This window comes from Oryx dammah, unplaced genomic scaffold (assembly GCF_014754425.2).
Source record: "Oryx dammah isolate SB20612 unplaced genomic scaffold, SCBI_Odam_1.1 HiC_scaffold_27, whole genome shotgun sequence".
In the NCBI taxonomy this organism is placed as follows: Eukaryota; Metazoa; Chordata; class Mammalia; order Artiodactyla; family Bovidae; genus Oryx; species Oryx dammah.
The window spans coordinates 111,141,907-111,271,822 of record NW_024070211.1 but is presented as its reverse complement, the minus strand read 5'-3'; the positions used below and the strand labels follow the sequence as shown (position 1 = coordinate 111,271,822).

Below are 129,916 nucleotides of genomic sequence, written 5' to 3'. Positions count from 1 at the left end.
TATGCTCTCTAGGTTGGTCATAACTTTTCTTCCAAGGAGTAAGCGTCTTTTAATTTCATGGCTGCAATCGCCATCTGCAGTGATTTTGGAGCCCCCCAAAATAAAGTCTGACACTGTTTCCACTGTTTCCCCATCTATTTCCCATGAAGTGATGGGACCGGATGCCATGATCTTCGTTTTCTGAATGTTGAGCTTTAAGCCAACTTTTTCACTCTCCTCTTTTACTTTCATCAAGAGGCTTTTTAGTTCCTCTTTACTTTCTGCCGTAAGGGTGGTGTCATCTGCATATCTGAGGTTATTGATATTTCTCCCAGCAATCTTGATTCCAGCTTGTGCTTCTTCCAGCCCAGCGTTTCTCATGATGTACTCTGCATATAAGTTAAATAAGCAGGGTGACAGTATACAGCCTTGACGTACTCCTTTTCCTATTTGGAACCAGTCTGTTGTTCCATGTCCAGTTCTAACTGTTGCTTCCTGACCTGCATACAGATTTCTCAAGAGACAGGTCAGCTGGTCTGGTATTCACATCTCTTTCAGAATTCTCCACAGTTAAAAGTAAGTTATATAACATTATACTGCTATTTTAGTTGTATAGTGCATAATGTTAGTTGCTCAGTCATGTCCGACTCTTTGCGACCCCAGAAAGTATAGGCCAGGCTCCTCTGTCTATGGAATTCTCCAGGCAGGAATACTGGAGTGGGTTGTCATTTCCTTCTCCAGGGGCACTTCCCAACCCAGAGATCAAACCCAGGTCTCCTGCATTGTAAGCAGATTCTTTACCATCTGAGCCACCAGGGAAGCCCAATTTTACTTGTATAAAGAAGTGTATTTTGATATAAACCAAGAAAACATCTGGAAGCATAAACAACTAGTTTAACTGTGGCTACTTGTAAGGGACGGAATTTGGAGATGAGGATTAATCAGGGATTTTAAAAAAAAGTTTTCTTCTTTTAATGAGGATATGTTGGTTTCTTTTATAATTAAAAACATCAATCTTTTGGAAGTTTTTAGACATGGTGGCTAACTCTACACTCTTCTTTATGTCTGGTAAATTATGATACACAGAATAAAGAGAAGCAGCTTAATTGGCACAAAGAACGTTAGTTGAAAATTAATATTTGTGGTTTTCCATTCTGTCATTATTTATAAGCAAAGAATAGTCAGAAAGAGAAAAGAGGACTATAATTGCTTATTCTTGTTTACAAAGTGACCAGTCAGGGATGCCCCGTTTACTTTTTGAAACTGTAGTTTGTAAAAAATGCTTTAATTATATACATCTACTTAGGGTGAGTAATATCATAATGCTTATGATAGTTCACATTTCATAATTATTACTTCAAATATTAATTTTTTTTCAGGTTTAGCCAATGGAAAAATGACCATTACTTCTCTGCTTTAAACTTTTTTGCTGTTGTTTGTGTTGTACCTTAAGGTGGAAGAGTTTCAGTATAGGAGGAGGGTGAAGAAAACTACCAAAGCCACTTTGTTATTAAACGTGCTGTGCTTACTTGCTCAGTCGTGTCTGACTCTTTGCATCCCCATGGACTGTAGCCCGCCAGGCTCCTCTATCCATGGGGATTCTCCAGGCAAGAATACTGGAGTGGTTGCCATGCCCTCTCCAGGGGATCTTCCCAACCCAGGGATCGAACCCAGGTCTCCCACATTGCAGGTGGTCTTTACCATGTGAGCCACCAGGGAATATTACATAATTAAGAATAAAAAGTGGTGAAAATTATGACTAGTAAATTCATTCTAAACTGATATATTGTTTCAATCATTCTGTCTTTTTTTATTGTGGTAAAAAATACACAACATAAAATTGACAGTCTTAATCATTGGTAAGCGTACAGTTCAGTAGCACTAAGTATATTCATATTGTTGTGAACATGTCATTCTAGTGGACTGCTTTTCAGCCACCTCTTTTGTAACCTGTTTACTCATATCACTATGCAAAACAAGACTGTTAACTTCCTATGATCTGGATACACAAAGCGAAGAGTTTTTATACCAGCTATGTAATACTGTTAAGTGTTTAGTTCCTAAAACTGTTCCTTAAAAGGATGATAAAATAAGACAGCTTTATAGTAATGTTTCTTCAAATCAGAATTTTGAGGGAATATATCAACACATAGTTGTTAACAAGCTAGAGCTACCAATCACTGTGCAAATTAGTAACATTAATTCTTTCTGAAAATGTTGCTAGAGGGAATCCGGAATTTAATGAGCAAAGAGGAAGAAACTGTCACGCTAACTGGCACCATATAATACAAAGACAACCTGTTTCATCAGATAAAAAGGGTGTGTTGGTTGGGTTGCTGCTGCTGCTAAGTCGCTTCAGTCGTGTCTGATTCTGTGCGACCCCATAGACGGCAGCCCACCAGGCTCCCCCGTCCCTGGGATTCTCCAGGCAAGAACACTGGAGTGGGTTGCCATTTCCTTCTCCAATGTTGGTAGGATTAGCATACATTTAAACAATAAATGGCTTTCTCTCACATATCTTTATAAAGTTTTGTTGTATATGAGGCAGTTTATGTTATTATAGATATAGTATTATTTTTAAATATAGTTTAAGAGCAATTAAGGTGCTTTAAATAATATAGAATCAGGAATTTTAGAACAAAATGATTTTAGAAATCAGGTAATCTAGTCATTGTCATTTTTTTAAAATTTGGTATGCATGTGCATACAAACTTTTGCTCATATCTCCTTTTAATTCCTGTGTTAAATATTGCTATTATTTTTAATTTTTTAGACAAAAGAGAATATGAATGCTCATTTTGAAGATCCTTGACTTAAAACACCCTTTGCTTGAGGTTCTTTAGCAAATAACTAGCAAAGCTGATACTGTGACCTAAGTCTCTCAGTTTGGTTCTATGTTTTCCCATTTTTTTCTTTCCTTTCTTTCTATACAAAGGGCTATTTCCTTCATGAAATACTTTAATTTGCAAAGAAAGTTACTGGGTCTAGCATGTGATTGATATCTAATAAATATTTGTTAAGTGACTTTGCAGTAACACCATCAAGAACACAATTAATCCCCAAAACATCTAAACTTCCACTTTTGTTCAAGCATTCCATGGTTCCTGGTATTGGAAACTGCTCTTTCCTTGTTTTAAAACATCCATGAGCATGTGATTAGAATCAAAGAGACTAAAAATTAACTTATCCATGTTTGGGTTTTTCTTTTAATATGTATTTTTATTTATTTATTTGACTGTGCTGGGTCTTAGCTGCAGCGTGTTGGATTTTCGATCTTCGATTCAGCATGCATAATCTTTTGGTGGGTCACGAGAACTCTTTAGCTGCGGTGCTTGGGATCTAATTCTCTGACCAGAGATGGAACCCAGAACCTTTACAGTGGGAGTGCAGAGTCTTAGCCACTAGACCACCGGGGAAGTCCCTACTTTATCCATGTTAACCCATTACTACCAACATGTATATAACACAGGTATTTTTCTTCTATTAAATTGTTCTCTGGATGTCATCAGGGAGTGGGGAGTGATCCATACAATCCTCAGGAGATGATCTTTTGCCAGAGTAAATTAATCCCCAGTACAATGGCTGAAAAGACAAGATTCCATGGGACACAGGTATTCTTATAGACAAACCCAAATCATCAGTATCCTTGGCTTTCCCCAGAAAATTTTAATTCAGATTAAGTTCTGGCTTTCTTACACAGCTCTAAGCCTATCTAGCCAGCTTCCTAATTGGGATCTTACCCTCCTTCTCTATACCTCTTTCTTTCTCTCAGTCAGTTCAGCACCCAAATGTTTAGGCACTAAATGTAAACTGCCATCTCCCCAAACCCAGGCCCTATTTGGAATCTACTTACACAGTCCAGGAGAAGTGTATGTTGAATAAGTGGTATAGTGGATATAACAGTCTGTTCTTTCTTTTCCCCCTGGATTTCCCACAACAAACAGGGATGTGGTCATGCTGTAACCGGCAGCAGCCCCGCACTTCACCCCACCTGAGGCTTTTCTTCTCTTCCCTCACTTCTCTTGTCTTCGCTGAGGCCTGTCGTATCTGGGGTCTGCTGTGTTCATTCAGCAAAGTGAGCCTGCTTATCACAGAAGGATTGCCTCACTTTCTGATCTGTCCTCCCAGGGAATAATTGTGAATGATCACCTACTCCACTCTTAAACCTATTTACTTCTTATTGATAACTCCTCCAGACCTGAAACTGTTTTGCCTTCATCTTCAATTCTTCCTGAAGAGAACAATTTCTTTAAGTAACATTTACTAAAGATTTTTATTCAAATTAACTGTTGTATTGAATACATTAACATTTAAATTTGCCTATATCCTTTATTCTTAGGCCCGCTCTCATGTCTGTCTCCTTCCCCTTCTCTGTCTGGTCCTTAAGGTCTATTCTTATATAAGCGAAATTATCTATTTACTGCAATACTATCTTACATTCTCCATTTATGAAATCTTATCTAAAAGTCTGAATATTAACTTTAAAAAATATGTAATATTCTCAATTAAGAATGAATACTTGGAGAAGTGAAAACTTCCCTTTTAAAAAAGTCATAGGAATAAGGTCAAGGGATTCCTAAAATATTTAAAAATATTAACAAATAATTATAACATCTTATGTTATACAAGATTTGTTAGACCAAGATCACAGGAAAAAGCAGGACAAAAATTTTCTTTTTCAAAAAACCCTTGGATGTAGAAGCCCTGTTAAGCTAAATTGTCTGTTTCTTTCATTTGGTAATTCTTGCTTTTCTTCCCTTGTCAAGCAGACTTTCAAGTTATTTTATTCTCAGACCTTGAACTACATGTTGTTCTTTTGAGTAAAATGTACAGAAGGACTGCATCAGGGAGATGACAAATGTCCAATTCATTTAAATAATATTAGTATGATTTAATTATCTTAGGTTTTACTTTGCTTTCTGTTAAGTAAAATAAATTAGATAATATGTTTAAATGCTAAATGACAATTTTATTTATTATTAGGAGACTTAATTGTATATGAGCCCTTATCTAAGCACAAATGAAAGCTGCACAGTTAGGAACGTCTCTGGTAGTTCAGGGCCTAAGACTCCATGCTCCTAATGCAGAGGCCCTGGGTTTAATCCTGCTCAGGGAACTAGAACCTGCATGCCACAACTAAGACCTGGAATAGCCAAATAAATAAAAATAAATATTAAAAACTCAAAACATGGATAACATGTTATCCATTTATTAAAGGTAGATAAATACTTACCTAAATTGTCACTGTAACAGAATAATAGCTGTAATTTGAAAGGTCATTCTTCAGTGAGCCTTATTTTATTTTTATGCTATCTAGTTCATATAGATTTCTCATTGGGGTCATAAGGGTTGAAATTTAAAAAAAGATAGCCATAAACTTTTTATCTCTTACTAGGCTTTCGTGGAGAAGGCAATGGCAACCTACTCCAGAACTCTTGCCTGGAAAATCCCATGGACATAGGAGCCTGGTGGGCTACAGTCCCTGGGGTCGCAAATAGTGAGGCACGACTGAGAGATTTCACTTTCACTTTTCACTTTCATGCATTGGAAAAAGAAATGGCAACCTACTCCAGTGTCTTGCTGGAGAATCCCAGGGATGAGGGAGCCTGGTGGGCTGCCATCTATGGGGTCACACAGAGTCGGCCACGACTGAAGTGACTTAGCAGCAATAGCAGGCTTGGGTTAAGAAGGGGTTAAAAGGCTTTACTATGCATGGTATCCACTGTTTCCCCATCTATTTCCCATGAAGTGATGGGACCAGATGCCATGATCTTCGTTTTCTGAATGTTGAGCTTTAAGCCAACTTTTTCACTCTCCACTTTCACTTTCATCAAGAGGCTTTTTAGCTCCTCTTTACTTTCTGCCATACGGTGGTGTCATCTGCATATCTGAGGTTATTGATATTTCTCCCGGCAATCTTGACTCCAGCTTGTGCTTCTTCCAGCCCAGCGTTTCTCATGATGTACTCTGCATAGAAGTTAAATAAGCAGGGTGACAATATACAGCCTGACGTACTCCTTTTCCTATTTGGAACCAGTCTGTTGTTCCATGTCCAGTTCTAACTGTTGCTTCCTGACCTGCATACAGATTTCTCAAGAAGCAGGTTAGGTGGTCTGGTATTCCCATCTCTTTCAGAATTTTCCACAGTTTATTGTGATCCACACAAAGGCTTTGGCATAGTCAATAAAGCAGAAATAGATGTGTTTCTGGAACTCTTGCTTTTTCCATGATCCAGCGGATGTTGGCAATTTGATCTCTGGTTCCTCTGCCTTTTCTAAAACCAGCTTGAACATCTGGAAGTTCACAGTTCACATATTGCTGAAGCCTGGCTTGGAGAATTTTGAGCATTACTTTACTAGCATGTGAGATGAGTGCAATTGTGTGGTAGTTTGAGCATTCTTTGGCATTGCCTTTCTTTGGGATTGGAATGAAAACTGACCTTTTCCAGTCCTGTGGCCACTGCTGAGTTTTCCAAATGTGCTGGCATATTGAGTGGAGCACTTTCACAGCATCATCTTTCAGGATTTGAAACAGCTCCACTGGAATTCCATCACCTCCACTAGCTTTGTTTGTAGTGATGCTTCCTAAGGCCCACTTGACTTCACATTCCAGGATGTCTGGCTTTAGGTGAGTGATCACACCATCGTGATTATCTTGGTCGTGAAGATCTTTTTTGTACGGTTCTTCTGTGTATTACAGCACCTCTTCTTAATATCTTCTGCTTCTGTTAGGTCCATACCATTTCTGTCCTTTGTCAAACCCATCTTTGCATGAAATGTTCCCTTGGTATCTCTAATTTTCTTGAAGAGATCTCTAGTCTTTCCCATTCTGTTGTTTTCCTCTATTTCTTTGCATTGATTGCTGAGGAAGGCTTTCTTATCTCTTCTTGGTATTCTTTGGAACTCTGCATTCAGATGCTTATATCTTTCCTTTTCTCCTTTGCTTTTCACCTCTCTTCTTTTCACAGCTATTTGTAAGGCCTCCTCAGATAGCCATTTTGCTTTTTTGCATTTCTTTCCCCTGGGGTTGGTCTTGATCCCTGTCTCCTGTACAATGTCAGGAACCTCTGTCCATAGTTCATCAGGCACTCTATCTATCAGATCTAGGCCCTTAAATCTATTTTTCACTTCTACTGTATAATCATAAGGGATTTGATTTAGTTCATACCTGAATGGCCTAGTGGTTTTCCCTACTTTCTTCAATTTAAGTCTGAATTTGGCAATCAGGAGTGTCAAATGGCAACAGTGGAAACAGTGTCAGACTTTATTTTGGGGGGCTCCAAAATCACTGCAGATGGTGACTGCAGCCATGAAATTAAAAGACGCTTACTCCTTGGAAGAAAAGTTATGACCAACCTAGATAGTATATTCAAAAGCAGAGTCATTACTTTGCCAACAAAGGTCAGTCTAGTCAAGGCTATGGTTTTTCCAGTGGTCATGTACGCATGTGAGAGTTGGACTGTGAAGAAAGCTGAGCGCCGAAGAATTGATGCTTTTGAACTGTGGTATTGGAGAAGACTCTTGAGAGTCCCTTGGACTGCAAGGAGATCCAACCAGTCCATTCTGAAGGAGATCAGCCCTAGGATTTCTTTGGAGGGAATGATGCTGAAGCTGAAACTCCAGTACTTTGGCCACCTCATGCAAAGAGTTGACTCATTGGAAAAGACTCTGATGCTGGGAGGGATTGGGGGCAGGAGGAGAAGGGGATGACAGAGGATGAGATGGCTGGATGGCATCACTGACTTGATGGACATGAGTCTGAGTGAACTCCGGGAGTTGGTGATGGACAGGGAGGCCTGGTGTGATGCGATTTATGGGGTCGCAAAGAGTTGGACACGACTGAGCGACTAAACTGAACTGAACTGAACTGATGTGTGGTATCAATATGCCACAGGAAATTCTTACCCTGCCCCAGTGTCCTAAAATATTCCAATATGGGAGAAAGACTTCATATATTAGAGTACATGTATAAATATACCAATAATGCCATAGAAGTTGGAATGGAAGATAGAATAAGATATGGTAGATGATTTCACATCAGGTGGGCCTAAAGGAATCTTCACTAGAGGGCTCAAAGACATTTTTGTGCAATATCTGTACAATATTAACAATTATATGTATGGACTCCCTGCAAACTAGAATGATTGCAGATAATGGAAAAAGTGAAACATAATACTCAATTTTTAACGGAAAAGGGAAGAACTGGAAGATCACACTCTGTTTAGTCTTCTTTGAAAAGCCATGGTGTTAATCTTTGAAAAACAAAACCAAAAGCAAAACAAAGAAACAAAAAATCCTTAATTTTAAGTCCACAGAAGGTGGCCAAGTATCCATTGTCTAATATGAGTTTGTGAAAAGCAATCTTACTAAATAAACTTATTTTACTTCTCAAATAAATGGCAAACAGAAGTGTGCATGATAGTATGGCACAGTGATAAAGAATCCACCTACAATGCAGGAGACCCGAGTTTGATCCCTGGGTCGGGAAGATCCCTTGGAGTAGGAAAGAGCAACCCACTCCACTATTCTTGTCTGGGAAATCCCATGGACAGAGAAGCCTGGTGAGCTACAGCCCATGGGATTGCAAAGAGTTGGACATGACTGAGAGACTGAACTTACGTGCATGCATGTTCAATTAGATATATGATCATTGCTGATCCTATGAAAAATTGTGATTTAGAGAAAATTCAGTTATCTGCTCCTGGCCTTGTTTAATATATTCAGATTACTCATACAATTGTACATGCTATCTATGCACAGTTTCAAGTTCTGATTAATTCATCTAACATTATATCATAAACTGCATTCTACTCTTATGTGACCAAGTTACTAAGAAATCTGATCTTAGTGGGGATATAAACATAAAATATGGTATTTTTCCTCTAGTCACTGCTCCCACTGTACTATGTTGAATAAACACCCTTTCTCCACGGCAGATTCCATAGTTTTCTGCCCTTTTAAGTTACTCAAAGTCCAGCCTGGCCTAGTTTCTAAAATTTTGGTGTCCTAAAACCCCCTCCAGACTTGCAGCCAACAGGATGTGAAATGAGGAAGGGGAGTATAACCAACGTTTCACTCCTTCTCCCTCATCGGGCTCCTAAAGACTGGGCTGGGTGTCTGGTTCTAGGATTTTTTTCCTCTTTCTTTTGCAAGGCTAATTCCTCTGGTATTGAGGGCTAGAGGTAGGAATAGAGGAGAAGTGAATCTTGCTCTTTGTCTTGGTCATCTATGCTTCTGCAGCTGACACTGACTGCCCTCAGTGTTCCAAACTGCCTCTCCCATAGCACACATCAATTCCTTCAGTGAGCAGAAGGGACTTCAGTATTGTATCAACACCCTCACAGGAAACTCTGGCACCTTTCTGTGTTATTTATTGGATTTATTTACTTGTGTTTTCCATGACATCGTATGGAAAAACCTGAACGAACTTTTTGGCCATGCCAACTCACCACTTTGTTAAGGAGTCTTCCCTTTTGGTGGAACACTGCAAAAACAATTCCTAATATCTTCCTGGTGTCTCTTGACCTACAGGAAATCCACACATTATTTTTTGTATGCAATCAATGTCCCCAATGCATTGGACACACACAGTCCTATCAAGTATCATATCATCACATAATTAAATTTAAAATGTTAGCCAATGCCAATGCTCTTCATATAAGGTGGGGGTAGGGTGGGGAGTGACAATAATGTAACATATAGCTGCTACTGAACCCTGCCTTCTGTAGGTGGCCATGAGGCCTAAGTTGATACTCATAACTTCATTTTTCAGCCCTCCATTTCACATCCCTTTCTCCCTCTAAGCATCTTGACCTTGCATTCTTTATCTAGTTCAGTGCCTAAATCTTAATTCCCAAATGATTTTGGTTCACTATGGAATTATTTTTGGACTTCCATTGGCTATCTTCACTGAGTTGCCTCAGTTGGATTTCAAACATCATCTATGTCTCATGTATAGCAGCAACTGAATTTTCCTTTGATGACTGGGATTAATCACCACATGGCTATGGTGACCCTTTTCTGCCTTTAATTCTATAGCTCCAGAAGCCAAAGATAGCCAGGGGAACTTTCAGCTTCCAACTCATCTGAATCCTGATGGAAGCGTTACTCCCTTAGATATAAGATCTCAAAAAGCATGAGCCCAACATTGTTGGGAAGAAAAGCAAAAATTTCTTCAGTGGATTATTTGTTGTGATAGTGAGAGGTCCATTTTTACTTCCTCTTTTATTTAGTACGTGGGTTAGTACTACAGGAGATCCTTTTTTAATCTCCAATGTTCGGTATTTTCTAATCTGCCTTGGTATTGAAACTTTTTCTCTCATTGTTCTGGGTACACAGAGGACACTTTGAAACTCAAAACTCATCTTTTGAATTTGGGAAATTCTCATTTTTTGTCTTTGCTAATTTCTTCCCCATAATTTAAAATCTTTATTTTCTCTGGATATCCTAGTAGCCAATAATTAGTTCCCCTGATTTAACTCTCTGTATTAAAAATTTTTTTTCCTTTGATTCTTTGTGTATTGTCCTACTTTCTGAGGTTTTTACAACAGTTTAATTACAATGCTTTGACTAACCTTTTTACCACTCAGTAGCTGTATAACATTGGGAAAGCTGTTTAATATATGTCTGCTTCCTCATCTTTGAAATGGAGATATTAGCAGGAGATAACCATATTTCAGTGTTTTTTTGAGGATAGCGTCATAAAAAGTGCTTAGAATATTTCGACACACACTAAGTACTCAATAATAAATATTAGTTAATATTAGCTATTCCTCAGTATCTTGTGAACTTGGTTAGTGTAAGTGATCTTTGGGCCGTTTAGAAGATAATTTCTAACCAGATCCTGGCCTCTTTTGAGAAAACCAAACAGTTGGCATTTGGCAGTCATGCCTCTCTATCTCATTATGTTCTTCAAGTGCAGCAATTTTCAAAGTCCTTCTCCAGTTTTGCCTAAATCTGTACCTGTGGTTTATTGTTGTTTAGTCACTAAGTTATGTCCAACTCTTTTGCGGCCCCGTGGACTGTAACCTCCCACGCTCCTCTGTCCATGGGGTTTCCCAGGAGTGGGTTGCCATTTCTTTCTCTAGGGGATCTTCCCAACCCAGGGACTGAACCCAGGTCTTCTGCATTGCAGGTGAATTCTTTACTGCTGAGCCACCAGGGAAGCCTGTGTCTGTGGTTACATGTGTATATTTTGTATGTAAAATTACATGTGTCGTAGCAAACTCTTATTCTTAAAAAGGGAAATGATGGAGGGAAAATGATGATTCATGAGAATGGTCTGCTCCAGGAGAGTGCATTTATCCTTTTATCAAGCATCTTTATTTAACACGGCTATGTGTTTAACCTCTGCTAATTGCTGAAGTGAAGTGAAGTTGCTCAGTCATGTCTGACTTTTTGTGACCCCATGGACTCCAGGCTCCTCCGTCCATGGGATTTTCCAGGCAAGAGTACTGGAGTGGGTTGCCATTTCCTTCTCCAGGGGATCTTCCCAACCCAGGGATTGAACTCAGGTCTCCTGCATTGTAGGCAGACTCTTTACCGTCTGAGCCACCAGGGAAGCCCTCTGCTAATTGCTAAGGACAGAGATTTTGTTTATATCATCTTCTTAATTACTTTGAGCATCTACTATGCTTGAGAATCTATGTAAGTTCACAATCTATGACAGTATTTTTAAAGTATGGGTCATGAAATCAATTCAGTATGTTGAAACTTGAGTTAAAAAAAGAAATAGAATAGTATAGAATAGTAAATATCAGAGTACATTGCATGTAATAAAGTTCAATATTGCCTCATGGAATTTTTATTTCAGTGTGTCCTGGGGTTGTGATTTAAAAAACATAATGCTGAAGAAACTGAAGTTGAATGGTTTTATGAAGACCTACAAGACCTTTTAGAACTAACACCCAAAAAAGATGTCCTTTTCATTATAGGGGACTGGAATGCAAAAGTAGGAAGTCAGGAAACACCTGGAGTAACAGGCAAATTTGACCTTGGTATGCGGAATGAAGCAGGGCAAAGACTAATAGAGTTTTGCCAAGAAAATGCACTGGTCATAGCAAACACCCTCTTCCAACAACACAAGAGAAGACTCTACACATGGACATCACCAGATGGTCAACACCAAAATCAGATTGATTATATTCTATGCAGCCAAACATGGAGAAGCTCTATACAGTCAACAAAAACAAGACCAGGACCTGACTGTGGTTCAGATCATGAACTCCTTATTACCAAACTCAGACTCAAATTGAAGAAAGTAGGGAAAACTGCTAGACCATTCAGGTATGACCTAAATCAAATCCCTTGTGATTATACAGTGGAAGTGAGAAATAGATTTAAGGACCTAGATCTGATAGATAGAGTGCCTGATGAACTATGGAATGAGGTTCGTGACACTGTACAGGAGACAGGGGTCAAGACCATCTCCATGGAAAAGAAATGCAAAAAAGCAAAATGGCTGTCTGGGGAGGCCTTACAAATAGCTGTGAAAAGAAGAGAGGCAAAAAGCAAAGGAGAAAAGGAAAGATATAAGCATCTGAATGCAGGGTTCCAAAGAATACCAAGATAAGAAAGCCTTCTTCAGCGATCACTGCAAAGAAATAGAGGAAAACAATAGAATGGGAAAGACTTGAGATCTCTTCAAGAAAATTAGAGATACCAAGGGAACATTTCATGCAAAGATGGGCTTGATAAAGGACAGAAATGGTATGGACCTAACAGAAGCAGAAGATATTAAGAAGAGCTGGCAAGAATACACGGAAGAACTGTACAAAAAAGATCTTCACGACCCAGATAATTGTGATGATGTGATCACTAATCTAGAGCCAGACATCTTGGAAAGTGAAGTCAAGTGGGCCTTAGAAAGCATCACTACGAACAAAGCTAGTGGAGGTGATGGAATTCCAGTGGAGCTGTTTCAAATCCTGAAAGATGATGCTGTGAAAGTGCTGCACTCAATATGCCAGCACATTTGGAAAACTCAGCAGTGGCCACAGGACTGGAAAAGGTCATTTTTCATTCCACTCCCAAAGAAAGGCAATGCCAAAGAATGCTCAAACTACCACACAATTGCACTCATCTCACATGCTAGTAAAGTAATGCTCAAAATTCTCCAAGCCAGGCTTCAGCAATATGTGAACCGTGAACTTCCAGATGTTCAAGCTGGTTTTAGAAAAGGCAGAGGAACCAGAGATCAAATTGCCAACATCTGCTGGATCATGGAAAAAGCAAGAGAGTTCCAGAAACACATCTATTTCTGCTTTATTGACTGTGCCAAAGCCTTTGACTGTGTGGATCACAATAAACTGTGGAAAATTCTGAAAGAGATGGGAATACCAGACCACCTAACCTGCTTCTTGAGAAATCTGTATGCAGGTCAGGAAGCACCAGTTAGAACTGGACATGGAACAACAGACTGGTTCCAAATAGGAAAAGGAGTATATTGTCACCCTGCTTATTTAACTTATATGCAGAGTACATCATGAGAAACGCTGGACTGGAATAAACACAAGCGGAAATCAAGATAGCCAGGAGAAATATCAATAACGTCAGATATGCAGATGACACCACCCTTATGGCAGAAAGTGAAGAGGAGCTAAAAAGCCTCTTGATGAAAGTCAACGAAGAGAGTGAAAAAGTTGGCTTAAAGCTCAACATTCAGAAAACGAAGATCATGGCATCCGGTCCCATCACTTCATGGGAAATAGATGGGGAAACAGTAGAAACAGTGTCAGACTTTATTGTTTGGGGCTCCAAAATCACTGCAGATGCTGACTGCAGCCATGAAATTAAAAGACGCTTACTCCTTGGAAGAAAAGTTATGACCAATCTAGATAGCATATTCAAAAGCAGAGACATTACTTTGCCAACAAAGGTCAGTCTAGTCAAGGCTATGGTTTTTCCAGTCGTCATGTATGGATGTGAGATAGACTGTGAAGAAGGCTGAGCGCCGAAGAATTGATGCTTTTGAACTGTGGTGTTGGAGAAGACTCTTGAGAGTCCCTGGGACTGCAAGGAGATCCAATCAGTCCATTGTGAAGGAGATTAACCTTGGGATTTTGTTGGAAGGAATGATGCTAAAACTGAAACTCCAGTACTTTGGCCACCTCATGCGAAGAGTTGACTCATTGGAAAAGACTCTGATGCTGGGAGGGATTGGGGGCAGGAGGAGAAGGGGATGACTGAGGATGAGATGGCTGGATGGCATCATGGACTTGATGGACATGAGTCTGAGTGAACTCCGGGAGATGGTGATGGACAGGGAGGCCTGGTGTGATGCGATTCATGGGGTCGCAAAGAGTCAGACACAACTGAGCAACTGAACTGAACTGAACTGAAGTCTGGATCAATAAAGTTGGAAAGCCACCAATGGAAAAGCCAATAAACAAAGAGGTATTTGCAACACAATGTGATAAATGTTACAGTGAAAAGGGGAGTTAATCTGTATTTTAAAGGCTAGACAAATTATAATAAATGTAGAGTAATATATTTCCAGTAAATAAAATAGCATAAAAGCTCAAAAATCCTTGTAACTAAAGGAACAAGTATAACAGTAACATATAAGTAAGAGGAAGGGGCCAGATCAGGGAGCTTCTACTCTTCATCATCTGAGGAGCTTGGATTTTATATTGACATCTCTAGAGAGCTACTAGAGGATGGGGAAATTGCAAAATTTAGTATCTGCTTTGTATTGAACATTTGCTAGCACTGTGAAGAATGGCGGCTGCGAGGACCGGCCGGCGCACTAAGCGCGGCCGAGAGGAGCTACCGTGTGTCCGAGGTTAGGGGCAGCGGCCTAGAGTGCCAGGCTGCGACGGTGCAGGAACGGCCGAGAGGAGCTGCACTGTGTCCAAGGTCAGTGGGGGCCCGGAGGATCTACCCCGAGTCCAAGGACACGGGCGGCGGCCGGGAGGAGACACCCCGCGTCTAAGGTCAGGGCGGCGCCCGGGAGGAGCTACCCTGCATCCGAGGCCAGGGGCGGCCAGGAGGAGACACCCCGCGTCCGAGGTCAGGGGCGGCCAGGAGAAGCCAACTCTCCCCCGAGGCCAGGGGCGGTGACCCTGAAGAGCCACCCCGAGCCGGAGGCCAGGGCAGGTGGCCGGCAGGAGCAACCCGGGGAGCAGTGGCTGCGCAGGCGCAGGAGGGCCTAGAAGAGCAATCCCACGTTGAAGGTCAGGAACAGCGGCGGTAAGGAGATACCCCTTGTCCAAGGTAAGGAGCAGCGGCTATGCTTTGCTGGAGCAGCCATGAAGAGATACCCCACGCCCAAGGTAAGAGAAACCCAAGTAAGATGGTAGGTGTTGCAAGAGGGCATCAGAGGGCAGACACACTGAAATCATACTCACAGAAAACTAGTCAATCTAATCACACTAGGACCACAGCCTTGTCTAACTCAATGAAACCAAACCATGCCTGCGGGGCAACCCAGAACGGCGGGTCATGGTGGAGAGGTCTGACAGAACTGGTTCACTGGAGAAGGGAATAGCAAGCCACTTCAGTATTCTTGCCTTGAGAACCCCATGAACAGTATGAAAAGGCAAAATGATAGGATACCAAAAGAGGAACTCCCCAGGCCAGTAGGTGCCCAATATGCTACTGGAGATCAGTGGAGAAATAACTCCAGAAAGAATGAAGGGATGGAGCCAAAGCAGAAACAATACCCAGCTGTGCCTGTGACAGGTGGTAGAAGCAAGATCCGATGCTGTAAAGAGCAGTATTGCATAGGAACCTGGAATGTGAGGTCCATGAATCAAGGCAAATTGGAAGTGGTCAAACAAGAGATGGCAAGGGTGAACGTCGACATTCTAGGAATCAGCAAACTAAAATGGACTGGAATGGGTGAATTTAACTCAGATGACATTATATCTACTACTGCGGGCAGGAATCCCTCAGAAGAAATGGAGTAGCCATCATGGTCAACAAAAGAGTCTGAAATGCAGTACTTGGATGCAATCTCAAAAATGACAGAATGATCTCTGTTCATCTCCAAGGCAAACCATTCAATATCACAGTTATCCAAGTCTATGCCCCAACCAATAACGCTGAAGAAGCTGAAGTTGAACGCTTCTATGAAGACCTACAAGACCTTTTAGAACTAACACCCAGAAAAGATGTCCTTTTCATTATAGGGGACTGGAATGCAAAAGTAGGAAGTCAAGAAACACCTGCAGTAACAGGCAAATTTGGCCTTGGAATGTGGAATGAAGCAGGGCAAAGACTAATAGAGTTTTGCCAAGAAAATGCACCGGTCATAGCAAACACCCTCTTCCAACAACACAAGAGAAGACTCTACACATGGACATCACCAGATGGTCAACACCGAAATCAGATTGATTATATTCTATGCAGCCAAACATGGAGAAGCTCTATACAGTCAACAAAAACAAGACCAGGACCTGACTGTGGCTCAGATCATGAACTCCTTATTGCCAAATTCAGACTTAAATTCAAGAAAGTAGGGAAAACCGCTAGACCATTCAGGTATGACCTAAATCAAATCCCTTATGATTATACAGTGGAAGTGAGGAATAGATTTAAGGACCTAGATCTGATAGATAGAGTGCCTGATGAACTATGGAATGAGGTTCGTGACATTGTACAGGAGACGGGTCAAGACCATCCCCATGGAAAAGAAATGCAAAAAAGCAAAATGGCTGTCTGGGGAGGCCTTACAAATAGCTGTGAAAAGAAGAGAGGCAAAAAGCAAAGGAGAAAAGGAAAGATATAAGCATCTGAATGCAGGGTTCCAAAGAATACCAAGATAAGAAAGCCTTCTTCAGCGATCAATGCAGAGAAATAGAGGAAAACAACAGAATGGGAAAGACTAGAGATCTCTTCAAGAAAATTAGAGATACCAAGGGAACATTTCATGCAAAGATGGGCTTGATAAAGGACAGAAATGGTATGGACCTAACAGAAGCAGAAGATATTAAGAAGAGGTGGCAAGAATACACGGAAGAACTATACAAAAAAGATCTTCACGACCCAGATAATCGTGATGATGTGATCACTAATCTAGAGCCAGACATCTTGGAAAGTGAAGTCAAGTGGGCCTTAGAAAGCATCACTACGAACAAAGCTAGTGGAGGTGATGGAATTCCAGTGGAGCTGTTTCAAATCCTGAAAGATGATGCTGTGAAAGTGCTGCACTCAATATGCCAGCACATTTGGAAAACTCAGCAGTGGCCACAGGACTGGAAAAGGTCCGTTTTCATTCCAATCCCAAAGAAAGGCAATGCCAAAGAATACTCAAACTACCACACAATTGCACTCATCTCACTGAGTGACTTCACTTTCACTTTTCACTTTCACAAATTGGAGAAGGAAATGGCAACCCACTTCAGTGTTCTTGTCTGGAGAATCCCTGGGATGGGGGAGCCTGGTGGGCTGCCGTCTATGGGGTCCACAGAGTCGGACACAACTGAAGCGACTTAGCAGCAGCAGCACACGCTAGTAAAGTAATGCTCAAAATTCTCCAAGCCAGGCTTCAGCAATACGTGAACTGTGAACTTCCCGATGTTCTGTGAATATAGAATAGTTTGTTTATCCATTCTCCTATTGATGAATCACTGGGCTGTTTCCAGTTTTGGCTTTTATGAATAAAGTAGTTGTGGCCCGATCTACTTCATAAAGTAGTTATTCGAGAATGTTGACCATATTTTCATTTCTCTTGGTTAAATCCTAATAAGTAGAATTGCTGAGTCATCTTGTACTGTCTGTTTAGTTTTATAAGAACCTGCTTGATCTTTTTCCAAAGTAATTATACCATTTACACTTCCACTACAGTGCATGAGAGCTCTGGTTGCTCCACATCCTTGCCAGAATCTGGTGTGTGCAGTCTGTTTAATTTAAGCCATCCTAGTGGGTGTGTAGTGCTATCTTTTTACTGTGACTTAATTTGCATTCCCTGATGACTAATGATGTACAGTTTTTCATATGCATATTGGCTATTAGTATATCATCTTTTGTGAAATGTTCACCTCTTTTGCCCATTTTCAAACTAGGCTGTTTATTTATCACTGAGTTCTAGGAGTTCTTTATATCCTGGCTATCAGTCCTTCACTGTATATATATTTGCTTATTTTTCTCCCAGATATGACTTGCCTATTTCTTTCCATTTTTGGTTTATTTATTCCTATTAATTTCCTTTTTTTCCCTTACCTTACTTTATTTTATTTAGAAAAAAAATTTTTTTGACATGTATACACAGCTATATGTATTTGTTTGTTTTTGGCTGTGCTGGGTCTTCGTTGCTGCACTTGGACTTTCTCTGGTTGTGGAAAATGGGGGCCACTGTCTAGTTGTGGTGCACAGGCTTCTCATTCTGGTGGCTTCTCTTGTTGCAGAGTATAGGCCCTAGGCTTCAGTAGCTGCAGCTTGCTGGCTCTTGGGTGAGTGGACTTCAGTAGTTGCAGCATAGGGGCTCATTAGTTGTGGCTCATGGGCTCTAGAGCTCAGACTCAAAAGTTGTAGAACATGGTCTTAGTTGCTTCACGACATGTGGAAACTTCCCAGACCAGGGATTGAACCCATGTCCCTGCATTGGCAGGCACATTCTTATCCACTGTGCCACCAGAGAAGTAATCCTATTAATTATTTTAATGCTGTCTTTTGACAAGTAGACATTTTTGAGTTTAGTGAAATCTAATTTAGCAGTTTATTAATTTATGGTTATTGATTTTTCTGTTCTGACTCCCTCTGAGTCATGAAGATATTCCTTTCTGTTTTCTGCTAAAAGCTTTATGGATTTAGCTTTATGATTCATCTCAAATTTATTTTAGTATATGTTTAGAGGTAGAGGTTGAAGTTTCTTTATATTCCCACATAGATATGTATCTAGTCAAGTGTCATTTGTTGAAAAGTTTCCTTGCCCCCACTGGATTGCATTAGTATAATACTTTTGTTAGAAATCAAATGACTTTATAATTTTGTAACTATTTCTGGGCTCTCTATTCAGTTCCATTGATCTATTTATCAATCCTTTTGCCAGCCAGTACCATACTGAATTGATTTCTTTAGCTTTGTACTAGATACTGAAGCCAGGAAGTGTAAGTCCTTTAACTTTGTTCTTTTTCAAGTTTGCTTTGGCTATTCTGAGGCCTTTGCTTTTCTCTCAGCAGTTTTTTTTTTTTTAATTTTTAATTTTTACTTTATTTTGCTTTACAATACTGTATTGGTTTTGCCATACATTGACATGAATCAGCCACGGGTGTACATGAGTTCCCACTCCTGAACCCCCCTCCCACCTCCCACCCCATATCATCTCTCTCTTAGCAGTTTTTAAAGTGCAATTTTTTTTCTTTACTTTGGATCAGATCCAAAGCTTCCTTCCTTACTGACCTCTAAGTAGGAGGGAGGCAAAAACCAGATTCAAGTAAATCTCCGGGGGTGGGGTTAGGGGTGGGTGGTTGAGGGACCAGGCAGGATGTTTGTTCTCCCAGTTATATACGTTTGATTGGAATGGGAATATGTGACAAACCACAGAGTTTTTACCACATTATTACCTAAAGCTGCCTTGACCTTTGGCATACGCAAAAGTTTTGGTTTCATTCTTTCAGCTATATTCATTGAAAAAATTAATGATAGTAGTTGCTGCAAACATTCTCCACACTTTCAGAATCATATTATCTATTCTTTTCATATTTCCTGTAGCTGCAAGAGCTAGTTTAGTACCAACACAAGGCACTTAATAAATTTTGTTAACTAAAATTTGTGTTATTACAAGTCATAATATCAGAGTGTTAAAAGAAGCATTAAAGCTAACCTAGTTCAATCCTCCATCTGATCATAAGGTTTCCCACTAAATACCAGCTTGTACTGACTTATATAGTAATAGGGTACTCACAGCCTTAAGCATCTACAACAGTTCATTCCATGAATTCCTTTCAAAATCCATTGGGAAAAACAAAACAAAATGAAAACCTGACTGTTAGTGCTTCTATAAGGGAATAAAGAAGACTGTGGTCCCAAACTAAGATCACTGTTATTCCCACTGCATAATTTATAGAACTTAGAGTCAGACTGTGAGGAAGAGCAGCTTAGGCATATGCAATTGTAAGAGTACAGCTATTTCATCTGATTCTGATATGCCACTCTTCCCTCTCTACCAAAATGAGAATTTATTTCAATTAGAGCAAATGTTTCTACAGGGAATATAATACTTGTATAGTATAGAGAAGTCCTAAAATGTGTCATTTATCTAGTATCTAACTATGAGTGGCATATAGACTCTTAGCAAGAGTCTAGTTGCTGTGAATGGGGGATAGTCTGTTGTGATGCATGGGGTTCTCATTGCGGTGGGCTTCTCCCTTGTGGAGCACAAGCTACAGTTGAACAGGCTTCAGTAGCTGAAGCTCATGGGCTCAGTAGTTGTGGTTCACGGGCTCTAGGGCATGTGCTCAGCAGTTGTGACATTCATGCTCAGTTGCTCTGCAGCGTGTGGGAATGTCTCAGACCAGGGATCCAACTATGTCCTTTGTGGGATTCTTAATCACTGGACCAGCAGGAAAGCCCCTATTCTAAATATTCTAAGTGAGCATCTTGATGTGGGGGAGGGGTACAATCCAGCTTCTTCCTCATCATAGTGTCATAGTGATGACATAAGTACCGTTAGTCTAGGAGGAGCCCCACTCCTGCTTTAATTAGTCACTGACATCCTAATGCTCTACTAGTGTTTGTAGATTTAGCTCTTGAAAGATGACATCCATCATACCTGTGTGGGATATGGAAACAGGAACAGAGTGCATTCCTGTCAGTAGGGCTTCCCAGCTGGCGCTAGTGGTAAAGAATCTGCCTGCCAATGCAGGAACCGTGGGTTGGATCCCTGGGTCTGGAAGATCCCCTGAAGTAGGAAGTGGCAACCCACTCCAGTATTCTTGCCTGAAGAATCCTATGGACAGAAGAGCCTGGCAGGCTACAGTCCATGGGGTCACAAAGAGTCAGACACAGCTGAGCACATACACACTGATGGCCTATGCAGGATCTCTCACCTCTCAAAATAATGAGAGGAAGTTAGAAAATAAACCGAAAGAATATGTTATTAAAGATAAAAGGAGGGCCAAGAGTTGTGGCAGAACAGGCTCATTGGAAATTGCCTCTTGTTTTAATAATTACATTTTGGTTTATTAGAGCACTAGGTATTAGCGTAATTCTAACTTTCACCTACAAAGTTAATACAGTGTAAGCTGCCTGGGAGTTGGAGACATATTTCTGCGGGTTGGTCTAGTAAGCTCATACTTTGCTTTTGCATCTAGGGGTAATATTTTTTGGGCAAGGACTTCACAGGCAGATTTAAATTCCCAGCTCAGTCAAGCTACATATTAAATATTTTATGAAACCAACACTAAAAAGTGACTATTGATGAGAATACTTTTGCAGCTAGTCTCTTAGCCTTTAACTTCCAATTTTGCTTTCTGCAATGTTATTCTTTTCGACTCAATCTTCAAGTTTTCAACTTATAGTTGTTGTGCCACAGTTTTAAAATTACTTATTGTTTATAAATATCACTTTGCAATCTAAAGAAAGAGTTATAAATTACTATATCAGGATTTCTATTTTTTAAAATTGTTAAAAGTTTTGAATTATTTCTACCTCCTTTTCCCAAATATACTGTGAATCTTATTTGACAGGTTTATCTTTTGCTATCCCATTAACTCATAAGTTTTCCCTCAACCCTGATCATCTACAATTGAGAAAAATAAGTTTTAATATCTAATAATACTGTTAGCCAATCATCATAATAGAATGACAGATTGAAAAATTTTTGAGGGCAGAAGCTCCAATTCACTTGCTTTTGTATTCCTTTTAATACTTAGTTCATCTCATGGTACCTACTTTTAATACCTTTATTCACTTTATTGTTTGTTATATTTGGGTAGATGAAAAATCCAGCAAAATTCACCTTTATTTAGGGTAGCTGAGTTTTTCTAACTTCGCATTATTTAGGGTTCCTGGCAGCCTTAGTTTTAAGTTGTTAATATTATCTCCATTGCAACTAGATTGGCACCAGTGAAACTCTTAAACTTGCTTAAAAATCATCTATTTTTTATCCAGGGAAATTGTTACTATGGCCCAGTGTTTATTCCTATAAATTATTGTGGTGAGTTCTGTCTTAAATGTAGTGTTGTCTTCCTCTCTCCAAGTGGTCAGTCTGACCCTAAATTTCACTCCAACAGTATGGATTTGGCAAACAACAATATGTTCCATTAGCAAATAATCCCTTCATTTAAATAAATGCCTTCCTTTCCCTTAAAAGTACTTTTATTCGAACTGAGGGACTTTGGGCTACAAACAGACATCCTTCCCTTGAAAAGTAACATACAATAAACATCTTGAGATTCCTACTTAGAGAAACTTCATAAAATAAGAGAGCAGAGTGTCAGGGACATAAGGTGCTAGTAAAACAAATTATGAATTTGTAAATCTTGGTCCATAGGGTCACAAAGAGTAGGATATGATTGAAATGACTTAGTACGTATATCCAATTACATTGTTAAAAGAGGTTTGAACAGACTGAAGAAAGAGATGTGATGGTGGCAGACAGTTAAATCTACTGCAGAAGGAAAGCTCACTTTAGGAGTACTTATCATATATTGTTTCTTATCTGCAATTTCCATCTGCCGCTGCACTTTCCTCATTTCTCTGGATCTGTGTTCGGGGTGCTCAGTCATGTCTGACTCTTTGCAGCCTGATGGACTGTACCCTTCCAGGCTTCTCTATGGAGATTTCCAGGCAAGGAAACTTTCCTGGAGAGGGTTGCCATTTCCTCCTTCAGAGGGATCTTCCTGACCCAACCTACTGTGTCTCCAGCTTTGGCAGGCAGATTCTTCACCACTAGTGCCCCCTGGAAAGCCCATTAACTTGGATACTTAACAGAAATAAAACCATTAGTGAGACTTTAGAAAAGGGAAACCTCTTGTGAGATTCAACACTGGAAACATGAAAGAGGGTGGAGGAGGGATTATTGCACTAAATGAGATAAGATAAAGCTTGGAGTGTTAGATTTTTTTTTTTTTTAATAGGGAGTATGCCTTCTTTAGACTTCTCTGGTGGCTCAGATGGTAAAGAATCTGCCTGCAGTGCAGTAGACCTGGGATCCATCCCTGGGTTGGGAGATTCCCTAAATGGAAATGACTACCTACTCCCATATTCTTGTCTGGAGAACTCTATGAACAGAAGAGCCTGGTGGGCCACAGTCCACGGTGTTGCAAAGAGTTGGACAAGACTGAGCGACTAACACTTCACTTTCATGCTTCCTTTAAAGACACAAACAAACAAAATACACAGAGCTGGGATTGCAGGATGCACTGCCCACCTGTAAACTAGAAGTAGGGACTGTATGTTATTAATCTTTGTATTCTTTATAAGCAGGACTGTATCTGGCATATAATAGATGCCCAGCAAACAATTGTTGAGTGACTCAATATTCAGCTCAATATAGTGGTAACGGCAAGATTCAGTTTGAGACATTATTTTGGTTCAAAGTAGAGCTACTTATTTTTGGATGGGGCTGGAAATGTTTTTTTGTAGAGGGAAGTTGGGCCAGGATTCAGTGCCGGCCGTGGCAGATGGATTTTTTTCCCCTAAACATTTGTGTCCCACCTCAATCAGAAAGGGATCTGGGTGATTAGGAAGGTGGAGTCTACTAATAAAGCTTTATAACAGTTCAGGAGGCACTCTATTAAGTGTATTCATCCCATGCCAATTTAAGGGCATATTTCTCAAGTTAAGTTTACCTAGGTTTGCCCCAGAATGAATGAGTCCTAATCTGTTTTATTGTCAGTATTTCCCTCTCGTCAACAATTCAATTATTATTGTTGTTATTACTGCGACACGTTCTTTGATCCTTCGAAATCCTGCTCAATCTAGGCCTCAAGTGTTCCTAAGTCTCAAGGGAAAACGACTTTGGCTGAAGTCGGCGCCCAAAGCCACACCCTCCAAGAGGCCTTAAGAGACCTGGGGCTTTCCTGGCAGCTACTCAGCTGCTGGCAACCACGCGGCGCGTCGGAATCCCATGGCTTGGCACCGAGGTCGTCCCCGTGGGGGCTGGTCCCCTTCCTCCGCGCCGCGGACCAGCCGCTTCTGGCCGGGACGCGGCCCTTCAAGCCGCCCCGCCCGCCCCGGGCTCATTTGCATAGGGACGCGCGCGGCGCCGGCGAGCGGGAGGGCGGGCGCGGCCGGGGAGGCGGCGCGCGCGCGCGCCCTGACAGCTCGGCCCTGCTCGCTCACTCGCTCGTCCCCGGCTTCCGAGCACAGCATGGCGGTCAAGGTGACTCTAACTCTCTGCTGCTGCCTTTATTTCATAAGAGACATTCCAGGGACCCTGCCTGCAGCCCCTCACCTCTTCCCATTGACTTTTTGGCCTGATTGTTAGATGGCGTGTCCTGGGGCTCCAGGGGAAACTGTGCGGGGCTTGGACCGGAGGGAAAGGATGCCCGGCGGGGGGAGGGGAAGGAGGAGGGATTGTGAGTTGGAGGGGCTTGTAAGGACCACTGGTCGGTGAAGGAGGAGGAGTATCCTGCCCTAGGTACATGGGATTGTGAGCCAGCAGTTGGAGGGCATCAGAAAGGGAATGGGAGGAAGTGGCATGGAAAGCCGGGGATACCCAAGGCATCCGTGTATTGTGGTGGGGGAGGGGATGAGTAATTGAGTATTTGGGGGCCTCTGGAGCCAGGGGCAGCGGTTGGCATTTGAGCTGCAGGTGACAGGATGTCTAAAGTATTTAGAAACGTTGTAGCTGCTTTCACTATTTTAGGTTGGGTGGAGAAACACAGAGGCGTGGAGATAATTATATTCTGCATTGCTTTCCACGGGAAGAAAGGCCGGTAGGCCATGCGATTAATTTGGGTGTTCCAACTTTGCTGTTGTTTCTACTCTTTCTGGACTCTTGGTTTGAAGGTGGGTGGATGCTCACTGTGTCGCTAGTGGATATGGAGTAAAGTAAGGGCTTGATCCTTATGGCCTTTCCTTTCCAGCCCAGGGGAAATCTATCTGATAGATTTGCTGTTTCTTAGGCTCTTCACACTTGTCTTTCCACCGTGTGATCGCACAACTCCAATTTGACAGTTGTTATCAGTATTAGTGCTTTTAATTTGTTTTCAACTAAATGCACTTGTAAAAGATAAGAGCATTGATTGTTAGCATCTGTGAACTCTAATCTGCAGAGATTATGTGATCTCTAGTGAAGCATTAACTGGCTTTTTTTTTTTTTTCCTTACAGACAACCAAGCGAGGTGATCCTCAGGAGTTAAGAAACATATTCCTACAGGTAATGGCGTCTGTGCTGCGCTTCTTCTTGGTAGGGCTGGGGTGGGGGGAAGGTGTAAGTCTAGTACTTTTTAGGCCTTAGCTTTCAGGAATGTTTTATCAGTATTTTCATGTTTCCTTCGGAACATGAGAATAAATAATATAGATTATAAGTCTTATTTTATTAAGATTTGATAAAAAGATTTCCCTCAAATTATTGTTTTTTTTTAAATGACTTAAGACATTAAAAAAAAAATCACTAAGGAGAAAAATTGTACCTTCCCTTAAGCATTGTGACCAAAATAAAATTTCAAAACATAGTGACACACTTGTGCAATTGATAGGTATGATTAAAATTCTTTGTTCTTTGAAAATTATGTTTATAAAGTTTTCCTGCTTCTAAGCTACTCTCTTTGCAATTTGTTAGAGATAAGAATAATATAGTTATTCTTAATTTGTGTGTGTCTTTTCTGCCTCCATTTATTTTTACTATATCCATGGGCTTTGGGGGTTGTGTTACAAAATGTTACTATCTGTGATTCTTGCAAGAATCCACCTTCAGTTCTGCTAAATTTTTATGATCAGTGACTTGGCTGTAGACTTTTAAAAAATTGGCTTAGTTTTTTGTTGTGCTTTATTTCTTAATTTCAGAAGTTCTGCATTCAGGAAATTGTGTTTAAGTATATATAAAGGGAGACAAGCTTAGGTGACCTACCAAATACTGTATTTTTCTGAATTCTTTTGAGAATTTTTGAGAACGGGTCTATTCTGGACCCGTTCTTGTATAGAAACTTTGACCTTGGGCAGGTCCCTGCTGGGTGTTGTAAAATGAGAGGTGATCTTCCAAGGTTCCTTCCAACTCCAAAAGTCTATGATTCTATATTAGGAACAGATTCTAACATGCACATCAGCCTGGTGCAGATGACATTTTTATCTGAGAAATGTGGATTGCTTAAGCTATTGTTGGGGAGGAGGCTGCATAGATGACCAGTTAGTGAAAATGAGAATCTTAAATTTTATAAACTCTGGTAAAGGGAAGCATCATTTCCAGAACAAAAGTAATTGTAATAGAAATGTTCTGTTTGTGGTTTGAAACCTTGATTTCTCACAAGTGTTCTTGAAAATAACCAAGAATATGTCAGTGTTAACCACGCCATGTGCTCAATTGTTTCATGAGGAATTCATGTGGTATAGTTAATTTTGTTTTCTAAATGAAGTAGGCATAGGAAAAATGAGTGGAAATGCTTCATGAACTAATGAACAGAGTACTGACCAGGTGTTGGCAACACTGGGTTCAAATGCCAGTCCTGCCCCTATCCTGTGGTTTTACCTGTGAGCTAATTATCTGACCTTCATCTTCTCATGTAGTACTCAATGGGCTATAAGGAAATGGGAATTGAAGTCCTTTCAGCTTTAAAAATCTTGTGGAAAAAAAAAAATCTGTGATTCTGTATGGATTTGATTTTGGAGAGGAGAGGGCTGGGACTATGCCTAGCTTTTTGAAAACTTGCAAATTTTATCTTTTTAGACGTTATTTTGATGATACGCTTACTTTTTAAACTGAAAATTTGTGGAATTCATTAACTACATGTTTAGCAGTAATGGTAAAGCATTGACCCAAGAGTTATTGATAAGGGTCAGAACATAGATACTACCTTCTGGTAACTGAAACAGCTTGATATAGAATATAGTTAGTTGAATCAGTTTGAGGGCTATTAGCAAGTAACATAGATTTTAAATTTATATCTCAAATACTTCAAACTATAGTTACTTGAAGCTATAGGGCATTATTTAGAAACAGTTTTGTTTTAGATACATATGGTTTTTTAATATTTTATAAACAATAGCAGGCAAAAATACATACTAACTATGCATTTCTTTAGCAACTTAACATATTTATCGAAATAGTCACTGGGAATTATTTACTGTGTGTCACGTATGTACTTGTATTTAGTTTAGTAGTAGACAGTAACATGTTGAATAATTAAAGGGGAGAATTGAGCCAAGACTTGAATGGACAGGTAAACGTGACTAGTCCCTCTTTGAGACCTGTCCCATATCCCACACCTTGTGGTTGAGGGAGTCAAGAACAATGAAGGGAAATATGTAACCTCTGGTACGATAGTCAAATTGATTTGTCTAGATTCTTGTGGTCAGGTAATAATAATGACAATGGCTATCATTTACTGATCATTCTGAAGTATGCTGAACATTGGCCTAGTCTTTTTGGGTATTATATTAATTTTTTTTCTTTTTAAACTGATGTATAGTTAACTTACAATATTTCAGGTAAGGATATCTTATTAACTTTCATAACAACCTTTCTGCATGCTTAGTCACTCAGTCATGTCTGACTCTTTGTAACCCCATGGACTGTAGCCCACCAGGCTCCTTTGTCCATTGGATTCTCCAGGCAAGAATACTGCAGTGGGTTGCCATTTCCTTCTCCAAAGGATTTTCCTAATCCAAGGGTTGAACCTGGGTCTCCAGCATTGCAGGCGGATTCTTTAACAACCTTAGGAGATAGCATTATTGTCCCTGTTAAATCAGGCTCAGTCGCTAAGTTGTGTCTGACTCTATGACTCCATTGACTGTAGCCCACCAGGCTCCTCTGTCCATGAGATTTTTCTAGGCAGGAATACTGGAGTGGGTTGCCATTTCCTTCTGCAGGGGATTTTCCCAACTCAGGGATCATACCTGTATCTCTTGATTCTCCTGCATTGCCAGACAGATTCTTTACCACTGAGCCACCTGGGAAACCCCTCCTGTTAAATAGATGAAGTTGAATGAGTTGGTTAATGTCACTTAGCTCATAAATGGTGGAGCCTGGATTCTAGTCAAACTCTAGAATCCATATTCTTAACCCTTACATGAAACTACTTGTGGGTTCTTGAACTGGAATGACTTTTGAAAGCTGCTGCTCCTGCTGCTAAAAGCTAGAGGTATGTAAAAGTCTAACTGCAACTGTGTTTGTTAAGAAATTAAAGAAAAAAAAACTGGTTTCTTAGGTGATGAAATATAATACCTTTCCACTGTGACTGTCTAGAACATTTGGTCAAGGCCTTCGGATTTGAAACAGTAGGAAGGCACTCTGGGTTTCTCAGTGGGCAAATTGAAGTGGGTAAATTCTGGCAGCTCTTTGTGTATGTTGGATAAAGTGTGGAGAGGTTGAAAGTAGGTAGAGAGATCTGTTAAGAGGCCATTGAAATAATTCATGTGGGAGATAATGACCTGGAGTGGCTGATGGCTGGGGAATGGAAGGACGACACCAGGGACTTTGGAAGGGATGAAATCAATTGAATGTGGTATTAAATAGGAAAGTAAAGGAAAGAGTAGTGAGTCTAGCATTTTTTATGATAGATGTTAATTTATAAGGCATCTATTTTAGGAGTTGGGTGAGGGCATTGTTAAAGTTTGGTTGCTAAATAAATGTGTCCCAATAAGCTGAAGTCAGATACAAGTTTTGTATAGGTGGTAGATGAAACCTTGGATTAGGAGGATTAATTATAAAATAAACAAGACAGGGAATAAAGGACTGATTTATAAATGATATTATCAATTGAAATGGAAGGAGGAGGAATGGAAGTGAAGGAGAATGGCCTCGTGGGAGTTTAGAGTGTCACAGAAAAGGGTCTAGTCAGAGAGTGAAATCTAGATTTTCCTGTTATTAATATAATTTTGTTTTGGTAGGATTTGAGGGGTCTTGAATTCAGGGTCTTTTGAGCTAATTAAAGACTACAGAGAAGATATAATTTTGAATTTTAGAATGCAATTGAAAAATTCTGGAAAATTTAGATCCATGGCATTGACTGTCTAAATTCACAGCTAGCTGATGTGGCTCACAGTCATTTGTAAACAGCAAAATACTCCTGTTTGAAAGCGATATTAAACCTATGTTTAATGACACTCCATTTTATGTGCAAGTCTGTTTAGATGCAAGTTGATGAGTAAGTAAGCATTTTGATTCTGAGTATAGAGAAATAGGTTATTTTTATGTTCATCATTTCTCAAATTTTGATAAGCCGTGTTTTCTATTAATTAAAAGAAAAGAACAATAGTATTCACTAGGATTCTTTTTCCTGCCCCCTCCCCCAAGTACATAAAATTGGAGCACAGCAAATGAATTCTTATGTATTAGACTGCTGTAATTTTACAACCAGCTGTCAAGCTAATATTTTACTGTTAGTACCCTTGAAATTGTCAATTCTGGATTTATGTCTTCTTTTACCTCTCTCAGCCACGCACTATCATTGACCCAAATATGCTACATCAGAGCTATATAGTAGCAAAAGCAGACAATGGAGGCAGTGAAGAGGAAGGTGAGGTAAGGACAACAGGGATGTCATAGGCTGTTTGTTATAAACCTGGCAAATTTAAAAATGAAGAGTTAATCTGGTTTGGTCTGTGTTTTGTGGCAAAGTAAGTTCATCAAGAAGCAGTTTTAAGGGACTTCCCTGGTGGTCCAGTGATTATTAGGACTTGCCTCTTTCACTGCTGTGGCCCTGTGTTCATTCCCTGGTTGAGGGAATTAAGATGCTGCAGGCTGTACAGTGCTACCCAAAAACAAAAAACTGTTTTAAGATTTTTGAAGATCTCTTTTTTTTCTTTTTAAGTTGATAGATTTTTCTGTTGCTCATTTACCAATGTATTCTAAGATAAAGGCAATACATGTGGAGACTGTAGCATAATATATGCTAGACCCAAAATGTGTGGCAATGTAGAAATCAAATACTATTTTTATCCTTTTTTCTCATCACCAGTGTAACTAGAAGATCGTATCCCATATCAAATTATGAAAATCCATTTTTTATGTCATGTTTATTTTACATTAAAAAATAAGTAGAAGATGTTTCTGCTAATGTAAAGCAAACAGTGATTCTTCTTTAGGGTTTTTATGATAACATAAATTTTTAATCGAAAGAAATGTCCTTTATTCAATAAATATTTTTTTACATATTATGTATTTACTCACTTTTGGCAATAACCTGCAGCTGAAAAGGGAATTAGCTTTTTGCAGGAGACTCTTCTATTTTGTTGAAATATGAGTTAGGGCTATGTTTTCCAAAGTGTAGGAAGTGTATCACAATATTATAGTTATAATAAGAGAATCAGGTATTGAAAGATGATAACATCTACTGAGGCCAAATGTGGAGAAAAAAGGTGCTCTCATAGTGCATTTGTGGAAACAAAGACTCTTTACAAAGCAATTGGCAATGGTTTAAAATAGAAAGATAACCATTTAAAGAAACAATCCTATTTTGGGGATATTTATCCCAGAGAAATAAAAATACTCATAAGAATATATATGTACAAGATTGTTGGTGGCAGCACTGAGTTCCTCAAAAACAAACAAAAAAAAGTTGGGGGCACAAAATAAATGCTATCAAAGGGCAGTGGTAGAAAAATTATGAAATAACCATGGAAAATTAAGCAGATACTAAAAAGAATGAGTTAGACTTACTCCAGCTGATTTAGAGGGATTTCAAATGTACTATAAATGAGTCTGCCGGCAGTGTGGGAGACACAGGTTTGACCCCTGGATCAGGAAGATCTCCTGGAGAAGGGAATGGCTACCTACTCCGGTATTCTTGGGACTTTCCTGGTGGCTCAGATGGTAAAGAATCTGCCTGCAGTCAGAAGACCCAGGTTCAATCAGGATGATCCCCTGAAGAAGAGAATGGTTACCCACTCCAGTATTCTTGCCTGGAGAATTCCATGGACAGAGGAACCTGTCATGCTGTACTCCATGGGGTCACAAAGAGTGGGACACAACTGAGCGACTAACACTTTTTTTTCTTTATAAATAAGGAAAGACACGTGTATATATGGAAGGATAGATAATGTTAACTTGGTTGAGGTAAGAATTCAGGGGAAATAAAAACAAAATCTCAATGTATGTGTGTTAAATTTTGAGCAAGTGCTTATAATTCAGCTGCTGCTGCCAAGTCGCTTCAGTCGTGTCCAACTCTGTGCGACCCTGTAGATGGCAGCCCACCAGGCTTCCCCATCTCTGGGATTCTCCAGGCAAGAACGATGGAGTGGGTTGCCATTTCCTTCTCCAGTGCATGAAAGTGAAAAGTGAAAGTGAAGTCGCTCAGTCGTGTCCAGACTCTTAGCGACCCCATGGGCTGTAGCCTACCAGGCTCCTCCACCCATGGGCTTTTCCAGGCAAGAGTACTGGAGTGGGTTGCCATTGCCTTCTCCAGGAGATCTTCCCAACCCAGGGATTGAACCCAGGTCTCCCGCATTGTAGGCAGACACTTTACTGTCTGAGCCATTGGGTTGAAGAAACCACTAAGAGACACACAGAAAGGGATCTATAGTTTTCTTAGCCACCCTGATTAAAGGTTTTCACCAGTTTTTCAGGCTATAGGAATTGCAGATAATAGCCTTTTTCTTTGGTTTATAAAGTAGTTGCCATAAACTATATAGAGTTCTTATTTTTTAAAAAGTATTAGGCATTAAGGGCATGCTAGCAACCTAGTGGCCTGGCGTACTGCGATTCATGGGGTCGCAAAGAGTCGGACACGACTGAGCGACTGAACTGAACTGAGCAACAACATAGTGAAGACTTTATCCTTGAATCAACTAGGCAGATGAAAAATAATTAAGATTAAAACATTAGAGTTATTAAATGCTATCTATGTCCTACTACCTGGAGAAGGAAATGGCAACCCACTCCAGTATTGTCCTACTACCAGTCAATACATTTTTAATTGCCTAATAGGCTAGGCACTGTGCGAGGTTTGTAGGCACGACAGAGCTGTTTAATGAAGGTATTGGTATGACCTCACATTCTAGGTAGGGGTGAGACATAATAACAAAGACCACACATTAAAAAACAAATATTAACCACAGGATTGTGACAATTCCAATAAGTAGAATGATGGAAAAGGTGATTGTTTTTCAAGATGGTGGCCAGGCCCCTAAGGAAGTGATATCAGGGCTGAGAACTGAGAGGTAAGTAGAGAGAATTCCACATGTACAAAGGCCTGGATGTGGATAGGATTTGGTATGTTCAACAAACAAAAATGAGGCCAGTGCTCCTGAAGCCTCAGTGAGTGAGGGGGTGAATGGCCAGTAAGAGATGAGGCTGAAGGAACCACACCAAGCAGGACCTTGTTTATAGGCCATGAAGAAGAGTTTGGATTCTTTTCTAAAAAATATTGTGGAACTTGTCGGAGGTCTTTCACCTTGAAAGTTGAATGATTCAGTTTATATGTTAAATCGATTGTACTTAAAGATAGATCATATTGAAATGTAAGCTTTCGCATATATTTATGTGGTTTCTCATGGATTTTCTACTCTACCTTGAGTAGACTGTGATTGTTCCAATTTAATTTCCTCCTGTCCATAGCGTTCTTAGGATATCTTGATCTGGGCCTTGGTTGACTCCTTTTCATCCAGGAGGCAACAGAATGTAGCCAGAACCTTACATGGGCTTTGTAATCTAACCAGAATCTGAATCCCCTTTGATCCCTTTTGCTGAGTGACCTTAGGTGTTTACATTTCTGTGGGAGTCTGTCTTTTCATCTGTCTAAGAAAGGATAACTGCATCTAGCATATAGGGATATTACAAAGATAAGATAATGTGTAAGTAGTGCCTGGCACTCAGAGAACCTGGTAAAACTTAGTTCTTTGTCCCTTTCCTGTTCTTCTGAGCTGAGGACTTTTCTTTCCTGAAAAGGATCTCAGTCTCTTGTGTTCCCCAGGTCACTATGCTGGACCTAGAAAGTGACTAAGGATGCTAATACGTATTTATGATTATGTACATGTAATCAGTTATTAATTACATTCTTGAGATATACATCTGAAGATCTTCACAAATCCCCATATTCAGAAATATCTCCACAAAAGATAATTTCTCTCTCAAGCGTATAGATTCCGAGAAGGGGTAGAGCCATGATTAAAAACTGGGAGATTGTGGAAGTATGTGCAGAGTTTTCATTTAAACCTTCTGTTGCTCTGTCTTAACCAGAGAAGGAATAGTAGTCCAACCAAGGAACACCAAGACGCAGACCTGAAAGAGAGATTATAATTCATCATGTTTGTAGTTTGTGAAAAATCATCTCCCTGTTCTGTTCAGCTCTCTCTTAGCACTGCTGAAATTTCTGAAACATGGCTCACTGAAACCAGAGCCATGGCTTCTAGAACTGTACTGTTGTTTGTTAACTGTTATGTTGTAGGGACTATTTTAAGCTTTTTATACAAATCACTGTATGTAATCCTCAGGACAGCTCTATAAGGTAGGTGCCATTAATATTCCCATTTTATAGATGAGAAAACTGAGCCCCAGAACGGTTAAGCAACCTGCTCAAGGTAATATAGTAAATGGAGGAGACTTGCTTTATGTATATTAATACAACTTGCCTTATTTACTTAACATTGTATGGCAATGCAGGTATGGTAGTACATATAGAATCATCTCATTTTTGGGGTAGCCTTTTTTATTATGAAAAATTTCAAACATATATGAATTTAAAGAAAATAGCATAATGAATTGCCATCTACCATCACTAATCTTCGACTATCGTGGCTAATTTTGCTTCATTTATATTGCAGCTGCAGGGGATTATTTTGAAGCAATTCTCAGACATCTTATCACTGCATCCATAAATACTTCAGTGTCTATCTCTAAAAGATGATGACTCTGAAAAACAAACCAAACCAACCACAATACTTTCTTGTACCTAAAATTTTTCCTTAACAAATGAATTTCAATTCAGAGTTGCAGTTTCCATGCTTGTCTATCTTTTTTTTTTTAAGCTATTTTATTAAAATCAGGATCCAAGCCAGGTTCCGACATTGCATTTTGTTGATCTGTCGTCACTGCTCCCTGCCAGGATAAAAGGCATTTTTTCCTTATGGGAAAAATCTTGCTATGTAATCAAGGCTTACCGACAGTAAAGCATTTGATACACCTGGGAGCTACACCTTGATTATCAAACACATAATTGAATGTTCCCATGGTTACTTAGACCAAGAAATTGAAGTGTTTTTAAGAACAATGCAAATTATTCAACTTAATCTGCTATGAAACATTCTAGTTCCAGTTACTGAATTCTCGTGTCGTTATTTCCAAGGTTTTTGGCCATTTTTAGGGGTTAAATTGTTTTAAAAGACTTAGCTTATTATGGTAACTTCTGTTAATTTCAGTGATTAACTGGAGTCTTGCACCTCCTCACTTTGTTAGACATTGCTTGGTAGCTGACAGTAGGCCTTGATGTAACGGATAGTAAAAACACACATATTAACACAAAAAGAAGATAGTACTTCATGAAACAATCTGAGGAAGGCAGGTTTCTGGAGAATTCTTTTTGGAATATTAAATAGATTTTGTTTCCAGTGTAAGTGAAATATGCAACTGAAAATGCTGATTAGATGTATAAAACCGCCTTTTCCTAAAAAATGCACGTGTGCTGCTGCTGCTGCTGCTAAGTCGCGTCAGTCGTGTCCGACTCTGTGCGACCCCATAGACGGCAGCCCACCAGGCTCCGCCGTCCCTGGGATTCTCCAGGCAAGAATGCTGGAGTGGGTTGCCATTTCCTTCTCCAGTGCATGAAAGTGAAACGTGAAAGTGAAGTCGCTCAGTCGTGTTCGACTTTTTGCGACCCCATGGACTGTAGCCCACCAGGCTCCTCAAATGCATGTGTAGATGATAGTAAATACCAGAACAATTTTGTGTCACTCATTAAAATCTGTTTTAAAAAATTAATGTGGCTTCATAGAGTTGCTAAAATCAATGTGGCTATATGTATTAATCATTTTTTCTCATTAAAATATTATTTCTGCTATTGAATTCCACATTGCACTATTGTAACAGAATTTGTGTTGTTGGATCTGTTGTGGTCTTTGCTTGTTACATAGAGTGCTTGAGTAGTGAAAGGGCATGCATTCCGGACTAAATTTGGCTTGCATTAGGAGTAAGAGCAGTAATAGTGAAGGACAACAAGATTAGCTTCATGTGCTCAACTCTTGCCATGGTAGAAGTCTTTCTCTTCCTTTGCTCATGTAATTTCTTTTTTCTGTGTAGGAAATGCTCTGTGTGATATTTGTAGTTACCAAATTTTGTGACATTGTCCTTTAAGAGTTAGAAATCGCAAGGATGTTGCAATCTGAAAATGTCAGTTTATCTCAATTGGAACAAAGTCAGGGAGGAACAGTTTGTTTTGACTCATGTTACAGCCGCATGTTGGATAAGCAGAGATGAAGCTGCCTAGGCCAGTCAGGGCTGATTTTCTGATAAACCCAAGAATAGTAGGAGTGAACCCCAAGGAAACCTTGGTTAGAATAAGGGTGAAGAGTTAGTAACTCCTTCATGTTTGAGCAGAAGCAGAAAAATTCAGTATGCAAGGAGGAAACTGGGGTGTGCTGCTTTTTTGTGTTTCTAAGCATTTTAGAATAACTATGTCAATCTGCATTAGCTTTACAATTTTCAAGTACTTTGATGTTCAAGATCTCACTTTTTTCCCTTAAAAAAGATCTACCTTTCTGTAATTTCTCATTAAAGAGACTCTTAGAAGTGTGTGTTTGCTCCAGAAATCTCTACTATTTAACAACACAGGAGATTAGAACCTGTTTTCTGACCTTAGTTTCAGTGTCCATCATGCCATGGTCTCTGAGTGACTTGAGGGCAGGAACTATGTTTTCTTGATTCTGCATCCCTAGTGCTAGGCCTAGTGCCCAGCACAAAGTTGGTACTTGGTAAATGTTTTAAAATGAATGCAAAATAACCTGAAAGATTTAAGCAGATTTTTGGCTTAATAAGAAGTCCTTCTAGATATATTATCTTGGTTTTGGTGGGCGTACTGAAAAAGAAAATCCTTGATCTTGACACAGTGGATAATTTTTAAAAAGTAACCAACTTTCTAGTCACAGCCTATCAGAACTTTCCTTTATAATTTCTGGAAAATCTTTTAGAAATATAAAAGTCAAAAACGTCTGTTTTTAAACTTACACAATTTAAACAGCTAATTTATATCATTAGAACTATTTGGGCCTATTTACTCATTCATGTTCTTGTTAAAACTATTTGGGCCTATTTACTCATTCATGTTCTTGAATTTTAAGTTAACCTTTTTTTTTTCTTCCCTTACTCAGTGGAAATGTAGTGTGTAAACTCTTTGTAAAGTCTGCTTTATAATTAACCTATGATGTTGGTTGCATACATTCTAAAGGTTACTTAAGGTTATATTTGGTAAAATTGCAAAGGAGTTATTAGTATCCAGTTAACTACAGTCACGTGAGGTCTTGATGTGTTGATCTGTTGGCTTGATAGAACATTTCTGGATAATATGATCATCTCTTTTGAAGCTCGAGGTAGTTCAGTGAAAGTATAGCATAAATCTGTGTATGAAACCATACTGTCTTTTATCAGCAGTGATTTTGATTCAATATATAAAGATTCTAATCTTTCATTAACATCCATTTTCTTTCTCATGCTTCAGAATGTCAAGGCTTTTTCAAACACATATGAACTATACTCAAATTAAAGTATTTCTGGAAACGCCAAAACTATGGGCAGTTTTACATTAAAACGCTTCAGTTAGGTTTTTAAAAAGTTTAATTGAGAAAATAGACCACCTATTTTTTTCCTGATACTGTCAGCTATTTCTTGTCTATGTCTTTTATGAGTCCTTGACTTCTTGCCCAAGAAGGATTTATGACTGCTTAAGAAAGATCTTTGAAATGGCAAATGATTAACTATAAAGTTATTTGGAGTATGGATATAATATTTGGCTAATTTCATTTCAAGTCATTTTAGTTCAGTCTTTGAAATGATAGGAACAAAATAGAAACAATATTGTACAACTAAATTAATATATTAATTTTTTAGCATATGTGTAAGCCTTATGCTAAAAAATAGATTTTTTATGCTAAAAAAAGGAGATCCAAAAGTTTGTCTTAAATTGCTTTTTTTTCATTTTTTGTGTAAACATGCAAGTCATTTTGGTTAGCAGAAAAAGTCTTAGTAAGCCCACTTAACCTTTTCTTGTTTCTAGCTGTGTTACTTTAGGCCATGTTTCCTTTTTTGTTTAAGCTTTGGACATGACTGAAACGACTTAGCAGCAGCAGCAGCAAGCATTATTATCAAATCACCATTAAAAGTAATGAAGTTATTTAAAATAAATAGGTCATTCTTATTTTAAAAAATATTTTTAGTTTAAATGTATCACCCATTTTTGAGGTACCTGCTTTTTTTTGTTAAGGAAATGTTCTAGCCTTTTGGCTGACTGGGTAGATTCTAGTTTCAGATCTAAATTCCCTCTTCTGTTTTGTCTGTTCAGGCAGCAGGCTCAGTGACATTGCCAAGTAATTGTCTCTAATTTAATGAGTTAATTAGTTAACTGTCTCCTGCAGAAGTAAGTACTGACTCCTTGTGGCTGAGAAGACTTGTTTTTTTCCTCTGAGCTATGCACTTTATCTTTCAGTTAAAATAGACTAGGAGAGTTGGGAAAAACTCTAGCAAAATACCTCAGGGTTAAGTGATTCTCTGGCATCATTTATAACCCCAGATATTGGCAAAGCCTGTTCCAAGTACATGTCAACAAAAGCAATTGATTTCCTTGCTGGCTACTTACTGTGTCCTTGGTGGTTTGTGCTAAGGCTGCTCCATTTCCTGATAGTTTTAAAGTTAAGAATGTTGGTATTTCTGTGTGTATGTAATCTGTGTATATAGTGGTGATAGTTGGGAATAAGATTCAGGTATTAGATATCAGACAACTTTGTGACAAAAAGAAATAGACACTTCAGTCAGTTCAGTTCAGTCACTCAGTTGTATCTGACTCTTTGTGACCCCATGGACTGCAGCATGCTAGGCCTCCCTGTGCATCACCATCTCCTGGAGTTTACTCAAACTCATGTCCATTGAGTCAATGATGCCGTCCAACCATCTCATCCTCTGTCATCCCCTTTTCCTCCCGCCTCCAATCTTTCCCAGCTTCAGGGTCTTTTCAAATGAGTCAGCTCTTCACATCAGGTGGCCAGAGTATTGGAGTTTTAGCTTCAGCATCAGTCCTTCCAGTGAATATTCAGGACTGATTTCCTTGAGGATGGCCTGGTTGGATCTCCTTGCAGTCCAAGGGACTCTCAAGAGTCTTCTCCAACACCATAGTTCAAAAACATCAAATGGACACTTACTTCCTTTATTTTGTCAATACTAACTGAAATGTTTTCATATTGTTCCTTTTGAAAATTAATATCTGCTAATTAAAGAAAGCAACTCAGGGACTTCCCTGGTGGCCCAGTGGCTAAGACTCTGTGCTCCCAAAGCAGGGGGCCTCAAGTTCAGTCCCTGGTCAGGGAACTAGATCCCACATGCTGCAACTAAGATCTGGTGGAGCCAAATAAATAATTAAATATTTTTTTTTTTTAAAAAAAGGAAGCAACTCAATTGGGAAGTGAGAGAACAAAGATCACCATAACCCATCTCTTATATTTACTTGTTTTATATTTAGTTCTTAATTATTTTAAATTTCTCATAGAAATTGGCCCAGGAGTCTTTGTCAATGAATATGAGCATTGTTATGGTTCTTTATGGGCTTCCCTTGTGGCTCAGCTGGTAAAGAATCTGCCTGCAAGGCAGGAGACCTGGGTTCAGTCCCTGGGTTGGGAAGATCCCCTGGAGAAGGGAAAGGCTACCCACTCCAAAATTCTGGCCTGGAGAATTCCATGGAGTGTATAATCCATGGGGTCACAAATTGATGCTTTTGAACTGTGTTGATGGAGAAGACTCTTGAGAGTCCCTTGGACTACAAGGAGATCCAACCAGTAAATCCTAAAGGAAATCAGTCCTGAATGTTCGTTGGAAGGACTGATGCTGAAGCTGAAACTCTCAATACTTTGGCCACCTGATGAGAAGAACTGACTCATTGGAAAAGACCATGATCCTGGGAAAGATTGAAGGCAGGAGGAGAAGAGAATGACAGAGGATGAGATGGTTGGATGGCATCACCAATTTGATGGACATGAGTTTGAGTAAGCTCCTGGAGTTGGTGATGGACAGGGAATCCTGGTGTGCTGCAGTCCATGGGGTTGCAGAGTCAGACACGACTGAGCGACTGAACTGACTGACTGATAGTTCTTTATATATATGTATATATACATACATATATATATATGTATATATACATACATATATATATATGTATATTTATATATTGCTAAATTACTTTTTTAAAATTTTTTTTAATTGGAGGATAATTACTTTACAGTATTGTGTTGGTATTTGCTGTATAGCTGAATCACCTTTTTAAAAGACTGAATGTGAAAAAGCAAGATGGATAGAACAGTGTGAATAGTATGTTATCATTTGTGTTAAAAAGACAAGGATAAGAATAATCATACATATTTGTATGTATATATTGGCATATATGGGGCTTCTCAGGTGGTGCTGGTGGAGATATAAGAGACATAAAAAATGTGGGTTCATTCCATGGTTTGGGAAGATCTCCTGGAGAAGGGCATGACAACCCACTCCAGTATTCTTGCCTGGAGAATCTCCATGGGCAGAGAAGCCTGATGGGCTACAGTCCATAGGGTTGCGAAGAGTCGGACCAACTGAAGCAACTTAGCGTGCATGCATGAATATTGGTGTCTATATATATATATCTTATATATAAAATTTACTTGTTTATGCACAAAAAAAATCTCTGGAAGCATGTGTGAGAAATTGATTGCCTCTGGAGTGAGGAATTGAGTGAATGGGAAGAGGTGAGAGGAAGACTTTTTTCATTGTATATTCTTATTTTGAATGCTGTGAATTGACAGTATTAAAACCACAAATAAAACAAAAAGCCTCTAGCAATTGGGTGAAAAATCCCCATTGTTTTTTCATTTTCACTCCCACTTTGGTGCAGGCCTCAATCTCTTTCCCCTGGATCTTTGCAGTAGCCACTGCTTGGTCTCCCTGCCCCCAGTCAGCTTGTCTTTTCTCCAGTCCATCTTTCACATTGCTGCTGGGGAAAGCACATGTCAGATCATGTCTCTCACTTCCTAAAATTTTCAATGGCATCTCATGGCCCATGGGATAAAGTTTCAACTCTTTGTTTTAGCATTCCAAGTCTTCCACTATCTGCTCTCAAATTGCCTTTGCAGTATCACTTCTACATATCTTTATATACCCTCTTCTTCGTTATCTTTCTCCAGACAACAACCCCCTCCCCCTAAAAAGAAAGAAGTTCATTTTTTAAATTTCTGTGTGTGTGTGTGTGTGTGTGTTTTAAGCCTTAAATACCCTTTCTCTCGATTTGCAGTTAAAACTGAATTTTGCTTTCAAGGCCTGTTGTGAATATTATTTTCTTTTTCCTCTCACCAACTCCCTGCCGTCTATCCTCAAAATGAATAATTTATTTTTGGTTTCCATTGTATGTTTCTCATACCTTTGGCAGTCATTCTACTTAATTGCTCACTTATCAGTTGCTTAAATTCTATTTTTAGACTTCCTTGTATTGATCCCTCTTTCCAGCTCCAGTAGTCTTGCCAACATTGTGCCTTTCTCCACTCCTGCCTGTCTTTTACCCTGGTGGTTTTCATATCTTGGTAAATGTGTCAGATTATGTTATACATTGAAGAATTTTGAGGAGAAGAAGCAATTGATTAGAATTAGCAGAATTCACTCAATACCATACAGTTTATTTTTTCTTTATCCTGTTTGCATGCCTATTTTGAAATGTCAAAGATTATTTAGTTTTCATTTTATAGATATGTGATATATATATAGAGGCCTGGGAGGAGAATGGCATTGTTGAAGGACTCACAGTGAATAAGTTTAGAGCCAGGGTGTAAACCCAGGAACCTTTCAGGTATGACTTTTATAGCATGTAGAGAGAATATGACTTTATTTTGGGGTTATACTAGTTAGGTGCTTTTGGTAGTACCAACTAGTAAGAATGTGTCCACCTTTGGGCTACTTCTTATGTTGGCTGATAGAGCATTTGCTGTGATAACCTCAATGATATTTTTCAGAATACAACAAAGGAAACAATTTAAAATTTAATTCTATCCTTATTGAAAGAGCTAATGGCTTGGTTTAGTCAGATTCCCAAATGAGGACATTTGGAATGCTTTACCAAAAGCAAACCAACAGTCCTTTGATCTTTTGATCTTTGTCTTTCCTGGAAGCAACCTCTTGTAACTTTTCTAGCTATTCATTTTTCATGAATAGAAGTATTTCTGTACTTTTCATAAAGTATAGAAATACTTCATATCTTTGTAGTAGTGCTGCTTCTAGACACTACTGACATTCTCTTATAGCAGCTGAAGTATTTTACTTCCTCTCCCGTTCTTCTCCCTCCATGCATATCAGTATATTTATAATTGTCATTAAATTAATATTTGGTATCTACATTGTTATAACTCTAAATTGTTTATTTTCTGCCAGATCATGTAATGTTTTCTATTTTTGTATGACAAAAATACTTGTTCATAATTTACTTTTTTATAGAGTTAAAAATTGCTTAACCTTTTGTTTATTTAGTGATTTGTGTACCTGTTACTGATCCCTTAACAAATATTTACTGAGTGCCTGCCGTGTATCAGCTATTATTCTTGGTGCTTGGGATACATCAGTGAACATACTAGGCAAAAATTCCTTCTTTTGTGATATTTACATGCCACTTGCAAGATAGATAACAAACATAATAAGTAAAATACATAGTGTGGTGGTTGATAGGTGCCAAGGGGGAAAGCAGAACACCAGAGGGGAATTGGGAATATAAATACAAGTCTGGGTGGCAATGCTAAACAGGGTGATAAAGGGTAAGTCTCATTGAGAAGATGACATTTGTGTAAAGATTTAGGCTCCTCCCAGGGTTATTTTCCACAAAGCCAAATGCCTCGAATAATCTGACATTGCAGTTTCCCTAGCGGCTTGCTGTCCTGGAGCCCTTTCTCTGCCAGCCAGGACTGGCAGTCCAGAGACCTGCAGCACAGATGTTGTCCTGGGGTTTCCCTTGGCCACTTCACTGGGTTGGATCATCCTGTTTCCTGGATCCTCCATCTTTCTATTACTTGGTTCATGCTGTCTTTTTGATGGGGCAGATTATCCCATAGCTTCCTGAGAAAGGGTACATAAAAGGGAGGAAAAGCATATTGAGAATACAGATATTCCAAAGTACTTTTAACCTACCCTTAAACAGTTGATTGAAAGTTTGGCTCAGTTTAGAATTCTTGGTTAGAAATAATTTCTCTTTGAATTTTCAGTGCCTTACTGCATTGTCTTCAAGCTTTCAAAGTTTCTGTTGGGAAACATTGAGGCCCATGATTCATAATTGTTTATACATGACCTATTTTTTCCCTCTGAAAACATTTAAGATTTTCTCTTTATTCTGATGTTCTATAATTTTATGATGATGAGTCAAGCCCTGGTGTGGGTTTTTGTTTTGTTTTAATCGACTGTGCTTGGCACTTAGTGGCCCCTTGTATTTCTCAATTCTGGGAAATGTTCTGATGTTACTACTTTGATAATTGACTGAAGTAGCTAAGTTAATCAACTGCAACCCATAGAGGCAGGCTTTGGTTGTTCATGTTTGGTCACCAGTTCAGTCAGTTCAGTTCAGTCACGTCTGACTCTTGGCGACCCCATGGACTGTAGCACGTCAGACTTCCCTGTCCATCACCAACTCCTGGAGCTTACTCAAACTCATGTCTATCAAGTCGGTGATGCCGTCCAACCACCTTATCCTCTGTTGTCCCCTTCTCCTCCTGCCTTCAGTCTTTCCCAGCATCAGGGTCTTTTCCAATGAGTCAGCTCTTCGCATCAGGTGGCCAAAGTATTGGAGTTTTGGCTTCAACATCAGACCTTGCAATGAACACTCAGGACTGATCTCCTTTAGGATGGACTGGTTGGATCTCCTTGCAGTCCGAGGGACTCTCAAGAGTCTTCTCCAACATCCCAGTTCAAAAACGTCAATTCTTTGGTGCTGAGCTTTCTTTACCACAGTACATAAAACCCTTACTATATATTGAGGTGTTTATTTAATAAGCAGGTATTATTATTATTTTATTCTCTAAAATTATTGACATAAAAGGCAGAATTTTTTTGTTTCTTTTTTCCAGCTCCTGGTACTTAGAAGGAATACCTGTGTTGGAAGGTCTTGTTTGTTATGCTCTTGTTGTTCATTTCCCTTTTACGGTTTGGCAGGTGTGTCTCCACCCCCATCTCTTGCCATCAGAAAGCCTCCAGAGGCTTTGAGGCTTTTTACCTTGGTTGCCCTTTCACCTTTCTTTGTCTTTCTCATATTTCTTCATGTGTATACATACATATATACACACACATATACACCATAAAATTCACCATTTTAAAGTGTCCAAGTCAGTGTTTTTTTTTTTTGGTTTATTTACAGTGTTGTGTGACTATCACCGCTGTCTAATTCCAGAGCATTTTTATCACCCCCGAAGAAACTCCCCGTACGTAAAGTGGTTAACTCCATTCCCCCCTCCTTCTGGTTCCTGGCAACTACTCCTGTACTTTTCTGATGCTATGAATTTGCCTATTATGGACAGTTCATATAAATGAGGTCATGTGGTATGTGGTCTTTTGTGCGGTTTCATATAAATGAGGTCATATGGTATGTGGTCTTTTGTGTGGTTTCTTTAAGTGTTTTCAAGGTTCATCCATAATGTAGCGTGTATCGATACTTTGCTCATGTTCTGAACTCAGGCTCTGGGTGTCTGTTTTTGGACTATCCAGAGAAAACTTCTGCATTTATTGTTACCTTGATTATGATCCTGGCATTTAATTTACTTTTTCAGAAAACTTTTGTTGGGTACCAAAAGATACTGAAGAATGTTAACCTTAAGTATACATTATTTACTTTCTAGTATGCCAGTACCGAGGTTGATGGAGAACATTACATGACCCCGGAAGACTTTGTCCAGCGCTATCTTGGACTGTATAATGATCCAAATAGCAATCCGAAGATTGTGCAGCTCTTGGCAGGAGTAGCCGATCAAACCAAGGATGGGTAAGAACCTGTATACTGTTCTTAAAAGCTAATGTTTTTCAATATCATACTAAAAAAATGGGAAAACTGTAAACTTACCCATGACCATTTAGAATTTTAATAAAATAAACTGTATCTTTTCTTAGAAGTTTAAAAAAATTGTTATTTACTGCCATTATCAAGTATACTTGCATTTCTTTCTTTTCCTTGAAAAAAATACATGCAAAGCTGTATTTTATGCTGAATAATCTGAGCAGAATGGTTTTCAGATAACTAAGTTATCTTTTATTCACTCATTCAGTAAATATTGAGTACTTACTATGTTTTAGGCACGTTCTGTGTACTAGAATTCCATCAGTGAATAAACCACAGAAAAACAATAAACAAAATTTAAAAGTAAACTATAGCGTTAGGTGGTTATAATTGCTATAAGGAATAATAAGGAAGCATTTAGAGTGATACTTACTGATTTATCTGTCAGGTATTTATGAGACAGCCATCATTTGCCAGGCACTGTTGAACATTAGAAATATAAACAAAATGAGGTTCATGAGCTTGAGAAGAAACTCATGGCTTAGTGAGAAAGGATGAGTAAACAAAGAGAAAAAGTAATACTTTGGGAATAAGGTGCTATGATAGAACCATATGAAATATACAAAGGACACCTACGACAGCATAATTAACTCTGTTTTGGGTGTTCAGGAGAGCATCCTAGAGGAAGTGATGCTTGAGTGAATCTGGCAAGACAAAAAGAGTTTGCTGGACGAAGAGTGAGAATTCCAGGAAAGGGAACAATTGGCATGAAACATCAAGGGGCAGGGACACACAGTTTTGAGGGCATTAGCCTACTGTGTCCCCTTTGTCCAGCAAAGCAATAAAGCTATTCTTTTCTACGTCACCTCCCCTGACAAAACCCATCAAGGGGCACCTGTATGTCTGTGTTGCCTTCACAGTGGGCAGGTTGTTGGAGTAATGGTTGGGGCACAGCTGGGGCCTTGTGTGCTCAGTTTGACTGTATCCTATAGGCCTGTGACTCTCAGACTTGGAGGTATTTTTAGCCTGGCATTGTAGGCATGTGTGCAGTCACAGTAATTACAAAGTGCATCTTACTTGAGTGTCAGTTTACTCAAATCAAGGGGGAAGGGCATTTTTATATTAAAATCTGCTGCTGCTGCTGCTAAGTCGCTTCAGTCGTGTCTGACTCTGTGCGACCCCGTAGATGGCAGCCCACCAGGCTCCCCCATCTCTGGGATTCTCCAGGCAAGAACACTGGAGTGGGTTGCCATTTCCTTCTCCAGTGCATGAAAGTGAAAAGTGAAAGTGTAGCGACTCCATGGGCTGTAGCCTACCAGGCTCCTCTGTCCATGGGCTCTTCCAGGCAAGAGTACTAGAGTGGGGTGCCAGTGCCTTCTCCTGTTAAAATCTAGCAGGACTATATTATGGAGGGAGTGGAATATTTGTATACTTTGCTTTGTGAGTTCCAAGCTAGAGCCCCAGGACTCCAAGGGCCCAGTTTCTTCTTCTTGCCTATAGAGGGGCTTGTGTGAAAAACTAGGCAAAATTAGTTTTAACTGTTTAAAATGTTTAGAAGGCTGTCATAATACAGTGTAAGTGTTGGTTTCTAAGTTATTTGAATCCAGAGTTATTGTATTCATTTGTATTTTCTCACAGAATTTAGCACAGTGCATGAAATTTACTATGAGTATTTTATATCTTGGAAAGATTTTATGTGATTCATCACTGACAGATATTGAGGAACTTGTATACATTTTGTGCCCAGTCTCTAGAAAAAGTCAAATTGGCTGCTAGGTTACTGTGGACAATTCAGTCATTAGGTCTCTCAATAGCGATTAGACAGTGAGGCATATAAAAATTAATCGTATTTAATCAGAATTCCTTCTTCAAATCTAGAAATTTTAATTATTGTCATTACCTTGGTCTGAGACTTGCCAGGCATATCTTTCCAGGTGCTTCCTCCGTATCTTTTCAGATGCTTCCTCCGTATCTTTCCAGGTGCTTTTGTGACCATATGCTCTGATCCATTCCACGGGTGTATCTTATTTGAAGCTTTGTGTTGTTCTGTCAGAAGCAGTTGTGTTGTTAAAGTGTGGTCGAGTGGAATTGAGTGTTTAAGTTGCCAGAGTAGAATCGATTAAAAATGGGTTTGGGCTAGTAAAGAATCTAATAATGTTGAATACTGTTTACTTAAAAAAAGCAAGCTGTTTCTCTTTTGAAAAGGTATATCTGTTCTATTTAAAATTTTAAAAACTGCTTAAACTTCCTTTTTTCCCCTCCCTCCTTAGAATAAGTCAGATTGAGATTGGGTAGAAAATTTGATTCATAGAGTTAGGTCATAAAAATTATAAACATATAGATTATTTCTAAAAGCACAGAAAGGTGGAATTTTCTAGAAACCTCTCATTCATGGATGGTTGTCATAATTTCCTGAACTTACTGAAATATAATGCAAAAATGAATGATTTTGTATTTTCATTTTTCTGGGGAGAAATTACAGATTTTTCAAAGGGTCTATGATTTCAGAAGGGTTAAATATCATTGTTAAAGTTTTTTTAAAAATACCTTTAATTTAAGAAAATCAAAGGCATTGATGATGTTTAAATTTATTCCAAGTAGCCAGCCCTTCCTCATTTCACATTTAAGGAAAATGAACTCCAGAGAGATTGACTGACTTGTCCAATAACACACGATTAATTCTCTTATTTAATTTTTAGCTCATCATCTTGTAATCATTTTAAAAAGCTCTCTTTTCTCTATTGTTCCGTTTCCTACTCCTTTAAGCAGGGCAGTGTGAAAGTTAGGATAGTTTAGTTGGTTTATCTTTTTTCCAACTCCAAAAGGTATTCCTTGATTCTGTTATAGTTTTTTGAGGACAAGTCCTGTAGGTATATGGGCTTCCTAGGTGGCGAAGTGGTAAAGAATCTGCCTGCCAATGCAGGAGACACAAGAGATATGGATTAGATCCCTGGGTTAGAAAGATCCCCTGGAGTAGGAAATGGCAACCCACTCCAGAATTCCTGCCTGGAAAATTCTGTGGACAGTGGACTACAGTCCATGGTATTGCAAAGAGTCGGACATGAACGAGCACAGCATGGCCTATAGGTATGTAACTTGACAAGAATCACATAATACTGTTTATAATTACTCCAGACCAAATCTGAATTAATAGAACTAGTGTAAATACATTTGAGAGATTTAGTTAAGTGTATGAGAAAAGCAGAGAAGGCAATGGTAACCCACTCCAGTACTGTTGCGTGGAAAATCCTATTGTCGGAGTAGCCTGGTAGGCTGCAGCCCATGGGGTCGCCAAGAGTGGGACACGACTGAGTGACTTCACTTTCACTTTTCACTTTCATGCATTGGAGAAGGAAATGGCAGCCCACTCCAGTGTTCTTGCCTGGAGAATCCCAGGGACAGGGGAGCCTGGTGGGCTGCCATCTATGGGGTCGCACAGAGTCGGACACGACTGAAGTGACTTAGGAGTAGCAGTATGAGAAAGCAGGTTTAGGGGTGATCAATACTGTGTCCCTTTTGTGTTCTATCCTTGCCTGCCCTCCCTTGCTTTCTTAGCATGTCAACTGCTCCCTTTATCTTCTCCTGGCTCCCTTTTCTCTAATAAATAGTAAAGTAAGCAAGAGTGTTTCGATACACGTGCTTGCTATGGACAGCCGTGTATTTTTTTTATTGCCTTTTGTTTTCTAAATATTTCATTTGGCTGTGCCACATGGCATATGAGATCTTAGTTCTCTGAACAGGAATCAAACCCAGGCCCCTCGCTTTGGAAGCTCGGAGTCTTAACCACTGAACTGCCAGGGAAGTCCCTGGAGAGCCATGGAGAAACAACATTGTATAAATAGCATCACAGTTTGTCTAAAAGTAAAAGCCATTCAGGTCAGATCAGTCGCTCAGTCGTGTCTGACTTCCTGACCCCATGGACCACAGCATGCCAGGTCTGTCTGTCCATTACCAGTCCCAGAGTTTACTCAAACTCATCTCCACTGAGTCAGTGATGCCATCCAACCATCTCATCCTCTGTCGTCCCCTTCTCTTCGTGCCCTCAATCTTTCTGAGCATTAGGGTCTTTTCAGATGAATCAGCTCTTCACATTAGGTGGCCAAAGTACTGGAGTTTCAGCTTCAGCTTCAGTCCTTCCAATGAACACCCAGGACTGATCTCCTTTAGGATGGACTGGTTGGATCTCCTTGCAGTCCAAGGGACTCTCAAGAGTCTTCTCCAACACCACAGTTCAAAAGCATCAATTCTTCAGGATTCAGCTTTCTTTGTAGTCCAACTCTCACATCCATACATGACCACTGGAAAAACCATAGCCTTGACTGCTACTACTGCTAAGTCGCTTCAGTCGTGTCCACCTCTGTGCGACCCCATAGACGGCAGCCCACCAGGCTCCCCCATCCCTGGGATTCTCCAGGCAAGAACACTGGAGTGGGTTGCCATTTCCTTCTCCAATGCAGGAAAGTGAAAAGGGAAAGTGAAGTCGCTCAGTCGTGTCCGACCCTCATCGACCCCATGGACTGCAGCCTTCCAGGCTACTCCGTCCACAGGATTTTCCAGGCAAGAGTACTGGAGTGGGTTGCCATTGCCTTCTCCGTAGCCTTGACTAGATGGACCTTTGTTGACAAAGTGATGTCTCTGCTTTTTAATATGCTGTCTAGGTTGGTCATAACTTTCCTTCCAAGGAGTAAGTGTCTTTTAATTTCATGGCTGCAGTCACCATCTGCAGTGATTTTGGAGCCCCCCAAAATAAAGTCTGACACTGTTTCCACTGTTTCCCCATCTGTTTGCCATGAAGTGATGGGACCAGATGCCATGATCTTCGTTTTCTGAATGTTGAGCTTTAAGCCAACTTTTTCACTTTCCTATTTCACTTTCACCAAGAGGTTCTTTAGTTCCTCTTCACTTTCTGCCATAAGGGTGGTGTCATCTGCATATCTGAGGTTATGGATATTTCTCCCGGCAATCTTGATTCCAGCTTGTGCTTCATCCAGCCCAGCATTTCTCATGATGTACTCTGCATATAAGTTAAATAAGGGTGACAATATACAGCCTTGACGTACTCCTTTTTCTATTTGGAACCAATCTGTTGTTCTACCTGTTGCTTCCTGACCTGCATACAGGTTTCTGAAGAGGCAAGTCAGGTGGTCTGGTATTCCCATCCCTAGAAGAATTTTCCACAATTTATTGTGATCCACACAGTCAAAGGCTTTGGCATAGTCAATAAAGCAGAAATAGATGTTTTTCTGGAATTCTCTTGCTTTTCGATGGTCCAGCAGATATTGGCAATTTGATCTCTGGTTCCTCTGCCTTTTTTGAATCCAACTTGAACATCTGGAAGTTCATGGTTCACATATTGCTGTAGCCTGGCTTGGAGAATTTTGAGCATTACTTTATTAGTGTGTGAGATGAGTGCAATTGTGCGGTAGTTTGAGCATTCTTTGGCCTTGCCTTTCTTTGGGATTGGAATGAAAACTGACCTTTTCCAGTCCTGTGGCCACTGCTCAGTTTTCCAAAATGTCCATCAACAGAGGAATGGACAAAGAAAATGTACATTAATGCAGTAGAATATTACTCAGCCATTAAAGAGAATGAATGCTATTGCAGCACCATGGCTGAACCTAGAGATTGTCATCCTGAGTCAAGTAAGTCAGACAGAGGAGGAGAAATATTGTATGACATCAGTTATATGTGGAATCTAAAAAGAAATGATACTAATGAACTTACAAAGCAGAAAGAATGGATACATGTATATGCATTTGAAGTGTGCAACCTGTGAGAACTCCAAAATTAAAACTTGCTGCTGAACAACTGTTGACAGGAAAATGTGGGATCCCACCAAAAAAAATGTACCCCACATCCAAGGGCAAAGGGGAAACCCCAGCAAGTCATTAGTAGGGGCAAAATCATGTTTAGAATCAAACCCCATACCTGCCAGAGATGCTCGGAGGGCTCAAACAAAACCTGTGCACACCAGGAGACTCCACAGAGAGTGAGCCAGACCTGCCTTTGAGTGTTTGACTGTCTTCTGTGGAGGGACAGGTCAGCAGTGGCCTGCTGCAGGGGCTCTGTGCAGCAGATCTGGGTATGGCATAAGCCCTCTTGGAGGAGGTCACCATTAACCCCACCATAGAGCTGCCAGAACTTACAGAGGATTCGGGAAACAGACTCTTGCAGGGCACAAACAAAAGCTTGTGCGCACCAGGACCCAGGAGAAAGGAGCAGTGACCCCACAAGAGACTGAGCCAGACTTGCCATGAATGTCCAGGAGTCTCCATGGGTTGACAGTGGCCTGGCTCAGGGTCGGGGGCACTGAGTGCAACCGTGCGTGCATGGGCCCTTTTGAAGGAGATTGCCATTATCTTCATTACAGATTCAGTTACAGTTCAGTCGCTCAGTCGGGTCTGACTTTGCGACCCCATTGCGTGCAGCACACCAGGCCTCCCTGTCCATCACCAACTCCCGGAGCTTACTCAAACTCATGTCCATCAAGTTGGTGATAGATCATCTCATCCACTGTTGTCTCCTTCTCCTCCCGCCTACAATCTTTCCCAGAATCAGGGTCTTTTCCAATGAGTCAGTTCTTCGCATCAGGTGGCCAAAGTATTGGAGCTTCAGCATCAGTCCTTCCAATGAATATTCAGGACTGATTTCCTTTAGGATTGACTGGTTGGCTCTCCTTGCTGTCCAAGGGACTCTCAAGTGTCTTCTCCAATACCACAGTTCAAAAGCATCAGTTCTTCAGTGCTCAGCTTTCTTTATAGTCCAACTCTCACATCCATACATGACTACTGGAAAAATCATAGCTTTAACTAAACAGACCTTTGTTGGCAAAGTAATGTCTCTGCTTTTTAATATGCTGTCTAGGTTGGTCACATGGACTAGAGCCTTGTCTAATTCAATGGAACCATGAACCATGTGGTGAAGGGCCCCCCAAGGTCATGGTGGAGAGTTCTGACAAAACATGGTCTGCTGGAGAAGGGAATGGCAAACCACTTCAGTATTCTTGCCTTGAGAACCCCATGAACAGTATGAAAAGGCAAAAAGATAGGACACTGAAAGATGAACTCCCCAGGTCAGTAGGTGTCCAATATGCTACTGGAGATCAGTTGAGAAATAACTCCAGAAAGAATCAAGAGATGGGGTCAAAGCAAAAACAACACACCGTTGTGGAAGTGACTGGTGATGGAAGTAAAGTCCAATGCTGTAAAGAGCAGTATTGCATGGGAACCTGGAATGTCAGGTCCATGAATCAAGGTACATTGGAATTGGTCAAACAGGAGATGGCAAGAGTGAACATCAACATTCTAGGAATCAGTGAACTACAATGGAGTGGAACGGGTGAATTTAACTCAGATGACCATTATATCTACTATTGTGGGCAACAGTCCCTTAGAAGAAATGGAGTAGCCCTCATAGTCAACAAAAGAGTCTGAAATGCAGTACTTAGATGCAATCTCAAAAACGATAGAATAATCTCTGTTCGTTTCCAAGGCAAACCATTCAATGTCATAGTAATCCAAGTCTATACCCCAACCAGTAATGCTGAAGAAGCTGAAGTTGAATGGTTCTGTGAAGACCTACAAGACCTTCTAGAACTAACAGCCAAAAAAGATGTCCTTTTCATTATAGGGGACTGGAATGCAAAAATAGGAAGTCAAGAGATACCTGGAGTAACAGGCAGATTTGGTCTTAGAGTACAGAATGAAGCAGGGCAAAGGCTAATAGAGTTCTGCCAAGAGAATGCAGTGGTCATAGCAAACACCCTCTTCCAGCAACACAAGAGAAGACTCTCTACACATGGACATCACCAAATGGTTAATACTGAAATCAGATTGATTATCTTCTTTGCAGTCAAAAATGGAGAAGCTCTATACAGTTAGCAAAAACAAGACTGGGAGCTGACTGTGACTCAGATCATGAACTCCTTATTGCCAAATTCAGACTTAAACTGAAGAAAGTAGGGAAAACCACTAGACTATTCAGGTATGACCTTTATTAAATCCCTTATGATTATACAGTGGAAGTGAGAAATAGTTTCAAGGGATTAGATCTGATAGAGTGCCTGAAGAACTACAGATAGAGGTTCATGACATTGTACAGGAGACAGGGATCAAGACCATCCCCAAGAAAAAGAAACGCAAAAAGGCAAAATGGTTGTCTGAGGAGCCCTTAGAAATAGCTGAAAAAAGAAGAAATGCAAAAGGTAAAGGAGAAAAGGAAAGATACACCTATTTGAATGTAGTTCCAAAGAATAGCAAGGAGAGATAAGAAAGCCTTCCTCAGCCATCAGTGGAAAGAAATAGAGGAAAACAGTAGAATGGGAAAATTCTAGAGATCTCTTCAAGAAAATTAGAGATACCAAGGGAACATTTCATGCAAAGATGGGCACAATAAAGGACAGAGATGGTATGGACCTAACAGAAGCAGAAGATATTAAGAGGTGGCAAGAATACACAGAAGAACTGTACAAAATAGATCTTCAAGACCCAGATAACCACGATGGTGTGATCACTCATCTAGAGCCAGACATCCTGGAATGTGAAGTCAAGTGGGCCTTAGGAAGCATCACTACAAACAAAGCTAGTGGAGGTGATGGAATTCCAGTTGAGCTATTTCAGCTCCTAAAAGATGATGCTGTGAAAGTGCTGCACTCAATATGCCAGCAAATTTGGAAAACTGAGCAGTGGCCACAGGACTGGAAAAGGTCAGTTTTTCACTCCAGTCCCATTCTTTGGCGATGCCAAAGAATGTTCAAACTATTGCATAGTTGCACTTATCTCACACGCTAGTAAAGTAATGCTCAAAATTCTCCAAGCCAGGCTTCAACAGTACGTGGACCATGAACTTCCAGATGTACAAGCTGGGTTTACAAAAGGCAGAGGAGCCAGAGATCAAATTGCCAACATCCTTTGGATCCAGCGCCCTGAATACTACCGCCACAAAGCCATTCTTTTCCCTCAATGAAGGGCAAAGGCATAGAGTATATTGGGCTTCCCAGGTGGTTCAGTGATAAATCTGCCTGTCAAGCAGGAGACTCAGATTCGATCCCTGCGTTGGGAAGATCCCCTGGAGGAAGAAGTGGCAACCCACTCCTGTATTCTTGCCTAGAGTATCCCATGGTCAGGGGAGCCTGGCAGGCTACAGTCCACGTGGTCGCAAAAGAGTTGGACATAACTTAGCAACTAAATAGCAGCAGCATTGCTTTTGGATATAATGTAATTTGTGTAATTTAAACGTACTTCAAAATGTTTTAAGTAATGTAACTTTGAATGTGTAACATGACTTAGGTGAGTGAGGGCATAAAATGAAATGTGAAATGTAGTCATTTTCTTAAAAATGTGTTGGAAAACATGTCTCTAAAAAGTCATATATCCTTAATTGAGTTTCTTCAAGAATATTTGCGTTCCTGCCCTGAATCAAGCCTGTGCTCTGACAAGCCTACTTTCTGACAGGGAATTAGATTTGAAATAATGAATTATGTAATTACTTTAACAGGAATTTTGTGAGGGGCACGGAACAAATGCTGTAAGGATGTGAAGTCATCTGGGGACTTTAAGATGATTCTCTTGAGGAAATGATATTTGGAATGAGCTATGTAAAGATTGTGTGTGTGCTTAGCTGACTTTTTGCAATCCCAAGGACTGTAGCCCACCAGGCTCCTCTGTCCATGGGATTTCCCAGGCAAAAATACTGCAGTGGGTTGCCATTTCCTTCTCCAGGGGATCTTCCCAACCTAGGAATTGAACCTGCATTAGCAGGCGGATTTTTTTTTTTTACTAAGCCACAAGGGAAGCCCAAATGCTCCGTAAAATCATTGAAGGCTGTTTCCCACTTTTTGATTGGGTTGTTTTTCTGGCATTGAGTTGTATGAACTGCTTATATATTTTGGAAATTAATCCTTTGTCAGTTGTTTCATTGCTATTATTTTCTCCCATGCTGAGAGTTGTTTTTTCAGCTTGCTTATAGTTTCCTTTGCTGTGCAAAAGCTTTTAAGTTTAATCAGGTCCCACTTATTTACTTTTGTTTTTATTTCCATTACTGTAGGAGGTGGGTCATAGAGGATCTTGCTTAGATTTATGTCGAGTGTTCTGCCTATATTTTCCTCTAAGAATTTTATAGTTTCTGGTCTTACATTTAGGTCTTTAATCCATTTTGAGTTTATCTTTGTGTATGGTGTTAGGAAGTGTTCTAATTTCATTCTTTTACATGTAGCTGTCCAATTTTCCCAGCACCATTTATTAAAGAGGCTGTCTTTGCCCCATTGTATATTCTTGCCTTCTTTGTCAAAAATAAGGTACCCGTAGGTGAATGGGTTTCTTTCTGGGCTTTCTATCTTGTTCCATTGGTCTATATTTCTGTTTTTGTGCCAGTACCATACTGTCTTGATGACTGTAGCTTTGTAGTATAATCTGAAGTTAGGAGAAAGGTTGATTCCTCCAGCTCCATTCTTCTTTCTCAGGACTGCTGTGGCTATTCGGGGTCTTTTGTGTTTCCATATGAATTGTGAAATTTTTTGTTCTAGTTCTGTGAAAAATGCCATTGGTAGTTTGATAGGGATTGAATTGAATCTGTAGATTGCATTTGGTAGTATAGTCATTTTCCCAGTCAAAAAGTGGGAAAAAGACTTAAATAGACATTTCTCCAAAGAAGACATACAGATGGATAACAAACACATGAAAAGATGCTCAAACATTGCTCATTATTAGAGAAATGCAAATCAAAACTACAGTGAGATATCACCTCACGCCAGTCATAACGGCCATCATCAAAAAGTCTACAAACAATAAATGCTAGAGAGGGTGTGGAGAAAAGAATGCTCTTGCACTGTTGGTGGAAATGTAAATTGAGACAGCCACTACGGAAGACAGTATGGAGATTCCTTAAAAAAACTAGGAATAAAACCACCATATGACCCAGCAATTCCACTCCTAGGCATTATACCCTCAGGAAACCAAAACTGAAAAAGACACGTTTCCCATTGTTTATTGCAGCACTATTTGCAAAGCTTCCAAAACATGGAAGCAACCTAGATGTCCATTGACAGATGAATGGAGAAAGAAATTGTGGTATATATACACAATGGAATATTATTGAGCCATAAAAAGGAATGCATTTGAGTCAGTTCTGATGAGGTGGATGAACCTAGAACCTATCATACAGAGTGAAGTGAGTCAGAAAGATAAAGGTAAATATTGTATTCTAACACATATATACACAATCTAGAAAAATGGTGCTGAAGAATATATTTACAGGGCAGCAATGGAGAAGCAGACATAGAGAGTAGACTTATGGACATGGGGAGAGGGGAGGAGAGGGTGAGATGTATGGAAAGAGTAACCTGGAAACTTACACCACCATATATAAAATAGATAGCAAACAGGAATTTGCTGTATGGCTCAGAAAACTCAAACAGGGGCTCTGTATCAATCTAGAGGGGTGGGATGGGGTGGGAGATAGGAGGGAGGTTCAACAGGGAGGGGATATATGTATGCCTATGGCTGACTCATGTTGAGGTTTGAATGAAAACAGCAAAATTCTGTAAAGCAATTATCCTTCAATAAAAAAATAAATTAGAACAAAAATCATTGAAGGCTATTTCAGTGTAGTTTTGGCCACTGGCTAGTTTCACAGCCTTTAGTATTACAGGATGAATAAGCTTTGGTTTTCCTTTTTGTTTTGAATTTTCCTTTAAAGTTTTTATTAGTGACATTTCAAATATATAAAACAAAGAGTAGTGTAATGAATTCAATATACTCATCACCCACTATTTTTGGCGGTTAATTTGTGCTTTTATTTGCCAGTGTAGTTTAACTACAGTGGACTACAAACTCTTTTGATCTAAAAAGTAGATTTTACATCACAGTGCACAAGCACACATCACATATAATATATATATGTAAAAGTGAAACAAAACTTTGTCAAAATTATCCCCCTTGAGTATTAATTCTTTTTTAAGACTTTTTTTTTTTAACCAAGGATGAACTGCGCTGATGCATGTAATCACCCCAGTTCATGTTAGAGTTCACTTTAATAAAGTGTGACTACACCTTTTTTTTATTTTTTATTTTTTTTAATTTTTATTTTTACTTTACTTTACTTTAGAATACTGTATTGGTTTTGCCATACATTGACATGAATCCACCATGGGGTGTACATGAATTCCCAATCCTGAACACCCCTCCCACCCCGTATCATCTCTCTGGATCATCTCTGTGCACCAGCCCCAAGCATCCTGTATCCTGTATCGAACATAGACTGGCGATTTGTTTCTTACATGATAGTATACATGTTTCAGTGCTGTTCTCCCAAATCATCCCACCCTCTCTCTCTCCCTCAGAGTCCAAAAGTCCGTTCTATACATCTGTGTCTCTTTTGCTGTCTCGTATACAGGGTTATCATTATCATCTTTCTAAATTCCATATATATATGTGTTAGTATACTGTATTGGTGTTTCTCTTTCTGGCTTACTTCACTCTCTATAATCGGCTCCAGTTTCATCCACCTCATTAGAACTGATTCAAATGTATTCTTTTTTAATGGCTGAATAATACTCCATTGTGTATATGTACCACAGCTTTCTTATCCATTCATCTGCTGATGGACATCTAGGTTGTTTCCATGGCCTGGGTATTATAAACAGTGCTGCGATGAACATTGGGGTACATGTGTCTCTTATACCTTTTTTAAAATACACCTACTTTTAATAATTGTGAAGATAGTTACTAAATTTGTTTCACTTATATCTCCACCCATTCCTCCATCCCCTGGATTATTTTGAAGCAAATTCCAGGTGATGTATTTCATCTGTAAATATCTCAATGTATATTTCTAAAAGATAAGAAAAATTACCAAAGCAAACCTCAAAGATGATGTCTCAGTATTATCAAGCATTTGTGTTATATCAGTATTTTCATTTCCTGCTTTTCTTATAAACTAAAAAATATATTTTTTTACTTTGTTTAAATCAGAATCCAAATAAGATATGTATCTTTGTAATTAATTGCTATATCTTTTAGGTCTTTAATTTGGTTCTCTTCCATATCTTCTTTAAAAGTTTTTTCCCCAACTCCAGAATATTTACTTCTAATTTCCCACAGTCTACATTTTTGCTGATTGTGTTTCTGTTGTAATGTTTAATTTAACATGTTTCTTTGTCCTTTATATTTTTTCTGCAAATTGTTGATTACATCTAAAACAGTGGTTCTCAATGTGCTGGGTATTGTTGGCGTCTAGTGGGTAGAGGTCAGTGATGTTGCTCAACATGATACAGTGCATCGGAGGCCCCCACAGCAGAGTTATCCAGCTTCAAATGTCACTGTTGAGTGCAGAGGTTTAGGAACTCTGATCTATTAGAGGCTTGGTCAGATTCAGTTTCAATTATTTTTCATCCAGTCTCTTTCTTGCTGTGATATGTAGGGACTGTTGATTATTATTTAGATCCATAAATGTGTTAAGAGTTTACAAAAGGGTAATATTCTATGATGGGCTTCCCTGGTGGTTCAGTGGTAAAGAATCCACCTGGCAGTGCAGGGGACGCAGACTCAGTCCCTGAGTCAACAAGATTCCCTGGAAAAGGAAATGGCAGCCCACTCCAGTATGCTTACCTGAAAAATTCTATGGACAGAGGAGCCTGGTGGGCTGCAATCCATTGAGTCACAGGAGTTGGACACAGCTTAGCGACTACACCACCACCAACCAATATTCTATCATTCCTTCTTTCTTTATTATCTGGAATATCACTATAGAGAAACTTCCCTTCATCAGTTATTTGGTTACCCTGAGCTATAGTTCCTCCTGTAAAGGCAGGTTACCAGCTGATGACATTTTATATTTTATTCCAGGTTGATCTCCTATCAAGAGTTTTTGGCATTTGAATCTGTATTATGTGCTCCAGATTCCATGTTCATAGTGGCTTTCCAATTGTTTGACAAGAGTGGAAATGGAGAGGTGACATTTGGTAAGAAAAAAAAAAGATTATATAGTTAAGTGAAGTTAGTGAGGCTGGTTGAATCTTTAATTGCTAAATTTAGTAACTGCATATAGATTGCTGCTTATTTAAGAGCTAGTCAGAAAATGAAGTTTTAATTTCCTAAAAGAATTTATGTAGATAAAATTAAAATGGTTTCATTTTCTTTAAAGCATTAAACAATTGCAAAAAAAATTAAGGAATGTAGGAATGTTGTTGCTTCAACTCATTGCCTCTCTGACACTTTCACATTCCTAAAGTTGGTGGTATAAAATTACCTTGTTCTGGGCCAGCCTGGGATAGATTTTTTATGAAACAGACTGAACAACATGGAGTAATCATCTCATTCTTTAAGGGGTTTCAGGGTAGAGAATTCAGAGCTTCTCTGGAGCCTCTTTGGAAAATTGCTACTGTGTCATTTTAACGCCCAAGAATGGAACTGAAGGAAGGAGTTAAGGCAGGAACAGTTAGCATTCTCTGAAGCCCCATTTAAAATTTTTGATTTTAGAAAAGAAGGCTAGAATATTAAAGTTGCCTTCTGAATTGGGTGTAGAAATCGATTTAAATCATTTGGTAGGCACATCATAGAGCACACTGTGGATGTCTCAAAAGTGTACAAACTAGGATTTCTATATATAGCTACATATTAGTTTTTTAAAAGAGGCTTACTTCCAGAAATTAGTATGTTTTAGTAAAAGTATCAGCTAATTTTTCCTGCAATAGGCTTTTCAATTAAAAAGTAGTGTTTTCAAGGACCTAGAGCACCCCTCCCTTTTTTTAATATTTGAATTTTTTTTCATTGTGGTAAACAGTACCTAACACTAACCTTAGCATCATAACCATTTGTAAGCGTACAGTTCAGTAGTGTTGAGTATATTCACATTGTCATGAAACACATCTCGATAACTTTTTCATCTTGTAAAACTGGAACTTGAGCCCTTTTAGCGGTGTGCACTGTGAATTAGCATCAGTTTGTGTTAGACTCCTGAAAATCCAGCTTCCCCTGAGCCGTGGTGTTTGTTAGAAAACAAATATCCTCTTATTAAACCCAAAGGGAGAAATCACTGCTGTGGTGAGAATGGTGAGAAAGTACAGGCATTGGAAAGGACTGGTGCAGCTTTTGCTGTCATCTTCGTGGGCACGTGTTCTAGCATGCATTAATTGATTTCTTCTGCCCACTGACCCAGTTGTCTTCTGTGTGAGAACATTTTCCCAAATAAATACCTACTCAGAGCTCTTTAGGTTTCTGCATTTATCCTGGCATTCTCTCTTTGGAGCAAGCCCTGGCCTTTTCTGCCTCCTAAAGAATGTTGACTTTCCTCAGAAAAGCCTAGATTTTATAGTTTAAAACATAAAGGCTTTATCATCTCATCATTCAGCATTAACTTTGTACTTCTAAGAATGCTGAATTTTCTGTTTTCAATAGTTATCACACGTGTTCGTATGCCTTACTTCTAAATATGGTGCACAGATGCTTGGGAAATAACTTGATATAAGTATCTGTATTAGTGACAGTATGCCCATACTTCTATCCTGTGTGCTTGCTTAAAAATTAGATTTCCCAAAGCCAAATTCTAACTTACTTTGCCCCTTTTACCTTGGTATTATGATTCTTTGATTACCTTTTGCAATTTCTATTTTAAAAAATAAGTCACTCAAGTCAGTTTATTCAACAGACTAACAATAGAGACTCATGCCATTGTTGATTAGTGGATTAAAATGTGTAGGAAGTAGCTGAATGGTTTATACACACCATATTATTTCATGCAAATGAAAGCTTATAGTTATTAGACTCCAGCTTTAGCATTTTACAGATCTTTTGTTTTTCCCCTCATACTGATTTATGAGTTAAGAAAATGCAAATAGAATTAAAAGCAAAACGAATCAGTTTTGGTGTTTATAGCACCTGGTGTAAACAGAACATGTAATTCTGGAGGAATTCTTCATTCTACTGCTCCATATTAGAGTTGGGAAAATTCTTACAGAATAAGATGAATTTGAACTCCCTTTTGAAGTTTTTCTTGTGATCCCTGGCCAACTGGATGGTTCTCTTGATGGTGTTCACCTAAATCCTGGGGACCTGGACCATTCCCTTCCCTAATGTTGAGGATTCATTTTTAGATGAACCTTCTTAACTATAATGAGAAGAGTCATAATGAAGAAGAGAAGAAAGCACTGAAACTGTTACAAATGCCATTTAACAAGATTTCTAAGGCCCACTCATTTCAGGCTGTATTCGACTACAGAATTTCAGCATAAGGAAATAATTAACCTGGAGTTAATTTTAATAGAATTTTGGATCTGTGATAAAGGTCAGTTTTCATGTTTGTACTCAACTCAGTAAAAAGAATTATGCTTGTATCTTTACAGATGTATGTTTAGGTAGAAAATTTAGATCCATTCTAACTCAGTCCTTTTCACTTGATGGACTTATGTTTTCTAGTTTGGAGCTTATTTAAAGTATAGTTTTTTCTTGTGCACATCAGGAAAGAAAACAGGGAGAGAATATTGGATGCAAAATATAATGGAATAAGGAAAAACTATTATGCCATCAGTATTATCTCTGTCTCTTGGACTCTGATGATTTATGTGTGTCTATATATATTGTTCTCATCTATGCTTTTGTTTTTTTAGATATGGCTTTTATACACATCAAATTGTGTACTTAAATTGTGTATATCTTTGCAAGTATTTATATATATAGCAGTATTGAATAACATTTACTTGAATGCTGGACAAGTTTTTTTTTTTTAAAGATGCCTTTGCTCTAGGGGAGCGGACTTAGATCAAGATGTTGATAATCCATTTCAGAATGTACAAGCTCAGGAGAGGGTTCTGAAGTTTTTAAAAGAATGACTAACATCATTAGTTGTTTCTTCTTTGGTGTTCTCTTAGTGAAACTTCTAATGCATGCTGTGGATGATTTCTTAATGGCTTGTATATCTGTTTCTGCCTGGTGGCATGAGCCTCCTACGGGCCATTGCATGACTGGTGTGTGCTAGATACAGTGTAACTTGCCTTGCTTTCACTATCATCCACTGGTGTACTGGGTGCTCAATAGAATTGGATTGAGGTAACCAAGATAACCAGCGCTTCTACACTGTGTTGTCAATAGTTGCCATACCTTTGTCCTAAGTTAAAAAACAAAACAAAACCAGAAACCTATTGCTTTAACAAGGATTCTAAAAAACCCAACAATACTCTTACCTATTAACTAATAAATGAATATAAAAAATGTTATGTATTCTAAATTTCCTATTAAAAATCTCATCAATATTGTGTTCTAAAAGTGTTTGCCTAGGAATGGGAACTGTTATAAGGAAACTTTTCCAGGGGCATATCTTTATCCCTTGACTGTAGAACTCTCAGGAAGTAGGTTTTCCTTTTGATTTTATGCTGTTTGACCATCAGTATGCTAAAATATTCCTTTTCCATAAAGGGCATAATAATCAGATTGGAGTGTTTTAGGCATGACTGCTGCTATGGTTAAAAGGTTTAGGAGATGGAAATCTAGATATGGAAAATGTCATCTCCTCTGTCAGTGGAAACAAAGATATAGACATAGTATAATATGAAATCCTAATGGTAATAAATACCTAGTTTAACTTGGTAAGAATGAGAGCTTCAGTTGGGTGTTCGAATTAATAAGAATTTTTGAGACTCAGATATTACAAAGAAGGTCACATTAATACTCAAGAATGCTTAGAGTTTGAGGTAAAAAAAGGACATGGTATCACTTGTTTTTATGCCATTTGGTGATAGATTGTTGAAGCATCTACCTTCTATAGTAATAGATGCTCTTTAAATGTAAACTCATTTTCCCTGAGAAATGGACCTTTACGAATATTTGGCAGCAGGACTACTGTGTGGACTGATTGCATGGTAGTCCCTTTTGGAGGTAGGTAAAGAGGTTAATAGAAGTACTTTTCCCTCAGTAAAACAGAGAAGGTCACCCCAGAAATTAACAAGCCACCTGAAGTCGGACTTAGAAGTCTGGCTTGACATGCCGTGTCGGCTGGGACTTCTACAAGCTCCTGTTGTTGATCTTTTTTATTGTTCTTGTTTGTTTTCCTTTGTTTTCTTTTTCAGTCTCTTGGTTGTTCCTCTTCTTTCCCCTCAAGTTTTCTTTCTCTGAGAAACACTTCCACAAGTCTTGCCATTGTTTTTGTTCAGTTATACACAAGGATATTCATTGTTCATGGTGGGAGTCCTTTTAAAAGCCTCTCTGACTTCACTTGAAGAACTGTGCAGGTGAAACAGCTGTTGAGGACTCTCTTTTTTTCCCCTCTGACAATAAAAATGTTTGCTCTCAAGCCTATAAGCTGGAAGCAGTGGCTCCTGCTGGGCTGGAATCCTTGGAATCAGGATGTCGTTGGGCTGATGGTAGGTGGGCTGTGTCACAGGGCTGATGGCTTGTATACCTACAGGAGGAGTTCTCTGGCCACACCGTTGGTACAGCAGCTCCTTCCAGGCTCATTCATGGAACAGGCATGGTGGCAGTCTTGGAGAAGAGTGCCAGCCCCGGTCAGAGGTAATTTTGTACTGCAGAAAGGTGAACAAGACCAGTAGGAAGCTCCCATAAGGACCAGGGGAGGGATGAGGGTGGATAAGATGGGGAGACACAGTGTGGGCTGCTGGGGAAATTAAAACCTCTGTTAAGACATATTTACCTAATATATATGCTTCCGTGTATTTCATTTAGTCCAATCATCATAAGTGACTGATACAGCTAAATTGACTAATGTTATAGGTCTGTGAACATTTTTACTTAATCACAGTTGTCACCATTTACCTGCCCTCCTGACAAATCATTGTGCTCCTCTCCTTTAAGCAAAGAGAACATGACAGGCTACTTTTGTATCTGACCCCGTTTCCCCTTTCAAAGGAATTATAAACCATCTCTTTTATAAGCCCATGCTCCGCAGGAAGTGAAAAAGTGGTCTTTTGTTTTCTGTATGTCAGAAAACAAATGGATTCCTATTTCCCTTAGCAATGCCAACCTGATATAAAACACTCGATCATGATCCTGTTGCCAATAAGATGTGACTCTCCTATCACTTTCATCCAAGCCAGAACTGTGGCCACTGAAATAGCACTGCTTAGAGAGCTAAAGACCTTTGTTTGCCACTGGAAAGACGGGATTCTCTCTGGGGAGAAACTTACTATGTAGTTTCAGTTGGATACATTGGGTGTTTTTGAGATTATTGGTGCCCCCTTTCATGTCATACAGAGCCTGATAAAACTGGACAAGAGGAGATCATTAGTGCTTTGGGCTAATGCCTCAGTATTAAGCTCTCCAGTTCTGGAGCTTTTGTACAACTTTTTTTTTTTTTGATAAGCATATCCTGGTAAAAGTAAAGTGGTAATTATGAATTTGACTTTAAAACAGTAGTTTTACTAATTATTTCTCTAAGCTTCCTGATTTAGCCTTAGGGAGTTGGTAGTGGAAACAATAACAGAAAGAAAGTGGGATACATGAAGAGATGCCAGAGTAGGTTTGAAAGTTTGCAACCTGTGACATGGCTAAAATAATTAAAAGTGTCTGGGGGTAGTTAATAAACCATAGCACATAATAATGGTCATAATAAAACCATGTACAAAACTGTCAACTGACCACTTTGGGAGAAGTGGGAAATGTTTAAACAAATATTCATGGAAAATGACACTTCTATATTTGGAGAAATTAATATGAGTAATTTAAGCCATCAGTTTAATTGTTTCAAGGGTATTGTAAGATCTTATTTAAAGGTTGCTAAGAAGTTTACTAAATAGAATTTTAGTTAAAAGTTTTTATTATAGTGCTATTTTTTTCTGAATGTAAATTACACATTGTAATTTTGGTTTATAAATGTCCTTTTTGTGATAGAAAAAGCAATTTTTATGGTTCATTAAATTTTCATAAGTTTGAAAGATTTTGAGTCTGGTTTTATTTGATATAGTTTCACATGAGATTCTGGTATTTTCCAGACATACAAAGGGAATTCAGTTTTATTCTGTTATTGTATAAAACTTGCTTAGGTAGCAGTAAGTATATTTCTTATCAAGCACTTGAGTTTTGAGAGTTTTAACCTTTAAATAAAGGTTATAAAATAACTTATTCCCTTTAATAATTTCTCTTAATGTAATTAAGTTATCCTAATGTACTTTCTATCAATTTCTTCATATTCCCTTAGTTTAATACTGAAAATAAGAAACCAAATTAATTTGGAAAGAGAAGCAGGTAGGATCCTAAAAAAAAAAATCTTTCCTAAACTGCCACATATTTTTAGCTCAAAAGAGTTTTCTGCCATCCTTGTTGTTTTAATAATTTTGTAAACTTTAATATATTTTACTACTTGTTGAAATCTCACATAGAGTTGAGGGTAATCCTCTGTGTTGTTGAGAATCCCATAACTTGCTACTGCATTAATTCTTTGCTTTCAGAAACTAAAGCTCATATCTTTGATTTGTGTTTATGGAAGATGAAAATAATTGACATGATTTGAAAACTCTGAAATACTGTTACTATTTAGGCCAGAAATAGATGCTACATTCCATTTGAAAGAAAAGATGAGAATCCCATCTCCCCAGTGACATCCAATGCCGCCTTCCAACTGACCGATCGCTGTGACCTATTCAGAGCTGTCGTGTTGAGTCCAGACTGGTAGGATTTCCAGTTCAGGATTCTTACACTTCCCCTACTTCCCCACCATAGAAATGCTTTTATCAAAAAAAAAAAAAGAATATTAAAGCTAAAGGGAATCCATTAAACCATTTACAATGTGAGATTTATATCTGTTTAGAGAATTTTCAGAAATTAGATAAAATAGCACAGTTGGAGATTATAAAACATTAAGCTTATATTTACTAATTCTTGATATAATTGATAGCTATAGATAATAAAACCCTTTCACTAATATAATTGGCTTAAATTTGAAAATAATTTTGTTCTTAAGACATCAGTAAAAGAGGCTTCCTGCTTTCTTAACTTTGTTAATGATTTTTTTTTTTTTGGCATGAGCTTCTAAATTAGTCTATCCAGTCTATGCTTGTTAAAGTACCAGTCATTTGTGAATTGACTTTTCTAGTAAGTGTAGAACTCTGTAAGAAAGTGAATGCCACTGTCAGTGCATGAAGACAAGCTGTCAGAGGGTTTCGGTTGTATATTACATGGTGTGACTGGTTCCTATCTAAAAGTTAGTATACTGTGTTTAGTCCTTCTTTATTTAAAAGTGAATCACTAATTTCACTTATCTTAAAATATTTTAATAGCTGAGACTAATAATCATGGTTTTTATGGGGATTTTGAAGCTTTGTGTCAAGACCATATTTTTGACAATATCAGAAGCTTTTAATAAGGTGCTTGCTGCTGAGCTAATGATATGCTTTGGGTAGTATTTCTTATACCTATCTTCAATAGATATATTCAGGCTAGTGTGAATGTAATAATCAAGCCTCAATCAAGCCATACTTAGTATGACAAATATTGCATTATACCGTAATTTAGGTATTCATGCTTCTGATAAAGGGCTTAATTCGACTCCTTGAGGAACCGGGAAAACACTATTGATTTTATACTGGAATGCAAAGTAGCAGCCATTTATAGTGCAAGATATAAATCACTAACTAATTAAAATTAAATCAAGAGAAATTAAGAATCTCATGGCCTTATATGTAATGGTACACAATCTTAACTGTAAAATTATATTTTGTATCAATTGTGTTCCTGTGCATGGGTTTCTGGGCACAAAAAATTTTGCAGCTAATCTTAATAGAAGCAGATAATATTGACTTTTAAAATTTCTCTTAATTTCTTTCTGTAGGAACATTGCAGTGGACTAAACTACTTATTCCAGATATAATTTATTTATTTTTATTTTCCTTTTCAAGAAAATGTCAAAGAAATTTTTGGACAGACTACTATTCATCATCATATCCCTTTTAATTGGGACTGTGAATTTATCCGGCTACATTTTGGGCATAATCGGAAGAAGCACCTTAACTACACAGAATTCACACAGTTTCTTCAGGTGAGCTTAGTTTTTCTTAACCAGTACAAATATATACTATTCTGTCTCCTTCCCTTTTACTTTTATTAGGTTTATTACCAAAAAATGGCAATTCTCTGTGGAATTTTAACCTCATTTTTCATTTCCCACTCCCAGAGGCAACTTATTTAAATTCTTATAATTGTTTCTTTCCTTCAGTGTTTACTTTCATAGCTTTATAATAAACATTATTTAAATGTTTTGAACTGCTGATACTTCAATTTTTAATTTTTCACTCTTAGATATTTTTTAAATTTAATTTGAACAATTGAAGATTGGCAACTAGCTCTTTCACCTTTCCCTCTCAGACATTTTCTGTCCCTACCCTTCGTAGAATTATGTCATGATTCTGCTTAGATTATCATATTTGAATCACTACAATTTTATAAACATCGTGCATGACTAAAATGATTACTTTTCTTAGAGACTCTAATTTTTATAGGTTCATATTGTGGGTGTTAATGCTAATTCATTCTCAGACTCTGCCTCAGTTATTAAACTCTCATTTTTAATATATTTAAAACAGAGTAAGTGTCTGATCAGTTTTGTTCTTTTGGAGCAATCCAGGAGCTTTCTTTTTTTAAAAAAAATTTGAGGTAAAATTCACTTAACATTAGATTAGCCATGTGAAAGTGCACAATTTAGTGGCATTTAGTACATTCACCAGATCTAGTTCCAAAACCTTTTCATTACCCCAAAAGAAAACCCTGTACCGAAGAAGCAGTCACACTCCATTCTTGCCTCTCCTCAGCTCGTGAAGCCGCCAGTTTACTTTCTGTCTCAATGGAGTTACTTATTCTGGATATTTCATATAAGTGGAATTATACAATGTGAATTCTTGTGTCTGGCTTTATCTTAGCAATGTTTTCAAGGATTATCTGTGTGTAGTGGATGTTAGTACTTTGTTCTTTTTGTGGCTGAATAATATTCCATTGTATGGGTATATCGTATCTTGTCTATCTGTTTATTAGCTCATGGGCGCTTACTTGGGTTCTCGCCTTTCGGCTGTTACGAATAGTGCTGCTGTGAACACTGGTGTACATGTATTTGTTTGAATACCTGTTTTCGAATCTTTTGAGTATATTTCTAAGATGTGGGATTATTGGATCATATGATGATTTTAACTTTTTGAGGAACTACCAGACAGTTTTCCACAGCCCCTGCACCAGTTTTCTGGAACTTTCTGATACCCGACTTTGTACTTATTACATAGCTATCAGCTTGTGATCTCCCTTCACCTCGATGCTGGGGAGTCCATTTGCCTTCCTGTTACGTTGAACCTTCCACTTGCTGGATTTCATCTCTTCATTTGCTATGATTTTTTCCCCCTCTTTTTGGTAGAATACTTACTGCAAGGGCTTCCTAAGGAAAGTAAAATAATTCTTTTGTGAGACTTCTTATATCTGAAAACCTCTGCTCTATCATTACATTTAGTTTGGCCAGGTATATAATTTTAATAGGAATTTATTTTCCACCTAATTTGAAAATAAATCTCTTTTTTTTTTCTTCTAACATCCAGTGTTGCCACTGAGCAGTTAATTACCATTCTAATTTTTGGTTCTCTTTTGACAGTTTTTTCCTCCCATTCTAGAGGTTTTAAGATTTTTTTTTTTTCCAGTGTTTTGAAATTTCATGATGCTGTACCTTGATGTGAGTTTATTTTTATTCATTGTGTTGGACATTCAGGGGCTCTTTTAATTTGAAAGCTGTGTACTTCAATTCTTGAAAATATTCTTCTATTTTTTTTCTTGTCTTGAACTAGTAAATATAATAACTGTATGATCCTTTAGTTCTCTTTTATCTCCTGAATCTTCTACTAAGTTGTTTTTATTATATTTCTAATTTTCAGGAGTTCTTTTTGGTTTCCTAATATTCTTTTTAAAAAACGATACTGTTCTTCTTTCATGAATGTACTATTTTCTCTCACTTCTCCAAAAATATTATAGGCAGGTGTTTTGTTTGTAAATTTTCTTCTTCTTGCAGTCTGCCTTTTTCCTTCAAGCTACTTTATTTCTTTTTGTTCGGATCTCCGTTTTTCATGTTAGCAGTTCTTCTTCCAAGTCTTCCTCTGCTCATATTAAAATCAAGATTGAGGCTTATTGGGAGCTTTGGGTTCATGTGTCTTACTATAAAGTTCTCTGGGTGGGTGGTCTTACTAGGGACCCTCTAGTTCAGGTCTTTTATTTTGGACAGAGGAATCAGAATAATCGTTTGGCTTCCCATCTGAAGTATTAGACCTGGCTTTTGATATTCTGGTTGCTGAGTAAGACAAGAGGGTTACAGGTCTCAGTATTCAGTGTGGAGTCATGTACGACTTTTTGCAGCCTTATGGACTGTAGCCTGCCAAACTCCTCTGTCCATGAATTTTTCCAGATAAGAATACTGGAGTGGGTTGCTCTTTCCTCCTCCAGTGGAAGTGGGCTTTCGTTTATTTTCCTCCCTTCATCTGTGCCTTGTCTCTCTTAGTCCAGAGACCCTCTGTTAAAACTCACCTTGTTGTCTGCCAGGGTTGGAAAAGGGCCAGAGGCCTGGCTCTGGGGGAGTATGGCAGGCAACTAATTGCTCTATAAATGAACTTCCATCTAAGCTTCCTATTCTCAGTGCCACCTTCGCCATCACTCTAGGGGTAACCGGTACAGCCAATGCAGGAGTCTTTGGCAGATTCTGTTATGTATATTAGATTGCTTTTTTTTGCTTTTCTAGTTTTCTTGGGCCTTCTAAGCCAGTTATCGTTTGCCTCTTTGCACTCTAAACTTAAAAATGTAATTGCTGCCTTCTTTTTTTGTTGTCTTTGTCTTTGAGCTTCTGTTTTGTTTTTCATTCTTTACTGTGATTTTTGGTGAGGAATAGAGTTTTGAAAGACAGAGCTAAATGTATGAGTTCAGTCTCATTCAAAGCCACAGTATTTCTGAAGCTCTGCTATTTTTATCTCATAGTTAGATGAGATGCATTTCTAAGAACACAAGATCTTTAGCTTTAGTATAACTTCCTTTATTTACCCTTTCCCTCCGTTCCTTTTCCTGCCCTTTCAATCTAGAAGCATATTTATTTTCTTTTATTTATTAGAATATTTTTATCTCTTTAGAATATATTTTATCTAAGTCCAGAGTATTTTTTTTTTCATTAGGGTGATCATGTTATCTATTCTACCCAGATGTTTTGATTATACTACATAAATGGAGAGCTTATGTGCAGAACTTTTTTCCTTTAGTTGCTTCTTTTTGAAGGCCTTAATTTTAATTTTTTATCTTTTTATTTTGAAAGATGTCTATATTAAAAAAAAACAACCCATGTACCCATCAACCAGCTTCAGCAATTATATATTGACCAGTTATTTATTTATTTTTTTACCTATTCTTTCCACTCTGTTTCCTACTTGAGAATTTGGAAGCCGATTCCATTTGATCTATAGCTGCATATGTGATACTTCAAATATATGTATCTTTAAAAGATACAAGAGTCCTTCAACTGTTGACCTGACAGAAAATAGAAAATCTGTTCTTCTGACATTAGTCTTGCAATGAGGATTCTGCTTTGTTTTTAACATGAAGGTGCACATTTTCTTGAGTACTGTCATTAATAAGGCTTAATCATGCCCATGGTTGCCACTGGATATTTCTGAGAGGTTAAGATGCATGCATGGAGAAGACAAAGATATAACAAAGGCATAAATTGGGAGGAAAATAAGCAAGAGTGAGGAAGAGAAAGCCTATATAAGATGGAGTAGATGTGTGTCTGTTCCTGATGCTGCTCAGGAATATCCTTTCCTTGGGGAATGCTTTCAACCATATTTTAAGGCTGAAATAGAGATTTAAAGTGCCTGCTTCATTTGAAGGATGATGTGGTCGGAACTGAGGTGATAAAAATATGAAGTGGGTTAGGGAGAAGGACTAAAGTAGAAGAGGAAAAATATTTATAAATTGGAAATTGAACAACATTCTCCTAAATAATGGTTAATAGACGGAATCAAAAGGAAAGTAAAAAAAATATCTTGAGACAAACGAAAATGGAAACGTAGCATACCAAAGCATTCATTCTTTGGTGCTTAGTAAAAGCAGTTCTAAGAGGGAAGGTTATAGTGATAAACACCTACATTACAAAAAAAAAAAAAAACAACTCAGTCTACCTTTGTACTTCAAGGAACTAGAAGGAGAATAAGCTCAAAGTCAGAAGGAATTAACAAAGATCAAAGCAGAAATAAATGAAATAGAGACTAGAAAGACAATAGGAAAGATCAATAAAACCAAGAATGGGTTTTTTAAAAAAGTAAAATTGACAAACATTTAGCTACACTAAGAAAAAAAGAAGACTTAAATAAAATCAGAAAGAGGAGACTGATGACAACTGATAAAGATCATAAGAAACTACTGTAAACAGTTATATACCAACAAATGAGATAACCTAGAAGAAATGGATAAATTCCTAGAAACATATAATCTACCTCCATTTCATGAAGAAATGGAAAATCTAAAGAGACCAGTTACTAGCAAAGAGATTGAATTAGTAAATAAAAACCTCTCAATAGAGAGAAATCCAGGACCAGATGGCTTCACTGTTGTTCAGTTGCTCAGTTGTGTTCGACTCCTTATGACCCCATGGACTGCAACACACCAGGCTTCTCTGTCCTTCACCATCTCCTAGAGTTTGCTCAGATTCATGTCTATTGAGTTGATGATGCCATCCAACCATCTCATCCTCTGTTGCCACCTTCTCCTCCTGCCTTCAGTCTTTGCCAGAATCATGGTCTTTTCCAGTGAGTTGGCCCTTCACATCAGGTGACCAAAATATTGGAGCTTCAGCTTTAGCATCAGTCCTTCCAGTGAATGTTCAGGGTTGATTTCCTTTAAGGTTGACTGGTTTGATCACCTCGCTGTCCAAAGGACCCTCAAGAGTCTCCTCTAGGACCACTGGAGGAAATCATTCATTTTTTGGTGCTTAGCCTTCCTTATGGCCCACCTCTCATATTTGTACATGCCTACTGGAAAAACCATAGCTTTGACTATAGGGCCCTTTGTTGGCAAAGTGTTGTCTCTGCTTTTTAATATACTGTCTAGGTTTGTCATAGCTTTTCTTCCAAGGAGTAAGCATCTTTTAATTTCATGGCTGCGGTCACCATCTGCAGTGATTTTGGCTTCACTGATGAATATTGCCAAGCATTTTAAGAAGAACTAATACCAATCCTTCTCAAACTCTTCCGAAAAACAGCAGAGAGTGCACTTCTTCCAAATTCATTGTACAGATCAGTGTTACCCTGATACCAAAGCCAGACAAGGGCACTATAAGAAAAGAAAAGAACAGGTCAGTATCCCTGATAAAGATAGATGGACATATTCTCAACAAAATATTAGCAAACTGAATTCAGTAGTAGACTAAAAGGATCATAATCAAGTGGAACTTACTTCTGAGATGTAAGGATGATTCAACATATGCTAATCACTAAGTATGATAGACCATATTAACAAAATGAAGGATTAAAAATCATGATCATTTCAATATAGATGCAGAAAAACCATTTGACAAAATTCAAGATCCTTTCATGATAAAAACTCAAATTAGATGTAGATGGAATATACTGATATAATAAGGGCTGTAGATGACAAGTCTGCAGCTAACATCACACTCAAAAGCTGAAAGCTTTTCGTCTAAGATCAGGAACAAGTCAAGGATGTCCACTATTATCACTGTTATTCAAAAGGTAATGGAAGGACTTTGCTGGTGATCCAGTGGTAAAGAATCTGCCTACCAATGCAGGGGACATGGTTTTGATTCTTGGTCCAGGAAGATTCCACATGCCACCAGGCAACTAAGCCCACAACTACTGAAACTGACATGCCTTAGAGCCGTGCTCCATGACAATAGAAGGCACCACAATGAGAAGCCCTGAGACACAACTAGAGGATTAGCCCCTACTCCCTGCAACTAGAGAAAGCCCGTGCATGGCAATGAAGACCCAGTGTAGCCAAAAATAAATTTTAAAATTTTTAAATTAAAAACAAGGGAATGGAAGTCTTAACTAGAGCAATTAGACAAGGAAAAGAAATAAAAGACATCCAAGTTGGAAAGAAAAAGTTAAAGTTGTCCTTGCTTGCAGAGGACATAATATATGTAGACTACCCTAAGGATTTCCCCCCCCCCCGCCCTGCTAAGGATTTTATGCTTACACAAAATACTGTGCTGCGATTCATGGAGTTGCAAAGAGTCGGACACGACTGAGTGACTGAACTGAACTGAAAATACTGTTAGAACTAAAAATAATTTCAGGAAAATTGTCAGATATAAAATTAGTATACAAAACAGAGTAGCATTTCTGTACACCAGCAACAAACTATTGGAAAGGTAAATTAAGATTGTTTCATAATAATATGAAAAAGAAGGAAACCAGAGTAAATTTAAGTGAAAGATTTGGAAACTATAAGATGTTGATGAAAGAAATTGAAGACATAAATGAAAAGATTTTGTGTTCATGGATTGAGAAATTACTATTGTTAAAATATCCATAATACTCAAAATGATTTATGGATTCAGTGCAATCCCTGTCAAAATTCCAGCAGCATTTTTCACAGAAATGGAAAAAAACAATCCTCAAATTTGTATGGAACCACATACAGAAAAAAACAAAACCCAAATTGCCAAATCTATCTTGAGAAAGAACAAAGCTGCAGGGATGACACTTCCTGAATTCGAACTATGTTGTGAAGGTGTAGCATTCAAAACAGTATGATATTGTCATAAAACAGACCCATAGATCAATGGAGCAGAACAAAGAGCCCAGAAATAAAGCCATGTATATATGGAGAAAGGGTTCAGTTCAGTTCAGTCACTCAGTCGTGTCCAACTCTTTGCAACCCCATGAACTGCAGCACGCCAGGCCTCCCTGTTCATCACCAACTCCTGGAGTCCACCAAACCCTTGTCCATTGAGTAGGTGATGCCATCCAACCATCTCATCCTCTGTCATCCCCTTCTCCTCCTGTCCTCAATCTTTCTTAGCATCAGGGTCTTTTCAAATGAGTCAGCTCTTCGCATCAGGTGGCCAAAGTATTGGAGTTTCAGCTTCAACATCAGTCTCTTTAATAAACGGTGTTGGGGAAACGGGACTCCTATCTTAAACCATACACAAAAGCCAGCTCAAAATGGATTAAAAACTTAAATGTAAGACCTGAAACTTTAAACCCCTGGAATAAAACATGGAGAGTAAGCTCCTTGACATCCATCTTGGCAATGATTTTTTTGAATTTGACACCACAAGCAAAGGCAACAAAAGGAAAAATAAACATGTAGGACTACATCAAACTGAAAAGCTGCACAGCAAAGAAAACCAACAACAAAATGAAAATTTAAGCTATGGAATGGGAGAAAATATTTTCAAACTATATATCTGATAAAGGATTCATATCCAAAAAATACAAGGAACTCATTCAGCAAAGTAGCAGAACAAAGCAAACACCCTCAAATGCAATTACAAAATGGACAAGGGACCAGAATAAACATTTTTCCAAAGAAGACATACAGATCGCCAACAAATAGATGAAAACTTGCTCAGCATTGCTAATCAGGAAAATGTGAATCAAAACCACAATGGAGTATCCCCTCATGCTTACTGCGTTGTCTGTTAGTGAAAAGACCAGACACGACAAATATCGCCAAGGATGTGGAGGAAAGGGAACCTGTGTACACTCTTGATGGGAAAGTAAACTGGTACAGCCACCATGGAAAACAATACAGGAATTTCTCAAGGAGTTAAAAGAGCCTCTGTAATCCAGCAATCCTACTTCTGAGTGTGTATCCAAAGGAAACAAAGTCCATCATCTCAAAGAGACTATCTGTATTCTTGTTTATTGCAGTATTATCATAGTAGCAAAGGTATAGAAACAAGTGTCCATTGACAAAAGAATGGTTAAAGAAAATGTGTCGTGTGTGTGTACACACACACACACACACCTCATTCCACATTTATGCAATGGAATACTATTCAACAACAACAGAAAAGGAAATCCTGTCATTTGCAACAGCATGGCTGAACTTGGAGGGCATTCTACTAAGTGACATAAGCCAGTCACAGAAAGACAAATACTTCCTGGTATCACTTAAAAAATAAAACATTGTACACGTAGAAACAGAGTAGAATAATGACTATGATTGGAGGGGGTAGGAGAAATAGGAAGAGGCTGGAAAAGGGCATAAATTTTATTATAAGATGAATAAAATCTGAAGATCTAATGTATAACATGGTGATGAAAATACTGTATTGTATAATTGAAATTTGCCAAGAGTAGAACTTAAGTGTTCTCGTCAAAAAAAAAAGTATGTGAAGTGATGGATGTGTTAACTCAATGGTGGGAGTCCTTGCGCAATGTATACATATGTCAAATCATAACGTTGTACACATTTTTAAATATGCTACAGTTTTATTTGTCAGTTATACTTTCAGGTCAGTTCAGTCGCTCAGGCATGTCTGACTCTGCAACCCCATGAATCACAGCACGCCAGGCCTCCCTGTCCATCACCAACTCCCGGAGTTCACTCAGACTCACGTCCATCGAGTCGGTGATGCCATCCAGCCATCTCATCCTCTGTCGTCCCCTTCTCCTCCTGCCCCCAATCCCTCCCAGCATCAAGGTCTTTTCCAATGAGTCAACTCTTTGCATGAGGTGGCCAAAGTACTGGAGTTTCAGCTTAAGCATCATTCCTTCCAAAGAAATCCCAGGGGCGATCTCCTTCAGAATGGACCAGTTGGATCTCCTTGCAGTCCAAGGGACTCTCAAGACTCTTTTTCAACACCACAGTTTAGCCTTCTTCACAGTCCAACTCTCACATCCATACGTGACTATTGGAAAAACTATAGCCTTGACTAGACGGATCTTAGTCGGCAAAGTAATGTCTCTGCTTTTGAATATGCTGTCCAGGTTGGTCATAACTTTCCTTCCAAGGAGTAAGCGTCTTTTAATTTCATGGCTGCAATCACCATCTGCAGTGATTTTGGAGCCCCCCAAAATAAAGTCTGACACTATTTCCACTGTTTCCCCATCTATTTCCCATGAAGTGAAGGGACCAGATGCCATGATCTTCGTTTCTGAATGTTGAGCTTTAAGCCAACTTTTTCACTCTCTTCTTTCACTTTCATCAAGAGGCTTTTTAGTTCCTCTTCACTTTCTGCCGTAAGGGTATTGTCATCTGCATATCTGAGGTTATTGATATTTCTCCCAGCAATCTTGATTCCAGCTTGTGCTTCTGCCAGCCCAGCGTTTCTCATGATGTACTCTGCATATAAGTTAAATAAGCAGGGTGACAATATACAGCCTTGACGTACTCCTTTTCCTATTTGGAACCAGTCTGTTGCTCCATGTCCAGTGCTAATTGTTGCTTCCTGACCTGCATACAGATTTCTCAAGAGGCAGGTTAGGTGGTCTGGTATTCCCATCTCTTTCAGAATTTTCCACAGTTAATTGTGATCCACACAGTCAAAGGCTTTGGCACAGTCAATAAAACAGAAACAGATGTTTTTCTGGAACTCTTGCTTTTTCCATGATCCAGCAGATGTTGACAATTTGATGTCTGGTTCCTCTGCCTTTTCTAAAACCTGCTTGAACATCAGGAAGTTCACAGTTCACGTATTGCTGAAGCCTGGCTTGGAGAATTTTGAGCATTACTTTACTAGCATGTGAGATGAGTGCAATTGTGCGGTAGTTTGAGCATTTTTTGGCATTACCTTTCTTTGGGATTGGAATGAAAACTGACCTTTTCCAGTCCTGTGGCCGCTGCTGAGTTTTCCAAACTTGCTGGCATATTGAGTGCAGCACTTTCACAGCATCATCTTTCAGGATTTGAAATAGCTCAACTGGAATTCCATCACCTCCACTAGCTTTGTTTGTAGTGATGCTTTCTAAGCCCCACTTGACTTCACATTCCAGGAGGTCTGGCTCTAGATGAGTGATCACACCATTGTGATTATCTGGATCATGAAGATCTTTTTTGTACAGTTCTTCCGTGTATTCTTGCCACCTCTTCTTAATATCTTCTGCTTCTGTTAGGTCCATACCATTTCTGTCCTTTATCGAGCCCATTTTTGCATGAAATGTTCCCTTGGTATCTCTAATTTTCTTGAAGAGATCTCTAGTCTTTCCCATTCTGTTGTTTTCCTCTATTTCTTTGCATTGATCGCTGAAGAAGGCTTTCTTATCTCTTCTTGCTATTTGGAACTCTGCGTTCAGATGCTTATATACTTTAATAAGTTGGAATTTAAAAAGTAGAAGGGGTGGAAAAGAAAACTACTTTGTCAAATCGTGTGTGTGCTTAGTTGCTCAGTTGTGCCCAACTGTCTGCGGCCCCATGGACTCTAACCTGCCAGGCTCCTCTGTCGATGGAATTTTCCAGGCAAGAACGCTGTAGAGGGTTGCCATTTCCTGCTTCAGGGGATCGTCCTGACCCAGGGGTCGAACCCGCACCTCTTGAGTCTTCAGGATTGGCTGGTGGATTTTTTTACCACTAGTGCCACCTGGAAATCCTTGTTAAATCATGCTGGTGGTTTATTTTGTACTCTATCTTTCATATATTTTTACCAGTTGATTTTTAGTTTCTCTGCTTTTGTTGGTCTTTTCAAGAAAATCCAAATATGTGTGATGATATTATCAAATTTTTTAAAAGTTAAGATTATTGAAGATTTAGTAGATTGGATAAACTTGTCTTTAGCTTGTCAACCTGCTAAGAAAATACTTAAAAACTTATTTTATTGTTAAATATCATACAACTATGGACATATTTATATGTATATTTTATACACATATAAAACAAATGTATAGTTTAATGAATTATGAGTAAAACCAGTTTTAATGTCTTTCAACCACTGTTGAGATACAGAAAAATATAATTAGTAAAATGGTGAAACTTCTATCAAAAGCTATTTTAAATGTCAGAAAAGGGTAAAGCAGCATTGATTTGTAGGCTTTTATAAAAGAATGATAATGCTAATTGCAATGTTTAATATGTCTTCTGTGAATAATATTTATATATTTAGATAGGAATATTGTTTCCAAGGGCTTCCCTGGTGGCTCAGACTGAAATCCATAGGGAAGATCCCCTGGAAAAGGAACTGGCAGCCCACTCTAGTACTCTTGCCTGGAGAATTCCATGGACAAAGGACCTGGAGCGCTACAGTCCATGGGGTCACCGAGTCGGGCACAGCTGAACAACTCACTTTCATTATTTCCAGAGTTGCAAATAGTGTGAAAATGGCATCTAATAGCACTATTATGATGATGTGATAGCAGATTTATTTGGATTATGTCATGTGTCCTAGGAAAGAAATGCTCTAATTTGGACTTTTAAATAGTCCTTAGGAGATGGGAATACCAGACCACCTGACCTGTCTCTTGAGAAACCTGTATGCAGGTCAGGAAGCAACAGTTAGAACTGGACATGGAACAATAAACTGGTTCCAAATAGAAAAAAGGAGTACGTCAAGGCTGTATATTGTCACCCTGCTTATTTAACTTATATGCAGAGTACATCATGAGAAACGCTGGACTGGAAGAAGCACAAGCTGGAATCAAGATTGCTGGGAGAAATATCAATAACCTCTGATATGCAGATGACACCACCCTTATGGCAGAAAGTGAAGAACTAAAGAGTCTCTTGATGAAAGTGAAAGAAGAGAGTGAAAAAGTTGGCTTAAAGCTCAACATTCAGAAAACGAAGATCATGGCATCCGGTCCCATCACTTCATGGGAAATAGATGGGGAAACAGTGGAAACACTGTCAGACTTTATTTTTGGGGGCTCCAGAATCACTGCAGATGGTGACTGCAGCCATGCAATTAAAAGACGCTTACTCCTTGGAAGGAAAGTTATGACCAACCTAGATAGCATATTCAAAAGCAGAGACATTACTTTGCCAACAAAGGTCCATCTAGTCAAGGCTATGGTTTTTCCAGTAGTCATGTGTGGATGTGAGAGTTAGACTGTGAAGAAGGCTGAGCGCTGAAGAATTGATGCTTTTGAACTGTGGTGTTGGGGAAGACTCTTGAGAGTCCCTTGGACTGCAAGGAGATCCAACTGGTCCATTCTGAAGGAGATCAGCCCTGGGTGTTCTTTGGAAGGAATGATGCTAAAGCTGAAACTCCAGTACTTTGGCCACCTCATGCGAAGAGTTGACTCATTGGAAAAGACTCTGATGCTGGGAGGGATTGAGGGCAGGAGGAGAAGGGGACGACAGAGGATGAGATGGCTGGATGGCATCACCGACTCGATGGACGTGAGTCTGAGTGAACTCCGGGAGTTGGTGATGGACAGGGAGGCCTGGCGTGCTGTGGTTCATGGGGTCGCAAAGAGTCAGACATGACTGAGTGACTGAACTGAACCTAGGGTATTACTTGCACTTTAAAAATTTAATTAATTATTTAATTAATTTTTGGCTGTGCAGGGACTTTCTCTAGTTGCAACGAGCAGGGTCTTCTCTTGTTGGAGAGCATGGTATCTTGGGCACATGGGCTCAGTAGTTATGGCACTCGGGCTTAGTTGCCCCACAGCATGTGGGATCTTCCTGGATCAGGTATCAAACCTGCATACCCTGATTTTGTCAGGTGGATTGGTAATCACTGGACCACCAGGGAAGCCCACTTTTTTTTTTTTTAAATTTTAGTTGATATCACCTGCTACAAAGTTTGGCTGCCCAGTAGTTGAAAAGTTCCACGATCTTCTGGATTGTTTTACAGTTTGTGGGTATCACTCAAAGCCACATAGAGTGATAGATGAACAGTGTTTATGCAGTTTGTTATTCATAACTTTCATATTAGAATTTGAGCTGTGGTTGGTTGAATCTAAGGACATGAAACCCTCGGATAGGGAGAGCCACCTGTAATCTAAAAAGTGCTTGGGATGACAAGAACTTCTTCAAGCAGGAGAGTTACTACATATTTTAAAAGCAAAAACTTAAAGCACTGAAAAAATACTGTTTTCAGTAATGAAAACTTTTCAAGTAAACAAAGGTGTTTTTTTTTCCCCCTCCCTTTTTATTGACATTCTGTGACTCACTTTTCTTTCTGAGAAATAACATGTAGTAAGTATATTTTCAGGAAAATGTGCTTTTTGAAAAGACATGAAGAGTTTTGCTGTACATTCAGAGATGTGTATTATTCATTTTTAAAGTGAATGCATGTAGAGGAAGGATGTCTCTGCTTTTCTAAAACACACATTTGGGGTATGCTTCCATCAGCCTGAGGCCATGTTTCTGACTTCTTCCTCCAGGAACTACAGTTGGAACATGCAAGGCAAGCCTTTGCTCTCAAAGACAAAAGCAAAAGTGGCCTGATTTCTGGTCTGGATTTCAGTGACATCATGGTTACCATCCGGTCTCACATGCTTACTCCCTTCGTGGAGGAGAACTTAGTCTCAGTAAGTAAAAAGCAGTGCCTTCACCTTTCTGTTTCCTCAGACCTTTGAAACCATTGTCCTGGATTGCATCTCTCTGCATGTCTGCCTCTCATGTGTTGTAACTTTACTCTTAGTTGGTAGGAGGTAATCAGATGTGTGTAAGGGAGGGGTGTGTGTGTGTTGGTGGGGGGGGGGGTGATAGTGAATAGCTTTACCCCAGATCAGCACCACAATCTTGCTCTCATATATTTCCAAATTGTTTATTTCCATTTACAGAGTCCACCTAAAGAAAACAGGGGAGTATGTAGACAAGGGTGTGCAATTCCTTTTTCCCAAGGGCAGTACTTCTCACAGACACTACTGCCTTCACCTTTGGCCTCTTTCCATCCCACCAGGCTCCCAAAGCCTTGCTATAAGGATGGCTCCTTCCTTTGTTGCCTGCAGGGTGCTGTTTGCTAGAGGGATCATCACTGGCCTCTACACTGTTTTAATAGCCATGGCTGTGGCAGAAGGTATGGAGGAAGTATGTGGGCGTCAGCCCCTGTGGCTCACTCCTCTCTCTGCCCCTTCACCTGTGCATTCACTCTGCATGGACCAGACAGGTTTTTGTTCTTGAAACTGCTAAACTCTGTAAAGTAAGCATCTGGGCCAACAGCACACTGATGTCATCCACTTCCTCACAAAGAATGGTGAAACTGTCCTCACTTACCGGTTTTCTTGTTCCTGTATTGTACTTATGTGTAAGTTTTTGATTGCTGCTTGTTTTAAATGGAGGGAAGCCAATGAGGGCTTGTGTTGTCTCAGCTGAAGATCATTATCCCTGATTTAGACCAGGGTAGAAAGATCAACTTCTGTTCTTTTTCTTCAGTGAATTTGAACATGGAGCATGTCACTTTCTCCTGTACATTTCACCTCCTTGACACCCATCTCCCACTCCCCTACCCTCACCTCATACCCTAGCCAAAAAAATGAAAGAAGGAAGAAAAGAAAGTAAGGGAGAGAGGGAGGAGAGAAGAAAAGAAAATCCTAGAAAGAAGGACTCAGTACCTTGGGGTGAGGGAACCTGTTTAATCTTTTCCAGTTGGTTAGATAGAGCTGTTATAGCCTCCGTTTACCAAATGCCATCTCAGTTTCTGGAGGAATGTGTTAGATAATTTGGATCTGGCTTTTTGGGTCACTGGTATCCAAATTTAGGCTAATACAAATATCACATATATTTGGGTTAAGGCTTGTGTGTGAGGGATGGGGGTGGGAACATATACCCATCGTTACCTATATGTCCTTAATATAGATCTTTATGATTAAGGTTGTCACACTGTCATTTCCATAAGTATTTGAGTTTTTAATAGAGAATGTTTTTAATCATCTGGACTCCTCTGACTCTTGGCTTAGAAACTAAATGTTTGCAAGCTACGAAAAATACTCTCTTTTGAGTTTATGTCCAACTGTTGGGTAGAGGGAGAAGTTACCTCCCACCCTGCAGAGGAGGGTAGCCTGTATTGTCCCCCTTCTTCCCCAGGCATGAGAGAGCCTCTTTAGCACTATTCCACTAAAGACATATTTATAGCAAGTAAATCCTCCCTAGATTTTCTCTACACCTTTTTGGAGTTTTTTTGGTAGTTTTACATTTTGTCACAGAGATTCAGAGCTCAGCACAGACCATTCTATATGTTAATTATAACAAGGAGCTTAAAAAAGAAAAGATTAGTAAAATTGATAGAGTGAAATAGTCTTAAAATTTAAAGTTACCACTGGTTTTTGTATATGGGTATAGAAAAAAAGCAAGTTTAAAAAATGTTTCTTATATTGTATGTTGAGGTTTGGATTATCCAGAAATAGCAGGAGTTTCGTAGTTGAAGGTCTTGAAAATCCTGTTTAAATAATCATTGGTTTTGATCTGTGATAATTGTATTTGTTGTTTTTGACCTTATAGGTAGATGAACCATGAAGTCCAACTTCCAGATGTTGCTTTCTTCCTTAACACCTAAATTACATAGACTTTCCTGAGGGCTTGAAATGCACTGACAGTGTTTCAGCATGATACCTTCCTTGTGTTTATGAACTGGTTGTTCATCATTTTAGTAATGAAGACTCCTTTGTGTCCATAAATGTGCTTTTGTTTTTGTTTGTTTAACTTTCTGTGTTGTCATTTCCTAGGCAGCCGGAGGAAGTATCTCACACCAGGTTAGCTTCTCATACTTCAATGCATTTAACTCCTTACTGAATAACATGGAGCTTGTTCGTAAGATATATAGCACTCTAGCTGGCACAAGGAAAGATGTTGAAGTCACAAAGGGTAAGATTTTTAAAATACATATTGATTCGAATCTCAGCATTTTCACTTTTCTTTATCTAGGGTGAGAGGTTGATCTAGGTTTACTACTGTGAAGCCACATCTAAAAACTATGTTCCCATGTGTGTCTGTTTCACTTGGACCAGCATGGTCTCCAAAAATCCAGTTGGATTTAATGAGATACTGAGGTCAGGAGTGGAAAAGTGGCTCTGACAGTTTTAAAAAGAACCGTGGCCCAGTCTGTCAAACAGGTCAGTGGCAACGGCTTCTTTGTATGAGGAAGGAGTGGCCGCAGAAAGATGGGCAGAACTACTCCTTTTGCTGAATTGAGGTGGGATGTTTTAAGTGACTGGAGAAGAGCCAGTTCTTTTATCTTGTAGCTCTGGAGACCAAAGCAAATAAACAAGATGAGGTTAGAGGAACCTAAAGAGATTGTTTTACCTCTGAAATTACTTTACCTGCTTCTACTGTTTCATCATCTTAACATTTTATCTTTTGCCAGTTTTCATATTTTTGTAGTTATTTCTATGTAGCTGAACTTAAATATTGAAATTCAGTTTTAGATTTTTAAAATAATACTAAAATGCTTTTAGCTTTCAGATAATAGTTAAGGTAGAAGCTTGTTACATGTTAAGAGTCTTTGAAGATTTTAAAGTATTTTCTTTTTCTTCCAGAGGAATTTGCCCAGAGTGCCATACGCTATGGACAAGTCACCCCACTAGAAATTGACATCCTGTACCAGCTTTCAGACTTATATAATGCTACAGGGTAATTATTCCAGTAATTCCTCATGATACGTTTTAGGACAGTTACTTTAATGTGAAGCACTGGTGTTCTTTTAGTTTATTTATACAATAGTTTGCTCAGTATATAAATTTCAAGAAAAAGACACAAGCAGATATGAGAAACAGGGGAGGAGGATGAGACAGGTGAAGTAGGGCAAAATGGAGGAAGGGAAAGGGAAAGCAAGAAGGGGAGGGGAAGAGAAAGGAAGGGAAGAAATGGAGAGAGAGAGGCAAAGAAGGGAGTAAGGGTTGTTGAAGAGTGTGAGAGAGGGGAATGGGGAAGGAAGAATGATAGAGGAGGGGAAGAGAGAAATGAGAAGTAAGTGAGGGACAGAAAAAATGATTTAATCTGGACTCTGTAGACGTGGTTAGAAAGTTTTCGAGATTTGTGGATATTTGCCTAAATTTATAAAATAAATTGAAGTACATGTTCAGGAATCTTATAACCTTTTTTTGATTCATTGTGAGTGGGCATTTTCCTAAACAGTATATACCATTTTGTGTTGGAGGGTATCATTTTCTTGAAATATGCCTGTGACATTATTATCATGCTTATTATCATAATTAAGCTTAGATGTTTTATGTCTCTTTTATAGATTGAAAAAACCCAGAGCACATAGAGAGTATTTAATTTGTGAAGTCTTACACAAATCCAGATGAAAAAGCTTTGTCTGTGGGCATCCAGTAGGATAGGGGATAGGGGACTCATGATCTACTAAGTGATCAGATTTTAAGTTATGTAAGTGTAGGCATATCTGAAAAATAGGTTTTAACCCTAGAACTGAAGACTAGTAGAAGTTGAGTGTACATAGATAATTTATTGCTTTCATGTTACATAATAAATTGTCAAGCTGGAGTTGATACTGGATAAACCAGCCAGTCTTTGATGATTGACATGAAATATCAGGCCATACCTCATCCATCTAGAATTTACATTTGTAGTAAAGGTATTGAACATCCTTCATGATAATAAAAGCTTGCAAAAAGTGCTTCTCAAAACTGGATCTGAAGTGACCTACTACCTGGATCATGGAATACACTTATTTTAAAACAGTAGTTCATTCACTCGGTTCAAAACTCAAAGAGTTTTAAAGGGCCCGCTGTAAAAACATCTCCTATCCACCCCTTCTCCCTTCTACCCTTAAAGGCAACCAGTATCTATCACTTTTGTGTTTATCCTTCTCAAGATACTTTGCACTTAAGCATTAAAGATGTATACTAAAGAAATGTATTCAGTGTGTATGAACTGAACAGTCAGTGTTTATACTTTGCTTCTGAGAAGAATTATTTCTTTAGTTTTTGTAATCGATCTTTAAAGTCATTAAATTTATGTACTGCCTATTATTTCTTTAGAGTCTTTTGCTTTTTGTGTGGCAAGCAAGGTCTGAAGTTTTTTTTTCCCTCTTACTAATTATCTGTGTAAATAGGGAAATACTACTTTTAAACCATAGTTCTCTTTTACCCTTTTCTTTCTGAAGAAAGGTGATCTTAGTATGAGGTGTCTGTCGATGTCTAACAGTTCTTTCTTTCCCGTATTTTTGCCTGAAGGCGCTTGACTTTGGCAGATATTGAGAGAATAGCCCCACTGGCTGAAGGAGCCTTACCTTACAACCTGGCAGAACTTCAGAGACAGGTAGGAGGCATGTCATAAACAGAATCATCTTCAAAAATGCTAAAGTATTATGGAAGTGACAGCCTGAACCTTCTGAATCTATGGAAATGAAAACATGATTTACAGAAAGACTTTACCTAGCACAAAGATTACCTTTATAAAACTGTTAGCCCCACCCTTATAGAGCATTCTTATGGGGCAGCTAGATTTATGTTTTTTTTTTTTTCTTTTAGCTTTTTAAGATAAGGAAAATAAGAGTGTAGACTCCTGCAGAGTAGCAGTCTTTTTCCTTTCATTTGTCTAGTGACATTTAAAGATTAGTGTGACGTTCACTTTGTATTATCAAACTGGTATTTATAGGGTTTTTAAAATACAAGACATTACTGAAACGAATCTTTGACTGAGAATCTTTCACTATAGTGTCTTATAGAGATTACAACAATAACACAGGAAAACTATGTAAATAATGAACCAGAAAGAAAACCTTGATGATTATTACATTTTTGATAATATTTGTTTTTTGTTTATCTTAAGAGTGATAAAAACTAACTTCTGAGTCCTATAAAGTTAATGCAGCCTTATTTCTGGTTTCAAAAATACTCTCTTGGTAGGAAAATAAACTCTATGATATTACCTTGAAGAGTGGAATTGAGCAGATTTTTTAAAAATCTTGTTTTAAACTGAAACCCTATTTCTGAGGTATCTGGAAGAAGCCTCAGTTGCAGCGGTGGTCACATGGTTTTGGGAGTGGGAATGAAGGTTATAGGAGGGCTAGTCCTGTCTAACAGACGTGAGACCTGTGTCCCTCATGATTCTGTAGAAGACTGTGATACACTATGAGGCTAGGAGACGTGGGGAAGGGGAGGGGAGACGGGCGGGTGGGGTGAAGAAGACAGGAGACGAGAGAGGTGGGGAGAGAGAGAGAGAGAGAAAGAAAGGCTATATTGGCATACCATGGAAAGGCCCCTGTCTGTCTTGCTGCTACCGCATTGATGAGTAGCCAGGTGTGCTAGCAAAAGATCAAGGTATCTGAGTGTGGTTCACTGTGGGAAGTTTCAGTAGCAAAACTTTCTTCTGTTTGAGCTCCATAGAATGATGATTCTACCTCTGAAACAAATTAGAATTTTCAGTTTTACTCTGTATAATAATCAAGAACTTCATAGGTATTATACGATCTTATTTAAAGGTTGCTAAGAAATTTACAAAATAGGATTTACGTTAAAAGTTTTTATAGTAGTGCTATAGTCAGGTAAGTAAATTGAAAATGGAAACTAATTGCTTTTATATCTACATTTTATGTTAATACTTTGTTTGGGGTGTAGTAAAAGCTTCCTGTAATTAAAATATATCAGTAACCCACTGAGATTTAGCCTCTTTAGTAGTAAAAAGCTCTTATTTGCTGCCTTCAAAGTTTATTTTTGTTATAAGTTCTCAGATCCTTAAAAAAAAATAGGTGGATTTATTCCAATTCATTGATTTATAGTAAAATTTAATAAAATTATTTAACATTTGGAGATGTGTTAAAATATTTAAAGAGCTCTTACTGAGTATAATTTTTATTTTATAGTACATATTTTATAAACAAGCATTTTTTCTTGAAGTTTGAAAAATTTCATTTCAAAAGGTTTTTTTGTTTTTTTTTTTTTTAGTGTTACATGTCTATGAATAAAGCTTTCTTTGGGGGTGTCCTTAATAATTGTTAACTGGGGAATATCTCATTTAGCTTATTAAAAACAATGTAATGAATTAAAAAACCCAACTCATTTCCTCATTTTTCAACCTTTCTGGTGCTCTTCTTATTTTACTGGCCTTTCTCGCCCCTAGCTATTTTGCTGGAGGCCATCAATGAAGGTTGGCTTTTGTAATCTTTGGCTCCCTAAGTCTGCATCGCTCATAGTTCTGATTCCTTAGGAAGGTGTTGTAATTCTGCCACTGTTGGAAATTTTCTTGAAGACTAGAGTCGAAGATTTGCCTGCCTTCAGTGGCAGCACTGATGCTCAAAGCTCTTGTCAGTTACTTAGAAAATGGGCAGTGATAGAAACCACCATTATCTCTTGCTCTCTTCCTTTTCCCTAACTGGTAGAATGGCATGGGGACCTGCAGTCTCCAGAGAACAGGTAAACATCCTGGGTGTACGATTTTGGTCCCAAAGGAGGAAGCTCAGACAGAGCCCATATTGTTTATTTTTCCTTTCACATATCACTTAGATAGGGTAGTCTCATTGCTGAGGAGTTGGGCTTCCCAGGTGGCACAGGTGAGGAATCCACCTGCCAATGCAGGAGACGTTAAGAGATGCGAGTTTGGTCCTTGGGTCGGAAAGATCCCCTGGAGGAAGAGATGGTACCCCACTCCAGTGTTCTCGCCTGGAAAAGTCCATGGGGGCTTGCACAGAGTTGGACATGAATGAACGATTGAACACAAACACACATTGCTGAGAGTTTGGAATAAAGAAGTAAAAATGAAGATTTAAACTCTGTTTTTTTTCCTGTAAATCATTATAAAAACAACACATGGAAAAAATAAAACTCAAGTCATAAATAATTTTTAGAATTTCATGGAAACAGATAACACTAATATTATTTAAGAGGGATTTACAGCCATTGTAAAATCTGACCTTTACTGTCTTTGGGATCTGGTATAAGTTTCTATGGACCTCGGTTTCTCCTTTAGTAAAATGAGTACCTGCAGATCTTTCTAAGAATCCTTCAAGTTCCTGCATCCTATAAAAATTATATGAAGCAATGGATTTTTTTCTTTTTCAAAAAATTTAATATATCTCCATTTTCCTTGTAACATTAAAAGCTTTATAAGGAATATAGGCTAAGACCTAAGTAGAATAATATAAAAATATGCCTGAGTTCTTACAGCAAACAAAGTAGTAAACTTTCTGCAGTTTTCAGTCTAGAAAAAGCTTTTCTGAGTTAAATTATTTTAAACTTATTAATATGAGGCATTCTAAGGTAGCCACATAGACTGTAATTTTAGTGACTTGTTTTTAAAACTTCTCTAGACCACAAAATCACAGTACTGCCAACCATAACTATGTCCATGTTACTTCCAGAAGACACTTTTGATTCTCTTGTAATTTTTCCTATGTTATCAAACTAGGAGTATATAATTATTTACATTTTGTATGTAGAGTATTCCCCTATAGGAATTTTCTTGAAGCCTAGACAAAAAATAGGAAGAACGGCATGTTGTGTTATCTCAACCTGTGAAAGTTATGAAAACACATGTGCGTGATGGAGGATCTCCGAGCTCAGAAATAAAAGCTATGAGAGAGGCAGAGTTTAAGAACCTGGGTGCTTATTAGGTAACATCTTTCCTGTCTCAGTTTCGTCATTTATTAAGTGGAGAGCGTAGTATCCATCTCATAGCATTGTGAGAATTACATGAGATCATGCACTTATACCTACTAAGTGTGCAAAACGTGTTAACTGCTATTATTGTTGTGGTGGTAGTTGGTAAATATGAGAAGGCTATCTGAGCAAACTCCAAGTTGAACTCAAATATAGATATTTAAGGGTCTAGATCTGATAGATAGAGTGCCTGATGAACTACGGAATGAGGTACATGACATTGTACAGGAGACAGGGGTCAAGACCATCCCCATGGAAAAGAAATGCAAAAAAGCAAAATGGCTGTCTGGGGAGGCCTTACAAATAGCTGTGAAAAGAAGAGAGGCAAAAAGCAAAGGAGAAAAGGAAAGATATAAGCATCTGAATGCAGAGTTCCAAAGAATAGCAAGAAGAGATAAGAAAGCCTTCTTCAGTGATCAATGCAAAGAAATAGAGGAAAACAATAGAATGGGAAAGCCTAGAGATTTCTTCAAGAAAATTAGAGGTACCAAGGGAACATTTCATGCAAAGATGGGCTCAATAAAGGACAGAAATGGTCTAGACCTAACAGAAGCAGAAGATATTAAGAAGAGGTGGCAAGAATACACGGAAGAACTGTACAAAAAGATCTTCACGACCCAGATAATCATAATGATGTGATCACTAATCTAGAGCCAGACATCTTGGAATGTGAAGTCAAGCGGGCCTTAGAAAGCATCACTACAAACAAAGCTAGTGGAGGTGATGGAATTCCAGTTGAGCTGTTTTAAATCCTGAAAGATGATGCTGTGAAAGTGCTGCACTCAATATGCCAGCAAGTTTGGAAAAGTCAGCAGTGGCCACAGGACTGGAAAAGGTCAGTTTTCATTCCAATCCCAAAGAAAGGCAATGCCAAAGAATGCTCAAACTACTGCACAGTTGTACTCATCTCACATGCTAGTAAAGTAATGCTCAAAATTCTCCAAGCCAGGCTTCAGCAATATGTGAACTGTGAACTTCCAGAGGTTCAAGCTGGTTTTAGAAAAGGCAGAGGAACCAGAGATCAAATTGCCAACATCCGCTGGATCATGGAAAAAGCAAGAGAGTTCCAGAAACACATCTATTTCTGCTTTATTGACTATGCCAAAGCCTTTGACTGTGTGGATCACAATAAACTGGAAAATTCTGAAAGAGATGGGAATACCAGACCACCTAACCTGCCTCTTGAGAAATCTGTATGCAGATCAGGAAGCAACAGTTAGAACTGGACATGGAACAACAGACTGGTTCCAAATAGGAAAAAGAGTACGTCAAGGCTGTATATTGTCACCCTGCTTATTTAACTTCTATGCAGAGTACATCATGAGAAACACTGGGCTGGAAGAAGCCCAAGCTGGAGTCAAGATTGCTGGGAGAAATATCAATAACCTCAGATATGCAGATGACACCACCCTTATGGCACAAAGTGAAGAGGAACTAAAAAGCCTCTTGATGAAAGTGAAAGAGGAGAGGGAAAAAGTTGGCTTAAAGCTCAACATTCAGAAAACGAAGATCATGGCATCCGGTCCCATCACTTCATGGGAAATAGATGGGGAAACAGTAGAAACAGTGTCAGACTTTATTTTTTTGGGCTCCAAAATCACTGCAGATGGTGACTGCGGCCACGAAATTAAAAGACGCTTACTCCTTGGAAGAAAAGTTATGACCAACCTAGATAGCATATTCAAAAGCAGAGACATTACTTTGCCAACTAAGGTCCGTCTAGTCAAGGCTATGGTTTTTCCAGTCGTCATGTGTGGATGTGAGAGTTGGACTGTGAAGAAAGCTGAGTGCCGAAGAATTGATGCTTTTGAACTGTGGTGTTGGAGAATACTCTTGAGAGTCCCTTGGACTGCAAGGAGATCCAACCAGTCCATTCTGAAGGAGATCAGCCCTGGGATTTCTTTGGAAGGAATGATGCTAAAGCTGAAACTCCAGTACTTTGGCCACCTCATGCGAAGAGTTGACTCATTGGAAAAGACTCTGATGCTGGGAGGGATTGGGGGCAGGAGGAGAAGGGGACGACAGAGGATGAGATGGCTGGATGGCATCACGGACTCAATGGGCACGGGTCTGAGTGAACTCCAGGAGTTGGTGATGGACAGGGAGGCCTGGTGTGCTGCGATTCGTGGGTTCTCATGAGTCGGACATGACTGAGCGACTGAACTGATAGATATGACACAACTCCTTCATTCACCCTCATCTACTTTCCTTAGAAGAATGGCAAGTGAGGAAGAATTATATCTGGTGTCTCTCCTTTATTGCCTTAAATGTTTCACTTTTTAAATTTTTGTGCTGGGTGATATTCTATATTGTATTTTTTTAAAAATTGTGATTGATGGATATCACACATGAAAAAGATTCATACCCCACAACATACCCCCAAGTCTGTTCCACCTGGGGTGGAATACAAATTCTTTTGTGATATACAAAAGAATTTTGTTTAATTTTCTGTAACCTTTTAGAGGGCTTCCCAGGTTGCCCTAGTGGTAAAGAACCCTCCTGCCAATGCAAGAGACATAAGAAATGTGGGTTTGATCCCTGGGTTGGAAAGATCCCCTGGAGAAGGGCTTGGCAACCCATGCCAGTATTCTTGCCTGGAGAATCCCATGGACAGAGGAGCCTGGCAGGCAAATATAGTCCATAGGATCGCAAAGAGAAAGGACTGAAGTGATTTAGGACAGCACATTTTGCCATTACAGTCATGTATTTTAGTTGGTATAAAGTGTAGTCTTCCCCTCCCGCCTCAACCCATGCTCAGTATAAAAAACTGTAGCTTTTCCTTTTTTTTTTTTTTTCTGTTCATCCACAGTGTACCATTTGGAAGAGGCACTTCTTTTTATTGGGTTGGCATACTACGTGAAGTAGCTTGGTTTAGGCAGGGTGCTTGACCTGTTAACTGACATGATCTTGCCTTACCTAATTCTCATTTATAGGATGAGTTACGGTTAACAACAAAGTAAAAGAACTTTCTCTTCTGCAAATGAGATCTTGAACCATTTCCTCATTTCCTATCATCCATATAGCTTAGAGAGCGGGTTAAAAATCATTTAAGGTTCTCAGCTCTTATTGTGCTTTGAAAAACACTTAATTAATCTTGTTAAATATCACCTTCATGATCATAATCATAACCTTAAGGAAAAGAGTGCCTCTTTCCTTTGGCCCATTTGTTCACGGTGGGTGATCTTCTTAGTGCTGAGATTTTCTTTCAGCCTAAATGCTAAAAAATTCAGTATACAGTCATTAATAGAGATGACAGCTACAGTAGCATTGTACTTATGAATATTCATGAAGTGAAATCCATAGCATTAATTACATTAATTTACATACCCGAATATAAGTGAACCATAAGTGATAGCTAAGCCTAAAAAAAAGAAACAAAAAAACCCTTAGTAGCCGTATATTGTATGCTTAAAAATAAATAAATGCTGTTTAATAAAGGTGGAGATGACATTTCTTTCAAAAGGCATTTGGGTATTTAGAGTTAAAGATGTTTTTAGTTAAGGATTAAATCACAGTATAATCCTACAGTGTTCATAGGATTTTGTAGGGCTTAAAAACGTTCTTTAAAGGACAAGCATATAAAGAAAATATATGATTGAACACAGGAGAAACCTTTTATATGAATAAGGGAATTAGTGGTTACTTGATTCTGTCTTTAATTGAGGTATAGTTGACTTACAGTATTACATTAATTTCAGGTATGTAACAGTGGTCCAGTATTTTTATAGATTATACTCCATTTAAAGTTATTACAAAATAATGACTATTTCCCTGTATGATATATCCTTTTTGCTTCTTTATTTTATACATAGTAGTTTGTCTCTTAATCACATACTCCCCCTTTAGTTTTAGTTTTTAAAAAATTTTATTGTATAGTTGATTTATAATGTGTTTAATTTCTACTGTACAGCAAAGCGACTCAGTTGTACATGTATACATTCACTGTTTTTCATAGTCTTTTCTGTTATGCTTCAAGATATTGAATATAATTCCCTCTGCTATACAGTAAGACCTTCTTGTTTATCCATCCTACATGTAATAGTTTGCATCTGCTAATCTGAAACTCCCAATCCTTCCCTCCCTCGCCCACCTGGCAACCACAGTTCTGTTCTCTGTATCTGTGTGTCTGTTTCATAGATAGTTCCTTTTTGTCATATTTTAGGTTCCACTTATCAGGATACCATTTGGCCCATACCTCTATCTTGTCCCTCCCCAATACTTAATTCTTATTTGGGGTCATAGCTGTTTTAGTCAGTGAGTTTTAAATTCAACATAAATCACTGCAGATGGTGATTGCAGCCATGAAATTAAAAGATGCTTACTCCTTGGAAGGAAAGTTATGACCAACCTAGATAGCATATTCAAAAGCAGAGACATTACTTTGCCGACTAAGGTCCGTCTAGTCGAGGCTATGGTTTTTCCAGTGGTCATGTATGGATGTGAGAGTTGGACTGTGAAGAAGGCTGAGCACCGAAGAATTGATGCGTTTGAACTGTGGTGTTGGAGAAGACTCTTGAGAGTCCCTTGGACTGCAAGGAGATCAGCCCTAGGATTTCTTTGGAAGGAATGATGCTAAAGCTGAAACTCCAGTACTCTGGCCACCTCATGCGAAGAGTTGACTCATTGGAAAAGACTCTGATGCTGGGAGGGATTGAGGGCAGGAGGAGAAGGGGACGACAGAGGATGAGATGGCTGGATGGCATCACTGACTCAATGGACGTGAGTCTGCGTGAACTCCGGGAGTTGGTGATGGACAGGGAGGCCTGGCGTGCTGCGATTCATGGGGTCGCAAAGAGTCGGACACGACTGAGCGACTGAACTGAACTGAACTGAACTGATTCTTTTGAAAGGAGTCATGGTTGGAAATAATTCATATTCTATGAGAATGAGATTTATTTTCACCCAGTTTTGTGATTGAGAAACTCCAGTTTCAGAAAAGTCTCGTGTGCATGATTAGAAATTAAAAGCATATGTGCTATAGAGGTAGTGTAACAGCTATAGTGGTTATGAAAGATTTTAAAATCCAAGCCAAAATGCCATAACTTGAATTTCTTTAAAATATTTGATGTTGAACATCACTTTTGCCTCAAAGTTACAGATTATGTTTGTTTTCAAATGAATTATCCTTGAAACAGCATATCAGAATTAACTGGTTAGCCTCATTGTATTCAGTCAATATTTGAAAAACTGACTGAAGCATTTTCAGTTAATATAATACTTTAAAGTGACACCAAGAGGGATTTTGCATTAATAAATGCAAAATAAAATTTAAATTATTTTGTTTCAGTTCAGTTGCTCAGTCATCTCTGACTCTTTGCGACCCCATGAACCACAGCACGCCAGCCTCCCTGTCCATCACCAACTCCTGGAGCCTACCCAAACCCATGTGCATTGAGTCGGTGATGCCATCCAACCATCTCATCCTCTGTCGTCCCCTTCTCCTTCTGCCCTCAATCTTGCCCAGCATCAGGGTCTTTTGAAATGAGTCAGCTCTTCGCATCAGGTGGCCAAAGTATTGGAGTTTTGGCTTCAACATCACTCCTTCCAGTGAACACCCAGAAATGATCTCCTTTAGGATGGACTGGTTGGATCTCTGCAGTCCAAGGGACTCTCAAGAGTCTTCTCCAACACCACCGTTCAAAAGCATCTATTCTTTGGTGCTCGACTTTCTTTATAGTCCAGCTCTCACATCCATACATGACCACTGGAAAAACCATAGCCTTGACTAGACGGACCTTTGTTGGCAAAGTAATGTCTCTGCTTTTTAATATGCTGTCTAGGTTGGTCATAACTTTCCTTCCAAGGAGTAAGTGTCTTTTAATTTCATGGCTGCAGTCACCATCTGCAGTGATTTTGGACCCCCCCAAAATAAAGTCTGACACTGTTTCCAGTGTTTCCCCATCTGTTTGCCATGAAGTGATGGGACCAGATGCCATGATCTTAGTTTTCTGAATGTTGAATTTTAAGCCAACTTTTTCACTCTCATTCTTGTATAATTTCATCTCATTCTTGTATAATTTCTATTTTTGTACATTTAGAATATATATTATATGTAATTTAATAATGTATTATTTAGATTTTTATGCATATAATCAATACAGTGAAATGTGCATATAACTTATAAATGGAATCATACAGTACCTGGCAGGAATGTTCAGTCAGAAACAGCTGTTGAAGTCTGTTGACTTAACGAATGATGGAGAAGACGGTGGGGTGACACAGGCCACTGCTCTGCTCGCTCCCCATTTCACAGTAAGACCTTTTGCAGGTCTCCTGTCCTGTCCAGAGTGTGGCCATCTGACCTGTGTGTGTACAGTGGACTGACTGACAAATTAGCACAGGGTGGTCTCAACTGTGGGTAGAAATTGCTGAGAGCAAGCACCCTTCTGATGGTCTCACCGGGGAATTTATTTCCAGAAGATTGAAAAACATTGGACCCCCCAGAAAATACCACAACATTGTAAAGCAGTTTTATTCCCATAAAAAACAGGAAAGAAAGAAAAACATTGGACCCCTTGAGGGCTACATTTGGTCTCCAGTCCTGAGTGCATGGTAAAGTGCTTTCATCTTTTGGAGGACAGCAAATCTCTAAATAAAGTTAGTAGCATTATTATAGTAATAAATGGAAGAAAAAGTAATTATGTTTTTGGATGGCATATATTTTTTTACTATTCTCTGAATGAATAAAAATTAGACTATACACAAGGTTTTGTTAAAATATTCTCTTTCCCTTTTTAAATTTCTAATAAAATATCAGTATTAAATGATTAATTGCTCACTTTTATTATAGCATATAAATCAAACATAATGGATGGCTGTGTAGTTGCTTGGGCTAACTTACTAGGAAAAAATGTATCCCCTACAAAATCATAATTATGTCGTATGTGCAATTTTTCATCTTTTTATTCTATTTAAGATTCATTTATTGATTTATTTTTGGCTGTGCTGGGGCTTTCTCCAGTTGTAGAGAGCAGGGAGCTTTTTGTTGGGCTTTCTCTAGTTGCAGAGCACAGAATCTAGGCGTATGTGAGGGTTCAGTAGTTGTGGCTCAATAACTTAGCTGCCCTGTGGCATGTAGGATCCTCCCCATCAGGTATTGAACCATGTCCCCTGCATTTGCAGGCAGATTCTTAACCCCTAGAGCACCAGAAAAGCCCTCACCTTTTAAATAATGGTTTCTTCCATATATTAAATTCCATTTTAGATGTAATGGATGTATACTTTCAGCTAATTGTATGGGTTTCCCTGGAGGCTCAGATGGTAAAGAATCGACCTGCAATGCGGGAGACCTGGGTTTGATTCCTGGATTGGGAAGAGCCCCTGAAGGAGGCATGGCAACCCACTCCAGTAGTCTTGTCTGGAGAATCCCCATGGACAGAGAAGCCTCGTGAGCTACAGTCCATGGGGTCACAAAGAGTCAGACGTGACTGAGCAACTAAGCACACAACTTTGGTATACTGGGACAGTTGACATTTATACAATAGTGATTTTATTTGAAGTAATGATATTTGACTAATTGCCAGATTTTCCAAGGGTTTCATATTGACTTTTCATCAAACATTACTGATTTTCCTTCTTACTATAGAATTTATTGAACCATAACACTGTGACAAGCATAATGAGGTTTTAAAGATCTCTGCCTACAGAGATAACATTCAGGTAGTAAATATTAGTATTTAGATATCAGATGCTTTTGTTAAAAGAAATGTTCACTGTGGTGCACAATTTACAAAACAAGAACACAAAACCTTTCTATAGGCTGCTTCCAAAATTGTTAATAAATATTTGGTTTTGTCATTTTTAGCTTGCTTCATTGAACTTTGAAGAGACTGTACAAATGAAAGCAAATCAAAGTAGATTAGCTTACTTTTTTCTTTCCTTTAGATTTTAGGCATGGAGTCCCTTTCCATTAAATTATTCTAGTGAGAGTATCTAAACTTTTTTACTATGCTAGTGTTTTAAAAGCTCGTTCAAGTTGATATTTTTCAAATTTTCTTATGATAAAACAGTATTTCATTCAGACTGTTATCATTTGTAGATGCTATTTTTCATAATCAAAATATTAAAGAAGACAATTACTATAGACAAATTACTTCAGGTCGTTAATGCTGTGAGATACCAATGAAATACCATTCTGAATCATAATAGGATTTTCCCATTTGCTTTTTTTTCCAAAACAGATTTTGTATTAGAACTACAAATACGGCTAGGACAGTGGCTCTCAACCTAACTATACAGCAGGATGATTTGAAGCCTTTTAAAAATTTACAAGCCCCAGGCCTCGGGATATCTTTAAGAATATCTTTAAGTCTTTCAGGTGTTCTCTTTCCATAGGCAGGATTGAGGAATGCATAGGTATAGGAGAGCAGATGCTCAGTAGCATAGGTGAAAAGTACTATAATTATCTAGTGATAACCTCAGTGGTTAAGCTTCAGAGCCAGAAGTAAGGGGGCAAAGGCTCTGAACTCTTGAAGTATAGCAGCTATTAAAGTTTTTCACGTTAGCCCCAAAAGACGTCTTTGACCTTGCTTATGTCTAATCCGAATAGTTCTAGTTATGTGATTTCTCCAGCCTTGATAGATGGGAGGGAAGCATCAAAATCAAACTAGGAGGCTGTTGGTAAAAGAAGTTACAGCTGTCAAGCATGGGAAGCTAGCATAAACAGCTGCCTTAGATCCTGGTCGTATGAATGGTCGTATGAATATGTTGACCTTCTGTCTAATGTTGACCTTCATCTAATCTACCAGAGATGGTAGATTATTATCGGTATTCTCTGATTGAGGAAACAAGATAGTTTTTGTACATTTTGGAAAGATTTTTCAATTTTAAGTTGATTAAAGCAAAGAAGGCCTAAAGATTTTATACCTAAAATATTTATTTACCTGAAAGCTTCACTTCTGTAGGATGATAGTGTGTTCCCCAATAGTAGCAGATAAATGAGGCATTAACAGGCTTGTGAAAATGAGAGGGGAAAGCTACTGTATCTATTTGGCCAGATAGGGTTTTTAAATGTCAATAGTAGAAGTATCTAGTTCAGAATCTTAAAGTAACATAGCCAAATTATAGCTTTTTTCATTTGCTGTATGCTTTTCCATTTTTTTTTTTTTTAATATTTTCTTCTCCCCCACAGCAATCTCATGGTTTAGGCAGGCCTATCTGGCTCCAGATTGCCGAGTCTGCTTACAGATTCACTCTGGGCTCAGTTGCTGGAGGTGAGTGACATGTCTGTGTGCTGTTTCAAGCTTGTGTTCATGTAATATTATCTCACTAGACTGGGACAGATCAGCAAGGTGCAGTTCATTGTTCGCAAGGGTCACGAGTTCAGGGCTTTCTGAAGTGTTCTTTATTTTTACCTATGATCAGAGGACTTGTCATAGCACAGCCATGGCCCCTCTGGCTCCAGTCTGTCTTCAGGACAAAAACCTCTGGAATCACGTGAACGTCTTGGATGCATGCTGCATTCCACTAGTTATTATGGTTAAAGCCAGTATGAAGAAATGGAGACTCAGACTGTTTTTTGGTGTTAGGAGTGAGGGAAGGTGGGAAATCAAGATTTGGGGTACAAATCCCAGATGCTTACGAAATAAAAGACCCTCTTAAAGTGATTCACATTTGCTTTTCTGCTTGTGTTTGGTGTCTTGCCTTTTTTTCCCCCTTTCACCTTTTGTTGGTTGAAGAATATCTAGCCTTGTTAGTGATTTGCTAAAATGAACCTCCCTTCTCTGCTCTTGGGCAAAATTTAAGAGGCTTTTTTTTTCTGGCTTAAATCTCTCCGTAGAATGTGTGTAAAACCTGAAGTTGCTTTGTTGAAAAGAACCTAGTAGATGTGATTAAAATACTTATGGTTTTTCAAAACAAGCCTGAACTGATGAAACTATTATTTTTTCTTTTCAGTCTCAGTTTTAGAAGTTGCAAAGCATGTTTTGGTTTTCAACAGTTGAAAAATTTAATACTCTAATTCATGTTACAAATTTTTTAGTGCCTGAGATATTCTGAAGCCTGGCCTTTTTTTAAAAAAGAAAACAAAACTGGGTTCTGTAAGTAGGGGGAGGGTCATGTTGAGATTTGGTTCCAATATTATAGCTGTAACTAAGGTCAATTTACCAAAGTGCTATAGTAAACTAAATTGTAAATTTATAGCCACTTCTGTGTACATATATAGTTATTTTTAAGGGGTAACTGGTATAATATATGGACACTTACTGGAACATATGAAGAAATATGTTATATATAATAGTTTAATGTTAAAGAAAATTGTGTGTTGACTATCTAATGTTGGTGACAACTTGAAAATTCGCTACAGTTGTTCTCTGTAGCAGCTGTATTTATGGGTCCCAGTGGTTGCTAGCCTCTGATCCTTCAGCTGTGCATGAAAGAAAGAAAAACTACAGAAAGTCTCTTTTGTGAGAATAGATCCTGTGTTCTATTTCCTAGTCCTCTGAGATGAGATTTGTTGTCCTTATTCTCCATTTAATTGTGCTCTCTTTTAAGCCTAAAAATTGTTTTTTTATTTGTAGCTGTGGGAGCCACCGCAGTATATCCTATAGATCTGGTGAAGACCCGCATGCAAAACCAGCGTGGCACCGGCTCTGTTGTGGGAGAGCTGATGTACAAAAACAGCTTTGACTGTTTTAAGAAAGTCTTGCGTTATGAGGGCTTCTTTGGACTCTACCGGGGTGAGTAAGGGAATCTCAGCTGCTGAAGTGAGTGAGTTTGTCTCACCACAGCAGACTTGGCCTCACTCATTATGAAAATCAGTGTGTAGCCTGTTCAGTCAGACCAGGGCTGTTTTTCTTTTTATTGTCTCCTTGTTCGTTTCCCCTTTTTACATTCTTGCTGGTAACTAGCTGTATTAGTCTGCAAACAAGGTCTTTCTTATTTCTGCCATCCAAAGCCTGCATTTGTCCCAACAAATGCAAGGTTTGTAGTCACTGTGCTCTTACCAACTGAAGCACAGGTCTGCAGATGGAATACAGGGATGACAGGTAAGAAATAGAGAGCTGCTCTTCTCAGTGAATTATAAAGGAGAAATAACACCTCTTCTCTGTGAAAGAGAAGCCAGGCTGCCCCTTGGAGGTGAGTTTACTATCTATTCACTTGTTTCAGCTGAAAGAAGTAGTGAATTTTTTTGTCTCTTCCAAGGAGACCATTCATAAGTCTTTGCCAGTGAGTCATCTGAAGTTTAAAAAAAAAACAGAAAAGGAAAGCTTTTTGCTCCACGTCTCATTCTTGCTCCATTCCTCCTCTTAGCTTAGAGGCGCTGAGTGGAAGCAGACTGTCTTTTGCAGGGAATGTGATCACCAGCTGTAAGCTGAGCACAGTGCTGTCGGCGTCAGAGGCAGCAGCCCATGCAGGATTCTCCCCACCACCGTCGGCTTTGTAGGAACTTGTTCTCTTGGGAGAGGGAGACTTTCATGTACGTGTTTTCACATTAGAATTTAGTTTCCTTTGGGAGGGAGATTAATTTTTTAATGCCTTTGGGCGCCACTTGGAATTCTTTGAAAAACTCTCTACATGCTCAGGTCCAGGGCATTTATGTAATTTACTGTACTTGTTTGTTTGCACACAGTCTCATTAATCCTGAGCTAATTCTGAGCCTGAACAAAGACTGGGCCTGAACAATGCTTTATGCTCATGGACAGGAGGAGAAACACCTCTGATTGGTAATATGTGCAGATACTCAAGTGAAAATGTAGCTCTGATATACTTGAAGGAGAGGGTCACAAGGATGTTCGTTTTTGGCATTTTATTTAGAACAAGAGAAGAGAGCAGTTCTGGAATCAAATTAGGCTCAAATACCCTGCCCTTGAGAAGGAATGTGATGAATTTTCTTAAGATATTCAGAACTCTAGCCTGTCTTGAATTCTAGCCGTACAACAAAATTCTAGCTGTACAACGTGTGCAGAGGTGTACATGATCTAGAATGCAGATCTGTGGATGTCAGTCTTGTTTGAGACTTTATTAATCACTGCGTATCTGAATTCTGTTTATATGAAACCTGAGGGTTAAGTGGTGCTAAGTGGTTTTTTCCTTTGACATCGCCAATCTTTCTTTGTTGAATAAGACTCTTTCTCCCTGTTGGGTATACTTGAAAAGCGAAGGAACCTAGGCATACGCACTGCACAGTTTCCCTTCTCAATAGATGGGTGCTTACGGAAGGCTTTATTTGAGAGAGGTGTCATGTTATTTGGGTCTAGTATAGCAAGTTGGGGGTGGGGAGCGAAGAAATTATTCGCTTCATTTAAGATGTGAGCTGATAAAATCAGTCCTTTAAATGAGAAACTCTTATATTGGGGGGAAGATTGCAGGAGTCCTGTATATGAACCCTGTGTTGAGATTGTCGTATATTGCTTAGAGCTGGTCCATTATTTTGTCAGATGACTGACAAAACTGTTGACAGATTAGCCTAAATTTCTTTATAGGAAGCAATGATAAAATGACATAAACTATCAGTACAATATTAAAATTCTATGAGCCTTACTAAGGCAAGTTGTAAAACAAATACTCACGCTGACATGGTTGTTTGGGGATCAGATTAAAAGTAATAAGGCCTGATAATCATGAGAGAAAGTTAAGACTGCCATCTGCTGATTTATTCTTTTAAATCAGCTGCTACCCATTAAAGGTGTGTGCAGATTTGTGTTTGTCATTGATAATTCAGTTTGACTGACAGTAGCCTGTATATACGATTACTTGCTGGCTCTCAACTCGTAGAAAATCACTCAGCAATATCCTCAAAGTAGGCTTAAGATCAACAGTGAGCATGCAAACACATACATAATTTCCCCTTGCCTGGATGATTTAAAGGGTATAATATGTTTATTGTTAGCATCTTTAAAAACTGTATGCAAAAATGTATTTAACGATTTGGATAATCTGTGTGCTTTAGAAAGTTGAGCCCTGTGAATAGCTACAGATGTTGAATTGTTTATATATTTTTTTCTTTTTCAGCCAGCCTGGAAATTTTAACTTTCTAAGAATAATGGTTTCCTTTATTTTAGGAGAATTCTTTTGAAATGACTTATGTTTGACATATATTAGTACATAGGCTAACAATGGGCTGTGTTTTGCTTGTAGAGCATACCCATTAATTGATACTTTAAGCTGCATTTTTCTTTATAGTTTTGGCTTTCTTTTAAATGAGCACTAAGTTCTGCATTTCTCTAAAGAGAAAATTATGGGAGTTGATTTTCTGTAAGAGCCAAGCCACTGTGTGCTATTACACAGGTAGCATCATTTGTGGCAGAACCTGGGTCTGCTTAACAGGATGCTTTCCAGAGCTTTCCCAGGCATTCATCATTGGCTGCTCTAAAATGTCTGTGTATGTTAGTATGTTGTCGGTTGTAAAGAGGCGGAATGTGGTTCTATTGTTATTGGTAGTGTTATGGAAGTAGAGAAGATCCACGGGTAAAGAGGCGGAATGTGGTTCTATTGTTATTGGTAGTGTTATGGAAGTAGAGAAGATCCACGGGCTCCATTTCTTCCTCGTACTTTTTGAGAGGTGTTAGATAACTAGGCTTTAAAGGAAGCATGCTTAAGAAAAGGATTTATAGCAACAGACAGTATAGCATTGTATTTGACATAAATAATTATATACATATGCATAGTTTTCAGGATAATCCATTTTTTCCCATTTTTATGAAAATCCTAAGATGTTTGATGGGTAAATAATCTGGGGGAAAATGCCTTATTGGGCTTGTACGTTCGTGTCTAGTACATCTATGTTGCTAACAATTCTCTCTGTTTACCTAGGTCTGATACCGCAGCTTATAGGGGTTGCTCCAGAGAAGGCCATTAAACTGACTGTAAGTGGCTAACTCATTGAATTTATGTCATTTGTTTAGATTATCACTAAGCCAAAAATTAAAACTGCTGCTGGGACTTCCCTGGTGGTCCAGTGGTTAAGCCCCACACTTTCATTCCAGGGCCCACAGGTTCAGTCCCTGGTTGGGGAACTAAGATCCCTCATGCTGTGCGGCATGGCAAAAAAATTTAAAAAACCAAACAAACCCAAACTGATGCTGCTAAGACTAGCACACCGTCGAGGCATTTGTAAAATTTTGAATTTATATGTAGACATGTGCTAATTTTAAATTTTATATGAGACAAGTATTTTGCTGACTTGGAAAACTATTAATGTACCACTAAAGGCAATGATTGGAAGTTCTGGTTAATTAATGTTGTCTTTCTAATTAGGTTAATGATTTTGTCCGGGACAAATTTACCAGGAGAGATGGCTCCATTCCACTTTTAGCAGAAATCCTCGCTGGAGGTTGTGTAAGTATTAATACTGTGATTTCTCATGACAACTATGTTCCTTTAGCCTTTTTGCACACCAGATATAATACCTGAGTGACATCCCCTCGAGCTCAAGGAATTCTAAGCAGTTTTCTCAGATTGTATGATTTTAAAAAATATTTTATTGCATAATCTAACTGGTTTTGAGGCAGAAAAGAGTATTTTTGTTAGCTCAGTCTGTTAGAAGCTCCTGAAACATTACCTTTCACACTTTTTGAAGTTCTAATTCTGTTTCTTTTTAAATATCACAGAAAACAGAATAGTGGGTAGAGTTACCATTTATTTGTATTGACTGGAATAAGTGTGAGGTGACTGATTAATTGGGCCCTTTTATTTTAGGTGTAGGAGTGAGTAAATCATTGTAGTATCATTACAATTTCCCTTCTTTTAGGGACCAGAGCAAGCAACCATAAATATGTTGAAGCTGTTGACAATTCTGAACACAGAGACTTTATCTTTAAAGTGTGAGCATGACATTGGATTTTGTCCAATTCTCAAATCTAAGTTTGCAGCTCAGCTAATTTGTGGTGTCCCTTTCACATTTAGTAGTACCTAATTTGTTTAATCCATTTTGTCCCTGAAACCTTTAATGACTTAACATTTGACTTGGCAGACAGTCTTGGCTTAATCCTCTTCAGTTGTTTGTGGAACTGAGGTGATGAGGTCAGTGACCTTTGCAGCTTTTAATTCAGAGAAGATGCCCTGAGGGTCAGAGAGAGAGGTTGCTCTGGATTCTCCTTCATGGTATTTGTCAGCCTGGCACATACCTAGGTCCTTACCTTTCTGCAACCAAAGCTCTTTGGGAGGGTAGCTTGGTGCACTCCTTGTGTGTTGACGTGTATTTGCTTCTACACCTTCACGTATGCCCAAGTGCATTCTCAGAAAGAAGACTCATGTCTTTGGGTATCTCTCTTTTTTTCACGCAAGACAAATAATAAGCATAGACTAAGACCTTTGCTAGCTCTTACTATAGTTTCTCTTCCTCTTTACTCCAGTTAGATGCTACAATTGTTTCTCTTCAAATTAAAGACCCATTGCAAATCATATTCTTTTTCTCAGTGGTTTTAGTTTTAATTTGGTTAAGAAATGTCCTAACTCAGCTTTGTCACAACACATGTTATACATTTGTCAGGAATCTCTCAAGTCATGTTCTCTTGTTCCATATAGATAATTATTTGTTTCCATTTGTAATATCCAGAGGTTTTTTGCCCATGAAACTGATTTGGTTCCTTTGTTCTTCCTAAGTAAAGACACTGTTTCTAGGTTTGAACTTTGGGGATTTCTGCTGAAGTCTGGGGTGCCTTGAGGGTTGTACTGACACTCTTCATTTCTTCCTTAATCATGACTCATTTCTGGAGGCTTTGATGGATTGTCTAGCTGGAAATTGACAGCATGAAAAATAGTTAGGTTGGGCTCTAGGCAGGATGATTTCATTGTCTGCAGTTCTTCACCACAAACACTTCTGCTTCCCTCTTCCCTCTAAATCTCTTCATTTAGGGATAAAAGGAAATGTACAATTATCAAGTTTCCACTGATAAATTCGATCACACTACAGTGTAAGTGACTGGTGAAGCACAATCTGCTACTTCTCCCGAAAGTCTACTTATTTCGATGGAGAGTAAAGCCCTAAACAAAGAAGAGGTCTCTATTGATAGACTAGCAGGCATTGTGGAATATAGGAATAGTTTTTTTGCTGAATGAAATCTGGTAAGCAATCACCAGGTAAACACTAGGAAGAGTGGCTACCTGAGAGGTAGGTAGGTAGTAGGGGTGTGTGTGTGTGTGTGTGTGTGTGTTGCTTAGTCATGTCTGATTCTTTGCAACTCCATGGACTGTAGCCAGGAGCCAAGCTCTCTGTCCCTGTGTTTGTGTTGCTTAGTCATGTCCAACTCTTGGCAACTTTGTGGACTGTGGCCCACCAACCTCCTCTCTCCATGGAATTCTCCAGGTAAGAATACTGAAGTGGGTAGCCATTCCCTTCTCCAGGCGATCTTCCCAACCCAGGGATTGAACCTGGGTCTCCTGCATTGCAGGCAGATTCTTTACAGTCTGAGCCACCAGGGAAGCCTGATCATAAAAGCCTTAGGATCCTGGGTATGGGCAGTGATAGAATGTGGAGTGCCCTATGGGTGTTTGGTTAATGCTGTGAGTGCCACCAGGCAACGGGAGTGTGGTCACGCAGTTTTAAAGATGTACTTAATGTGTTAGCCTAACGCAAGTTAATTCAGAAGAAATAGTCAGTATTGACTTTATAGGTTTTTTTCTTAGCAGAAGGGTCAGCTAGGACCAGGGCCTCAGGTTCCCTACATGTGCAAGGGAGAGTTTGCTGCTCTGAAAATCACTGTGCTGTCCTTTAGGCAAAATGATGTACACTGACTGGATCATGCAGTAACCAAGAAATGAAACTATCTGGTCCTTAAGCATTATGTATTTTCTTGTTTTTTGTTTTGTGATCTATTTTTAAAAGTATATGATATTAGATACATGCAAAAGAGAATGCATTATATAGATTATAAGTTATAATAAAATGAGCATCCATAAACCTACCACTCCAACTAAATATTGCTATTATCATTGATGCTGGTTTTCGTTTTTACTCTAGTGCTGATCTGCTAGAATGCTAATGAGCAGTAGGGACTTTTCTTATTGGGTTGAACATTTTATAGGCATGGTCTCATTATTCTTTCTAATTGGAGTTGAAGAAAATAAAACCCTGAGAGAAGATATAGCACTTAGTGAATGACAAAATTGTCAGTCAAACCACTTCTGTCTCCAAATCTCTGGTTAGTACATATTTGGTATGTTTCCATTCTCTCTCTCTTTCTTTTATTTAGTCTCATTCAACAAGCTGTCAAGGCTGAGAACGATTTAGAGTTTCCTTCTGTGCAAGGAACCAGACTTAAGATATGTTCATATCTCATAGAAAAAGGGTAGTTCTGACCATTCTCACCAGATAAACTTAATCTTAAGTCTAATCATATTCCACTTTGGTAATTTGAAAGTAGAATTTCTTATCATGATTTACGTCATTTCTACATGTCACCAAAGAAAATACATGCTTACGATTATAATTCAACATAATAGCTACCATTTCTTGAGCATCTTGTACTAGACTGAACACTTTATAGGCACTATCTCTTTGTTATTCCCAGCTATTAATACAGTTGAAGAAACTAAAAGCTCTGAAATCAAGCACGTAGTAAATGGAAAAATTGAGATTCAAACCACTTCTGTCTCTAAATCTGTATTCTTTCATATTTGGTATATGTTTCTATTTATTCAGTCTTTCACTCATTCTCTCATTCGTTGAATGATTGCTATGTTTGAGGAAAAGTTTTGAAATAATAGCTTTATTGAGATAGAATTTCTATATCATGTAATTCCCCACACATAAAGTAAACAGTTCAGTAGCTTTTAGTATATTCATAGAGCTGTGCAATTATCACTATAGTCAATTTTAGAACATTCTTATCCCCCAAAGAAACCTACTACCCTGTCTCTAATGATTCACCATTTCTGGACATTTCTTTTACACAGAATCAGACAACATGTGGCCTTTTTTTCTGGCTCCTTTGACTCAGAGTAGTGTTTTCAAGGTTCATTCATGTTGTGGTATGTATCAGTATTTCAAGCCTTTTTATTGCTGAATAATATTTCAACATAATTGTATATAGGTAATACTTATATATAATATATATAAGCAATATCTGTAAATAATATATAGGTAATACCATATTTTGTTTATTCCTTCATCAGTTGTTAAACATTTGGGTTTTTTCCACCTTTTAGCTTTATGATTAAGTGCTGCTATGAACATTCATGTAAAGAGTTTTGTGGACATATGTTTTCATTTCTCTTGTGTATATATTTAGGAGTAGAATTGGTAGGTCATATGGTAACTCTAGTTAGTATTTTGAGGACCTGTGAAACCATTTTCCAAAGTATCTGCACCATTTTGCAGTCCTCCCAGCAATGTATGAGGGTTCTTATTTTTCCACATTCTTGCCAATACTTACTATCTGTCCTTTATAGCCATCCTGGTGGGTATGTAGTGGTATCTTACTGTGACCTAATGACTGACTCTGTTGAGCATTTTTTCATGAATGTACTAGCATTTATATATCTTTGGAGAGCAATCTATTCAGAATATTTGGCCATTTATAGTTGGGTTGTTTATTATTGAATTATAGGAGTTCTTTATATATTTAGTATACCTTAGCAGATATATGATTTCCAGATATTCTTCACCTTCTTGACTGTCCTTTTGCAGAATTGAACTTTGATTTTAATGAAGTCCAACTTACCTTTATTTTTTGTTGTTGTTTGTCCTTTTCATGTCATAGCTAAGAAGTCATTGCCTAATCCAAGATCATAAAGATTTATACCTCTCTTTTCTCCTAGGGGTTTTATAGTTTTAGATCTTACATTTAGCTCTTTGATCTTTTGCACAAATTTTTAACCTTATTTTGCAGTATTTTGCTTTGAGCTGAGATATTACCACATGAAGGCTTTATTTTTTTATCTTGTTATATTTCCTCTTAATGTTTGCATATGCGTGACCGTGTGCATGCACAATATTCTTAAAACCAGGTCCAGGTTTTGTTACCTCTGACTTGCTGATCGGAAATGCAAGCAGCTCTCACGCTTTTAAGGGCAGCAGAAAATCACAGTGGAGCTTCTCACTTTGGAAATAGATATGACCTTTGGGAAAAAAATTATAAACAGAGTGTGCATTCTCATAATTTAAATCTTCATCGTGAACATTATCCAAACTTACTTTATATCTATATTAAAGTCTTCTCAAGAAACACTAGTTCAGAATTTATGATTTAAGTGTGATTGCTTGTTTTTGTTGTTATTGTTTCTGTAACTTGAATTTTAGATGTAATAATTTCTCCACCCTTTTTTAGGTGGAGATGGGGTAAGAGTATATACATGTGGGTACAGTTACTCAGTAAATGTCTGTTATGGGTGCATATGAGTAATGCATATGTAACAAGCTTCAAATAATTTTTCTCATTGTTCTCCTAGGTAAGCCATCCTTATCAGGCTGTATGTTTTTATTTTTCTATAAGAAAGTCTCTCTTTTTATATGTGTATAAGTATATACATATTTGTATATACATACATTACATGTCCATATCAGACATAAATATAATTGTTTAATTATGATATCTGTTGTGTGCAGAATAATACTATGTCAACTCAGAAGTTTTCAAAGTACTTTCACATACACTATCATCATCTCCTATAAAATGGGCAGATGAAGAACAGAAGCTCAGAAAGTCTACCTCTCACCTCAGATCACACAGCTAATATACGTTGCAGTTTTCATATATTCCCAAGTATTTTGATTTTAAGATCAACTCCTTTTGTTCTGTAATACTATCTTAGGAAATCAAATCAAGGCCTTGTCCATTTATCAACATAAATCTAGATGAGTCCATTCAACTTTGTAGTGGCTTTTCTTTTTTGGAAAATATTATATGGATGTATATTATAATAATTTAACACATGTGAATATATATGTTATTTAGATATAAAATGTATAAAAAAAATCTTAGATGTCAGCTTAATGAGTTTTAACAATTGTATACACCCGTGAAATCAGCACTCAAGAGTGAGATGAAGAACATTTCACCCCAGGAAATTAATTCTTGCCTCTTTCCAGTCAGTCATGCTTCCCCTCGCCCATGCAGCCACTGTTCTGATTTCTGTCAACAGTTTTGTTTCTTCTTGGATTTCATATCACCAGACTCATACAAAATGCTTTCTTTTATGGTTGGCCTCTTCTTTTGCTTAATAAAGTGTTTATAAGAGTCATCCTTGTGTGGGTATCGGTATTGGTTTTTTTGTTTGTTTTAATTTTACTGAGCATTATTCCATGGTATGAATTAACTACAATTTGCTTTCCATGCTTCTATTGAAGGACATTTTGGGTTGTTTTCAGTTTTTATCTATTATAAATAAGGTGGTTATAAACATTATTTAGTACCTAAGAGTAGACTAGGGTAGATGTATATTCAGTTTATTATAAAAGAAACTGCCGGTTGGTTCTTTGATGTGGATGTATCATTTTACCGCTTATCGGCAGTGTACAAATATTGCAGTTACTCCCCATCCTCAAAATGTTTGATATTTTTAGTCTGTTTCAGTTGTTCTGGTTGGTCTGAAATGATACCTTGTTGTGGTTGTAATTTGCACTTCTCTGATGCCTAAAGATATTGAGCATCCTTTCACGTGTTTATCTTTTTAGGTGAATTATCTGTTCTAGTCTTCTGTTTTTATTAGGTTACTCATTGTTACCGTTAATTTGTAGGAGTTCTGTATACATCATGGATACAGTCTGTTGTCAGATATATGTGTTATGAATATTCTTTCCAGTCTGTGACTTACCTATTAATTATCTTAATGGTCTCTGTAGTGGTTTTATGAAAGAAAAGGATTATGTGAATTTCTTAGACATGTCCGTAAACCTAAGTGGGAAGAAATTTAGTGTCTCTTTGAGTCAACAGAGAAGTCCCTTGAAAAGTCTAAAGGGACTGACCTATATGTATTTTCTAATGATCTCTCTGGTTAAGTATCTGTTTTTATGTTGTTAAACTCTAGCCAGAGCACTTAGGAGCTTCCCTGGTAGCTCAGCTGATAAAGAATCTGCCTGCAATGCAGGAGACCCTGGATGGATTCCTGGATCGGGAAGATCCCCTGGAGAAGGGATAGGCTCGCCCCTCCAGTACTCTTGGGTTTCCCTGGTGGCTCAGACAGTAAAGAATCTGCCTGCAACGCGAGAGATCTGGGTTCGAACACTGGTTTCGGAAGATCTCCTGGAGGAGGGCATGGTAACTCACTTCAGTATTCTTGCCTGGAGAATCCCCATGGACAGAGGAGCCTGGCGGCCTACAGTCAGTGGAGTTGCAAAGAGTCAGACACGACTGAGCAGCTAAGCACACCACAGAGCATTGCCTAACTGATCACATTTACCTACTTCTAAAAGGATAAAAGTCATAAGATTCAAAATGTATATATTGCTCAACAAAGGACTGATGGCCCCAATATGCTGCAGGCATTTTCATAGCCCTGTATGAACATATGTCTTGGAGAACGCATCCCTTCCCTTGTACCTTGCTTTCGGTCGATGTGGTGCTGTCACCTTGGTTACTGCACAAGAGCTATGTGAGGTAGATAAGGTAGATGATGGAATCTCTGTTGTCATATTAGGAAACCAAGGAATGAAAAGGTTATGACCTATCTATGGTTACAAAGCTAACAACCATATAGGTTGACAGCTTTCCAAACCTGGAATCTTTGTGCTCTTTTTTCTCCCTTTGGCCTCTGTGTACACATGGGCTCACACACCACCATATCCATGCCCATATAGGTGTAGCAAGAGTGTAGCCTGCTCCCACTTGTTAGTTGGAGCATTTACTAATCCTGGGAGCCCGAAGTGGTAGCTCACTAGCTCCTTAAGCCGTGTATTTCTCAGCAAGCTGAGCTTGCAGATCTCTATAAAGAGCTGTTTGGAAATGGTCTCTTCAGCTCCCATCCCCAGGAACCAGTGTGGTCTCAGCTTTATCCTTGCATACTTACATGAACACACACACATATGCACACATATTAAAAGTCCACATATATTATGTCAGTATGTGTAATTTAATCTATTCATATCTCTGAACACCCTGGCATTTATCATCACTCCTTTTAAACTATGACTGTCTTGGGATATTTTAGAGCGAACCATCGTGTTTCCCGTTGCTTTATAAAATAATGCTTGGTTGATGGCATTGTGAGCCAGAGCCACTGTCTCTCTTCATCCTGCTTATTTTGTACATCTGTTCAAGGAGCTGATATGGCCTTAAATTGAAGTTAGGTTTTCACTTGTCTCTGTAAGGGAAGACTTTATAAAATGAATTGTTTAGATTGGACATTTGGCAGTGGGAGGGAAGTCGTTTCAAACTATAAGAGACAACAGATCAAAGAGGGAAGTAAACAGGGGACTTGGTGCTCGGGGCTGGAGGGGTGGGGCTGGGGGTCACGCAGCCGGTGGCTGGATCCCCAGCGTCTTTGTGGTCTTCGCCCCTGGGTAGGATTATGCGGGTAGGTCGAACAGGCCCAGTCTTGTGTGCAGCCCCTTGGTCTCAGGCACATCAAAGGTGAGTGGTGACATCTCAGTATTACATCCTTTTCTCCTAACTTTTGCTGTCAGCTTTGTCTGTTATTCACTCAGTCGTGTCCAACTGTTTGCGACCCCGTGGACTGTAGCCTGCCAGGCTCCTCTGTCCATGGAATTCTCCAGGCCAGAATACTGAAGTGGCTTGCCATTCCTTTCTCCAGGGGATCTTCCTTACCCAGGGATCGAACCTGGGTCTCCTGTATTACAGGCAGATTCTTTACTGTCACCAGGGAAGTCACTAAAGCTTTAATAACTAAAGCTGTCAGCTTTAGTTTGTTTATTTTCCCATTAAAAAATTATACAACACAAGATGATATGGAGGTTTTTCCATTCTCTATTTTATGTTGGATGTGGGTAAGCCTCATTCAAAATGAGATTTGTTCTGTCTCGTTGTGTCATTTGTAATTCAGTTCTGGAACAAAGAAATGACAACTTAATACTGAAAAATGGAAGCATCTAAGTCAGTTTTAATGTTAATGCTTGCATCTCTTTAAAACAATAAACAACAAGTTTGAGAGGGAAGTTTAGCAGTTAGAGGTTAGAAATTAATTTTGGTGATTTGATGAGTGAAAAAATTCACCAAAGGTATTATTGTATGAAATGGTGTGCTAGTTAACACAAATACAAGGTAGGAAGGTAGGAAGACATCAAATTACACAGTGTTCATTTAAGACTACATAGCTGTGTATCATCATGTTTTAACCTGAAGTTTTATTTATCTCAGTGTCTATTATTTCAGATCACTAGCTTTGGAGAAGGCAATGACAACCCATTCCAGTACTCTTGACTGGAGCCTGGCAGGCTGCAGTCCATGGGGTCGCTAAGAGTCAGATGTGACTGAGCGACTTCACTTTCACTTTTCACTTTCATGCATTGGAGAAGGAAATGGCAACCCACTCCAGTATTCTTGCCTGGAGAATCCCAGGGACGGGGGAGCCTGGTGGGCTGCCGTCTATGGGGTCGCACAGAGTCGGACATGACTGAAGTGACTTAGCAGTAGCAGCAGTAGCAGCAGCTTTACTTAGATTTTTTTTTGATGTCCATATATGCATAGGTAGATAAGCCTATTAAAAATTTTGGATCCACAGATAACTAGGGCTAACTAGTTTTTTCAAATGCATTTAAAGTATATGAATTCCCAAGTTTACCGTGGGGAAGCATGTATGAGAGAGGACCTGGTCTGTAAAAAGAGCCATTGTTTCTAAGACCAGTTCTGTTTCTTATTTCTGGTGGCAGGGGTGGGGGTTGTTTTTTGTTTTTGAGTAGTTAGTACATTCATTTGATTCAGAATTTTAAAGATATAATGGCATATGCTTTGCAAATTCTTTCTCCTAGCTATTTACTTCTCCTCCCAGGGGTGCAACCAATGTTTTCATCTCTAATCTGTTCTGCTTTTGATAAACTTAACTAAATTTTGACATATTGTGATAAATGGGTGCCTAATGTTTTATGTTCTGTTTATGTCACAGCATGATTTTATTACCTAATATAGACTGAATAAGAGCATAGAATTATTTGTGCTTAAATATTTACTTATTGGTCATTTTAATTTTTTTGTTTAATTTTGTTGCTTTTAAAAATAGCAAATGTCAGCCTACTTGTAAAAATACAGATACATTTTTAATTGAAAAAGTACTTAATTGAAAAGTTACTATATTTTTTTTCACACTTTAACACATCTGAAATTCTGTATATTTAGTGATTATATTTTGGAGAAGGCCATGGCACCCCACTCCAGTACTCTTGCCTGGAAAATCCCATGGATGGAGAAGCCTGGTGGGCTACAGTCCATGGGGTTGCTAAGAGTCGGAGACGACTGAGCGACTTCACTTTGACTTTTCACTTTCATGCATTGGAGAAGGAAATGGCAACCCACTCCAGTATTCTTGCTTGGAAAATCCCAGGGACGGCGGAGCCTGGTGGGCTGCCATCTATGGGGTTGCACAGAGTTGGACACGACTGAAGCAACTTAGTAGTAGTAGTGATTATATTTACTGTAAGCAGTATTTTTTTTTCCCTGTGAATATCTGTTATTAAATTCATGATATCAAAATCAGTAGAGTCTTAAAATAGAGGAAAAATGATATTTTCCTGATGTGTTTGTTTCTCAGAGGGCAACAGTTAAGGATGTGATAACATCATAATCTTTTTCTTTGTCACCAGACTTTCTTATCAGAGTAATTGAATTAGTTGCAGATTTTATGCCCCCTTCTCCCTGTTCCCAGTTTAATATGTATGAGAGTGGTTAACCTCAGAGCTTAAAAAAGGACAGTGCATATTTGCCTTGTGTGTTTTCCTTTAAGTGTTATAACATACCCAAAGTTTTAGACAAATCAGATAGCCCCACAGGGTCTTGTTCTGTTTCATCTGGATATTGTCTATATATTCCTAGGTCTGTCATAAAGTTCTTAAAAATGATCATTTTTAAAGAGTATATAGATCATGAAATTGGTAGAAATTTTCTCCTTCAGTCATAGTGGAGTACATATATAGGTGTGAAACAAACCTATGTATGTAGGTGTGTGCCTTGCTTATAGTGTCATTTCATTGTTTACACATTCACTTGTTATATTTCATGTATTTTATGTATATATGAATATAAATATATATATGTTTTGTGATTGTGTCCAGTGTGTTGGTGGGACTTAGTATATGTTGTTATTGTTGTTCAGTTGCTCAGTCGTGTCTAACTTTGTGATGCCACGGAGTGCGGTATGCCAGGCTACCCCATCGTTCACTATCTCCCTGTGTTTGTTCAAACTCATGTTCTTTGAGTCGGTGATGCCATCCGACCATCTCATCCTCTGTTGCCCCCTTCTCCCCCTGCCTTCAGTTTTTTCCAGCATCAGGGTCTTTTCCAGTGAGTCATGTCTTCGCATCAGGCGGCCAAAGTATTGGAGCTTCAGCTTCAGCATCAGTCCTTCCAATGAATATTCAGGGTTGGTTTCCTTTAGGATTGACTGATTTGATCTCCTTGCTGTCCAAGGGACTCTCAAATCTTCTCCAGCACCACAGTTTGAAATTATCAATTCTTTCTAACTGATGAAAGCAAGCTGAAAGAAAAGCCTTTTTTATGGTCCGACTCTCACATCTGTACAAGACTACTGGAAAAACTGTAGCTTTGACTATATGGCCCTTTTTGTATATATAGTACAGGTGCTGGGTAACAGATCTTAAAGGCGTGTAATGGTTAATGTGTTTGTGTTTTCCTTCTTTTAGTTGTACTGTTTTAATTGAAAGCCTGTTACATGTACGTGTAGGAAGAAATTTGGAGAGTTGTTAAATACAAACTTCGCTAAACTGACAGTTATTTCCAGAAGGGTCTCTGAGAGACGGAGGAGGAAGCTGTGTCTGTGTGGTTGGGGGCACAGTGCTATTTGAAGTATTCCTACTCTGCAGGATTTTATAGTTTTACTAATGATTAAAAACATGAAAGAACTTTGTATTTATTTAAACATAATGTCCATATTTAATGAGTAGAACCCAGGGGTTGACATCATCTGGTGGTGGTGAATTTGGGGGATTATAATAAAAATTTATGCTTTTTTTTTTTTAATCTGCTTTAGTTTAGAACATAAAGCGCATTTTCCCAGAGATAGTCTTTGCAACCATTATTTAAACAAGAGATTTCAAGGAAGTAGTAAACTTTTATAATTGGTTTGGTCCTTAATACTAGCTACAGGAGCAATTACTTGGATTATCATTTTAACATAATTTTTCACCCAGCAATCCTTTTCAAAGTATTGTCTCCTTGGATTGAAACATTGAAATACTTCTGCCTGCAGTGCAACAGATTAAGAGGCAGAAGCAGGGGCAAATCAACATGTAAAATTGGATCAGTCGTCATTCAGGAACCTTTGTACCAGTGGTCTGGATTGTATAGATTTGGGAGTTGCAGGAAATCCAGAGAGAGACAGCAAATTGCTGCACCCTCAGTACTCGGTGGACAAAAAGAGGATTAGGGCCCTGAGGAATCCAGGGCAATCAACTTCCCACCAAGAGGAAAGGAATCTTGTGTCAGTGTTGGCAGTTGTGGATGTTGATAGGAATGGGGGATCAGGGTGAGAACGGGAGTGTTTTGTTGGTTTATAGCCCCTGGTCAGTTAAGAGAATGGTCTGGGACTTTTTGCTGCCCCTTGGAAAGGGGGTGTGGAGGGCTGTGGGCTTTAGAAAAATGAACAGGAATGTGGGTGAAGGTAGAGTATTGAAGTGGCATTGAATGTGGCTTGTGGGTTTTATGGGTGTCGTTTACAGTCCTTCTGTACCTGTGGAATTTCAGGGCCCAATGAGGCTCCTGTTTCACATGTGACATGCTATTAACAGTGAAGTTATGATTATGTAATGTAATTATGATTATGCGAGTGTGGTTCTGATTATGTAACGTAAATAGCTACACTTAAGATGACAATGTGCAAATGAGATTTTTTTCACTTCATGAATGGAAATGTATGTATATTTATGTTTTAAATTTTTTATTTATTTTTATGTATCCCTATGTGTACACATACACATGTTTGTTTGTTTGTTTTCCTTAGGGAAACCAAAAAAGGAGTTGGTAGCAGTTTTGTTAAACATTCTCTCTCCTCCCCGCAACAGATTTCCAGTGCACATACACGTTCATTATCTAAGTTTAAATGTCTCTGTGGTCGCTCACCATGGGCGAGTGTGGAGTGCGGCTTTGGTTTGCCCTCTCTGGTGCTTGTGATAACGAGATGCTCCGTTTCCCATCTCTGTCTTGAACAGTGTGTCTAGTTTGGTCTTGGAATGATACTGCAATTGTCCCTCCAAATTATCTTCTTTTGTGTGGATGTAGTTGCAGAGTTTTGTTCAGGATAATACATTTTAGAATTTGAACCAGAGGAGACTTTCCACCTTTGACTAGCGTGGGGCAAAAACACCTCTGTGTTAATTGCTCTACCCTCCAGGAAAGTGGCAGCAAGTGGTTGAGCTGAGGAGACTGCTTGCTTTTAAGAAAAGGAAAGAAGCTGTGTAGATCCGACTCTTCGCTCCAGCTTGGTAGAAGATCCCAGTCAATCTCCTACCATCGCTCCCTTTCATTGGAGCACCAGCTGCCACATCTGGCTTCACTTTTGTTTTCCAAATGAGTTTATTAGTTTTGCCATTTTGGATATGGCTGGGTTGACCCAGGAAAGACTGGTCTGGGAAACACTCCTGACATTTCAAATAGAAGCAAAACTAGACATAAGTTGATTTGAGACAGAGTTTGGGGCCATCCCTGTGAGCCCTTCCAGCATCAGCCAAAGCATCGGACTCTCATTCCCCTCCCTGCCAAGGGGGAGGGGTAAAGAGGTACAGTGTGGAGGTCCCCAGATTTCTTTTGGCTGTACTCCGGGTCAGGCGGGCTCTGATAATGGAAATCTGCTCTGTCTCTCCTCTCTTGCCTGCAGGCTGGCGGCTCTCAGGTCATCTTTACTAATCCTCTGGAGATAGTAAAGATTCGCCTACAGGTAGCTGGAGAGATCACCACAGGACCCAGAGTCAGCGCCTTGAATGTGCTCCGGGACCTGGGACTCTTTGGTCTGTATAAGGTAGGTAGGTTCCCTTGGGTTATCTTGATAGAGAGGTTGTCGTGTACTCCATAGAAATGTGAAAAAAAATGTCAAAACCAGACTTCTTCCCCATAAATGGGAAAGCAATCTTGTCCAGCAGGGTAGTTCCTATAGTAGAAAATCAAAACAAAAAGGAAAAATCAGGACACTTCTATTAGAGGCAGTGGGATGCACAACCACGCCATCCTGTTGGCATCTTCAGGCTTTTATGAAGCTGCCAGCAGGGAGGCCAGCACCACAGACCCGCTGGCTGCAGGCTCACAGCCTTTTATTTACAGGTGGATATGGGAAAAGTTTCTTTGGTGTTCTTTTGCGGCTGCTTTAGGACTGACTTCAAAATAGTCTTATGTTTATTTTGAGTCTGAGCTATCTCTGTTGTTATCTTCACAGTAGGAGCTTGTCTTTGTCTTAATAATTTGACCACAGTGAAACAGTAGTAGAGTTTGGTAGGATTCAGGTCTTTAAGAAGTTAAGTGGTGGGATTTGTCAATAATGAATTGCATTTTAAAAAAGCAAAACAAAAGCAAACCAGAGTGTACTGTACTTTAGCAAAATGCCAGTCAACAGATTCCTTCCCTGCAGGTATGCTTACTCCCATCATTACAGATCAGATGTAATGGAGCAGAAGCTATTATTTTTCTTAAACAAGGAAGAGTATTTCTTTCTCTTCTTTCGCCTGGTGTAAGGGGAGGGATACGAAAATTTAGCTTTTATAGACAACTGTGTTTCCACAGCGTCTGATTTATTTATAGACCCATCACTGTAGAAATGTGTAAATTGGCTTCTGTAGCTGCAAATTGGAAATTAGAAATTCTCTCGATTAGAATCACACAGCTACAGACTACAAACTGGTCTCGTAGGACCAATGATGCCTGTCCTGAGAGTTTTGTACATACTCTCCTTTCTACCCCCAACTGCCATCCTTTTTAGAATTCCCTTTGAAAACTGACTTTATTAAAATTATTTCACTCTGTAGCATCTCTGAGAGAGTCCCAGGAATTTTTTTTTTCTTTAATGTTTGAGTTTGTCTTTTAAAAACAGAGCCATCCAGAAAACAAGTACCAAAGATGGAGTGTTTCCCTGGCCGGCTAAAGCCTGAGCGTAGGCTCGTGTGGGCTGAGGAAGGGGCAGTGTCAGTCACCAAGACAAGCTGTCTGACTGTTTCTACTCTCAAGGAAACTTCCTGTTAAAATATTCTGTCTGGGTTTCCCTGTCCTCTGCCATTTAGGACATAGGAAGTAAGGAGGGAAGTTTGGTGGTTTCTTTCTCCCCGTCCTTAGAATGTGTTAGTTGTTCACTTGTGTCTGACTCCTTGGGACCCCATGGACTGTAGCCCACCAGGCTCCTCTGTCCGTGGGATTCTCCAGGCAAGAATACTGGAGTGGGTAGCCATGCCCTTCTCCAGGGCATCTTCCCAGCCCAGGGATCAAACCCAAGTTTCCTGCACTGGGGGCAGATCCTTTACCACCTGAGCCACCGAGGAAGCTTCCCTTCCTTTTCCATGGCTCCTACCCATAGCTTCTTAGCTGGTACTTCAGGGGCTCTAAGCTGAGGTGGATTGAGTTGGTAATTTGTTAGTTTGAGGAGCTGCCTTTGTTGGTTGCTTTGAAATCAAGCTGTCAATACTGGGTTTCTAAGTCTGTTCCCAACCACACCCCATTCCCTGGCACTCACCAAGGTAAACCAGAACAAGCAGCCTAGAGGTCTGAACATTGAATTTTGTATTAACCTTAAAATCTGAATCCATACTGGAAATGTCAGAAAATTGTTAGTTGTCAGAATACCATCGTTAACTAACTCTAGGACTCCCAGATCCACCAGCCTTTCTCAAACTTGGAGCCATGTCTCGATTTCCCTGCGCCTGACTTGTAATCCTGTTTCTCTTCCACGTCAGTCTCAGTGCTGTCTGAGGGACAGCTCAGGCTTGTCACCCTGGATCCCTCGTGGTCATTCACACCTTGTTTATACAACTGTTTTGCACTATTTCCTCACTCTGTGACAGGGTGCCAAAGCGTGTTTCCTCCGAGACATTCCCTTCTCTGCAATTTATTTTCCTGTTTATGCTCACTGCAAACTACTTCTGGCTGATGAAAACGGACACGTGGGAGGTATAAATCTCCTTGCAGCTGGAGCCATGGCAGGTAACTTTTTTTTTTTTAAGCCAAAAGAGTCCCTACCGACCCCACCCCCATTCTCTAAGTACAGAATCTCTGTGCTCCTCTTCTTTATTTCTGGAAAGGTTATTGTTTGTATCTGACTTAGCTTAAATACGATCGCTTTTTCTCCTTTGTGGGGTATGCTATAATTCTGATGAGCGTTAATTACATTTGCATAATGTGGGTAAACAGCTTAATGCAGCTTAGGAACTCGCAGCCAAATTAGCTCTGCCCATCTCAATTGGGCTTTCATCAGTACTGTGTGTCTTAGCCTCCTCTGCCCCTGAAACCTTGGGTGCAGTCAAGCTGAGCATTAACGTAGAAAAGTTCTTCATCCCATCAGTTGCTCTGTTGCACCTCATCCTGATGCACAGGTCCAGCATCCCCTCACTTTCTTATTCTGTATAGTGCAATCAACATGATTTGGCTCCACCTTGAGTTTGAAACTGTCCATATTCCTTCTGCCATCATCCTCATCAGACCAAACAAAGCCATACTTCCTCAGCAGCACCACCCCGTGGGGGCATCTCTTCTTGGCTCTTAACATGCTCTTTTATTAATGGTTGTTTACATAAATTCTGCCCTCTCTCCTGTGCCCGAAGCCCCTTGAAGGCAAGGGTTTCAAATGTAGGAAGGTGCTGAGAAGCTTCCTCTCAATCCCATGCTCCAGCCTTTGTCTTGTGTTGAGAGGGAGCTGATTCCAGATAGAAGGGCAGGACCAGGTTGTCCTTCACTGCAGCAATCCTCAGACGTGGCAGAAGAAGGAAAGGGCATGTGTTTACTTGCCATCACCGCTGCTTAGGGAGAGAGACGGGCGAGGTGAATGAACGCAAGCCCTGCTCACGTGGCTCTGACCACCCGGGCTCCTGCACGGCGTGCCTTCTCCTCTGGTCTGCGGGCTCAGCAAAGCAGCACAGCCTGGGCACCCCTGGGGGTGTGGTATGTAGCAGGAACCCTGGGTTCCAGGGGCGCTGGTTGGACGTTATTCTCATCCATGATGACAGGGAATGACTCGTGATGAGTAAGAAACTCTCCGAGGGAGCCTTGAGCCCTTATTTGGGGCAGTCACTTGCAGTTATAATTCAAAAGCCAGTAAAGCTACCTGCTCAGTCTTGGCACTGAGTGTTCATCCAGCTCCTTTCAGGTATACACCAAAGCCTCCCCAGTTGAAGTGAGGGCCAGCACATCTTTCCTCATCTTTGCTCTCCGCTATCCAGACAGCAGCAAAGAACACTTTAATCATGGACAGGCATTTTGCCAGTGGCTGATGGAACCAAGTAAACATCTTCATGGAGCTGTCAGCCCCAGCTTCTTGCCCACAGACATTTGATGTCAGTTTTCAGAATTAGAAATGAATTTTTCTAATTTTTATCTGTAAAGCTTTGCTGGCAGGCACTAAGAACATTCAGGATTCAGAACATTCCAAAGGCAGCAATTTACCTAGTTTCATGTGAATAAGGTGTAGGGCTCGGCGGGAGGATATTTGCATGTCTCTAACAGAGCGCTCCCCGCTGCCCGCCCCAACTACCTACCCCGAGTGGCCAGCTCCATCTGCCTGGTGATGATTCAGTGAAATTCAGGCCAAATTGAATTTCTTCCCCCTGAGGAAGATCATCTTGCTCCTTTGTTCCCTGTTTTGTTGTATAAGTGAAAGGTGTGGTTGTGGAATCCTTCTTGAGTGTCCTGCCGCTGATGAGTCTCAGCGTGGCCCCAGGGAGCTGGGGCACAGGGAATGGCTGACGAGGCCTTTTGATGATCAGTTACCCCCTGTTCCCTAACTGGTTGCCTGGCCTCCTCTGCTTTAGTTGTAATGACTGTTGTCATGTAAGCATGTCTGAAAGGAGTCACAGTCAACTCTCAAGTTAACCCCTCAGAGGGTGAGTGGATATGAGTATTGATAGTCACCTCATACAGTAAGGTGACAGGAATCAGCAAAAAAAAAAACACACTACAGTTTGCTATCAGATAAATTTAGCAGCTCATTAAATTGACATTATCCTCATTCTTTATTATACATGAAAATACTATCTTATTTAAGAAAAGGAAAGAGGTAATAAAATAATTGAAACCCAGAAGGGAACACTGGGAATTGTCCTAGTAATACTGCTTCACTTATTCCTCTCACTGTTCTTTGGGATCACGCAACATAGACTGATTTTCCTAATTCAGAATGAACGAGAAGAGTTTTGCCATGACTCCACTGAAGCGGCTAGTGGGATTCTATGTCCTTTTTCCGTTAGTGCCCAAGGTGTCTATGTAAGAAGCATCGAGTTAGAGCAGGTGATGCTGCTAGTTGTCTTGTTAGTGGTTAGCAGCCTGCCTACCCTTTGTACGGTGTCAGGGTGCATTAACCGTGCCTTTCTCCTGGAAGGCGTGCCTGCTGCTTCCCTGGTGACCCCTGCTGATGTCATCAAAACAAGATTGCAGGTGGCTGCCCGCGCTGGCCAGACGACATACAGTGGTGTCATCGACTGTTTCAGGAAGATACTCCGGGAAGAAGGGCCCTCAGCATTTTGGAAAGGAACTGCAGGTGGGGGCTGGCGCCGCACGGAAAGGCTGCTCGGCGCTGGGGTCTGGCTCGCGTCACCCACCTGTGGGCCTCGCTGTAGCCATCCTGCTGCTAACCGTCCCCCGCCCTTTCTTCCTCTGTAGCTCGAGTGTTTCGATCCTCTCCCCAGTTCGGCGTTACTCTGGTCACCTATGAACTTCTCCAGCGGTGGTTTTACATTGATTTTGGAGGCCTGTAAGTGCAACTTTTCAAACTCTCTTATAAAGAAAGCACCAAAACCCCAGACAGGTGTTTGTTCAGCCTACAAAGGCATTTTTGGGATAGCAACTGACAGGACAGAGGACCCTGCAGGAGCAATACGTTTAAAACAAACCCTGGGCCTAAGACTCTTCACTGTTAGAGGAGTAAGACTTGGACAGGGTGACCCCATACACAGCATTAAGCAACTGCTTGGGGAAAGTTTAGGGAGGAAGCAAATTAAAATGTAATATCAATAGTTGTCTTTTTAGTGTAAGCAGATACTGAGCTTCATGGATTTAGGTCCTTATTTGGCCTTTTTACTGGAAGTAATATAAATTTGTGTTAGTTACACTTTTGTAAACTTTTGAAAACTCAGTCAAGCCCTTTCACACCCTCATGATTTCATTATTCACAATAATTTATTATTAGAAAGGTTTAGAAGTTCTTAGAACTAATGCTCTGCAAAAAAAAAAAACAACAAATGTTCAAAGAAAGGTTATGCCCATGGACATGATCACTGTGAGATTTAGGCCACAAATTGGGCCTTTTGACGGTTAGTACTTGAAACTCTCACCGTGGACAAGACGAATCACTTGAATTTGCTGGGAGGGGAAGGTTGTACCCAAAGCAAGCAATTACCAGCTTTTCAGCAGAAGATCAAATTCTGTATCTGAGTCTTTACTCCGTAAACCTATGAATTCTTTTCCTGCTCAGAAGCCAGGTAGGGAGTTAGCTGTTGAACCAAGAAGTTGAAGGACTTATACAAAGAAAGTAAGGACAGTCTCAAAGTTTTAGGCTTTTCAATTTGCATTCTGGAAAAAGAATTATATTTACTTCTCTTTAAATAATTTTAGTAATAACCTTCATGAGCTTATTACTTTAAAAGTTAGCTTTTAAAATTATGTCAAAATAAAAGAAAATTAAATTTTCTGCAGTTAATTTATGCTTAGTTTAAGAAATTGGGAAAATAGAAAAATCATTCATAGTCTTACTTCCCAGAGTGGTAATATATGAGTGGATTTCTTTCCGGTCTCTCTCTCTGTGAATCTATTTATGTGTACGAAATGGAGGCCCTTTCTCTTCTAAATCAGATATGTGAATGTGTTGCTTTCATTGCAGCTATAAATCATGACTAGTGCAGCATAATTGACAAGGAAATCATTGGACACTCTTCTTGGTGACACATGGGTCAGACTGAAAGTGTTCAGTGGTGTGTCATCTTCATTTTTTTGTTTGTTTGTTTTTTTTGGAGTATAGTTGCTCCACAGTGCCGTGTGTCTGCTGTTCATCAATGTTGAACATACTGACCATTGACTTTTCCTATCCACAGCAAACCCTCTGGCTCAGAACCAACACCTAAGTCACGCATCGCAGACCTCCCTCCTGCCAATCCTGATCACATCGGTGGATACAGACTCGCCACCGCCACTTTTGCTGGCATTGAGAACAAGTTTGGCCTTTATCTCCCCAAATTTAAACCTCCTAGTGTTGCTGTGGTTCAGCCAAAGGTGGCGGCGGCAGCTCAGTGATAAGACAACCGTTCAGTGTGGCAAAATGCACCCTAGAAAGAGAAGCCTAGGAGAGCAGCCTTGTAATGTATCCAGTCAGCTGCATGGTGCTGACTGAAATGAAGAATCAGATTATTCTTTCTCTATGACATATACATATATTTGTTTATAAACTAATCATTTGCCCAGGAAAAAAAAAATTACAATGCAGTTTGAAGCTTTAGTTTTATGTGTTGAAATGTTTTCTAAGCCTTGGCATGAATTAGTGTTCTAGACTGCTTTGCACAGCTTGCACTTACAGCGACTGTACATATTGTACATCTTTGTACAGAGACATCTTGGCACCTCATCCCAACAAATCTCATTTATAGAATGTAATGCAGTTCTGAGTGGCTTGAAATGTACAGAATGTTTTGAAAGTGTTTTATTAAGAATCACACGAAAATAAATGTATTAAAATTAAATTCATTCTTTTATTGGTGACTTATGGAAATAATGCATCAATATTGGATGTAATTAATTCAGTGCTTGTTTTCCATTCTGGAGTAGAAAGGTATTTGCTGATAAGAGGCGTAACGAGACCAAGTGCTGACACCACTGAATAAGAGGCCCTTTGGAACAGATGCATGCCAGCGGATGCCAGAGGACCAGGCCAACGAATTGCGTGTGCTGATGTGTTTCCATGTGTATTTCATGTGTGTATAGATTCTCCTCTGTTCATCAACCAAAAGGCATTTCCTAGGCAGCGCCTCTCCTGTCAGTGTGCATATAGCAGGGATGTCTCCAGCATTACCAGCTTAGTTTTTGCCTTCCTCTGACACAGCAAGGCAAGGGCCTAGCTTTCAAAAGAGTAAAGAATACTTTGGCAGTTTTCATTCGTATGGATATGATTCCAATCAAAAATAAAATGCACACCAAAATGTATGCATGGAGTTGGATTTTCCTTCATAAATGTACTGATAGTGCTTTTCATTTTGATTCACAGCCAGTTGCCAGTGACTAGTGATCAGGCTTCCCTCTTTCCCACTTTTATTTATTTATTTTTCTTTCCCACTTTTATAGGAAATCATTTGACTTGGAAAGAGCTATGGTGGAATAAGTGGAGAAGAAGATTTAGTGGGCTTTAGCTTCTTCCTTATGAATCTAAATACAAACTGCTTATTCCAAAAGTCACTCACCAAGGGTGTGATTGCTCATTTAGATCTAAACATACATCTTGACAGCCACATCTACACTTTGCTCTTTGTGATTTGACGTGTAGCATCAGAATTTATTTACTTTAGCAAAGTGCTTTGGGAAAACATTATTGTTGTTGCCAATGAGCTGGGATAGGAGGATGTATGCAAATATTTTCAAAGGGTGAGCCTGGAGATGAACCAAGTCACTTAATATCCTACACGTGGTTCATCAGTTGATGGCTGACAGCCCTGTTACACACGATAGGCTCTCTTGAGGCCTTCCAGGAACAAAAGAATTAGCTTTGAAAGCAAGTTATTTCCAAATGTATTTAGTTATTCTCATTGGAATGGAATAAATAGCAACACAGTTGTTTTGCTATTACCACCTGTTAAAAATGAACAAGTAGTCTGTGGATGTGTTCTTAAACAAAAATTCAGAAATATAGTGTAAAATGTAAAAGTACCCTCTTACCCTACTTCTCCCTTCCCCTCCCTGCCCCAAAGGTAATCACTGCTCACAACTTAGAGTATAAAATTTTAGTCTGTTTTCATACATATATATATATAAATTCATACACATTTTTATATTTTTAAAATAGAATTATGCTGTGTATATGTTCTGTGACTTGCTTTTGTTCACTTGTTCACTTTTGAGATCTTTGCATGTCAGTTCATAAAGATTTATCTTAATTTTTAATAGCTGCCTAGTATTCCAGTATACGGGTTACGATACTTTTCATAAATATTCCCTTATTGACACTTACTTATTTTTTTAACTATTGCAAGCAAAGCTGTAGTGAACAGTAAACACCTTTCTATACATGTTTTGTACATGTGCTAGTATTTCCTTAGGATGGATATTTAAAATTGAAATTGGTACTTCGTGAGATGTATGGGTTTTACATTTTTATATATATTGTCACATTGCTTCAAAAAGGCTTTACGAATTTACTTTCCTTCTAACAGCATAAAGAGAACTCTTATTTCTTTGCAGCTTCAGCAAAAATGGATATTGTCAATCTTACATTTTAGGCAAATCGTGATATGTAATCAATGCTGTTTTAGTTTTCATTTTACTAATTACTAGTGAGGTCAAATGTCTTTTTGCATTTACTGACCATTTGTGTATCTTGTTGTTATTGTAGCGTATGCAGAAAGTCTATGAAAACATCTTTATGTGTATGTATACACAGATATATACACACAGATATTTTTTTAAGGAGATGGTCATAAACACCTATGTAACTACCCAGGTCAAGAAAGAATATTTCTGACACCTCAGAAGTTCCCTCAGAGGATCCTTCCATCACAACTCCTGTTGTCCTCTTTAGCACCATCCTGGCTCTTCATTTCTTTGCATTTCTTTATAGTTTTACCACCCACATATACATTCTTAAACACACTTTTTAGTTCCTATTTTTGAAATTTTTGTGAATCAAATTACACTGTACACTTTCAAGACTTGTTCCTTTTTCTAAACATTATAAGATTCATCCCTGTAGTTTGCTGTATAAGCTGTAGTTCGCTTATTCCATTGTTTGAATATAATAATTTATTTTGCTGTTTTACTCTGAACATCTGCATCTGGGTCGTTTATAATTCGGGGATATTACAAATGGTGCTGCTCTGGATATTTTGTATGTATGTTTCGGAGTTTTTATTTTTTTTCAAATTTGGAGTATGCATTTTGAAAGGTTTCCCAGCTGGCTCAGTGGTAAAGAATCAGCCCGCCAGGCGGGAGACCTAGGTTGGATCTCTGGGTCGAGAAGATCCCCTGGAGAAGGAAATGGCAACCCACTACAGTATTCTTGCCTGGGAAATCCCATGGATGAGGAGCTTGGTGGGATATAGTCCATGGGGTTGCACAAAGTCAGATATGACTTAATGACTAAAAAGCAACTTCTGCATGTGTTTTTAAAAGGAAATATACCTAAGAGCAGAGCCCCAGGGGTACAGGGTTTATTACAGTCAACTTAGCTAGATCATGCCAAACTATTTCCCAGAGATGTTTGTACTAATTTTCATTTCATCAAGAATGTAGCAACACTTTCATTTTTACTAATCTGTTGAGTGTATAATGTTATCTTGTGGTTTTAATTAGCATTTTCCTTACATCAGATGAGGCTGAACACCTTTCATCTGTTCATATATATTACCACATTGTTCTTCAGAAAAGACTTTACTAATTTACTTTCTGACTGATAGCATGGGAAAATGCCTCTAAGTTTATTGACTATTTGGATTTCATCTTTGGTGAGTGAAATATGTGTTCAAGTTTTTTGTCCATTTTTCTTAAGCGTTTACAGGGGGTTCTTTATATATTCTGGATACTACTCCTTTATGAGTGGTATTGCAGAATCTTTTCTCAATTTGTAGCTTGTCTTTTTATACTATTTTGATTAACATTTTCATATGTTCATATATATTAATTTTTGCTTACGGGTAGCATGTTTTATGTTTCACTTAAAAACTTTTTCTCTCCCCAGGTTATGAATATGCCTGATATTTTCTTAAATGGTTTATAGTTTTGCCTCTCTCATTGAGGTTTCATCCTACTTGGAACTGTCTTTGACATGCGGTTTTTTTTTTTTGTATCTTTATGTGGCTAATCTGTTGTCCTAGTACCATTTGTTGAAAAAATTTTCCTTTTTCCTACTGCTTTAAAGTGCCTTTTCAGTTATATATTAAGGGTTGATATATGCAAAGATTTATGTCTGGACTTTTGTTTTATTGATTTCTCCTGTGTTGTATACACTCTCTTCAATACTCTTTATAAAAAATTTTAATATATGGTATAGCAAGTCCTTTCACCTTGCTGCTGTTCTTCAAGAGCTTGTGGCTCTTCTTGGTTTGTTGTTCTTCCATGTCCATTTTAGAAACAGCTTGTCAATTTCCTCCCCAAAACTAAAAAAAACAAAAACAAAAAAACAGGGTGGGCCTGATTTGATCATGATTCTGTGGGCCATTTGGAGAGAATTCGTGTCATTATATTGGGCCTTCTAATCCATGAACATGTTATTATGTCTTATATAAGTCCTCTAAATGTCTTAATAAAATTTTATAATCACCAAAGAGATCTTGAACATTGTATGTATAAATATATATATTCATTCCTATGTAAGTCACATATATATATTTCTTAATGTCATTCCAAGTATGCTTGAATGAGGTTTCCCCACTTTTTATTTAAAAAAAATTTTAAACCTACAGAAAAGTTTGAAGAGGTAAAATGAACTTTTTTAATGCCTTTCAACCAGGTTCACTTCCCTATTTGCTTTATCTTTACAAATACACATTTATTTTTGCTTTTAAAGTATGTTGCAGACATGGTACTTCATCCCTAAATATCATCCCTAAATAGTTCAGCATCTGTATACTATGAAAGAAGACATACTGCCACTGAACAATACCATTATCATGCATGAAAATTGACCAATAATTTCATAACATCATCTAATAGTCAAAATTCAGACTTTCCCAACAACTCCAAAAATGTATTTTGTTCTTCCAGTGCAGAATCTGATCAAGATTTATGCATTACTCTAGGTTGCTGTGTACCTTTAGTCTTTAATTCTGCAGTAATCCCCTGCTTGTTTGTCCTTACCATTGTAAATTGTTTCTTATAGAATGTCCCACATTTTATACCTGATTTTTTCCTCATGGTATTGTCTAACTTGTTCCAGTGTGTAAACAGGAAGTTAGTTTAGTGGTGAAATTTTCTTTTAATAGCTCTACTAAGGTATTCTTTACAGAGCTGTGTAACCATCACCACAATCCAATTTTAACGTGTTTCCATCACCTCCCCCAGGGAAAATAACATACCTACTTTACAGATTCTCAGCAACAATTTATTACTGTCTAATAATTATTCTTTGGGTGTGAAGTGATCCTGCATTTTGGTTTTCATTTGCATTTCCCCAAGGACTGAAGATGTTGGGCATCTTTTCATGTGCTTGTAGATATTTGTATTTAAGTCTTAAATCTATTTTTAAGATGGGATTTGCCCTTCTATTATTGAGTTGTAAGAGTTCTTTATACATATTTATAGGATATGAGTCCTATATAAGATTTGCAGTTATTTTCTCTCAGTCTGTTTTCTTAATGGTCTTTTGAAACACACAAGTTTTACATTTTAGGTCCAATTTATTAATTTTAAAATTTTATGGATCATGTTTTTGGTATCATCTAAAAACTGCCTAAATCAAGACCATCAAGATTTTCTCTTGGTGTTTTTGTTTTTGACTCTATCTTTTGTTGTTGTTCAGTTGCCAAGTCATGTCCAACTCTGCAACCCCACAGACTGCAGCATTCCAGGCCTCCCTGTCTTTCCCTATCTCCTGGAGTTTGTCCACATTCATGTCCACTGAATCAGTGCTGCCATCCAACCATCTCATCCTCTTGTCGCCTTCTTATGCCTTCAATCTCCCCAGCATCAGGGTCTTTACCAGCGAGTCGGCTGTTTGCATCAGGTAGCCAAAGTATTGGAGCTTCAGCTTCAGCATCAGTCCTTCCAATGAGCATTTAGTTCTTACATTTAGATCTGTGATATATTTTGAGCTAATTTTTATGTATGGTGTGAAGGGTCTAAATTTTATCTTTTTGCATTTGGCTAATTTTCTCAGCATCATTTGTTGGAGAGACTGTCCTTTCCCCAATGAATTGCTTTGGGTGCGTTTGTCAAAAATGAATTGACTGTGCATATAAGGGTTCATTTCTAGATTCTCTGGTATCTTTTTGCCTTCTTCCACCTAGTGGAAAGCTGTTCCTCTTCCATCCTAATGAGGAAGCTTCATGTTTCTCACCATTTAGTATGATGTTAGTGTACGTTTTTGTAGATTTTTTTTTCTATCATGGTGAGGAAATCCCCCTCTTTTCCTAGTTTACTGAGAGTTTTTATCATGAATGTTTGATTTTTTTAATGCTTTTTCTTTATCAATGTGATCACGTGATTTTTCTTTTTTAGCTTATGGATGTGGATTACATTGATTTTCAAATGTAATGTTGAACCAGTATTGCCTTGGATAAATCCCAGTCTGTTGTGTTATATCATTCTTTTTATACATCGTTAAATTTGATTTCCTAACATTTTATTGAGGATTTTTGCATCTGTACTTAAAAGAGAGATACTGGTCTATAGTTTTCTTGTAGTGCTTTGTCTGGCCTAGTAGTAGGTTATGCTTTCCTCATAGAATGAGTTAGGAAATATTCCTTCTTCTTGTATCCTCTGAAAGAGATAGTAGAGAATTAGTAAAATTTCTTCCTTAAATGTTTGTTGGAATTCGCCAGTGAACCCTTCTGGGTGTGCTGCTTTCTTTTTTTGAGGGTTAATTATTATTTTTTCAATTTCTTTGGTATAATCCTATTCAGATGATCTGTTTCTTCTTTTGTGAGTTTTGGCAAATTGTGTCTTTTGGAAATTAGTCTGTTTCATCTAGGTGTTACCATTAAGTATATGGGCAGAATTTTTCACAGTTTTGCTTATTGTCCTTTTAATGTCCTTGAAATCTATACTGATATTCCTTCTTTCTTCTCTGTTATTAGTAATTAATAATTAATCTCTTCCTTTCATAGCCTGGCTAGAAACTTGTCAATTTTATTGACATTTTTAAAGAAACAGTTAAAGTTTTTTTAAAATTTTTTCTATTAATGTCCCACTTAATTTAATTAATTCTGTTCTAGCTTTTATAATTTCTTTTCTGATGCTTCAGTTCAGTTCAGTCACTCAGTCGTGTCTGACACTTTGTGACCCCATGAACTGCAGCACACCAGGCCTCCCTGTCTATCACCAACTCCCAGAGTTCACTCAGACTCACATCCATCGAGTCGGTGATGCCATCCAGCCATCTCATCCTCTGTCGTCCCCTTCTCCTCTTGCCCTCAACCTTTCCCAGCATCAGGGTCTTTTCAAATGAGTCATCTCTTCACATCAGGTGGCCAAAGTATTGGAGTTTCAGCTTCAACATCAGTCCTTCCAAAGAACACCCAGGACTGATCTCCTTTAGGATGGACTGGTTGGATCTCCTTGCAGTCCAAGGGACTCTCAAGAGTCTTCTCCAACACCCCAGTTCAAAAGCGTCAATTGTTTGGTGCTCAGCTTTCTTTATAGTCCAACTCTCACATCCGTACATGACCACTGGAAAAAACATAGCCTTGACTAGATGGACCTTTGTTGGCAAAGTAATGTGTCTGCTTTTGAATATGCTGTCTAGGTTGGTCATAACTTTTTTTCCAAGGAGTAAGTGTCTTTTAATTTCATGGCTGCAATCACCATCCGTAGTGATTCTGGAGCCCAGAAATATAAAGTCAGCCACTGTTTCCACTGTTTCCCTATCTATTTGCCATGAAGTGATGGGACCGGATGCCATGATCTTAGTTTTCTGAATGTTGAACTTGTAAACCAACTTTTTCACTCTCCTCTTTGACTTTCAAGAGGCTCTTTAGTTCTTCACTTTCTGCCTTAAAGGTGGTGTCATCTGCATATCTGAGGTGATGGATATTTCTCCCGCAATCTTGATTCCAGCTTGTGCTTCCTTCATCCCAGCATTTCTCATGGTGTACTCTGCATATAAGTTAAATAAGCAGGGTGACAATATACAGCCTTGACACACTCCTTTTCCTGTTTGGAACCAGTCTGTTGTTCCATGTCCAGTTCTAACTGTTGCTTCCTGACCTTCATATA

General features: G+C 38.8%; 1 protein-coding gene and 1 long non-coding RNA gene across 3 annotated transcripts; one reads left to right on the top strand and one right to left on the bottom strand.

Annotated features, from left to right (window-relative positions):
* Window positions 1-24,152: 24,152 nt before the first annotated feature.
* SLC25A12 (solute carrier family 25 member 12) lies at window positions 24,153-122,983 on the top strand. 2 transcript variants are annotated; one of them, XM_040229344.1, is made up of 18 exons: window positions 24,153-24,246; window positions 25,198-25,245; window positions 44,046-44,188; window positions 58,042-58,157; window positions 66,036-66,175; window positions 79,434-79,580; window positions 81,717-81,855; window positions 82,527-82,620; window positions 84,186-84,270; window positions 96,739-96,820; window positions 98,126-98,284; window positions 101,361-101,413; window positions 101,805-101,885; window positions 115,485-115,625; window positions 117,649-117,787; window positions 120,174-120,332; window positions 120,455-120,545; window positions 121,882-122,983. In XM_040229344.1, the coding sequence occupies exons 1-18, from the start codon at window positions 24,235-24,237 to the stop codon at window positions 122,078-122,080; spliced, it is 2,028 nt and encodes a 675-aa protein (XP_040085278.1). In that variant the 5' UTR covers window positions 24,153-24,234; the 3' UTR covers window positions 122,081-122,983. The 2 variants fall into 2 exon arrangements, with proteins under 2 accessions (XP_040085278.1, XP_040085277.1); XM_040229343.1 differs by lacking the exon at window positions 24,153-24,246 and adding an exon at window positions 24,738-24,875.
* On the bottom strand, window positions 98,785-123,725 carry LOC120854921. The gene is made up of 4 exons (XR_005719105.1): window positions 123,715-123,725; window positions 114,690-114,700; window positions 99,675-99,683; window positions 98,785-98,853 (listed from the first exon to the last, which is right to left on the bottom strand). It is a non-coding gene; the product is annotated as an uncharacterized LOC120854921 (long non-coding RNA).
* Between the last annotated feature and the right edge of the window lie 6,191 nt (window positions 123,726-129,916).

What these genes read in the sequence shown, in the direction of transcription:
- SLC25A12 (XM_040229343.1), top strand. Translation starts at nt 24,810, where the DNA reads ATGCGATTAATTTGGGTGTTCCAACTTTGCTGTTGTTTCTACTCTTTC. An exon ending in TGGCAGAACTTCAGAGACAG is followed by an intron (nt 84,271 to 96,738) that starts GTAGGAGGCATG and finishes TCTCCCCCACAG; the next exon opens with CAATCTCATGGTTTAGGCAG. An exon ending in TGCAGCTGGAGCCATGGCAG is followed by an intron (nt 117,788 to 120,173) that starts GTAACTTTTTTT and finishes TTCTCCTGGAAG; the next exon opens with GCGTGCCTGCTGCTTCCCTG.